Consider the following 127,132-nt stretch of genomic DNA (forward strand, 5'->3'; position numbering starts at 1 on the left):
AAAGTTATCTTTTAATTAAATGTTTTTATTTGAAAAATCACCTTTCACATACATAATTTCAGAATAAGAGTAAGATTAAACAATTGAATTAGCTAGAATTATAATAACATTTCCTTTTTAAACTATGCAGTTTCACTGTTATAGCAGGTTGTTGCATAATAACTACTAAAAAATAAAAATTTATATAGCTTTCAGCTACACAGTTAGTCAATTGTTCTACCGGAAAAGTGACAGTTAATGGAGTACCACTGTGAATATTCCAAAACGAGCTACACTAAGTAATAATATAGACTTTCTTAGTACAGAAAATGGTGCCACCTTGTTCCCCTGATAACAGGAGATTAGCTGCATTGAAAAGCTGAATTACAATTTCACTGCACTCCCATTCCACTTATTATTATGAGAGTTGAGGTAGCAACACAATGACCTGGACACTCTAGGCCACCCTATCTTCAACAACTTTCAAATTCCCTTGGATTAACTTTATCCATTTATTTTATCAACTTGAGAGCTATTTTAAAGCAGCAAAAGACTCAACCTAGGTTAGGAAAACAGTTCTTTAGACATGCCTTAAATTATATATTGCAGTACTGCTTTTTACTACTTTTTATTACATTTTTCAAATGTCAAACCAAAGTCATTTTTAATATTTCTTTTCTATTTTGAATATTTTTAACGTTGTCATTAGTTTACTGAGTTAGAGCTTACATTTGTTTTTTGTTATTTATTCTTGGCTGTTTTCACCACCATTTTGTTTATATGTGTTCTCAAAAGTTGTGACCTCTGGTTAACAATGTCTGTCAGTCAGTCATTTTCTAACCATGTAGTCCTGAACAGGGTTGCAGGGGGTCTTCCTGGAGCCTATCCCAGCTATCATAAAGCACAAGGCAGGAACAAACCCTGGACAGGGGGCCAATCCATTGCAGGGTGAACACACACACCAGCCCCACACTAGGGCCAATTTAGGATTGACAATGCACTTAACCTGCCTGTCTTTGGACTGTGGGAGGAAATTGGAGGTGATGGGTTAAAAGGTTGTCTTTAGAAATATTTTCCTATCTTAGTTTGGGGATTTAAAACAGCCTTTGTTAGCCTTTAAAACGTATTACTTTTGCGTCTTTGATTTCTGACTTAGCCTTGGTGACTATGCAGCTGACGTTTCAGTTTTTGACTATTTTTTTTAGTTTTGCTTCACCCTTCTCTCCTTACTACTCTGATATTCTTACTAGCTTTCCTTGTATTGCTTTTCTTTGTTGTTTTTGAAAGTCTGATAAAAAAAATTCGGTTCTGTTTTTGGCTATGACTTGAAACTAATGTTTTGGCTCTGGCTACATGTTATTTCTCTGGTTCTTGAATTTCTGTCTCATATGATCATTGTCACACATATTGGGCCTTGATCTTTAGTTTCCTGACTTTCTAGTTACTGCTTTTGGCTTACCATTTTGACGATAATACTGTATATCTTTCCTGATTGCAATTTCCATTTTTCTGCTGCCTCCCCTGTGCAGTTAGTACACATGTAATCAGGCTTTTTTTTAACACAGTTTGATTGTTTTTTTACCTGTCATTTTCCATTAAAGTTTATGTCTTCAGCCACTTATGTCAGGTATTTTCTCTCTTCAATTTCTTAGACCCAGTCATAAATATGAGCTATGCCCAAGCTATACCCTTTTCTGGATTCTTGAATGGATTTTCTTTCATGTAACTTTTGTTATCAGTTTCATAGAAAGCCTTTGAAATTAATACAAGACCACCAATAATAATAACCTTTACTTAGGAAGTTCTGTTCTTGTAGGATACTTTAATGCAATGCATCGTGTGTAATAATTGTAATACTGTATAAGAAAATGTCCCATTTTTACAGGCAGGTCAATTCAGGTACAGCACATTAACTTCAGAGGTGGATCTCCCCCATTACTCTTCAACTCATATTTGATCGCTTGAGTAATAATTTCTGTCCTGTTTGGGGACTATGAAAATCTGCTCAGTCTGCCTTTACTTTATTAACTACCTAAACAAAATAAATTAAGGAAAGGATATCAACCTACTGCATAATCATTTAAAAAATGGTATGAACATTATGTCACTGACATAATGAACTGAGTTGAACTGAACTGAACTTTTTTATTACAGCAAGCATGAAGATTATTAATATATAATGAAAATAATATCCTGTTGTTATGTACAGTATCTGCCTAAGTGTATGTGTATTTTAAATTTCAGTGTCGTTTTTGTTAATTTTGAGTTAGTATTTTTCATTTCTTTATGTTATTTCTGTTGGTTTCATTTGTGATTTTGTTCTTTGTGGGTGAAGCCCAGGAGGCAGGGCCACCCTAATGTCACTGCTCCTGAGACATCACTCTGGCTATATAAATGAGCTGAGAAGGTTCAGGATTAAGGATTCAGCTTAGCTCTTTTCTTTGTTTTTGTAATGGTTATTTTTCTTAAATAAATCCTTGATTTATAAAGAGTCTCTGTTTGTCTAGTCTAAACAAGCCAAGGGTTTGCAGTCATCCGTCCCCTTGTGGGGTTTTGTTTTATTTTTGTATATTTCTAGTTGTTTTGCCAGGTCCCCATTTTTGGGTCTGCCCCAGCTAAAGCCAGCAGGTAGCATTAGGGGCCTGGCTGAGTTCAGGTGAGCCTGGGCGGACCAGTAAGAATTCTTGCTTGCTTCTTTACGTGTTTATGGTGGCCTTGCATTCTTTTGCCTTGGTGAAGACTCTGCATCATAACACTAATGTTATCATTGTCCAGTTTTTTTATTTTTTGAACATCCCTAAGTCTTTCTGTGCTATTTTGGAACTTTTTACACATTTACTTTTTATCACTTATTTTTATCTAGTTAAAGAAATAGCACAATGTCAGTTTTTTTAATCTTTTTAGATGCCTTTTTAAAGCAGTCTTTGTGTGGCTGCAGACATATTGCTTACAGTTGCAATGTTCATTGCTGTTCATCTATTGTACTGTGTCATTATGTCCCATCATAAAATAAGGCATCACACAGTTTCCAATTTGCAAGTATTTATTCCATTCTACAAACAAGCTTGGGGTAGAGATAGTTAGGAGAAACCCAAGATAGAACTAGAAAATTTGGATTGAAACCTCCTTATTTTTCACTTGTTTTTACCTTTTCTTGTAGTATATTGATATCCTTTGTCGCCTTTGGTTTCAAACTTCTTGTGTGTTCCAACCACAAAACTACCTGTTCCTTGAAGTTGCTTTCCATCTCCCAGTTTTCTGTATGTACAAAATATATTTCTACATACCTGTACTTTTCCAGGTGTTCACAAAAATCTGTCCAGCTGATGATTTCTACTTGCAGTGAATCGGTTGTATAGCAATTCATGCAGCAGCATCTAATGACATACAAACTGATTTTGCTCAAAAAACGTAATTCCTCCTAAAGAGTAAAATCTGTGTAAGTAATAAAAAAATGTGAAAATACAATAGACAGCCAAATGCTTTGGTCTTTCTGGCAAGCTTAAGCAGTAAATGGCTGCTTTGATAAAGTTACATTTTAAAAAGAGCAAGAGAAAAATAACAAGATCAGCAAAAAAGAAAAGCAAAAGAGAAACAGAGCACTTTGCATTCATTAAAATATTAGACTTTACAACTTAAAAAATAAATTTCAAGAACTATTTAAATTATTAAAAATATACAAACATACTAAACAATAATATAATAAACTAATAAGTACTGGGTTCCACAATAAACATGTTTGTTCAATAAACTTAAAATAAATTCTTAAACCTATATGAAATATTAATATCCAAATATAATTACCAAAATATGTTTTAAAAAAATTAGTTTAATCAGTGGCTTTTTGTTCAATAAGATAAATAACTTGTATGTTGTTAGTATAAATAAACAAATCAAGTTTAAGCAAGCCAAAAGTTCGATTTCAACCTTATTGTCATGAAGTTAAGTCCATGCTGTTGGAAACTTCCTAGTTTTTTATTGGTATTTAAAGCAGCACTTTAATAATGTAAAATAACACAATAACTTTTTCTTTTGGAGGATATTTGTACAATACTTTCCATCTTTACAAATGCAGCATATACTGTGGTCATAGTCTGCTAACGTCCACGGCTAAAATAATGATAATAACATAGCAGCTTTACAGCAAAATGTGCTTCATTATTTAAAAACGAAAACAAATATAAGAAAAAAACAATGAACAAAAATGACAAAATATAAAAAAAGTTAAGAAAAAAATAAAATAACAGTGCACCTCTTTAAGTGCCAAAACAGTTTATTTTTCCATGCATCCATTCTTGCAAATGCTTAACACTTAAAAATGTATTATTGGGGTACCTGTATACTTCTTATTACACATCTAATTTAAATTGACTTTACTCAAAATGAGCATATTTTAAGGCTTTACATGTCCTTTTCTAATAGAACTGAATTATACTGCTCGAGTGTGACATTTACAAGTATAATTTATGTGTAAACAACTTAAATGGATTTCATTGTTTAAAACACTAGCACCAATTACACACATCATTTTTAGAGTGTATTCCCATTACTCAATTGCTGTATGTTGATTTTCCTCAAAATGAAAATTGTTTTTAACTTTTAAAAATGGTTTTTGGAAAAAAATTGACCATTACCCAAAGATTTCATGTTGACTCAAATAAAAATGAGCGAGTTTGTAGGGTCTTCATATCTGTTTCTAATATATGTTATATGTTATGTTCAAACAAAGAAAACACATTTCATAGTCATATAATCATCATTTGCATTACAACATTATGCAGTATTGTCGCCAAGTGGACAGGTTCCACCAATCAGGTGCTTTTTTTTACATTTTCTAAGGAAACACCTTTTTTGTAAAGATATTGTAAAATGTTTTGGGGATCTCCTCTCATTTGTGCTGTGTTAATTAAAAATCAATGTTTTGTACAGTAGGCCCTTTGTACAGTTATGAAAGTGGGGTTAGGCTCTTGTGTGTTCAAAAATCTAGCAAACTATTTACACCCCATACATCATAAGAGCAAGTGTGTATTCTCTGTGTGAAGATGGGAGGCTGTGTAACATACTAATTATACTCTTGGGTGTAATTGGTTAATTAGATGACTGCCTTCTTTGAGTTTGCTTTTGTGAATTGGACAGTATTGGTATTGGATGGAGGCTGGCACACAAAAACAAAAAAAATTACCAAATAATGATGTGATTGGATATGCAATTTAATTTATGATTGGTTAATGCACAAACAATTGTATATTTGATCTGAAGAATTTGGGCTGAATTAGGGCAAATTAATTGGATTAACTGGAAATAGACAATATAATTTCATTAAGCAGATTCAACAACTTATTTTTTCTGTAATCTCTTGTTGTAACAACAAAAGATGAAAATGTTAGATGTCCACATTTGTTATATATTACAGCTACCAATTTCAATTAAATGAAAAGCTGTTAATTTTATAAGCAGAAACAATGAGTTATTTTTTTCTCCTAGCCCAACAACTACAAAAGCATATCAGAAAGAAGCACATTAAAGGGAAAAGACACATGCGCACATACACAATACCAGTAATAATTCTGATTTTAATATAATGCTGTATTCAGTATGCAAAAAATTATGCTGTATTTTTTTGTAAAACATATTCACGTTTTAATTACATTCTTTAGAAACCCCCACACATAAGAAACATAACATACCGTGGTTATATTTTTAATAACTTTATTGTAGTTTAACAGTTCGCTTCCCGGGTCCTCCCTGTGTGGAATTTGCATGTTCTCCCCGTGTCTGCGTGGGTTTCCTCCGGGTGCTCCAGTTTCCTCTCACAGTCCAAAGACATGCAGGTTAGGTGCTTTGGCAGTCCTAAAAATTGTCCCTAGTGTGTGCTTGGTCTGTGTGTGTGTGTGTGTGTGTGTGTGTGCCCTGCGGTGGGCTGGTGCCCTGCCCAGGGTTTGTTCCTACCTTGCACCCTGTGTTGGCTGGGATTGGCTCCAGCAGATCCCTGTGACCCTGTGTTAGGATTCAGTGGGTTGGATAATTGATGGATGGATGGATAGTTTAACAAACAAAAGTAAAGTTTGAAAATACAAAGCATTAACTGCCAATTTCTAAAAAATTGAGTGAAAACTCAGGACTGAAACGCTATAAAAGGACGAGGAAACTATCGAGCGGCATCTAGCCCTAAGGAAAATGATAGATATCTAGAAAAATAGGACACCATAACAGACTATGACAGGAACAAGGCACCAGTCAAAATGCTGCAAATGTAGAAATTTCCAGTGCCAGCAGTAGCCTCAAGCTTTTCTACATCAGCTGCAGTATTAGTTTTTGCCTCCTGCAATATGCTATTTCCGAAACTACAAAGTCATGTTTTACCTGATTGTAGCTTATTCGATGTCCTGTATATTACTTCCAATTAAAACTGGTGCACTAATTCTGATTTTACACAATACACTCTGATAATTAATAGTTAATTATTACAGAACCAAATAAACGTTTGCCACTAATCTATATTACTGTAATATTGAAAGAATTTATTGAAAAGAACAAACACAGAAATATTCAGATTTTGAAAGTCAGTGTAAATTTAAGTTTCTTTGTTTTCCTAAACCAGTTACTGTCATCAACTGCTTCCAAAGCAAGGGAGCCATTGGCTGCAGTCAGCATTAATTTCCCTAACATTTCAGTGAACTTGAATTCATCCTTAGTTGTGTGCAGTGAAAGATGAAGAATAAATCCATGTGATCATTGTGCAATTTTCATTTTTTATTATTCTGCATGAATAAGAAATATTTAAAATCCATTTAGATTTTATTTCTCACCTTACCATATTCCAGTGTGCAAAGTCTGATAATTATTTACATTATTTTTACTAAATGTTTATATTTTTATGTGCCACCCTGATTACATTTCCTCAGTCAGCATGTCATATGGAAAGCAGGCCAAGTGAAACTGTGAATTATTTATGCTTTCTCTTTCTCAGGCAATTGCCCTGAATCTTTGCTGGTCTCGGATGGAATCAAGTGGCTGAACTGACATTTATAAATGTGACATAACTCTTGTTCAAACATGGGGGGTTTGATAGAAAAGATTCCAAGCCACCTGGACACTCTGCCACTAGAAGTTATTATTATTAATGTTATTACTTTTCTTGAAAAGAATTCTTTTGTTAATCATTGTAGTAAGGACATATTTGATATATGCTGTATGAAAGTGGAATAAACATTTTTTAACGTTGAAAGCCTTAAAAATTAAATAATTATCTAGATGGTATAAATGCTAGAAAAATATCAATGAGAAACTGAATTTCTAGTTTGTTCACGGCCTGATGCCGTGTCTGAGCACTTGTCTGTTGTGCTACATGTATATTATACTTTATTTTGAATAATGTCCAGTATTTCAAAACTGAATACTGTATATTTCTGTATAAGTTAGTTAAGATTCACACAAGTCATTCATCCAAGGTTAGTGGCTACCTCTTTAGGGTGGTAAAGTGGTTGGCTCTTATTCCTAACGTGTAAGACTACAAAGAAAGAGCCTCATCTCCCTGAACTAGATGAAGCTGCTTCAGAAATGGAGGGATAAATAATTCTTTTTTTTCCCTCAAACTGAACACTTGACTACTTGGACCTTTTCTCCCCTTGCTCTCTAGTTTTGTATTTTAATGGTTGGTTGAGTATTAGCTCACTGAGAAACATTTAGCATGAGCATCAGACTCCAGATATTTGAGACTCCATGGAACGTGACTACACTTGAATGCATTAATTAGAGAGTAGAAGGTGCTGCTGAAATTAATGGCTACATTCCTCATTACTCATGTAACCATGACTTAGATCTTCACATAAATTTTTGAAAGTGCTTATGAACACAGCCATGGAAACAAGTGGAGTGAACCTGACTAACATTCATTAAATCTATGGAGGGGTAATGCATCTGAGCCACCCCAACATGAACTAACCAATCTAAAGAAGATGAATATGTAACTCATCAGTCAATGATACTGACTTTCAGATATCTGTGGTAACCATGACTAGAAACATTTATGCAACTACATTAGTAGCATATTAAAATGAAACATTTCCAGGATAATGTATAGTTCCTTTCATACTAGAGCAGGGTTCTTTGTTATTCTTTGCTGGTTGTCAACTGTTCATTCCTACAATAGGGCATGACCTTGAAGCTCAGGGTTATTACAGCCTTACGATCAGTAGATCTACCAAACCAAGTGATTATCCCTTTTGTCCCTAAAGATCATTCATTTAAACCTGACAATTTTTGTTAATTTGGCTTTGAATATGTGGTGTACTGCTTATCCTGGTTTGTTTAACCAACAGATAGCATGGACATACCTTGATCCTGATGAAGGAATTCTGCACTAGAGGGGATTTTACAAATGACTAAAACAATGTTATTGAGGTAAAAATGCATGACGACTTCGAAAACAGTGAGTTTATTGTCTGGGCAAAGTATCAAATTTGACAACCTGACACCTAATTTCCAGAGACCCCTTTAACCAAAATTACTGTAGTAGAGCTGGAGCAGTGGTGTATCTGGAAGTGAAAACAATCCATCATTCAGAAACTGAAACCAAACATCTGGCATTTAAGGGTTGTTGCACTTAGTGCATTATATCAGCATTATATCAGTGCAGGTATTGATGAAATAGCTGACATTGCCTACATACTGTATGAACTGGTAGACATTTTTCAGCATTCTTGGAAAGAATTTATATAGCAAGAGTTGCATCCAGGCTATGGACTCTGATATCACCTCTGTGTAACACTGTTGGTTTTGGGATGTTCTTAAAATATCTTCTTATTCATCCTTCATTTATTCTGCTTAATCCATTTCAGGATCATGAAAGCCAGAACCTTTCCTGCCTGCACTTAGCACAAAATGAACCAACCCTTCATATGGCACCAGTCCATCACAGGACACACCCTTGCACATATACTGTACATATTCACTCATACATGGCCACTTTAGAGTTACCAATTAACATAACCGGCATGCCTTTTGAATGTCAACTGTCTGAATTACTGCAGACCAGTGAAATTTACTCCAATCCTGTTGAAGTTCATAGAGAGACAGTGGTTGGAAAATATTAAAAACAATACTCCAGCTGCCCATGAACACCCTTAATTGGCATATTGTCACAACTGGTCCACAGAGGGTGCCATATTCCTGGCACTTCATATCATTCTGGCACAGTAAGATAATAAAAAAACATCATGCTGGAGCCCACTTTACTTATTATAGCTTATCATTCAATCTGTTTTACTATCAAAGCTGACCAACAGACTCCTCAATTTAGGAATTAGCACCAACCTCTGTTACTGGATCTTGGACTTCCTAACCAACAGATCACAGCATGCCTTGATTGGCAGCATCACATTGCCTCAACTGAACCTTACACAGACACTCCATAGAGTGGTGTGCTGAGCTCCCGTCTGTACTCCTTGCTAACATCTATGTGGCCAGACACAGTCCAACTGCATCATTAAAATTGCTAATGACACCATCATCATGAGCTTGATCACCAACAATGACAAGACAACTTACACAGAAGAGGTTTACCTGCTGACTCATTGGTGCCAGGAGAATAATCTCACCCTTAATGTCAGCAAAACCAAGGAGCTGGTCATAGACATCTGTAAACAGAAGGCAGGCCACACTTCCTTCTACGTCAGAATGCCTGCTATTGAAAGAATGAGCTGCTTTACATTCTACTAATAAACTGAAGTGGAAAATGCACATTTCAGCTCTTGTCAAAAACACTGACCAGCAGTCCAATAAAGCTCGCATTTCTCCATCGGTTCTCACAAACTTCTGTAAGTGTACATTAGAGTCTATCCTTACTTGGGGATCACATTCTAGTATGGCACCTGCTTTTCTTATGAAAGTAAAGCACTACCAAGGGTAGTGAAAGCAGCACAGAGTATTATTGGCACCCAGCTGCCTTCTATTCAGGACACACACAACACTCACTGCATTAGAAAGGCAAACAATATGATTAAAAGCCACGGCCATTCTGCAGATCTGATTTTCTTACTCCTCCCTTCTGACAACTGGTATAGTGTGATTGGCACTCACATCATTATTATTATTATTATTTATTAAGCAAATGCTCTTATCCAAGGTAACCTCCAAGTTATAATGGAGGTGCAAGAATGGAGGTGCAAGCAACCAAGATAAAAAATGCACGCACAAGGGAGTAGAACTAATACATAATTATACCTACAACTAGACTAAGACAAAAAAATAAAAACTTTGTCACTACAATGGAAGGTAGGAGAGAAGATAAGTACATTCAAAATATGTAATGAAAAGGTGTGTTTTTAAAGTACACTAAAACACAAGTAAATTGGGTGTAGTACAAATAGATAAAGAGAGATCATTACACAGCCACAGCTTTAGAGCAAGAATGGAGAAACATGTACAATTCTTGCCTGGCACTACTAATTTTGATATTCAGTTTATCTTGTTATTTCTTGGTTTTGACCTGTCACTGTTCCTCTGACTATTCTATTGCTATGCTACTTCAATTTTTGCTTTCATTTTGTTGTCCACACGCTGCTTCTAGTATTTTGGATATTCTTCCATTGGGGGACTGAAAGAGAGGATGCAAGAATTTCTAAGTGTCTTGGTTCATAAAGGAGACTCAGACACACGTGGGCAGAGTTTGAAATTTAGGCATGGGGGTGCCAATGCATTTTTCAGAGTCACAACTGTACTGCTACATATTTGCATCACTTCCCATGTCAAATGTAATATTACGAAAAACTACAGAAATATCATTATCATATATTTAAATGGCAGACAATATTGATTTTAAGTTTGCTTGTCTAAATATTTGTGAAAAAATAAGCACTTTCTTATTTTACCAAGTTAGGAAATGTACACGTAGCATGATATTCAGGGGCCTTCCAGAAGTTAGTTAACTGATTTGAAAGTTGGAGAATTTTCTTTTATTTGCTTCATCAAAGAACCAGATATCACATTTGTGTTTTTTAAATATTTTGTAACAGGGGTGAGTGTGACTTCGGATTGAGGTTTGTTTCATTGGGTTACAGGACTGTATGTATCGAAGGCACATGTAGGCAGAAGCTCTGCTGCCATTTCAATCGTTAGTGCTGTCTACTAAGGATCTGTTTTTCCGACAGGAGCAGCTATCAGACATGTGAAAAAGGAATATACCATATACAAAATATACAAGTTGAAATAACCTCCCATAAACTAAGTCCTAAACAGTAAAATAATCTGCAATTGAAATTGTATAGAATATTTGTCTGTTTGTTTTAATGATAAGCAATGTGCAAGAGAGATTTTGCTTTAGGCGGGACAAATTATAATATTCATTGATCCATCCATTCTCTAAACCCATTTATCTGTTGTAGGGGGCAGCTGAAGCCTATCCCAGCAAGCAATGGGCACAGGACGTAACATTTCCCAGAAAGATACCAGCCCATCACAGGGTGATCACACACACATGTCAGGGGAAGAGTTAGGACCATCAATTCACCTAACCTGTTTGACTTTGTACTATGGAAGGAAACCAGAGCAAACCAACCTGGACCCAAATGCAAACTGCACGCAAGGAGCACCCGGGTGTGACCCCTGGACTCCATATTATGAGATAGCAAAGCTACCACTGTAGAAGAGTATTAGATGATTTTTAACATATTGCTATTAACTGTGGCCTTAAAAAAATTGAGGAAAAAATACTCTTTATTTAAGACTGATTTTAGTAACATTGCCTAACCATAGGGTGGATCAGGCCCTCCTGGCCAATCCTTAAACTTCTCCCATGCTCAGGCACCCAGATTGATTAGCAAGAGATGGCATGCATCTTTCATCAATGACAGGTTTAGAACTAGTAGGACCAGAGATCACACCCTGAATAATTGTGGGGGAAGATCACAAGTGTGTGCAGGAGAAATGTACTGTATGTAGGCATTGAAGCTGAGGTAGGCCAACGATATTGAGAAGTCTTTGATTATGTATACTTTTCTTTGATATACTGCAATCAATTTTCTCTTTCTTATTGGCTAAAATTGATATCATTTACTTGTAAAAAAATATGACTACTTTCCGCACTGAGGAATAATATAGCTTAACATGACTTTTCATTTGCTGCTCTTGTAGCATACATCAGTGATATTTGGCCACAATAATTGCTTTCCATTTACACAGGTGCAATAAAGCACATGTGAAAGGATCAGCAAAGCTTCTATAATCCAAATAGCACAAATACCTATAATCTCAGTTTATGAAGACATTAGAAGATGAAGGACAACTGGGAAAACTGGGGAGTTGAGCAATTTGTAAGGTCTCAAAAACTGAATCTTGAAAAACACACAATCACCTTCAACATAAACCCAGTGAAGAAGCAGGTCATGGAAGTCGGCGTGACACTTCAGACCAAGAAGTAAGTCAAAAAACTGTGTTTCCATTTATTCCATAGGACAAGAGGATTACCAAGGGAAATAAGAAAATGTGCAGGAAGAATTTGGCCATACTAGTTGCCAAAATGTACTGTTGCACAAGAGATCAACAACATGGACACACACACACACACACACACATATATATATATATATATATATATATATATATATATATATATATATATAATATACATGCGGTGGGTTGGCACCCTGCCCAGGATTGTTTCCTGCTTTGTGCCCTGTGTTGGCTGGGATTGGCTCCAGCAGACCCCCGTGACCCTGTGTTCGGATTCAGCGGGTTGGAAAATGGATGGATGGATGGATGGATATAATATACAGTACTGTGCAAAAGTTTTAGGCAGGTGTGAAAAAATGCTGTAAACAAAGAATGCTTTCAGAAATATAAATAATGATTGTTTATTGTTATCAATTAACAAAATGCAGAGTGAGCGAACAAAAGAAAAATCTAAATCAAATCAATATTTGGTGTTACTACCTTTTACCTTCAAACCAGCATCAATTCTTATAGGTACACTTGCACAAAGTCTGAGATTTTGTAGGATTATAGTCAGGTGTATGATCAACCAATTATACCAAACAGGTGCTAATGATCATCAATGTCACACATAGGTTGAAACACAGTCATTAACTGAAACAGAAACAGCTGTGTAGGAGGCTTAAAACTGGGTGAGGAACAGCCAGACTCTGCTACGAAGGTGAGGTTGTGGAAGACAGTTTCATGTCATGGCAAGATTGAGCACAGCAACAAGACACAAGGTAGTTATACTGCATCAGCAAGATCTCTCCCAGACAAAGATTTCAAAGCAGATTGGGGTTTCAAGATGTGCTGTTCAAGCTTTTTTGAAGAAGCACAAAGAAATGGGCAACTTTGAAATCGTAGATGCAGTGGTCGGCCAAGGAAACAGTGCAGCAGATGAAAGACACATCAAGCTTATTACCCTTCATAATCGGAAGATGTCCAGCAGTGCCATCAGCTCAGAACTGGCAGAAACCAGTGGGACCTAGGTACACCCATCTACTGTCCGGAGAAGTCTGGCCAGAAGTGGTCTTCATGGAAGAGTTGCAGCCAAAAAGCCATACCTCCGACATGGAAACAAGGTCAAGCGACTCAAGTATGCACGAAAACAAAGGAACTGGGGTGCAGAAAAATGGCAGCAGGTGCTCTGGACTGATGAGTCAAAATTTGAAATATTTGGCTGTAGCAGAAGGCAGTTTGTTCGTCGAAGGGCTGGAGAGCGGTACAATAATGAGTGTCTGCAGGCAACAGTGAAGCATGGTGGACGTTCCTTGAACGTTTGGGGCTGCATTTCTGCAAATGGAGTTGGAGATTTGGTCAGGATTAATGGTGTTCTCAATGCTGAGAATTACAGGCAGATACTTAGCCATCATGCAATACCATCAGGGAGGCGTATGATTGGCCCCAAATTTATTCTGCAGCAGGACAACAACCCCAAACATACAGCCAAAGTCATTAAGAGCTATCTTCAGCATAAAGAAGAGCAAGAAGTCCTGGAAGTGATGGTATGGCCCCCACAGAGCCCTGATCTCAACATCATCGAGTATGTCTGGGATTACATGAAGAGACAGAAGGAGGTGAGGAAGCCTACATCCACAGAAGATCTGTGGTTAGTTCTCCAAGATGTTTGGAACAACCTACCAGCCGAGTTCCTTCAAAAACTGTGTGTAAGTGTACATAGAAGAATTGATGCTGTTTTGAAGGCAAAGGGTGGTTACACCAAATATTGATTTGATTTAGAATTCTCTTTTGTTCATTCACTGCATTTTGTTGATTGATGAAAATAAATGATTAACACTTCCATTTTTGAAAGCAATCTTTGTTTACAGCATTTTTTTACACCTGCCTAAAACTTTTGCACAGTACTGTGTGTATATATATATATATATATATATATATATATATATATATATATATATATATATATATATATATATCTTTATACAACCAGCAAACTTTTCCTTTGATTACAAGATGATACAGCTAATCCTTCACTGTGAAACTGCTCAGCTTCAAGTAACTGATGATTTCTTATGCCAGCAGACTCTGTGCAAATCCTTGCATTAATTCTGTTAGACTTTAGTGTAGCAATTGATACTGTCAAGCATGATATTCTACTTTCCAGTATAGAGAACATTAAGTCCTATCTGACTGCTTGGAAAACGTTTGTAAGTCTTGGCAACAGCAGTTCCAGCTCAGCACCAATCACACAAGAAGTTCCTCAAGGCTCTGTCCTTGGCCCTCTGCTGTTCTGTTTCTAAATATTTCCACTTAGCCATATTTTTCGTAACTTTTGACTGGGTTACCATTTACATTGGTGATTTTCAGATCTATTTCAGTGTTACAAGCAAATGTTCATTTCAGCCTACAACTTGCCTCAGTGAAATTAAAACCTGGATGAAAAATAACTCTTTAAAATAAAATTGTAACAAATCAAAGTCATGCTAATTGACACTAAATATCAGCTTAACAAAGTTAGCTCCTTTTCAATTACTCTTGACATTGGCATTATCAGACCTTCTTCTTCTGCAAGAAATCTTGATTTGTCATTTTTGATTCCTCCTCTTCTTATTCTACCCATATAAATCACATTAAGAAACTTTGTTACTTACACCTCCATAACATATCCTGTGTTCACTCATTCCACTCCTTTTCTGATACTGAGGAACTTGTACACACTTTTATTTCATCCCGTATTGACTACTGTAACTCCCTATTGGCAGGTGCCCCTTCTAATCTTATATGGCATCTCCAGTTAATTCAAAACTCTGCTGCAAGAGTCCTTACACAAACCAGCAACTGTGAGTACATCACCCATTCTGTTTCGCCTTCACTGTCTCCTTGTGTCTTATTGGACTAAGTATAAAATTCTATTAAAAACCTATAAAGCATTAAATGACCATGCACCAGACACCTTCAGTAACCCTCTCTATTCCTACACTCCTGTCTACCCAGAGGGTCCAATGTTGTGTTCCAAACTAAACTGTGTCCAATGGGTGATGGAGCCTTCAGCTCTATTTTACCCATACTTTGGAATGGCCTGCTGAAATTAATGAGTGTAGCTGACTAAATTCATTCTTTTAAAATACATTTGGTCAGGAAGGCATTTAAGTTACCCTGACATTCTGAGCTTTTTTTCAGTTTATCCACTCTTTCCAGGTGCTCAAGATGATATGTGTTTGTATCAATATTCCAAATTATGCAGTTTGTTCAGGGTTTACTTGTAGTATTTTGTACTTTTGTATTTTTATTCTGGTGTATAGTCTCTTGTCTTAATTCAAATCTGTGTGTTTACTGTATTGATCCTTTCTATAGTATTTAATGATGATGTTATTTATTATCCAATGTTTTGTTTTTGATCTTTTTTTTCTCCTGTTCCCTGTTTTGTTTTAAATTTTTATAAAGTGTTTTGATCATGGGAATGGTGCTATATAAGTAAAATGTACTGTTATTATCTAATTATTAGTATTTTTACCAACCTATGAACAAGTTATATTAAGCAATCCCTACAACAACAACAAAACACACCTCTCAACTGACTCAACTAAACTATTTTCCAGTCTAATACTGAACATTTTCATTATATATTTGGCTGAAGACTTTATCAACAAAATATCAGATCAGCACACATTACAACAATGTATGTATACAGGGTTATTCAAAAATAATGTTATTATTTTAAAAGAAATTAACTGTGGTACTTTTCAACTTACACAAAGTTAATTAACACCAAGTAATTGTAAAATTAGTTTAGTCTATAATGCAGTGTTTCCTTTTTCCAGTGAAAGAAAATGGTGACACTTCAGAAATATTTTTTAAATAACCCCATATTTTTAGTTTTGAGTGCAGTGAGTTGTTTAGGGTCTCACAAAGAATAACAGAAAGTAACTGAGATCTTAAGTCCAATATCTTATATTAACACCATCTTCCAAGCTCAGCTGCCTACTTACCAACCTATAAATTCCAACAAACTACAATATCTGTCATTACTACTTGCTCCTTACTATTCCCAAAGTACATTATGTAACTCTTGGCAAAGTCTCCTTTACCTTTGCGGCTTCAGCTCTGGAGAACTCCTTTACAGATCAGTACACAATGCTCAATCAGTATTTAATTTCAAATTTCACATTTTAAAATTGTTAAATCTTGTGTTTACATCATTTTCTGATTTTCCCATCTTAACTGAAATACTTAAATTACATCTACTGTCAACGATCTGCTTCTATTTATTTTCTGTGTTTTAAAAATTGACTCGATAGACATCTGATAATATTCCGTTTATAATTATATTCAGAAATTCATGTACAATTTCAAAAGGCCAAAATATTTTTTCACACAATTATAGCCTCATCTTCCAGAGTGCGGAAAGCAAAGACAACCCAAATTATGGTCTCATTGGAGGCTGTCAAAATATCAATTGTTAGGTTAGAAAACTACCCCTGTACAAGATACTTGATCTGTCTGTAATTCATTTATGTAAATATATTTATGTGTGAAAAGAGGACAAACAAATTATACTGTACACATTTTCTCTGTGAATACCCAATATAAAAGAAAATTCTATGTGGAGGTTAAACTAAAAGCTGTAAAACAGGTAATGTGCAACTTACGTTTTGGTTAACTGAGAACTGGTTACAGGCTGTTTGAAGAAGCACAGTCTTCTAAAAAAAAAAAAAAAAAAGGAAAAAATGAATGCTATTGGTGCCTGTCTAATTGTATGCTAAACAAATAAACAGCCAATGTGGGAGGAGACTTCATCTGACAGGGAGCGCTCGAGAGAGAGAGAGAGAGAGAGAGAGGCTCCACCCTCTATCCCTATTCAGTTTTGGGTCTGACTTCGTGAGCTAACAAAAATATCGTGGGTATTGGAGTGGTGAATCCACCCTACCTTCCTGTACGATTATTGGATTGTTGCTACACGTTAATACTTAAGCAACTAACTGTAATGGAATGAAATCGCTTCAGAAAGCTTACCGAGATTGGGGCTACTCACGCTTCAACATGTACAGTGCAAGTAAGGTGAGCAAAAAATCAAACTGTGTCTGTGTTATCTATTGCTAATTTAAAAAAATAGACGTGACAAGTTTAATACAATTTACTTTTAATATACAATGTACACGCCAACACAGTCAAAAATAAGGTGTCCTGGAGGCTAAACTTGCTTAAAGCAAATCTTAATGTGCGGTTACCTTTTCTTTTAAAGCCGGCAGGAGGACGGAAATGAGCGAGATCGTGAGCCTTCAGAAGATGTAGATTTATTTTTGTTATAGGAAGGTTTAGAAGAAAATAAGGATAGTATACATGAGCATGAAATTATTTGTGTGTTACAGGAAATGTACGTGGTTGTTGGTGCTGCATAATCTAATCTGAAAGAAAGTTAATGCAAGGCTCCCTCGGCCATAATATGCGAAAACAGGTTGAAGTGTGGATGGATGGATGTTTTGATATTTGTTTTGTAGAGTGGTCTACGATTGTTCGTACAATTAAAGGTGTCACCGAGATTAACTTTTTACGCAGTAAGAAAATGTCAGGAGAGAAAAAGTCTATTAAGTAAAGGTCGGTCATTCATTCCCGTAGCTCAAGTGTATTAAAACAGGAGAGTGTGGCAACTTAATGTGAACAGGCGTCCTGTCAAAATTTTCAACCCATCAAATTATCTTACTCTTCCGTTTTCCCTTTCTCTGACTAAATATAGGAAAGTTAATGAATGAACAATGGGATGATCATTTCATAAACAACAAATTTGGCAACGAAACTCACTGACGAGTATTTTTGATTTATGATGTTAATCGTTTCTTTGACGGTGCTTACTTTGACTTGTTAACAAACCGGTCTGTGGAGCATTACTTATCTGTTCCTGTTATACTGGCTTTTTATAACGCTTACTTTTCATATTTTTCTATCTTTTTTATTTCGTCCAGAATTTTAAAAGAAGTATGTCAATGCCAATTCTTCATCATAATAATAAAAAAAAACAATTAGATGACAACCAACAGTCTAATGACCACCAGAACGAGCAGGCGGTTACGGGCAAATACTTGAAATTCTAAGCCTCCTATATGAAACAATGATAATTTGACAGGCAATACCTGTGAAACGTCATTAAAAAACAAAATCGGCAGGAATACATTTCTTCTCACAGCGTTTTATAGGGAAAGTGTGAACCCATACATAATCTTAAACAGTCACTTTAACACCGGGATTTTGTTCTGTAGTATAATCACACCCAAGACTTGTGACGCTTACAGACACAGATTGGCGTTCAAAAAGACAATGAGTGCAGTTTTTTCTGCACTTTAAAGGTTGACAAGGACAAAAAAAAACACTTTTTTTTAAGGAAGGTCACCGAAACTGCATAGCCGATGTAAAGACTATTTTCTCGCAAAAAGACAGTTATCAGATACCACGGGATAACAACACAGAAAACAGTTCACCACTTAATTGTCAAGTACTGTATATTAAATTCTCCGGGTATTTTAAGAGAGCTCAGGGTCCTCGGATTCTGGAAACTGCCTGTTGTCCCGAGATTCTGCTGTAATATCCCGGCAGTCCTATGACTTTTCCTAAATTCTGAAAGCGTAATCTGATATTTGGTTGTCTCTATAAAGGAACCGAACATTAATTTAAATGTCAGTTTTATCAGCCAATCAGAGGCAGCATGTGCTTTTTTAAAGGACTGAAAAGTGTTTTAAAACACTATGATTTATTTCTTTAATTTAATGGATGTGATAATTATTTTAAATTAACGTTTGAACATAGCTGACCAACAATCATCTTTTTCCTTCACCCTGTTAAGGGTCGCTGGTGTGCGAAATTCGGCCGCATCTGACGCACCAAGCAGATGTCATATATTTATCATCATCGTCGTCGTCATCATCACTTCGTTACCTTTTTTGTCCTGGTTTGGGTGCGTTTTCTCTTATTTATAGGAGATGCAAATGACAATGTAGTTCTCTGCCACAATGCATTTTCGCATGCATCTAAGACTATTCTTTGTTCTCATCTTAAAAAAAAATTCTCAACAAGGAAGTCAGTTCAGATAAATGAGAACATAACAGGTCGGGTGCAACAGGCAGGATAGCTCACAGGGTGTGGACTGCAATTCCATTCCAGGCTGAGGTGCAATCTACTGTTTGTATTGTTTGTATGGGTAGCACTAATTTCTTACGCAATCCATTTCTTGCTGTAAAACTGAAACTGGGCCAGTGTGAGTGACTGTCAATTAGGAGGGACAGCTTTTCCATCTTTGGCACAGAGAGCTAGGGAATTACCAGTCTTGATCAGGCGTAATAAATGAGGTAACAAATATATAAAATGAACATACGTCTGCACACTAACAAGTGTATCAACAAAGTGACACAACTCTTCATAGACCAGGATGTGATTCTCACCCTGTCTGCCTCAAGTTTGGATATTCTAACTAACTTGGGTTGCAGCTCAGGGCTCCATGGGCTACAGGGGCTCCAGAATTAACCAAGATGTATGAATACATATTTGTTTTGTTTTTCAAAGAAATATTCTTGACACTAAATTGGCTGAATCAATCCTCTTTATACTCTTATCCCCAAGATAATGTGTCCACCACTAGTCCCACACCGACCATACTTGTCTTCCATGAACTCCAGGTGGTGACAGTGGGTGGCTGCTGAAACGGTGTTTCCGGCACCACAGAGTACTGAGTACGGGCTATAGGAATGTAAAGCGTGTAAATAATAAACTAATGTTCCATATGACAGTAGTGGCAGTTCTTTAGGAACTAATAGTGGTAGAATTATGAAGTTCTAGTGATAGTGACACATACAAAGGTGATAATTTTGCAACAATGCCAAACTCTGAAGACAATATTGAATGTGCATGGTGTAACAACGGCATTGGGTAACTTTAAAAGCTACCAATTTCTGGGGTGCAAAGCAGAAATATCATGTACAGATGATAACTTACAGAATTTCAGTCTCTTCATAAGTGACGGCATGTTAAATGTAATTGGGGCAAAGCCCACACTGAAACCAAATTCAAGGGTGCTCATGAGGTCTGATATTGTTTATGATAAGCTACTGTCTTTCTATACACTTATTGTATATGATAATTCAAAAGCCTGATGTTGAAATGTACTGAGCAAAAAAAAACCTTTATGTGAAATGTATGCATTGATGGACAATTCTGCTTTGCAACAAGAGTAAAACATCTACTTTTTAGGTGTTTTGTGGACAGGTTACGTGTCACTTCACACAGTAGTGAGAAATTCTTTTTCAAAATAGAATTGTAAACACTTTACATACTTGAGCAAAATGTTGTTGCTGACAAGTCACTTATGCCTTGGAAAGGTCGCTTTGTAATGAAACAATACAATTTGGATCTCAGACTATTACTGAACTGGCCGTATCTCTGCTGAACAACAGCTAAAGTTTATCCTTAAAATTAAACCTTCTAATATGTTTTTTTACATTTATTTTTATTTTTGCTCTCATTTTTTCCTAGTTTTACACTGATAACTGAAAATAACTTGGTGCCAGAAAAATGTAAATATTTTCCCTCCCTCTCTCCTTTGCCCTCATTCAAAATAGGTAGTTGAAGGTTCCCACTGTCTTTATTTTTAATACCTGATATGGCCCACTGTGCTCTGCTGGTTATCATGTATAATTTTGCCATTGCATGCTGTGTTCTTCTCTGTCACTCATTATATTAGATGTAGTTTCTACATTTCTTTGCTGCTATCAATGCACCTCTTTCATACTCTCCCACTCCTTGTGTTTCTTCTGTAGTCCCTATTCAAGTTTAGGTGACTCCAAAGCTTTGACATTACATACTAGTTTTTCCGTAGTTCCCTCAGACGACCAGGGGGCACATACCATTTAAGCCCACCCTTGCCTGGGAGTTCTACTAGTGCTTCAGTTTCCTTACACATCTCAGTCATATGTGCCAGTAAATTATCCCAGTACGAATGTGTGTATAATTGATGGAATGGCTTCTCTCCTCTTGGATGAAATGGTCTTAGAAAAAGGATGGATACATGAAGATTCAGTGATAAAAAAGTACTTAAACTATGTGTTTGTGTGGCCTGTAATTGCGTGGGACAAAGACAGTTTGTTTTCCCATTATTTCTGTGGTTTTCAAGGCACAGAACTGTAACATAATAATATATGGTTTATGTTCACATAACAAGTTACCTGAATGAATGCTGACTGATTTTCCAAATGTAGTTCACCAATGGTTTCATAAATAATAATAATTCTTTGCATTTATATAGCGCTTTTCTCACTACTCAAAGCGCTCAGTAATTGTGGGTTAAGGGCCTTGCTGAAGGGCCCAACAGAGCAGAGTCCCTATTGACATTTACGGGATTCGAACCGGCAACCTTCCGATTGCCAGTGCAGATCTCTCACCCCAGAGCCACCACTCCACCTTTAACTGCTAACTTCAATTAATGAAGCAAGCTTGTTTCTGAAGAGATTATACAGAAATACATCGTGATGTAGGATATTTTTTCATAAGAAATTATTATTAAATGAAAAAATTGATTCAAATTTATTCCACGGTAACAGTTAAAAAAACATTTAAAAAGAAAATGTTTCAGCAGTTGGGCATTTATCAGGTGTGTGTGTTTACCTTCCAAAGCTTACCAAATTATATAATCACTATTCACTCCGAGGATGTCTTTATGAAAACTAATGATCCTTCCCCACAATAATACACTAATAATAGTTATACAATTGGTTGTAGTTGAGACATGGGACAGAAATCCCCAGTGAACACCTTCTGCGATGATGCCTTGGTTAATACCTACAGGAATATTTTAAGTAGGGGCCTGGTGAGTTAAATAATGCTGCCTGTGACACATTTTGCTGACCTCATCTTCAAATATTCTTACTAGGCAAGAATCGATAAACTTAATACACATAAAATACATTTTGCAACAAAGGCATCATGATACAGTACTCCCACCACATAAAACTACAGACAAAATCATTAAAAAATGGGGATAAACCCAGCAAAATTACTAGAATAGATCAAGAACATGCCAGGTGTCCAAGTGAGGTTGTTCATAGGAAAAGGCAGGCTCTGCATTCAGAGCTCAACCTCTTAGCAACCAAAGAAACTGAACAACTCATTTTTAAATCAAGACATCATTACTATGAACACGGAGAGAAAGCTAATAAGCTCTTAGCTCAACAAATCCACAACCAAGAAGTTCGCAATGCAATCCCAGCAATCACCAACAAAAAATTGGGATAATTTTTTGAAATAAACTGAAAAAAATGTAAATGATTAACTTAAAAAGAATTAAAGACCTAAAATTGGCACTAGCAACAATAAAATTGTGTTTAGCAGTTTTTAAATTGAGTGTGAAACGAACTCCGGCAGTTTCACACATTCATTTCTCTAAACATCTTGACAATTTCAAAAATGTGCCCTGTAAGCTAAAGGACACCTGCTAACTAAACTTGCGCAGTGCAAATTTAAGAGGCATGTAACAGATGTTTTACCTGTACATCTTAATAAATTTCTAGAAATTAACAAAATTTTACAAAATGACGATCAATATATGGACAACACAATATATAAAAATCAGGTACTGACATAGTTTAGAAAAACACATTCAGCATTTATATTCTCTTTAGCATGCAGTGTAGTGAAGCAGCGCAAATTGTAATTATGGAAATCTGAAAGTTTTAAAATAAATAGGCATTTGTAAACCTTATGATTCATGCGTAACTTTCATTTTTTGTATTATTATTTTGTAATATTAAAAAAAAAAGTTGTATGAAAATGTCTTCTGGACTGCAATGCCTCCTGATGTGATCACTTCATTGCCTCATCTGAGGCACCAGTCCTGGCTTTAAGGAAGGCTTAAATTTAAAATCACTTAGTATAACATAAAAAGGATGGATATTTCAATTTCCCTTTGAATAATGTTAGTCACATTACTGGATAATCGGCCTGATTTTTCTTGCAGATTGTGCTCACGTGCACATAATTCATCTGATGATCATCCTGTCATTGCACATTTTTGGCACTATAAAATGCAAAAAATGTTTGCTTTTAATAGAATGTGACACTTTCATTTCTCAAAACTACAAAACATAGTCCAAAAAATCTAAGTTAAAAATTCTCAGTCCCTATATCCTTTCCCTGTCTCTTAATGCAAAAAATAAATGTTTTAAAAAAGTAGTGTGTTTGATCCAATACAGATACCTGAACTGGACACCTCCATATTTTATAGGCTAGCCATGATGACACAATTTGCCACATGACTAGTACAGCAATTGTACACAGTATGAGAGAAATACGTAGAATACAAAATGGTCTATTCAGAATAAAGTTAAAATAGTGTAAGTAATTACAACAAGGCAAAATGTGCACAGATTCCAAAAAAGAAGTTCTAATACCCATTATTACGGGTACAACTCAAAAAGGATCCTAGTTTTTTTTAAATGTTTTATTACAGCTATTCTGATTATTTTAAAGACTATTGGCACTGAACGCATATGGGGTTGGTTGTTTTGCACTGTGTGGAAGCCGGCCCGGACATAGACAGGCGGACACATTGACGTCACCCACAACACGTTTATTTACAGTCATATTTACACAAGTGCACCTCAAAACCCCCAAAAGTCCCCAAAGTCCAGGCCAACCTTGAATGCCTTTCTCTTCAGGCCGCCTCTTCTCCTCTCCACCTGAGCTCTGTCCTTCTCCTCACCCGACTCTCGCTCTCGAATGGAGGGAGGTGGCCCCTTTTATCATCACCCGGATATGGTCCAGGTGCTTCCCAGCAATCTTCCACCGGCACTCCCCAGTGTGGTGGAAGTGCCGGCTGCGCACCCAGAAGCACTACGGGTGTCCCCGCTTCTCTTCCCTCCAGCACTTCCGGGTGTGGCGGAAGTGCTGAGGTCCAGGGCTCCAAAGGCATTGGGGCAGTGACCACGGGCCCCAGCAGGGTTGAGCTTCACAGCTCTGTACCCGTGGTCCCCATAGGTACCAGGACAGTCGCCCCCACATGGTGCGGGGAAGGCGCAAGCCCTCTTCCGATCCTCCGGGGCGTCCCGGCAGGGTTGCCCCCCCAGCCACCTGCAACATCTGCTAGTGTTTCAGCTTTATGAAGTGTCTTGCGATTGGGCTACATGAGATAACAACTGATGATCTGATCATAATTTTTAGCTTATAATAGCATGTTCCTGCACAAAAGTATCATATACAAGCACGAAACAGTTAACAATTCAGAACTGATATGACAATAGCCCCCCATTGTACTACACTGCTAAAAATGTGATTCTTCTCCCAAGTCAGGCTTTCCAACACTAGGTCTTTTTTGCTCACATTATCTTTATTTTTTTGCTACAAATATGCACAAAAAAGTCACCAAGTTCACAGTCTAAGTAGAGTCTTGGCATACTTCTCATGTCTGTGTCGTATTTTCCCATTTTCTCTGACTTTCTGGTTTGGCTACTAGGAATTCTTAAGATGATATGGTATGAGTGAGTGAATGCAAAGGTGTGAAAACATAACTGGGCACTTCACGTCTGTGTCAGGTGAGAAAACATGATATCTATTCAGATCACACTTTTAAATTTTAAACTGCATTAGCTTTCATACTTGTCAGTCTTGTCACATCCCAGCAAATATAGATGGACTTTTTAAGAGGGAAAACAGGGGAACTGCTTTAAAGGAATACTTTAAAGATTCACCAGTCTTCCTCATTCGTTGGTCAACAGTCCTGTTTTCAATTCAAAAAAAGACTGCCATGAAGCTTTAGTTTCCAGTATATGATGTGCACTGACCATTCCGGAACTAAATGTTTAAAAATATATTTTAGCAAAAAAACATGTTTTCTGTATTTTGTGCATACATCTGAATAACTGACATGTGGATTATGTCATACAAGTAAAGTGAGATTTGCTTTTTCTTTGTCCAAGGACATTATTCACATCATTTGCTGTTGTACAGTATTGGTTACTATTGGTTTCTATTGTATCACAAGCTTTTTTTCTTACCATTCTGCATGGAAACATGAGATAACATTTTTTTTCGGCCAAAACTACAAAGTACATGGAGTAAATAACATTTAAAAAATATCATTTGATGGAGTATTGCTTTAAAATAAGAAAAGAGTTTCATTGCTGGTTGAGACCTTTAAAAATATAATTCTGCTTTTAGAGACTATTTCTCTTTCTTGTTTGACTGTGTTTTTTTTTTAATTCTTTTTTAATTTCTCTGTGGGAGAGTCACAACTTGTATGGATCTTCTTAAAAAGAAGTTGTAGCAGAATGGTAAATGGATACCTACATGTGTTAGCTGTATTTGTTAAGAGGATATATTTTTTGTTTTTTTGTGGCTGAATGTTTTAACTACTTTTTTACATGGAAATCCATTTCTGCTTGAAATGAAAGAATTCTTGTAATATTCATGATATCAGTATAAATGCAGTATATGGAAAATGCTTCTTACAAAAAAGTCTTTTCATGCTAAGAATTTGGGCAGCCCTGCTCCCTTATGTCTCCTGCGACCTGGCATTGCTGGCATGGAGTTTGTGTGTTTAATTGTGTATATGAAAATCATCTAAAGTGGAGTTGTGCTCCCCATGGAGTTGGTTTCTGGAGTGGACTCTGCATCTTTCTGCTTGAATGAAATAGGGCACAATTTCCATTATTTCCATATGGCCATACAAATTTTAGGCAGAGGCAGAGACAGAGCTTTATCTACAACACTGTCCTCATGGAGAAGGTCGGTAGAATCATACTCCGGTACAGTGTGAACATGCCTAATGTAAAAATATGAAAAAGAGACTATAAAAAACATTGTGTCTCATAGTATTTTACCCATGCATGCATCCATTATCAAAACTTCTTAATTTCCATTCAATGCTATGGAGAACCAAGGCAAGAAACGAGGCAGGAATGCTGGGTGAGGTGTCAATTCATCAAAGACACACTCATATACACACATGCTTAATTCGTAGGAGAGTATTTGTATTGGTTAATTATCTAATGTGAACATCTTTAGGATGTGGGACTGAAATCAGAGTAACTACACGGGAAGGTTCGTTTAGGTGCAGGGAGAACTTACAAACTTCTTGCAGACAGTGTCTTGTCTGGAATTTAAGCACTGGAATCTCAAGGAGCTGTGAGACAGCAGTACCAACTACAGTGCTGCTCTACCACCCTGTATTATACAGTTGGACTTGGAAAACCACTAATCAATTGCTGATACATTTAACTATGAACTCAAGAGTACAGGATGTCCATAAACATTATAAATTTGCTTTGGTCATTACAGGATGGCGAGGGAATGAAAATTTAGTACTAGAATGCTCTTTTCTCTGTTGACACTTACTTGTTATATTTTTCACTGCCAGTACCAACTGTTTAGCTAAACTGGACAATAGCAAGAGTGGTGAACATATGAATATGAAACTGAATTTACAGTATGATTGCAAAATTGGTAGTAATAAAATTAGAAGGGCAATTTGACTTCGGGCTTGGGAGTGTTTTCTCTTCAATCACGGAAAACAGTTTTTTTTTAAATTACCAAACTTTGTATTTTTAACAAGCCATCTCAGACTTGTTCTCTGTCCAGTTGAGTTATTTGCCTCCATGATATCAAAATGTGGGTCCTGCATCATCTCTTCAAGCTTAATAGCACAAAGTCTAAAAATCCCCTTATGGACTCAAAAGCTACCTTTTCAAAATTTGGAAATGTTAACATTGATTACACTGCAATTTGCTTATGCCATCAAGTCAAGAGTGTTGGTTTTGACAGCACTCTGCCTTTTCAATCTCACATTAACACTACATCTCATGCTGCACTTTATCACCTTTGTAACATTTCAAGACTTCATCCCTCACTGTTCTACTCTGTAACTTAAACGCTAATTCACACAATTGTCACATCAACTCTAGACTATTGTAATGCTCGTATTGTCTTGTATCCTGGTTAAATTTGTAAACAAGCTGCAGTTGCTTCAATGTTCTGCTGACCGCATACTGAGTCAAACTAAGTCCCATAATCACATTACACCTGTTGTATACAAACTTTACTGGCACCCAGCTAAGTACAGATTTTAAGATCCTTGTCCTCATTTACAAAGCACTCCATGATCTAACTTATTTAAAACATCTTAAAGATTATATAGCAGCCGGCTCACTGTGCTCTTCTACTTTTGGCCTTTTTGTCGTCTCTTTAGTCCTTGTCTTCCATGCAAGGTCAGGCATTTAGTTATGTTGCTCCTTGGCTCTGGAACTCCCTCCCTCGTTATATCTTGACTTTTGATTTTGTTTCTTCATTAAAAAAAACTATAAAACTCACTTTTTCAGAATTGCTTAATCAGTTCCATAGATTTTATCTTTCTAAGTTGTTCTGATTACTCTGTTTTATTATATTATTTAATAGATGTGTTTTATTTTATTTGCTTAATTGTACGATTTTATGGTTTTATCTTGTACAGTATTGTGTACTGGAGTGTCTAGAAAGGTGCAATTAAAGAAAATGTATTATCCTTCTTCTCTTTCATAATAATATTATTATCAGATATTCTTGTGTCAGGTGCATGAAAATAATCAATCCGAAGCAAACCTATATAGTTATCATCAAGCCCATTTTGCAGTTTGATGCTCTTTTTGAAACCTCTTAAATAAAGGAGTTAACTTTGCAGCAGGTAAAGGGTGACCTCAAACTTCATTCACTTCATCAAAACAAGACACCTACAATGATATGAAATATGTATGGTGACAAGGGGCATTTTTCTCTGCAGGTTTGTGATTAAGCACCAGAATTACACAGATGGGAAGTAGCACAAATGAAACACTAACTTGCTAAGTGCAAAACATGTGGAAATTTACATTTTTTCTTGTATTTCCATATTTAAAAGAAGGATTTGAGCTTTTCATGTCTTGGTGTTTAGGTAAAAATAAAGTGATAGCATGAATTAGCTCTTTGGCTGAAATTAATTTGGTAGGGAAAGTGCCACTCTCCTTACAGAGCAGGAAGGACTTGATCGTTGTTACCGGCACGGAAACTGTAAACAAGAGCTCTTTTGAGCCTTGGGAATTCATATCAAGTTAACCAGGAAGTATCGTGCAGCTGAACCTGCTTTCTTTGTCACCTGTGCAGGTATTGAGTGTAGTGTTGCAGATCAGTATTTGGGAAGAAAGAGAACAACAAAGCATGACGTCAGATTAACATATCACATAAGCCATTATTTGTACTTTAATTACAGTCACACAAGAAATTATTTTTTTAATACACTTAATTAGAAAACAAATGTAAAGTTACTTTGTCTTGTGCTTTTCTTTATTCCTACAGACACACTTATGGTAGGCCAGTATCACAACTGGCTAAATGAAAATAACTAGTGTTTATACAGTACGCAATATGTCTAATTTTCTATAAGAAACACGAGTAACATAGTGTTGCAAGCGGCTGTGCAGACAGGCTCAGCTCAGTTCAGTTCTCATGTTAGGTGTTAGTTGTATAGATGGGTATTCACATCTGATCCAGAGAGCGAAGCTAGTCTTTGAGGGCTTTACAATCCACCATGTCGTGTTTGTCTTGTACATTTCCTTTTTGCTATAAAAACAAGATCAGGGTCATATTTGGTGCTTTTTTATAGAATGTATTTTATTTTATATTTTCTTATTCAGGCTAAGTAAGTCATGAAAATTACAATGGTATGAAAGGTATCAACCTTCCATTAGATTTTCATCTTCACATAAACCAGGGGTGTCAAACTGAGATCCTGGAGGGCAGCATTGGCTGCAGGTTTTTGTTCCAGCCACTTTCTTCATTAGTAACCAGCAGTATTAAGAGTAATGTGCATTACATAGTCAGATTACTTTTTCAAGTAACAAATAATATTACGCCATAGTTATTTTATTGAAGTAAAAGTAAAAAAGACATGCATTACTGTGTTAACAAAGAAGCTTATTACTGATACTCCAAAAAAAAAAATACTGCATTATTTTGAGCAAGTATTGCTTTTTTTTTACAAAGATGTTACCTGATGGTGTCAGTGTATTGTTTGGCTACTTGCTACGGAGAAATGAAACAATTAAAATGAACGTCAGCGAAAATGAAGGCAACATAGTATGTTCCATTATCATTAGTAACTGGTTAATAGTGGAGGAAGTGTCTGGAATAAAAAAAGGAATTGATTGTGACCCTTCAGGAACTGAGTTTGATATCCCTGCCATAAAGTGATTAGTAATGGTCATTATATGTTGACGTTTTCTTGCTAAAGTCTGATAGTTATTGTGGACTATCAGAACCATGTTTAGTTATACACTGTGTAGCCCAGGAGTGTCAAAGTTAATTTCTGATGGTCCAAAGTGACAGCAGATTTTCCATCTGGACATTTTTCTTAATTAGAAACCAATTTCAGCTGCTAAGGGGACAAACTTCTTTTGCCTTAATTTTAATTCGCTTGCTTCAAAGATTTATAACTCTTTTTCTTTTTATTTATTCAGCAGCCAAATAATAATGAGATACAAAGCTAAACAATAAATGACCAGCTAACTAGATCTCATTTATACCTATATATTTATTGTGCAATATATGTTTCAATACAAATAAATCTGAAAAGAAAAGAATGAATTTCTGAGAAATATTGATCTGCTCTTGTCCACAAAAAATGTTGATAGTGCTCTCAAAAAAAAAAAAATTAACAACTTCTTAAATGTCTGCTATGGCAGAATGAGACCACTAACAAGCCATATAATTGAATGACATGTTTTATTAACAGTAAGAACTGGATTTTCATTAAGAAGTTGGTTAGAGTCAAAATGGTGGCCTGCCAGGAACTGAGTTTCAGCCCACTAAGTTACTTGGTCACCTGCTGGCTTGTTTTGCATCTTTCTATTTGCTCTACCTGCTCTTATACCACGCCCTTCAAAACATCCATTGCTTTGCTTTTTTTGTCATGCCTATCATGTGCAGATTCTGTCTGGTTTTATTTTCATGCTTTGAGTTGTTAGCAGATGCCTGCAGCTGTTTTGCTTATCTCCCAGTTTATATAAGCAGAATTATGACCTCCACTTCTCTTTCATGCTCTAGTTTTTGTGTTGTTTCATTGGTTGAATGTATTTTCAACCCCCATTTTTTGACATTTTTACATTTTGACTGTTTAACTTCAGATTGTTAGTGTCATCAGCATAAATTACCCACTAAATAATGTTGCCAGTTTCAGTTCACCTCTTAAAAAATACGAGTCCTCCTTGCACATCAAAGGCCATGCATTGTGCACTTTGGATGGACACATAACACTGTGAAGTTTACAATACAAGTCAACAAATCATTTGATTTAACTACATAAAGGAAATGTGAGGTTATATATGGAATATCATCTGCAGTTTTTTCTACATATTACAAGAAGGACATAGCAGCAGCACTTGGAATATTTCAGAAAAGAGTTAGTAGCCTGTTTGCAGGTGGACTGCACAGTATGAGCAATAAGGAAACACTTAAAAGTGTGTGGACTCTTTTCATTGTAACCAAACAGAGAATAACAGAGGATGTGACAGCATTTGCAATAATGAAGGGAACATTTAAAAAATCATACCACTGTTACTTTAAGATTAATTGTTCAGCAAGGGGACACACACATTTTCAATAAATATTCGAAATTCACAAAAAGAATTGCAGATATTGGGACAAGTTACCCAGCAGTGTACTTGGAGACCATCATTATCTCAAACTTCATATTATTACTTAATACAGCTCTTTATAATTTTCTCCTTACAGTCAATGACAACAGACCATCATATTATAAGCCTGCTTCTCCAGTAAACCTCAAAGTGGCAAACATTGTACCCTGGTGCATCACACCCCCAAAGACTTGGGATCAAATACTGTCCCAGTCACTGTTTCTGTGAAGTCTGCAGGTGCTCCCTGTGTTCATGTGGATTTATTGCATTTCTACTTTTAACATTTGTAGGCCTGACTATTTAGGAACTTTAAAAATTGGTCCCATGTGATGCTTCCCGGATAGGCCCTGATCTTCTTCACCCTATAATGGATTATGTCAGTTCAAATAATGAATGAATGAATGAATGAATGAATGAATGAATTTATAGCTCTCCTTATGTTTTAAATAATACTGACAATTTTCAAAAGACCAGCAGGTGACAATAGATGTCAAGCTCCCTTCCAACTTGTCAATGGTCTTTGTTTTGCATTTTTGTTGTAGTTGTCACTAGGCATGTCACAATACCAGAATAGTTGTATTTGATACCAATGTCAGTGAAATTTTATGCTGCTTGATACCTATTTAATACCATGGAAAAAACAGAAATCCCATTTAATGGCTTCTAATTAAAATTACCTCTATTATTCAAGTGAACAATATTGAGCCTTTTCTGTAATAGAATATACATTATATAAGTACTAATAAGAAAAGTAACTTGATAATATTGGTATGCCCGTTAAGTTGTTGCCTAATTCTCATTATTAAGTACACTAGTATGGGCATTCATAAGTAGCAAAATATAATGCAGGGCTTGAATTTTACAATTTACCCTTATAAATCACAATCACAAAACAGCTGCTTCAAAGCTGACACATCCAGCCACCACCAATTGCATTTAAGGAGTTCCATGGTCCGCACAGCATTGAAACGCAAGTCGTCCATCCTCTGTGGGGCTGGGAATGGTGTAAGGTGGCAGCATCTAAGCTGATAACCACTGTTACCTGGCACATATAATGACAAGGTTGCTATTACAATTAATAGTGTACAGTATGCCATATGAAATTCTGAGAGTTCAGTCACCTACCTTACCACCAAGCTAGCTATCACAATACAGTACCTTTAGCACGTCATCTGATCAAAATAAATTAATCATGGGTTGACTCAGCCAACCGAGTCAGGACTTTTGTCAGCCTCATCTTGGCATCACAGATGACTTGTGTGTTAATAAAATGGAACTATTTAAAAATCTAAATCAGTTCTATCAGTGTTTACTTGCCATTAAAATAGTCTAAATGTTTCCTCATTCAATTTAAGTAAGTATTTTCATGGAAGCTGCAGCATCTCTGGCCAGACAAAGCAGATTCTTAACAGTCACAGACATACAGTACATGGTATACAAAACAGAAAAGTCAATGGATTATCATAGATATAGCTGAGGAAACCAGAAAGAGGTAATTTATCCAGGGAGCTAGAATCATATGGTAGCCTATCACATCTGTGCATGCCCAGCCCTGTTTAAAGAAAACCTTCACCTCAGAACCTCCCCTTCTGATTTATTTGAGTAGGCAACCATTCACAGACAGTTAGATGTTGGTCAAATGTGGGCATACTAAAGTGTCCTGGAAACAATATAAGAAATTCTCCCACTGCAGGAACTTAGTTTTCAGGAATCAGTGAGTTACTGTATGATGTAGGCCCTGGGACACTTGTGGTCCTTGGCCACTTTCATGTGTTATGTTTTCACTGCACAACAGGAACTTTAATCTTAATGCAAAATATGAGATGTGCAAAATAGAGTGATACACATTCGGGAGATTAGGGGGACCACGCAGGGGACCATGAAAACTTCTGTCTTGGAAGTGATTGCGACTTATTGCTTTGATGTGGTGCATGGTGGTGTGTACCAGGGTGATGGCTTTGAAAAGTGATGCAGTGCGAAGTATGATGCTCCATCTTTACCAATAACTCTCCAAAGTCCAAACATTAACAGATTTATAACATGGAACTGTTGCTTGTAGTCAACCTATCAGCACAACACATCAATCAAGCTCCACCCACAATAGTGCCTGGTTGAACAAAAAGTACATACTCTGGAATAGAAGCTAAAAAAAGTACCAGAAACTGCCTACCAGGAACTACAAATTGGCCAAGTTCATGCATTGGGAATGCTAAAAAATTCTTGAGTTTCTAAGGTTCCTGGAAAAAGTTCCTGTGATGGGAAAGCACTAATGAAATGAGAAAGTCATATTAGATTCATAGTAATGACAAATTTAGTAGCCACAGATTAAGGATACATTGTCCATTGAGAAAACACCTTTTGCTTATTAATAAAGAACCTAATTCAAACAAGCAGTCAAAAATACTAACAAAGAGTTCAAAACATGCAAAGACAGGTAAAACTGTAGTTGAAAGTCAATATTAAAAATGAAAAACACAAAGGTTTTAAAAATGACAAGGTTCAAAGGCAACATTATTAAGGATTTTGAGCACCACTGTTAGACCAAGAGTCTGTTTGTACTGTATATATCATAAATGGGTCAAAACTATCTCAGAAGACTGCAAAATAATTGCTGTTGACAGGAAAGTGTTAAGTGCGGATAAAAATGAACTTCATAGGTGTGATAAAGGGTATGGTAGTTGGAGTGAGACTTGACAGTAACCCTACTTGTGATCCTGTTAGCTAAGTAAGCCATCATCAAGCTTATTTATTTTTTACTAAGTTACACAAAAAGGGATCTCACTGCCGTAACAATGATGATTTAACAAATATTAGAGTCCTGGGTTCAGATCTTTTTGCAAGTGCTATCTGTTTTTCCTGTGTCTTCATGGGTTTTCTCTGTGTTCTTCAGTACTCTTCCCAGTACTCTTCCCAAATTGAAAAGACATTCAGATTAGCGTTCCTAGATACTTTAGTTTAATTTCTCTTTTTTTCTTATTTTAAAAATGTTAAACTTAAAATTATTATTTTAAATGTGTCTCAGTGCCTTTTTGTTTTTTATGGGTGTCACAATTTTGTTTTTCTTCTGCCATATTGTTAGCTGTTATCTGTTGGAAGCTGAGCCTTTTCAGTTTAAGCAAAAAAAGACTAAGAGGTGACATGATTGAAGTGTTTAACATCATGAAGGAAATTAGTACAGTGGATCAAGACTGTTGTTTTAAAATGAGTTCCTCAAGAACACAGGGACACATGTGGAAACTGGTTAAGGGTACATTTTGTACAAACATTTTTCTTCATACAGAGAACCACAGACACTTGGAATAGCCTACCAAATAGTATGGTAGACAACAAGACTTTAGGGACTTTCAAAACTCGACTTGATGATTTTTTAAAAGAATTAAGTGGATAGGACTGGCAAGCTTTGTTGGGCTGAATGGTCTGTTCTTATCTAAATTGTTCTAATGTTCTAATGTCCAGGGATTATTGTAAAATTTTAAAAAATAGACGATGGTTAATGTGACACAGAGATATACTTAAGAAAAGCAAGGGTCAAAGCCAGGAATCAGAATCTAAACAGGGGTAAACACATTAGTTGTAAGTCAGAAGTAAAATGAAGTCAAAAGCAGAAACAGAAACATAGGACTAGGGCCTACTTGAAATAAAAACTAAACATGCTATAGAGAGACATTCATCGTATATTCACTAAGGGATAATGCAGGCCATGAACATCACATTTAAACTGTGGTTATGTGACACCTCCAAATGGTGTCACCTAAAAAAGAAAACAAGACATGACCAAAAATAAACTTTGTCAAAATATATAAAAAAAAATAAACCCTTCATGAAACATAAAATAAAATGCACAAAAATATGCCTATAGCAAACTGAATTTAACATTATCATGCCAGTTGCTGGTCACGTGACTCATCTCATGCTACCAATGAAGTTAAAACAACAGCATCTAAACAAAACATGGTGGTGCATTTAATTTGGCATCCAAGTTTTTGGATTAACTTAACGACTATTTGTGATTCTTTTGCTTTTTTCTTCTTAATTTTGATTCTTAACTCATTTTATTTTGGTTTTATTGAAGTTCCTTATTCTATAATCTGACCACTCTTTGCCTTGCCCATTCATCTCTTGGTCCATTCTGACATGTACTTTTTAGGACAAGCCTTATTTTTCTTTCTCAGGTATGATACACATAAGTCTCAATGTTGGAATAAGCTTATTTTGAAAATAAACAGATAACTATAAAAGCAGATTTAAAATTTCACACAATATTTTATCTAAGCAACAGGATGTGTGGAATATTAATCTATAGTACCTAACATCTATTTCACCATCATGGTGGTCTATGCCAGCAGCACTGCACATAAGAAGAAAACCAACCTTGTAGGTCACACTCAATCAGGGTCATACTGGGAATATTGACCTTTTGGAGGAAACCAAGTGTACCCAGAAAAAAACATATAGACAGTCAGAGCCTGAGGCCAGAATTCAAAACTGAGTCACACTCTCTCTCTATCTCTCTGATCTATAGCTGGTGGCTGGAAAAGGTGGTTGGCCAGTACCAACCAGTATGCTGCTGGGGGTGCCGCAGGATTTTAAACTAAGGCAGCATTGCTAACCCGATTGGAAACAGGTTTGCTGTTTCAACATGTTTGATGCTTTGCATAGTTTAGTTTGAATTCATGTAGAAAGTCAGACTGATGGTAATAATTGATCCCTTTGTGTGATTAGTTGAAATAACTGTCAGTTGTGACACTGTTTTAAGGTAGTATCATTGCTTTCTGAAAAAGGCTCACCCATGTCTCAAGTGATGAGTCACTGGGAGTGAACAATTATAATGTTTATACTTTTAAAACAGAAATTGTGTAGGAGTTAATTACTGGGAGCTGGGATTTGTGCTTTACACAACAAGATTGTGCTATCCGATCTCAGTGCTGTTTTGTTGTGTGAAAAAGAGCAGACCACTTAACCTGCTTGACTCGTTACATTGGTCTGCAAAAAAAAATTTTTGCTCCCATCAAACATTTTGTGGTGTTCTTTAAAGAGAGGTTACTGAATACAGATTTGGCAATAAAATTTCTCCATAACATCCAGTTTTTGAGAGATGGTTTAAAATGAAAAAAACACTATTTTAAAAAAATATATATATTTTTAAAATTAATTATTTACACTCTTAACCATATAAATATTCAAAATATAATTATTACTTACAAAATGTAGTCATTTTTTTACTCCTATAATCTTCTGAAGGTCTTTAATGGTGGAATGACCAACAGGTATCTACTAACATAGATTCACTCTACTTTCCACTATAACATCTCTCCATTTGAATGATATCCTAATGGAACCTCTCTATATGTTCATCACAACAAACTGTTCCCGTGTTCTTAGTGAAAAAATCCAAATGATAGTGTAGGAAATAGTTTTTTTAAAGATAAGTTACTCGCAAGTGCTGGGTAGGAAGAAAGGGACACTTGAAGTAAATCCCCATAGTTTTCTGCCTTTATATTCCCAAGAAAGTTGTAGCACATGTTTTTTCAGTTAATGAAAGGGTGTGTATTCTTTTACCACTTGTATAACTGTAACCTGGTCAAGACAATGAATGGATAAACCATGGATATGTTTGTAAAACCCATTTAAACAACGATTTTCTTGCTTCTGGACAATAATGCAGGAACTTTCTAACCTTCCAAATATAAATTCCTTACTATTTTGAAGAAATAAGAAGAGAAAAAAAAATACTGATTAAAAGCAAAAAAATGTGCAGCAAATGCTTGATTTTGGAATGTTTCCACCTCAGCTAAAATTAAGAACGAGGATGGCTGCTATTTTTACCTCACAAAATACTTCTGAACATGAAAAATGTTAAAAGCCACGAAACAAATTCTGTGTTCCGTTGCTGTAATTGTATGTATTGCTTTGTCCTTCTGCACTCTGCAACTGATGTTGCTATAACAGGGAAAAGTAATGCAAAATTTCAACTGATTACTACACTCCTAATCTACAACTACACAAAATTATGAGAAAAACTATAATTAAACTGGGTAGTTCCTCCTATTGCTCTCAAAACAACCTCTATTCTTTATGGCAAGAATTCCAGAAAATGTTGGAAACATTCCTTCCTGATTCTGGTCCATGTTGACATGATTATATCATGCAATTTCTGTGGATTTCTCAGCTACATACACCAAAGGTGTCCTATAGGGATTCAGATCCGGTGACAGGGAAGAACACTGCCATGTTCATGAAACCAGTTTGAGACAACCTTTGCTTTGAGATATGGTGCATTATCATACTGGAAGTAGCGATTAGAAAATAAGTAAATTGTGGCTATGAAGGGGATGCACATGGTCAGCAATAATACTCAAATGGGCCATGAATTTCAAGCCATGATTAATTGGCCCAAAGTGTGCCAAGAAAACATTCCCCACACCATTACACCACCACCACCAGCCTGGACTGTTGACACATGGTAGTCTTCTGCTGTCGTAGTCCATCCATCTCAAGGTTTGATGTGTTGTACATTATGAGTTGCTTTTCTGCTTACATAGTTGTACAGAGTGGTTTTCTGAGTTACTGTAGCCTTCCCTGTCAGGTCAAACCAGTCTGGCCACTCTCGTCAGACCCCTCTCAGCAACAAGACATTTCTGTCTACAGAACTGCCGCTCACTGGATGTTTTTCACACCATTTGGAGTAAACTCAAGAGATTGTTGTGCATAAAAATCCAGGTGATCAGCAGTTACAGAAATACTCAACCCATCCTGCTAAGCACCAACAATCATCCCATGGTCAGAATCACTCAGTTTACATTTTTCCCCATTCTGAAGCTCCTGACCTGTATCTGCATCGTTCTTATGCATTTTGCTACTGTCATGTGATTACCTGATCACATAATTTCATGGATAAGCAGGTGTACAGGAATTTGTAATAATTAGTTCAGAGTGCATGTTCAGATTTATTTGCTTCATTGGTCATTAGATGTTAGGCACACCACTACCATGCATAACAGTGTACTGCTGCTAGTTTGAAGACAAGCTTATATTTAAATGGCTGCCCTGGAACAAGTGAATGATTTAAGGATATCTCACGGTACTCTGTACACATGACAATAATGACCCCATAAACCTTAAAGACTTTTGAAGCGTTTGGAACCATTTTAAATAGACTAAAGGGAATGACTAGTCAGAGCTGGTACTACAGGCTCTCCAATGCAACTGTGTGGCCTGCAGCTAACTAGGACATCATCCATAATTGATTCTTTGTTTGTATACAATGATAGTGGAATAGATTACATCCTCAAAAATCCTGAATTGTATAAGTTGGGTTCAGATAATGGATGGATAATAAATTACAAAGTTAAAGTAGCTGTTAGTGATAAGTGAAGCAAGCAATTTTTGATTTGTATGTAGTTTCAAGAAAATTATGTTAAAATTTGTTTTGCGTGCAGTTTCACAATTGCAAAAATTAAAGCTCATTAAAAAGAGATTTATAAGGTTTTTGGGGTTGAAAACAATGAATATGGTTCCCTAAATCAATATTCATACTTTATCTGTTTTCTGAAGCCACATAATGCATGTGACCTGTTGCACACCAGCAAAATCAATACTGTTTATTCTGCTTGTTGACATCACTATGTAGGAGTGCAGTACATTTCTTAAAAATGTGACACGCTGCAGATTTTCCACATGATGATACAAAAAATACTCCATTGTGCAAATTGCTATATTTTTGCCACAGAAAAATCTTACTACATGGGAAGCAGCTCCTCCAACCTACCAACCCCACCACGTCATTACCCAGCAACCACCTTTTCCCGTTTCTTGATTACTGAAGAAGAGGTCAAGGATGTACATTCCCCTATCATCATGTAGGTTCATGTTTCTTTTCTGCCTGCTATGCAGCTTTAGGATTTCGGTTGCCACAATTGTCATCATAAGATGGGTTCATACCACCAGATCATCTCAACGTAACATTTACGGGTGAAAGCAAATGGTCCAGTTATTTTTTTTCTTATTAGAGATGCTTATTTCAATACTAAAAGATGGGAAGAAGTATACTGAATCAATGCATTTAAATGCCTCCAGGCAGAAACTAAATGCCTTTCTTCTTGTGCAAATGGCCCAGATTTCACTAGAAGCGAAAGAAACACAGTTTGTTCCAGGAATTACACTGCAAATTCAATTTCATGCAAATCACTTTGCTCATCACTGCTAGCTGTTACTAGAAAGTGGAACACCTTCATTTAAAACAAATACACACTAAACTGGGTAGCACTGAGACGGACTCATGCAGAGAAGAGTTTTTCTCTTTTGTAATATTCAGTACCTTGCTGGGTTGCATGCCTTCACATTAATCCAATTCACAGTTGCTTCATGAACTGGTTATGGTAATTGAGATTAAAGACAAACATGTCTTACATCCAGGTCATCTGCTGATTTACTGAAAGATGTGCACTTTCCACATATCAAATGGAGTGGCGTAGGTGTGTGTGTGTATGTGTGTGCATTTGTCTTGCAGTGCTCATTCCTGCCTCTCCCACCCATATTTCTAAGGCAAAAAAAAACAGAAAAGTTAGCTGAAAGCACATATCAATAAAGAAATGTATTAATACCTTTTGTCATTGCTTTCATCCTGGTGGCACAATACTGAGTTCATTTTACAAGGGCACGCCACATAGTTCCTTCAGCAATACTTAGAATAACAAAAGACTACTTTAGTTGTGCACTGATTATTTTTTTTCTTTACCTTTTCTATGGGTAAGATGAATGAACATGTGAGCAAAACTACAACTAAAAATAGGATAATGTCACCATTTAACAGATGGAATGGCCCTGACTGAAGTGATCAATTATAGGGAAGACATTCTCACTACCATCTGCTACTGCTGATTTTCAGCCTTTTGGATTTGTCCTGTCTCTCCCTGCTTGAATCTCTGCGGGCAGCACTGCCTGCCACGTGAGCTGCTATTCCACGGTCATTGAACTGCGTTAAATCCTCTTTGCTTCTAACCACGTAATATCCCCCCTCCACCACCACCACCACACACATACACACATATACTCACTGCTCTACTGGAGATCATTACTGCCAGCCAAATTGTAGAGGCTGGCAGAGTGGCCCAGGACTTTTACCTGATGAGACAGAATGCTCCCTGTTGGAAGAAGCTGTCAGCTTCAATGATGTCACAATATTTTCTCAGGTAGTGGCAAAACAAATGCTTTTAAGTCTAGTAATTATATAAGCAAATATAACTACTGCGCAAACAAATCTTTACATGTCGTGGTGCAATGATTATGTAACATGTACTTGGCATTCAGGTTTTTCTGATCACGCTGTGGTTTAGAAGGTGTAGCTCAATGGTGCAAACCTCAGGCAGCAGTCACTTGATTTATCCTTAAGTAAATCCAGGCTTCAGTTGTAGAATTCAGACATCTTCATTTTTTGTATCAGTAAGGTGCTGCTGGAGTATGTGAATTTCCCCTTGGGATTAATAAAGTATCTATCTATCTATCTATCTATCTATCTATCTATCTATCTATCTATCTATCTATCTATCTATCTATCTATCTATCTATCTATCTATCTATCTATCTATCTATCTATCTATCTTCATGATTTAGCACTGGATGCCTCACAGCTCTTGGTATTCAGAACACCTTTAGGGTGGAGCATGTATATCCTCCCTACTTCTGTATCACCTTTTTCAGTGGAACTCTGATTTCTGTCCCCAACTACATTTTTGAGACATTTAGTGCACATACCGAGTTAAGATATGAAAAATCTGTGCTGTGGAGAGGTCACACAGATTTTAAAATGTATTACAATAACAAGTAACCACACCATTTTATGAAACACAAATCCCCTACCATTGTTTTTGTTGCAATATGATTTCTTGACTGGTGGTCCTTATAAATCAATAGTGTGAGGATTTCTACATATACAATTGTGACCTGTACATTTCACATTATCATAATCTTAGTTGTAAATGCTCATGGAATCCATACTAAAACACACTGCAGATGTTCAAGGAGTTTATAATATTGTAGTCCATATGCTCACTGAGCAAATTACAAGAACATTTTACTATTACTGGGTGGGCCTCCTTTCACTCTCAAAACAGCCTCAATTCTTCATTGCATAGATTCCACAAGAGATTCTGGTTTATGCTAATATAACTGCATCACAAAATTTCTATAGATTTGTCAGCTGCACATTCATGCTGTGAATCTCTCATTCTACCACATCCCAAAACTGTTCTACTGGATTCAGATCCTAGGAAGGCCACTCAAAGACACTGAATTCATTTTCATGTTCATTAAATGAGTTTGAGCTGACTTTTACTTTTTGACATGACAAATTATCATGTTGGAAGTAGCCTTTAGAAGATGGAAAAACTGAAGAAGTGAAGAAATGCACATGGTCAGCAACAATACTCATTCAAGGGATGACTGACTAGTATTAACAGGCCTAAGGTTTGCCCACAATACCTTCTTCACACCATTACACCACAACCACCAGCCTGGACTGTTGACACAAGGGAGGCTGGGTACCTGGATTCATACTGCTTGCACCAAATTCTGTCCCTATCATCTGTGTGCCTCATCAGAAATCAAGATTCAACAGACTAGGCTACATTTTTCCAGTCTTCATCTGTCCAGTTTTGCTGAGCTTGTGCCCACTGCAGCCTCAGCGTTCAGCTCTTTGCTGACAGGAGTGGAACTCAACAGTGTCTTCTGCTATTTTAGCCCGTACACCTCAAGGTTCACTATAATTGTACAAAGTGGTTATCTGGGTTACTGTAGCTTTTCTGTCAGCTTGAGCCAGTCTGGTCATTCCCCTCTGACCTCTTTCATCAACAAGATGTTTCTGTCCACAGAAATGCCACTTACTAGATTTTTTGTTGTTGTTTTTTGCCCCATTCACAGTAAACTCTAGAGACTGCATGAGAATCCCAGTTATAAAGATACTCAAATCAGCTTGTCTGGCACCAACAATAATACCACAGGCGTAATCACTGAGATCACATTTTTTCCCATTCTGGTGTTCGAGGTGAACATCAACTGAAACCCCTGACCTGCATCTGCATGGTTTTATGCTGGCTGCCATGTGATTGGCTGATTACATAATATCAAGGTCAAGCAGGTGTGGAGGTGCTCCGTATAAGAACATGAGCGTGATCATTGCCTAGTCAGCAATGACAACATGTTAAAATAGAGAAGGGCATTCTTGACCATAATAAAAACATTTAAACTCATAATAGTCTAATATTTAGCCTATGTGCAATTAATATGTTTATTATGACTAATAGATACAGTGACCTGACAAAGCCACATTTGGTTTAACAAAATCACTTTACCACTAACTCTTTGCTACATATGTGTTATAATTTGCTAAGTTTTTTAGGTATAAGGAGTATGTTAAAAAATAAAACCCTTGTGTCACATTCCATAACATCAATGCAATCTTGCTTTCTATCAAACATGTTTACAATAACATATATATATCAATCGGTGCACAGCTAAATTCACAGATTTGTGCACAAAAGTTTACATCTACATTACTTCTTGAAAAAAAATAAAACAACAGTAGGTACAGCTTCTGCTTCACTGTATCAGGATGTTGGGTTAATATCCTGGCCTGGTCCCTGTGTGGAGTATGCTGGGTGGTTTTAGGTTTATTGCCGCCTGTCTGTTTGTCCTGTTTTAGGTAATGTAAATATGTGCATCAGTCTCTCCTGCTTTGGCTGGGCACCTCCCCACCTCCACCCTCCTCAAACATTGGAATATGCAGATTTCAAAATGGATGTATGAAGAAGGAAAAGTGAACAGTTTGGGTGTTGTAGAAACTGTACCTTTTTATGGGTAGAGAAATAAGGTATTCCTGAATTACACTGCTGTGTCATATCAACTAGAAAAATCTATTTATGAATTTACTTTAAAGAGAATGCTATACAAGCATGATATCAATACAGAGCATGCTTTTCAAAATTCATAAAGCACACTGCTGGATTTAAATTGTATTGAATTAGCAGAAACAGTGTGGCATCAACTTGCTTTTGGGTGGTTGGAGGGCAGTTGGGGCTTATTAAGGTCTTCATGTGCTCAGCATTTGAGCTGCCCTTATATAAGGAGTACATATGAGGTCAAGAGAGTGGAGGAGATAGAAATAACATAACAAGCCTGGAAGGAGCTGCATAGGTCACTGTAGGTAAGTCTGCCAATGACCAGTGACAGCAAGGGCCAGGGGTTCTCCACCTGAGATAATTAATGCCCATTTAGAGGGTAAGGTAACCCTTACAAACAAAGGAGAAAACAAAGGCAAGCATTGCTTTCTTTTTTTAACAAAGGACTTGAAGCAGCTTAATCAAACAGAATTTATAAATACTAGAGAAATGTTGTACAAATAATTTTTAATATTCTTAATCCCTTATATGAGGTGAGGTTTCAAACCTTATTTCTGTATTCTGTTTACACACTCATATCTATAATGGTTGAAAATCCTTCAACTGTCTGTTTTAGTATATAAACATAATAAGTAAAGAAACTGTGTTATGCTTATACTGTAGTGTTATGTATTTTTATTTAGTTTTATTAAACATTGTAGAAAGGTGCTATATAAGCACCTGACCTGGCACAGAAGGACACAGAGGCACGTATAAAATCAATGGACTTTTTATTTTCTTCTCCCGTGGGCACACGTCTTCCCCGTGACCCACAGGTAATACACAGTCCCACAAAACACAAGTCCACAACAACAACAGCACTCTTTCCTCTTCTCCCACCACTCCTCCACAAGCTTAGTCCTCCTTCCTCCCAACTCTGGCTCTTCGAGTGGTGGTGGCTGGCCCTTTTTATACCCCACCCGGAAGCGTTCCAGGTACTTGATCACCTGGTCCTAATTGCATTTCCGGGTGGGGCTGAAGATTCGACCAGCCGGGCTGCAAACTCCATACAGCTCCCCCTAGCGGCCATCCGAGCCCCCAACCAGGCTGTGGAGGACTCCATCTCCCATGGAGCCATGCGCCAGGTTGGGGAATCATCGTCCGCCAGGGAGGCTGCCACCAAGCATCCCGGGGGAGGTATTGAAGTGTCCATGGCTGCTCCCCCGGAACAGATGCAGCAGGGGCGTCCCTGCCGGGCATGGAACCCGGCTGTCCTTTACAACATACATTAAAAAACGGGTTAGCAGAAACTGTTAGAATACTGGAATAAGAAAGTTAGCAAGCTTACATTGACCTCCATGAAAATGTTATAGACTTTGTCCAGTTTTAATGCTTTTGTTGTGTAGTGTAATACTTCTCAAACTGAAAACATCAGTTACTGGAAGTGAAAGTAGAGAAATGGAATAAATACAATCCATTGCTGGCTGACTAGCAGCAGGAAGATTTACCTGTCGTTGTGTCACTTTTGAATTTTTTGAAATGAGCAAACAGACAAATCAATCTTCCTCATCACGTTCAATGACATTTAGCTCATTTTTCAGTGTTTAATTTCTTCAATTCAGACACACAGGCAAGTTTTCAAGCATGAACTGGTCATGCCACAAAATCACTATTGGGCACTGTAGATACTGTATGTACACATTCTTCATTTATTATGATGGAGTAGTTAGCTTTGTGATAATATAGTACGTAGGAACAGTAATTATATGCATTCTTGATCTCATATGGCAATTTCAATTTTCATGAAGAATCATGGCAGGGTATATTGAGAGCATCAGGTAAAATAGTAATCAAGATATCATTCTGCATTTTTCTGTACCCAGCTGTCAAGCTTTTAATTCTGACAAAATAAGTAGTTAGAGGATTGGAATGTAACTAATGTAGTGATATATATTTAGTACCAAAAGTTGCCATCTTTTATCAGTCCATTCATCATCTATACTTGCTTCTTGCATTTAAGAGTAATGGGAGCGGAAGTTAATCTCAGTAACACTTTATGCAATGCATGAATCAACCCTGGACAGGGCATGCATCATATGCACATACCCTTTACTCTCTCAAACACATACTAGAGCGATTTATAATCGCCAGTTAACCTAATATACATTTTCTTTTATAAACTATATAATCTTTATTTTATTTTAACACACAGTGTCAATAGCACAATGTGAATAACTAAGTGTACAGGCGCATGCTTACTACTGGCCAGCTATACACATGATTTCCAGGAGGAAAAAAGACAAAACATTATGAAAGTCTAGATCACAGGTGTCGAACTCCAGGCCTGGAGTGCCGCAGTGGCTGCAGGTTTTCATTCTAACCCTTTTCCTAATCAGTGACCAGCTTTCACTGCTAATTAACTCATTTTCCCTTCATTTTAATAGCCCTGTTTTTAAAGATTGAGTCCTCTCAATTGATTCTTTTCTTCATTAAATGGTAGCCAAACAGAAATGTGACGTGAAACAAGCAAACAGATGACCAGCTAAACTGGGGTTTCAAACTCCAACCAATTTCACTCCAACCAGTTTCTTAATGAGAAGGCAATTCTTGCTGTTAATTAAACCCGTTACTTAAATCCTCGGCTTGCTGCTGCTCTTTTTCTGCTACAGCAGACATTTCCCAAACTGCTGATTTTCTGTTTCTGATTATTGACCTGAGAGATCAAACTTAATGAGACCCTCATCTTTCTTTATGTTCAGATGTGGTTAGCTGATCACCTGTTTGCTCATTTTGTGCCTCATTATTGTTTGGCTGTTAATTAAGGAAATAGAAGGAACTAAGGGGTCTGAGTCAAGTTAATTAAAACTAAAGCAAAAGAAGCTAATTAGCAGCAAAAACAGGTCACTAATTAAGAAGGTGGTTAGAATGAAAACCTGCAGCCATTGCGGCCCTCCAGAACCCTTTATGATAACATGGCAATTAGTACACTAGAATGCCAACTACGTGTGTCATGGTTGGGCTATACAAAAAAATGGCATGACATTATCAAACCTGCTTAATCCAGATGAGGGTCATGGGGCCACAGTCTGGCTTGACAGCATAAGGCTCACAGCAGGAACCAGTCCTGGACAGGGTGCTAGTCTATGACAAAGAAACATCACTCTCACACTTACAGTTCATCCAGCCTTATTTTAGAATCGCAAATTAACCAAAAACACACAGGTGCTCCATTAGTCTGTCCTGCAATGACTTAACTTTGTAAAGGGGGTTTAGGCTAAGTTATTACTGTTGAGCAGGACATTGAGCAATAATTTTCTGAATGTACCATTACAATAAGAAAGGTTGCCAGGTTAGTGTAATTTATAGTACCATGCCATGTAATCATGAGCAGGGTTGCTACGGGCTGGAGCCGATCCCAGCAAACACAGGGTGCAAGGCAGGGAGAATCCCTAGACAGGATCAGTCCTTTGGAGGGTGAACACACTACCACACACAATGGCTAATTTAGCGTTGCCTATTCACCTAACCCTGCGGTGGGTTGGCACCCTGCCCGGGATTGGTTCCTGCCTTGTGCCCTGTGTTGGCTGGGATTGGCTGCAGCAGACCCCCGTGACCCTGTGTTTGGATTCAGCAGGTTGGAAAATGGATGGATGGATGGATTCACCTAACCAGCATGTCTTTAGACTATGGGAGGAAACTGAAACACCAGGAGGAAACCCACACACACAGGAAGAACATGCAAACTCCACGCAGGGGGGACCCATGACACGAACCCTGATCTTCTTACTGCGAGGCAGTAGTGCTACCACTGCACCACTATGCTGCTCTTTAATTTATAATGCACATAGGGAAACATCAGTTAGGTTAGGTTTAATATGTTAATTATATTTGTTATTTTGTTTAAGTCCAGCTTTAAGTGGCATTTAATAGGAAGCTCAGTGCTGCATTACATTTCACTTAAAATGTAATATTCACAGTTTAGTGCTTTCCATGTAAAAAGAGGGCTGTTTGAAACAAAACCCTGGAGCCACATGAGACACCCAGACTGAACATGAGAATCTCGGTTCTAGAGAACTTGTGGGTAGCATTATCCCCTCACAAGACTTTGATTCCAGTGCAGTTCTCAGTTGTAGTGTTCTCTGTGTAATTTCTTCATATTCCCTCTATTTTAACAATTATTTGTTTCTGGGAAATGTTTTGTGCAAATAATCCAAGGCCATGCTAGTTGTTCATGCACCAAACTGACCCCACAGTGATGAGTGCTGAGTTAGTATTTATTTGAAAAATTGTGATGCGACACACAGTTTTGCAGTTACTTCTGTCAGGATAGGTGCCATCTCTCTAGCAAAAACAAAAAAACCTATGGATGGATTGTTAATCAAAATTCATGTTTTATGAAATTAAAATAAAAATATACCATAGAAGCACTGCATATGGTAAAAAGCTTACTTATTAGTCCCGTAAAACAAAGTTCCATGGTAAACAACAATATATCACTTTTTGACAGCCCTCTGTACAAGGAATAACACCCAAGTAGAATAAAAGTATACAAAACTTGCTTTAAAATATCCACATGGTGTCTGAGGGGGATTAATATGGAAACACTCAAACAACAGGTTTCAAGTCTAACCATATTAGGTCGAGTTGCTCACCTGCCAAACCACCAAAAGTCCTAGTTTCCAGACCTCATCTAACCCCCTAAACATCTGACCATGGCAACTTGCTGTTAAAGCAATTAGGCTATCAATTCTAGATTCAGTGATACCTCAGATGTGAGGCAGTTTTAAACCTCCTGTTGTTTTCATTGCAGAACATCTGTGAATTTGTCAGCTCATGATGGCAAAGCATAGAAACAGAAAACAAATCATATCTGTTACGTTGAGTGTAGTATCACCACCATATTTATTTACTTGTAGATACAAGAGAGGATTCAGGACTAGTGAGGGCATAGTGCAGATAGGTTTTGATCCAAGTCAGAGTTTTGTCATGTTCAGAATGATGAAGGAGATGTTTGATGACTTATAGTAATACCAGTCTGCAAGACTGTCTCAGAAAAATGCCAGATTTAGATGTGCCGCCATTTTCATCACAGGATGCAAACCATTTAAGTTATACAGGCTGGCGATAGGTGCAGTGTTGTAATACTGAGCTTCATCAGGCTGACCCAAGGAGATGACCTTCGGGAGGTCCAGATGGAGAGTGTAACTAGTCAGATAATTCCAATTCAAGCATGCAAATGCAGGTCACAGTCAAGTCGTATATGTCTGTCTCAGATTTAGTACCACATGCAAAGCCACCCTAAATCTGATCTGACAGATTTTGACTCCACATAATTTTTACTGTTCATACTTCTCCAAAAAGATCAGATGTGTGTCACATATGAGGAAAAACTGGGAAATGAGCTGCAGTGTAAATAAAGTTTTCAAAAGGCAGATTTTATGCCATCAGCCTAACAGGTAACCTGTAGTGAGTGTGAATAACAAGAGTTTTACCAATGCAGCCCCATAAACCATCAACAAATACATTTAATTTAGGTCCCTAACAAACTAACCCCATATAATCACAAAATAATAATAATCATCTTTAAACAAGTACCCATTATTTACTGTGTACAAACCAGCGTAAGCAGAGAATGCAGTATCACTATGTACTCAATACATGATGTCAGAAAGTTTTACAAATGAGAAACAGACTATAGAGGACTCTTTTGAGAGCCAGGATCAAACGCACAGAGTGTCATCAATCAGTTCAGAGATAGTACTAAACAAAAAGGAATTATATTTGCCAAGATTTAACATAAGCCAAGCCCTTAGCATCACATTCAAAGTCTTGACTTACAGTTATGTTGATCATTTAATTTTATTTTGCCATGTCTTTGTCTCCTATGTTCATCCAGTTGAATTTTTACTATTATTGTTGTGTTAGCTGTTTTATGAAAAAATGAAACACTACAAATACAAGTTTCAAACAAAGAATTTATCAATCTTTTACTATTCCATAAAGCACAAATGCACTCTATAAATCGAAATTAAAAGGACAATAAATAGCCTAATATGCCGTTCAAAGCCTCCATTCTGATGCATATCAAAGACCACGCTCTTTTATAATACATTGGAATTTTTAAATCTTTCATTAAATAAAAGAATTCCTATTGTTCTTTGCTGCAGAATGTTTCAATACCAATGATCAATTTCATGCAATACATGTTGTCAATGGTTGGCTGTGGAATGTGACAAAACAGAAGTATATGGTGTAGCCTATGATATTTGGTTGCCCAATGTTTATGAGATGTTGGCACCCATTGGGGAGGGCCTACATTTGGTACAGAGACACTGGGCTAGAACTGTCAATAGCAGCAGCACATGGAACCTTTATCCCTGAGCCTTCAGATATCCTTCAAATGCCAAGATTCCAAGGTAGCCATTCATCTGTTTCATATTCCTTTAAGCTATTATTATTTTGAGTTTTGCTCAGTGTAGATTCCATTTCTACCAATATTTTGTACCTTTATTTTTGTTCTGATTATGTAATTATTTTATATTGTCATTTTGGTGACATTTTGGCAGCATTTTGATTTTTATTGTGGGATGTGTCATTTTGTGTATTTTTGAATAGCAATGGCTAATGGAAGTGCAATGCATGACATCATCATGTCAACATTGCGTACGATAGCATCATGTTAGTTCCGCCATCCATACTCTTGGATTCACATGTGGAAAACCTTCTTATGTTCAGGTTAACTCAAAAATCATAGTGAAATAGTATTTCACGTGTTTCTTTGATTGCTGTTTCTGGTTGGCTCATGACATTTTTGCATTTTATCCTTGCTCATTTTTTTCCTCCACGTCCTTGCATTTGTACTTTTTAGCATAACAAAATTTCATCTTGGTTGAACACAAAGGAGCGACATGGTTCCTCTCTTCCAAGTCACAGGCTGTGCATTATCTCTAAGTGGTTAAGCGGGTCCTGCCAGTTCTCCCTAAAGCATAAACAGTTCCTACAGTGGCATGTCTATTTGCCATAACTTTACTGGTTTTTGCACAATAATTATTGTAATAAGTAGGTTCAGAAACTGGATGGATGGCATGAATAAAAGCAATACTATTATAATTAGTAATCAGCAATAATAAGAGGTGTTAACAACATAGTATACGTTGGGAAATTATACTGATTTATATACAGGGTGAGTCAAAATTATGCTAACACTATTGGATTATTGTTATCTCAACCACACCTTTCCAGGTTGATAGATAAGTCGTGGTGGACCATTGCCATGTCCTCCACACTCCCCTGATTTGACACCCTGTAATTTCTGGTTAAGAGGTATGGTGAAGGACCGCATAAATAGCAGGAAAGATTGTGATATTAATGCCCCGAAGGACAGAATACGGACTGTGGTATCATCTATTCCCCACAAAATGTGTGCCCAGGCTTTAAACGGTACTGTTGCTCGTTGGTTTTTGTGTGTTGAACATGATGGTGAACAGGTTGAGACATTCCTGTAAATCATCTTGCACATATGAAGTATGTTTTGTGAAGAACTTGTTTCTGCCATTCAAATGTTAACATAATTTTGACTCACCCTGTATTATCAGAGTCATACAAATACAATACAGTACTAACTTATGACTCTCATAGGAGTACTGTACATACTGTAGTGAACTTATTGCTACTTTGTGAATTACCACTTGTTAATTTACGTCCCATGCACCTTTAACTATGTAAGCCAATGATATTTGTAGCGTACCTCTGCCCTGTTATTTTAAAAGTTTTATTTTTCATTACTAACAGGGAGACATCTCTGGTCAGTAATTCTCTAGAAAACTCATCTGGTAGTAACTTAAAAGTAAATCAATAGAACTGTCCCACATTTAATTAACAATGTAAAATAATGTTGAATTAGCAGAAAGTTTTGGTAATTAATTATTTGTAAAGTTTTCGTATGTTTTTAATCCTGCTTATATTTCAAGAACCCTCACAAACTGTCTTCATTTGGTACCATGTGCTGCAGGTTGTCTGCCAGGTGGTGTTTTTGCCTCTGTGCCACTTTCTGCCATGGCAACTCTTTGCAAAGCATGCAACTGGTCACAGTATGCATAAAAAAACATTGTGCCTGTCTGCACTGAGTAATAATGAGTTTTATTTTTAAAACAATGGGAGGATTATGCAAATTAAAATTATTGCACTATAGGAATTAACACATATTCATCTTTTTTCATTTGCCTTTTTTAAACCAGGGTCTTAGTGAGATCAAAAACCCTGCAATGCACAAAAGGTGCTCACACGCCATGAGAAGCAGACAATACATATAGTGCAAGGGCTAAGCTTGACATTAACTTAGAAATCTAAACAAATACTGAAACCCTCTTACATATTCCACCATCCTCAAATCCTAGACAACTGAACGGAACTTGGGAGCAAAGCAGTGTAACCTGGCAGTGCCTCCACATGAACCTACACTGAACTGGGCCAGTTTGGGTAATCACTCCTGTAAATATGGTCAGCAAAAGTGGCAGATGTTAGCCAACATTGCCCATTTGTTTTCTCCTTAGAACGGAAGTGTGGCTTAAGGGCTGTGGAACTGAGCTTAAAATCAATATCCACTTTTGGATGATCCTTAGTCAGTCATTTACCTTTTCTACAAAAGTTCTGTCATAATCACAGTTTTTAACTTGCCATGTTAGCATATGGCGGTGTAAGAATAGGAACGGAAAATGGTGAGAAAGGAATTCAGAAACCAAGAAGAAATAAATACTTCTTGAAAGACGCAGTGTGCATGTAGAATTTCCGGCCAAGCCGGATTACATGTGAAAGTGATAAATAAATCAGGCTTTCCGAATTTACGTACTATGGCCATGGCATCCTGATAGTTTTGTTGCATGTATCTTGGACTTCCTGGAAATGTGGACAGTAATATGACCATTTTGCCTACACGTACGTTGTTATTTTCAGCGTTTGCTTGCAGTGCGTCTGATAGTACCACGTGCAGATCTTGTTGGCGCTTCTTTTATCGGGAACATGTTGTAAATCTTTGTGCCAGCCAATGTCTCTGTAAGGGAATAAAAGTGGGTAAACCATAGGATCGCAATTCATTTTGAGCATGGAAATCTGTTTACAGGAGTTGCCTATGGGATAGATGCATATTTCTTTCGGCAGGTGTTTTGCCATCTTCTCCAACGAAAATCGCTGCAATGTCGGGGCATTGTATCGTCGTAAATCCTGCCCAGGGTTTTCCTTGAAAACCATTCGTACAGATGCTGTTGGATTGGACTGCGAGATTTCATGCATGTGTTTGTATGATTTAGCGAAGGGGTTGATGGTTCTAAGAATGGAATCAGCTGGAGAAGTACATTTTCACTGCATGCAGAGTTTGCTTTATTTTGTAAGACTACTTCAGTAGCTTGCGCTGTGTCAAAAACATGCAACTGTCCATATTCTGGAGAGGTAGAAATGTTAGCGTATAGTGGAGAGATTTGGTGATAAATTTGCCCGCGTATTTTGAAACAGTATGATCCATGGCCAGGAGGTTGAGTTATCTATGCACCCATGGAAGCAAACGCTAAAGAAGAGTTGTATTCTCAAATGTGCTCACGATAATTTTTAGCTTCTGATGTTTGCTGTGTAAGAAGCTGTTGTAAGGACACAGGTCGCTCCCGCAAAGGTGGTAAAGCTACTTTATTGTTGTGGCAGCACCTCGAGTACTTGTTGGATGTATTACGCTCAGCAGGCCAGTATAGTGCATGACATGGAAGAGGACGAATAGGAATCAAGAAATGCCAGCTGCGTGTGGGCGGGACCGGTTTTGAAGTGGAAGCAGGACGAACCAGAAGAGAAATATATATAAGAGATGAGAAGCAATATACATTTTTAATTATTATTACAATATACTGTTTACTAAAGAGTGTTTTAAATTGCGATGGTCACAAAGGTGCATTTTTGCCTACTTTTAAATGTTTTAAATCTCATATTTCAGTGAGTTTATATTTTTTTTATTGTTCTGATGGAGATTTTGTGTGGTCATTTGCTTTGGACGATGCCATTTTGTATCTGTCTTTGCCTAGCCGCAGCCTTGCTGTTTTGACCCTGTAGCATTCAAGTATTGGTTTGCATTCAAGCAAACTATGACTAATAGTGTGAGATAGGGGCAAACAAATCAAGTTACAGTTAGGAATTTGTGCAACATTTTTCTCGACAATAACTTTGGTTTAGTGTCTTGGATTTGACATTCAATACTGACAGCTCCTTCAATGTGTAGGCTCCAGCTTGTTCTCTGACCTCAATTTAGTCTTTACCCTTTTACCTATGCCACTTTTAGTTCTTTCTTAAGCTGTCATTATTAGTGAGTACCTGTTCCATCCTGTGTGTTTATAAAATGCACTAGGCATGGTGTTGACTATGCAAAGGTGTTATAAACTAAATCTTGTTTGCTTAACATGTACAAAACAGGTTTATGTGTGCAAGTGTGTCCTTTAAGAGCATATAGTATGTATGGCATACAGTGCGGGGCTAGGCCTTCTACCAGATCATTTAGGCTTCCATTAGCAAAAGTCTTTACATGAAATATCTAGTGCACTATCCAAATGTAAAGACATGTGGCTATCTAGTTTCTACTATAAAATTAAAAAAAATCATTTTGAAATCAGCAAGTCACATAATTCATAAGCAGAAATAGCAATGCCTTGCTGACATGCAGATTATAATGGTGTCTGTCGGACACATCCAACACTGCTGGAGAACTTGAGCAGACCAGTCCTAATCTGACATAGCAGGTCTCTACCTGTTCTCTCATGTAAAACAAGAATTTTTATTTTCAGGAGTTACTTTTAATTAAAATGCCAAGCATTTTCCATCAATAGACTGATTAAAGGTCAAATGCAGTATGTAACATTTCCTTATTTATGTAAAAAGCTAGTTGTGACTATAGAAAGTTTTCTCACAGTCAAATTTTATGGAGAGTGGCAGAGATCTTTGTTTATGTCAAAAGGATTGTCAATCATAGAAGAAATTAAGATACAATGAGGCAAGATTGAATAATCAAGGTGCACAAGGTAGCACTAAACTCAATAAAAAGTCAAGTCAATGGTCGATTCAGAAGTAAATTAATTTTGCCCAAGCACAAAGTGTCTCACAAAATTTTACCTTTAAAAGGGTATTACAAAACTGTAAGTGCATTACCACCATTATGCCATGAGTCAAATGGCACGTGTATCATGTGCCTAGATACCACATTGCTAGGCACACACAATGGTGACACTCATGAAAACTAAAAACACAAAATGGTGACACCCATACAAATACACAAAATGGTGCTGATGAAGACTTCACTGTCATAATGGTAACATTATATATAAAAGAAAATTAATGACATTATATTCGCATAGTCAAGCTTCAGAGACACAACTAGATTTGTGAATGTACAGGAGGCAAATGAATTTCCCTAATAAATGATAAGATGATTTATTGTAGAGCTTATCATGTAAGTATCTGTAGCATACAGTCATCTGCCATTAGACATAACACTGTACTCATTCATTTGAGACCTTTACTGTCACGTGGTATCTTCAGATTAAGATTATTTGGATGGGATTTGGGGAATGGAATGGTGGTTTTAAGGGCTACAATCACTGAACTTCGAGTCAAATCAGGTCGGCAGAACAAAAGCAATGGTTTGGTACACTAAGATTAGGGAAAAGATGAGCATTCAGAGCTCAAATAAACCACATTAAGAAACTTTCCTACTTTCACCTCCATAACATATCCAGTGTTTGCTCGTTACTCTCCTTTTCTAATGCTGAGAAAGCTGTCCATGCTTTTATCACATCCTGCATAGATTATTATAACTCCCAACTGGGAGGTGCCGCTTCTAATCTGATATCACAGCTCTAATTGATCCAAAAGTCTGCTGCAAGAATCTTCACATGGACCAGCAACAGCGAGCACATAACACCCATCCTGCTTCACCTCCACTGGCTCCCTGTGTCTTACAGAACTGAATATAAAATTCTATTATTAACCTACAAAACTGTACATGGCCTCGCACTGGACTACATCAGTGACCTTCTCCATCACTACACTCCTGTTTGCCCACTAAGGTCCTCAGATTTTGGCAATCTTGTTGTGCCTCAAACTAACCTGCACTCTATCGGTTACAGGGCCTTTAGCTGTATACTGCCCAGACTTTGGAATGACCTTCCTAAATTAATTAGATCAGCTAACTCCATTCATTCTTTTCAAAAACAACTTAAAACTCATCTGATCAGCAAGTCTTTTAACTTAACCTGATATTCTACTCCCTCTTTCAGTCTTACTCTCTGTCCAGATGCTCAGTACAATTTGAGTGTTTGTTATATCACAAATGGTGTTATTTACTAGGCTTTCTTTTAGTACTGAATTTAGTATTTTACTTTGGATATTGTCTTTTATTCTATTTAATGCCATTGTATATCCTCTATCTATCTGTTTTAATGTTCCATTCAGGAAACATCTGTATTCAATGTTACTTATACATGCTGTTTCTTTATGAGACTCTGTGAAGAGCCTTGAGCATGGAAAAGGCATTAAATAACTAAAATGTATTATTATTATCATTATTATTATTATTATTATTAAAGTCTGCAGTGAGATATACCACTGCAGTCAACTATGAGATCAAGGGTATTGTTAAAATGAATGATTAAAATATCTTAGCTACAGTATATGAAATACATGAGATTCATAAATAAGAATGCTACTTGTACTGTTTTCACACAGCAACAGCAGTTTTCAGAGTGAGAAAGGAATCAGGAAATGGTGCGGACACATCAGAATTCAAACAGGGGTCGTAACCAAGAACACTAAATTTAAATAAACAAAGATAAGGACACAGAGTCAGAATTGTGGTCAAATAATGGAGTGGTAAATTGTAACCCAAAAATGTAACACATAACCATAGCCACAAAAGTGCCATTATGAAAAACAAAACAGCACTGTAGGAGAAAATTAATTATATTTAATACAGGTAAAAACACATGGGGCCAAAAAATAAACATTACTAATAGATTCCTTGACATTCAAAACCCCACAAATTCTAGGTTAACAATTTTTAAAAGGGCAAGGAAAATCATAAGCTAAATCATGACACCAGGTGACCAAGAACTGACTTCTTAAGAGTCCTACCAGACAATCCAAACTTGTTTTTGGTATAGAATTGGGCTTTCTAGAAATGTTGGGAATCCCAATGTAAGTACTTCCCCCTTTCTTCTTCTGTTTAGCAACAATGTTTTTGTGAATTGTTTTGGAAATTTCTTTGTTTAATGTTTATTATTACCTATAAAATTACAGTATTAGCTTTTAATTTTGTTTTGATATTTATTATATCTTCCACCATTTTGTGTATTTTTTCTTACGGGCACCACCATGTTGTTTATGGTTGCTCTGTCAGTTGGTAGGCATGTGGCACACAGATCATATGACCTATGATATCATGGCTGACATGCTGCATAACAGGGGGAAGGCAAAGTCTGTCCTGGAAGGCTGCAGGATTTTGTTCCAAACCAATTATTGCTAATGAGCACTTATTGCTCAAGTGACATTTTTCTACTTCATTTTAGTGGTCTCGCTTGTTGAGGTTCCCCACCCTTAATTGCTTATTTCAATCTTAAACAGCTGCATTCACTGTTTTAATGGCTCCTTATTAGCAATAACATGCAAAAGACAAAGGAGCCAGGAGTTATTCATCTAACTTGTTTCCATTTAAACCTGTGTGGATTCATCATGCACTATTTGGTTTAATAACACACTTAAGAGAAAAATGTGACTGAAAATGATTCGTTTTAGGTCTCAAATCATTTGGATGATTTCCTTGGAAAGGAACAAAATCTACTATACAAGAACATTACACCGCAGATTAACAAGACATAAAATTAAATAAGGTCTGAGATTGGCAAGGCTTAGTTTCTAATTAAGTAATTGCGTTGGAACGAAAACCTGCAGCCACTGCAGCCCTCCAGTACTGATGTTGTCTATCCCTACTGTATAAGATTACAGTGTTTGTGTTTTGAATAAAAATACAACCTCTTTTGTTAACAACTTGTGTATCCTTCCAGTTATATGAATGTAATCTTCAATTACAGTTAGGTGTTCTCGCTCCTGTTACTTGACTATTATTTTAGTTTTATCTCTGGTTTATTTGACCTTTTGATATGACCATCACTAGTACTTTTGACTTGCCTCTCATTTAAGTCCTCACTTGTCCTGCTTCTAACTTTAACCAAACGGCATTTTGGTTGCAATACAAAATACTAGTGTCTTTACTTGAAGAAAGTTGTTCTGTATTTATATAGTGATTCATTCTCATATTTGTGTGGGGTTTTTCTCTTGAAACTGGTGTTACTCTCATATTCCAAGAACATGTGATCTAAATTACACATAACCATAAACATGTGTGCACTCTATGATCAACTACTGTTCCATACATAGGTTGGTTCTTGTCTTTTTATAGTATTATAATAGTTCCCTTTTCCTTGTGATCCTGTATTGGATTAGGCAGGTTTACAAATTAGATGGATGAATGAAGAAGTTTTTAAGAACATGCAATTATTACAGCCTTTATTTCATTTGAGTTTAAAAGCATTACATTACAAAGCATTAAAACAAAACTAGCCAAATGATACTAAGCAAATAATTAGAAATTTAACACATTAAAAAATGTCAATTATGTAATGCCATTGTTGTTAAAGCTGCTGCCTTGCACCCTTAGGGGCCTGAGCTTGACTTCTACCACATTACTATTTGTTAGTATGTCCATATAAAACATATTAGTTATTCATTTCCTTTCACAGCACAAAGATGTACATGCTGGTCAACTATCCATTTATTTTGAAACCCACTTCATCCAGTTTTAGGCCATATGGAACCAGGGTGTATCACACCAGCATGAGGAAAGATCCCACCATGATCTTGAGGTGCAGGGAGAGGGGCTAGCAGTTTACCCGGGACACATTCCTAAACATTGCCACATGTCTAACTGATCCTCAAATACATGAGTGTGTCTGTGTAATTGAGCATGCACTACAACTGACCAAGCTTATTATGTGAAGTTGCTTCCAGGTTGGCATGCTGATGGATAAGCACTGGTGTTTCAAGATCCTGTAATGGAAAGGATAGATTAGAAAATGGACATGTTTTAATTTTTTCATTCACCTAATCCTTTTACAGTCATCCAGAGTTAAATACGGTGCAACAGACATACAACACAGATACCCCCTGAAAAGGAGAGCTGTCCACTATAAGTCAAGCACACACTCATATACTGGATAGTATCACCAACAACCAGTCTACCTTTGGAATCTAGAAATGTGCCTTCTAGAAGTCTCATTTTGGATACAAGTACCCTGCATATCTGCACTGAAATAAGAATCAGGTGTTGGGAGGTGGAGATACCACCTGGCAAAACATACTTTTAGCTAATATAGGTGTTGCATGTTTACAGTATATATTTCATAATAACACTATTATAAATTAACATTTGTTTTTAATCATATTAAGTGACTGCTTAGCTAAAATAGCAAATATATAAGTGAGTTAAACAAATATAAGTTTTCAAAGCTTGTTTACTTAAATACTGGTTGCACTGGGGTAGAATTGAATCCAGTAGCACTGAACACAAGACAGAAACCAATCATAGGTCAGGTTCCAGTCCATCACAGAGCACAGTCCTGGTCACAAACAAAATCATAATGTAATGTTATGGCCTGCCTAATCCAGTTCAGGGTTGTGGGAAACCATCCCAGCAATATTGGGTACAAGGCCAGTTGGACAGGTCACCAGTTCATCCCAGAGTGCACACACACACACCAGTGATATTTTCATAATGGAAACGAGAACTAGAACTAAAAATATTGTTTTTCGTTTTACAAGAACGAGAACTGAAATTAAAGCAAACAGAGAAACTAAAACTAAATAAAAATAAAAATTACTGATATGTGAACGAACTAAAACGAGAACGAAAATTGAGTGAAAATGAAAAAAACAGCAATAGCATTTTCGTTCAATTTGGTTCAGTCGCCCTGAGCATTCAGTTAAGTTGAGCTGTTCACTATGCGGTGATCTTGTACCTTAGACTTACTATAGTCACATGGCGCAACTTCCGCAAAGGACCGTTGTATGTTTGTTGAGCATATTTGGTTTGTCGGGTTGAAGCAGTAAGCACGTGTGGTTGCCAATGGCGAGCTTTGCACAGATGTTTGCGGGTAGAAAGCAAGAAAGTAGCGTGTGGAAATACTTTAATTACAGCGCAGATGATAATAAAAGCAAATGTAGCGTGTCAGAAGAAGAAAAGAGTCACGGAGTTTCAGTGCAGGACCAACTGGATCAGTACTTAGTGGAAGTCCAGCACTTCCCTGGCACCATGACAGCACTTCAGTACAGGGACATGCGATCGGGGGAGGCATGAAAAGCAAAAAAAAAACTAATAATGATAACATAAAATAAATTTCTCCACTGGTCTGTGCTGTAAATTTGTTTTCTGTATGATTCCAATAATTTTTATCTTTTTTACCGTCAAAATTGCTGAATTTGCGTATTTCCTGATAAAATACAAGAGAGAAACGAGAGGTGCGGTAGCGACGAGTGGGGCCACAGCTCAGACTGCACTATCCCTAACACACTGGGTTGATGTATGCAATTGGCGCATGCCTGTTGCTGCCTCTCTGTGTGTCTCCAATATAATGTTTGCAGACACATTTATTATATACCATGACTTTCCACAGTCTGGCTAATATCTTTAATGAATGTGTGTGACATATCTAGTCTTGCTGATCGAGCAGAAAACCGCAGTGAAAAGGCACAAGGTAAGGCAGACAGTACCGTGCCGCACTGGAGAGGTCACATGTGAGCCCAACAGGTTCTTGTTGCTGCCGTTCTTCTACGCAGATACGCCAATAAGTTAGTGATATCAGAAAGTCAAGTGCACTGCAGCGGTCCATTTATTTTTATTTTTTCTTCCAACTTCAAAATGGAAGATTAAGACTTTTAAAACTAAAGGAAAACAAGGAGGACTTTTACAAGAAAGCGACAGATATTTTAGTGGAGAAGGATAGGCGCATGGACTTCATTTACAAATAAAGGTAAGACCAAAAAAAATCCAATATTTAAAAACTAAATTTTGACCTTAAATAAAATATTCGTTAGCTTTTCTTGTTATCCTTTGTTGAAAAGTCTGTATTAAAATTGATTAAAGCATAAGAATTAAAATCTTTTAAACACAATTAAATATTTCAATTAAGGTCAAAACTGAAATCTGTTTTTTGTACACCACTCTATACTTTCATTTGTATTGAATGAGTACAAACTGTGAAATTGCAACGGCAAATTTAGAACACATGGAGGGTGCAGAGCAAATGCGCTCTCTCCGCTCTCTCTCCGCTATAAATGTAATGTTCTTTCTTAGCTAAATATGTGTGTATAGAATGCTGATGAGATATTGAACATAACCAGTAGTCAATGTGTATGCTGCCAGTAGGATAGTGAGTAAGATATGTGTTCATATATTTGTAAATCTGATTCTGAAGGAGTCAGTGCCTCACGAACCTCACCTCACGTCACTGTTTCAGTACTGGCAGCAGAAATCGTTAACATGCAGTCTTGCTGGTGCCCCTCATAGTGCCGAGGAACTTGTCTGTGCACCTGCATTACAGGCACTCATCAAGCGAATATTTTCACTGTGTGGCTATCTGTGCAATGGATGTTGTTGCAGCATGAACACATCTTTCGAAATGTGTGCTTGTTTAAAGCTTAACAGCAACGTGCTTGCACAGACTGGTTTCTTGGGTTGAAACATTTGATCTTGCTGTCGCTGACTATACTCATTAGGCCACTTAATCTGTTTGCTCATTGATAGTCAAGCTGAGTTTAACAGCATTATGAACTGTGAGTGTATTTTGTTAACTGAAATATAACTTGCATTGAAATATATGTAGGCCAGCATTTGTGGTTTTGCAACAGAAAAAAAAACTAAAATTGTACTAATATTATATAAAAAGGCAAGAATTAAATAAAATAAAAACTAAAGTTTTAAATACAGAACTAAATAAAAATAAAAATTGTTGACTCCACTGAAAACTAGAATGAAATAAAAATAAAAATTAATTTTATAAAATAAAATAAAAACTAAAACTAAAATTATTATCAGAACTGAAATATCACTGACACACACACACAAACAGGCAAACTCACATTCACATAGATCCAGTTTAGAGTCACCAGTTAACCTAATGTATATTTTTTTGTAATGTTAGAGGAAACCAGAGTGTCTAAGCAACCTCATTTGGACATAAAAATAAATAAACTTCAAACTGACAGTGACCTGGGAAGAGGATCAAACTCAGTGCTCCTGTACATCTGTATGCTGCTCTAAAATGTATTATCATTTATATTATTACTTATAAAGGTTATAAATCCCAGGCCAGACATAGTGTGTGCAGAGTTTAAATGTCTGCCTGTGCCTTTATGGATTTTACCTGGCTACTCTGCTTTTCCTTTCATATCCAAAAGAACTGCATGGTAGATCAGCTAGCAACTCTGAATTGACCCTGTGGTAATGTGCTTGAGTGTGCCCTGCAATAGACTGGTGTCCCATTCAGGGTTGGTTCACACCACACAGGGTTGCTTACAAAGGTCCTGGGATCCTCATGAACCAGAATTTGATAAGTGGATGGATGGATAACACATAAGTCTATAATCTCCCCAAATATGGAGGATAAACAGAGGAAAGGTAACAAAGAAAATGGCTTAGTAAACACACAGAACTGAGACTGATCAAAAGGTCAAGTACGTGTATGTCACACTAATATCTCAGGTTTACCACTATCACTAATGGTAACTTGTCACTAAAGCTGGTCACTTAGTTTGTCCTAATGCTCTACAACAGTATCATCGCCCAAGCATTGCCACCTGTATTATTTTTTTTACACAGGATTCACATATTTTAAGAAACAACAAGGGACTGGATTTACGCTTGACAATACCTTCAAGCTCCAGCGTAATGCAACATTAATGAGCTTCACCTACAGCCTGCCTATTCTACGATGACAAGAGCACATCTCAGGTTATGAAGTGCAGTCAACCTTACACTGCAGAAAAGGTAAAGTATGAACGTGTGCACACTTCCAAATAAGCTACCTTCAGAATGTATACATATTTCTTGCTTTACACAGTGTTATATAGGCACAAACACATCCTTTTTTTCCTTCTTGGGAAAGTTTTTGTCTTTTCATGTTGAGTATATCTGTGATTAACTCCTGCATCATTCAGAGTTTAATCTTGATTTAAACACTTGGGCATAATAATTTCCAGTATCCCAACTCCATATAAATAGTTCTGGAATTTGGATAGATTTTGCATATACTGTACATATAAACTATGATATACACTGTGTGGAATTTTGAACATTACCTTCCTATGCCACATTTCATTATACCATTTTAAACAATTGGGTATACACACAAAAATAAAACAGGTGTCTTGAGTCATGAACAGGAGATATGAGGAACAAACGCTACGAGTTCTTTTAGGTGTAAGTAGGGTATCTGGAAATGTGTAAATGGTAGGTGCAGGACACTTAGTGTGAGAGAGCATACTTCTGTTACCGGACAAGAGTCAGTCACACCTACTTCAGTGTGGACCAGCTATTCACATCCTTCTCCATGGGATATAGCAGGGATTCACAGGAATGGGCCAGGCAGAACAGCAGTAGTTTTCTTGGGTGTTTAAACTGACAGACTGTCAGATGACTGCTCGGCTGTTTTAGTGACAGCTAACATAAGAAGTAACCCTGGTGTTTTATTGTGGAACTCTCCACGATCCATCCCAATTCAGTAATTTGCACTATGGTAACTGCCAAGTATAACTTCTGTTTCTCTCAAGGTAAAGGAACTGCTTCTGAGGACCTTTGTAATCCAGATATCACTGGTTTGCAACCGGTCACAGTGCAAATAATGTATTTGGTACTGTAGTGTGATTCCATAAAAAAAAAACACTTGGTGTAGTTGGCGTGATTTGCACTGTGGATGGGTGGAGTGTTGTGGAAGTGCTGCACAAAAGGTGAGGGCTGAGTGAGTGAGAGATAGAGATAGTGATAGAGATAGTGAGCTCAGCTCAGATCGCTAGGGACGACTCTGTTTGAGTTCTTCTTTTGCTCCAGATGTAAAAGAACTGCTTCTGAGGGTCTTTGTAATCCAGACATTGCGGGTTTGTGGCTGGTCACTGACACTTACCAAAGTGCAAATGACTGAACTGGGACAGATCATAGTGAGAAAACTCCCAGGATGGGGTACAAATAAACTCCCCCTGCCAGAGTTACCTGAAGTCATCTGACAGGCAAGGATATAGGGTGTATTATAGGTGGTGATTGATTTTACATTTTGTGATTCAGGTCTTGTGGGTGCAGTTGTTATTGCTGCCATCAGCACATTTGGCAGTATATTGTGTAAAAGCAAGATTAATAACACACTAAACTAATCACATTTTTGTAATTAATTCTGTTGCGTAATTAGCATTGGTGCACACTTGTGAAATATTGCTTCATGATGGAAATTATCTCAGACTAGTGTCCCATCCAGGTCTGGCTCCTACCTTGCACACAGTGCTGCCAGGATAGACTCCAGCTCCTCTCACCATAAATTGTATTAAGAGGGTCTGAGAACATTATGTTTGTCCATCTTCTGAATGTTTAACAGCTTTCTTCATAGACTCTCTCCTTGCCATTAACACTGAGCATTGAATAATATCAAGCTCCAGGCAAATCAGGATAAGTTGATGTTTTACACTCATAAATTTTAATACTTACTTATTTTATTGTTCTGTAAAATCATGAAACATTTTTATACTGCTTTATCTATTACGACGAATAACATTACAAAGGATAATCTAGTATACAGCATGAATTTTTTCCTTAAAATTTATTGATAAAGCATTCAAACCAACCAGATATTGTATTTATGCAAAACAAATGAGTGTTTGCCAGCTTTCTGTGTTTATACTCCTAACATTGCAGCCTATTCTATAAGAACACAGGAAACCAATCAACTTTTATTAACTTAGTCCAAGTTGTGGCTCAAGACTATAATGTCATTTGTTTTGTTTTTCTTGTAGTAAGCCTTTGTGTTTGAAGACCTCTGTTAGACGTGGAAGAATGAAAGAGGTGTTTTCAATTAAACTGTTCCTTTGTAAGCTGTTGATCCTACTACATATTCTCATGAGCAGTGGTGAGTACTAAAAGGAATGCAGTTGCTCTTTAGACCACTCAGAATGAAGTTGTTACAATTATCTTTCATTTCATGTAAAAATCACAGGAGATCTGTGAGATAGTTACAGAAATACTCAAACCATCCTGTCTAGTACCAACAATCAAAATCACCAAGATCAATTTTTCTCCATTCTGATGTTTGATGTGAACATTAACTGAAGCTCCTGACCTTTATCTACTTGAGTTTATGCATTGTGCTGCTGCCACGTGCTTGGCTGATTAGATAATTACATGAATAAGCAGGTATACAGGTGTTCCTAATAATTTTCTCTGTGACTGTATATACTGAATGTCCGATTCCAGTCTGTCAAACAATGTTAAGAAATTTTATCCTGCAGCAACTGTTCTGTTTAGGTGGACCATGATACTTTTGTAACAGAAATGGCCACATTACAGTTTAAATTTATCATACACAGTATGTAACAATTGGTCTGTTGTTAATGATATTGTTAATAACTTTTCTGTAATAATTCCGCAGATGCCAAATGATCAGCACAAGCCATGACATGATGTTTAGGGGACCTACTTACAGCAATGTGCCTGGACTGCATCACAACAAGCCACAGTGACAGAATACAAATTACATGCTCTACATTCCATTAGAGAGCTGCGCATCTTCTTATACTTCACGTCCTTCCTATTCTTTGTATAAGCCTAGAGTGATAAAGAGACATTGCACAGACTACTTTCACTTCACACAAAACAATATAAAATGGCACATACTGTAATTATGGTAGCCGCGTAGTTTGTTCTCACCACCTCTGATATTCCACTTTAAGTCTGAAACTTGTTTACTGTTGGTTAAACATATCCTGTAGGATTTGTGTTTTTTACTTGTATAAATGAAATCAATGAAGCCCATAAAATACTCCCCATCAATACTCCATCATCACTATGATCACCATCAGCTTGTATTGCTGACATCTGGCACCAAAATGGACCCACAGGGTTCTCATCATATCCTAGGATTCCCATCAGTATGAGTTAGTAATAAACATAACTTATAATACCAGGTAATGTTATTCCATTAGTCTAGTGTGCTAGGCTTTTGCCTACAACAATCACACACACTTGTGTGAAATTTGGTGAGGTCATTAACTGTTGTAACCCATCCTAGACAAGGAAAGATCGAATATGCATCTTTCAGTTTCATTATTGCATTCAAATAATAGCTGACTGGCTGTACTCTGCATAAACCATGCTGGTTTCTGTCAGTGGTGCAAATTGTCCTGGATGGTGGCCTATTCTTGACATACCTGCATAACCACTCATCCACAGTTTTTCTTGAAACATTTGTGCAGGCACATCTGAGGCCCACTATAATCCTCTGCTAAAATACACCAAAATCTTTAGTTTTTGTTTCATTTCTCTCTTGCTTTTAAACATACATGACCATTAGTGTTTGCCTGTCATGTTAGTGTAGCATTCTGTCCACATCTAATGCTTTTACTAACTGAACAGTCAATTACATGGAAGGGAAGGGGTGTTCCTGAAATGTATGTAAATCAGAATGGATGCTTTATCAAATCATTAGATAATTATACTTGACTATTAGAGATACCAGACTTACTATTGACAAAATAGGCTCTGTACCATCCCAATCAGAACTCAAACAGTAAAAATGTGGAAAATCAGCAGATGATATTAGTTATTTATGCAACAGAAAATCAGTAACTAATAAAAACATTTGTCTTATTGCAATAGGCCAGACACCCCCAGGAAGACCAGTAATCACTGAATGCCGGTCACCAGAAAAGGAGACCTTTACCTGTTGGTGGGTGCCTGGCTCCAGTGGAGGCCTAACAACTAAGTACTCATTGCATTACAAAATAGATGGGTAAGACGCATTTTTTTCTCATTAAACCTATTCTTATAGTATACTAAACGTGTATGTTTTATCCGGATCTTCCATGTTCTGAAATACCTAAATTATCATGTCGCATTCCTCCTTGTATAACAGAGATAGTGAACTTTTTTCTCCTTTCTTGTATACTGTGTGATAGGAGTGTACCCTTCTAGCATCTCTCCTCAAGCCAAATAAATCCTGGACACAGGATACTGCATATCACTAAGAGTGTATGGCGGAGAGGTGGATTAGGTAGCAAAGAAAGTTCCACTGAAGAGAAAAGGCTTGTAGCAAAGCAATACACAGTGAAGTGAAAAGGAAAGTACAGCTGATTTCAGTTTTATAGTTTTACATTCAGGTACCTGGCAAAGAAGCTTACAAACAAGCAGCCTACTTAAGCCTTTTGGAATGTGGATTGTTTGACAATGAATTTAACTAATGTATTTGCATTGGCCTGAGCAAATCTTACTTGTAATTTAAGCAGCGCTCTTGTTTCAAAATGAAAATAAAAGTGACCAAATGTGACTTACTTATACATCCCTGCCATTAAAATGTGGAATATTTCTCTTCCAAATTATTGAGAAGGTTTTATGATATAAATCATTGTGTATCTCACACTCTCACAGGACTTAAATTGGAAGATGAATATAAATTTCATTATAAAGAATGCACAACAATGGATGCACTTCCTTCAACAGCTGAGAGAGATCAGTCTATTACAGGAGTTGCAGATTTAGTTCTTCACAGCAATTATTGAGTCTGTTCTCAGCTCATGTTATCACAGTGTGGTTTGAATCTGTAATTAAATGTGACAAGAAAATAAGAAAATGCTATAGTGAGTAGTCAGGTCTACAAAAATGGTCGTTGGCATTACTCTTCCACCCTTACACGACCTGTACTATTCCAGAGTCATGAAGCAGACTCAAATATAAGCCCAAAATGTGCTGAAAAACGTCACCCTCGGCTTATATTCGGGTCAGGTCCTGCTGCCACTGCCAACTGGCACGTGTTCAGTCTCTCCCTGTGCATTCCCTGTGCAGCGAGCGAGAGAGAGATAGCGCGTGAGAGACACACACACACGCGGGCGAGAGAGAGAGACACTCACAGATGCGCACGAGAGAGACACACACACACACACGAGAGAGAGAGAGCGAGAGAGATACCATATTGTTTTTGTTGACCCTCTTCTCCACTTACAGAGCTAGTTTACTGTTTTTCTTTAAAATAAATACTCAAAAACATTTAACCTACTGATGCCTCAATTAATGTATGGTAATTTTATTGGTATTTATTTTGATTATTGAAACTTACCAGTAGCTGCTGCATTTCCCACCATAGGCTTATACTCGAGTCAATAAGTTTTTCCAGTTTTTGTAGGTAAAATTAGGTACCTCGGCTTATATTCGGGTTGGCTTATACTCGAGTATATACGGTAGATTAAACTATGCTAGAACAAGCTGATGTAAAAATAATTTACTTCCACAGTGCCATAAAGATCATAAATGGTTAATTCAGCTGTCTCTATCCAGGCTGCCCCCCAAAAATATCTTCCAATATTGTTAAATATAGCTAGGGCTTAACTCAATATTCATTCAATATTTCTTAAATGACCTTGCATTATGCAAACATATGTTTACACTCCCTGTTTTGTATTTTCTTCATGTGGGTACTTATTAATTGTGAATATGTTTGTCATGTAAACTAACTATATATGGAGAATCAAAAAAACAGAAAACTGAGTTAAATTCCATGTATGTGTGCATACTTTGCCAATGAATGTGATTCTAATTCTTGTTTGAACATAATGACTAAATTAGTACAAAGGTGAATGTTAACAAAGGCAATTAACAGGACTATTATAATTGAAAAAGCCCTTAAACCAAGTAACCTCCTAACCATTATGCCCAGAATGCCCAAAAAATTTTTATTTTTTTCAACAACAAATAATGTTCTTATGTGTAACAGAATCAAGTAAATACTAAAATGTCAATGCAACCACAGTAGGAAAGGTATGTTAAGTGTCCACTGCTGTAATGATGAAGATATAGTATACAGTATGTACTTCTTGTGATATGTTTTGAAACAGTCACCAATGCACATAAGGACTGTTCAAGCTGATTACAAAAGATTTTTTTGAATGACAGTTCCTGACCTGCACAATTGATATTGCCCATTGTGTTATTGTAGCCTACCACCGCACCAGGCATAGTGATTTCCACATTTCTCCTGACAGGAAAACTTACAGTTGCTGCATTGTGAAAAGTGCTTAGGAGGCAAACATCTTTCTTGTCCTTCCACTTGATCGCAATCATTTTGCCTTTCTGCCACATAGCTACTACACCACACTTGACATGTCCACATAACCAGACTCACCGTACATAACACAGCAGTGTTGTACACTGCCGTATGTATCAGTTTTCATTTGAAATAAAATCTCAACCAGTTCAGGTGAGGTATAGAAATAGTCTAACTTTATATAGTCATCTTTGTCAAGCAACGGGTCCACCAGTAACACCATAGATAATGTAGCAATGTGGTATTGACTGAACTTGCCATCCCATTTGGTCCCTTCACTGGTTTACAGAGTTCCAGATGTACTCTGAGCTTCCTTTGCACAGCACATAGAATTTGATACCAAATCATGCCTGTTTAGATGCAATGTACTATATCCAAGACAGCTTTCTTTTGCAACACATGAGACCTTCATCAATACCAATATTATGATCGAGAACATACACCTTTTGCATAATTTTATTATCGCCCGATTCACCCCACATTTTGTACAGTTTCGGTGCTGGGTGTCTAACTTCATCATACTCATTGTTATTAGTGAAATGCAGGTATTTCATATTGACAGAAAAACAACACTACTCATAACTTTGCTGAAAATGGGTGCCTGCAACAACTGGTTCATAGACATGTACTATAATAATAATAATACATTTTATTTATTTGTAGGCGCCTTCCTAAACACTCAAGGACACCGAACAATAGATAAAACACAGATTATAAACAAAACTAAAATACAAAAATTAAAATCAGACAGAGTAATTGTAATCAAAGAGAAAAAAGCAGTCTTAAACAAATGAGTTTTAAGTTTAGATTTGAAAAGTGAAAATGATTCAATATTTCTAAGCTCAGATGGTAGTGAGTTCCAGAGCTGGGGAGCAGAGCAACTGAATGCTCTGCTCCCCATAGTGGTAAGACAGACGAAGGGGACAGTAAAGTGGACAGAGGAAGAGGATCTAAGGGTACAGGAGGGAGTGGCAACATGGAGGAGGTCAGACAGATATGGAGGGGCAAGGTTGTGGATAGCCTTAAAAGTTAACAGAAGAATTTTGAATTGAATGCGGAACTTAACTGGAAGCCAATGAAGCTGCTGCAAAACGGGAGTGACATGATGTATAGATGGGGTTCTAGTAATGATGCGGGCTGCTGAATTCTGGACCAGTTGAAAATTATAAAGAGATCTGCAAGAAAGACCAAGGAACAGGGAATTGCAATAATCCAGATGAGAAGTGACAAGGCTATGAACAAGGATAGCAGTGGTGTGGGGAGTGAGGGAGGAGCGAATACCATTAATGTTACGCAAGTGGAAATATGCAGACTGGGAGATGTTATTAATGTGGGACTGAAAGGATAAAGTACTGTCAAGGGTGAAACCCAGACTCTTAACCTGTGGGGAAGGGGAGACAGAGGAATTATCAATAACAAATGAAAAATGATCAGTTTTGGATAATGTTGATTTTGTACCAATGAGGAGAACCTCAGTTTTGTCACTATTTAATTTACGAAAATTTGAAGAAAACCAGGATTTGATTTCTGCTATGCAATCAATAAGTGAGGAGGGTGGAAAGGAAGCAGTAGGTTTGCTAGTAACCTTGCTAGTTCTGGGTGTCATCAGCATAACAGTGGAAGCTAATGTTATATTTACGAAAGATGTTTCCAAGGGGAAAGAGGTACATAATGAAAAGGAGGGGCCCCAGGACAGAGCCCACCTGAAGTAACAGCAGTGGGTTGGGATGTGAAAGTTTTAAGCTGAACAAACTGAATGCTGCCTGAGAGGTAGGATCTGAACCAATCTAGTGGAGTGTGGGTAATGCCAATCGAAGATAATCTATTGAGAAGAGTAGTGTGACAAATAGTGTCAAAGGCTGCACTCACATCAAGGAGGATGAGAATATTAATTAAACCAGAATCAGCTGCCATAAGGAGGTCATTAGTAATTTTTATAAGTGCCGTTTCTATACTGTGGAGGGGACGAAAACCAGACTGGAACTGTTCATACAGATTATTTTGAGATAAATGAGAATAAAGTTGAATAGCCACTATTTTTTCAAGAATTTTGGAAATGAAGGGTAGATTAGAAATAGGACAAAAATTACTGAAATTATCTCTGGACTGATTTACCCACAATGCCATGCAGTATCAGGAGACTGTAAAACATTCACATGTTGTCTGTAGTGACAGGCTGCCAGTGATTGTGCCAAGCAAATGATTTACTGTGACTTTGCTGACACTCCTGAGCATTGCAGTTATTTTCTCCACCAAGCTATCATTGATAAATTGAAAATATTTCAGATAATCATGAGCAACAAGAAGGTGCAGGTTTATTAGCAGTAGTATGAAGCCAACACCAAACACAAACATCACTGAAATTTGGCAGGTAAGAATCTACCAAACAGTTGACAATTTCACTATCCATGTCAAGATCTGAAGACCATTTCACGTCATCATCACTTTCACTCAATTCAAGCAATGGTTAACTTTTAGTTTGTTCTAAAACTGTCTTAATGGCTTCTTTTTTGCCTTTGTGTTTTTGGTTAAAGGCTCATAGAGTTACCATGAAGTGGCAGAATACATATAAATATTTGGGGTTTTTTTACAGAATGACATTATTTCATCCTGTAGATGGCAACAGAATACTGTCTCAATATTTTTTTTTGTGATTAAATTTTTATTAACAACATATAAATTGTAAACAATTACAACAGCTCACAGAAAAGTATATTATAATATAATGATAAAACACCAACCCCACAGTTCCCACCCTACCCCCAAGACCCCACCCACACCTGGCCTTGTAAGAACAAAGATAGCCCTGGAGTGGAAGGCACAATGCAAACATGGGAAACTGTCCTGAGATTTATTGGGGCTTAACACGGTAAAGCAGATCATTGCACATCACCTGAGTCTGACTCGAGCTTAACAGTATTAGAATTCCAGTCCTGAGTCATGCTTGGGGTTAACACAGGAGGAGGTTAAAATGGCAAAAACAAAATAAGATATTGATAATTAAAGAAACCTGTTGCTGCTTGTTGATCTTTTCAAAAGTTTTATCATAAAATAGCAATTAGGTCAGGTATCTCAGATTGGAATTGTCATTAATCATGCACCACTGGAAAAATACAAGTTGTTCTAACATTCAGTACAAACATATAAGTGACAATCAAACTGTTAAATATAAGTTGACCTTATGTGTCAGGAAATTCAACCATATGACACTGTTTCTAGCAAAGGCATTATTGAATTTATGTAGTATATGGCCAATGTTTTGTAATATGTACTGTTACGTCCATGGGAGTACTGTGTTGTGTCCTGTGTTTGCTGCTGTTAAGCAGGATGACGTTCTGAGCAGAAGTGGGATGAAATATTTTGAATGTAGGAGAAAGTGTGATTAAACAAGTCATTCTGTTAAAGACTTCTGCATTCTTGGTTTCACAGCTTAGGTTTCAATAAATGTGTCAAGATGCTTCAAGTCTATACAAGTCTGTGGTTTGACTAAATTTATTTTGAGCAAATTTTTATTAATTTTCCATCAATAAAAATAAACAATCAAAAGTTTCAAATAACAGATGTGATAGCAATGTAGTAAACAAGAAACAACCAAAAAAAAATCTCAACCAGTACATATTTGTTAACCCAACCAGTACATACGTGGAGTACAGACTGAGAGTGCAAGCAATTCCTGAAATGAGCACAGTCCAGAATCACTAAAAATGTCCCATAGTGTCACAATACCCAAACCAAGGACAGAATGTGGAAAGTGATCCTCCAATTAAAATACCTGAATTATTAAATATAGGTGTTTGCCTGTGCCACCTGGGTATAAAACTAAGTCTTTTCTCGACCAAGCACCAGCACTGAATGGCATGAGTCATAACAGGCCCAAAACAGAGTTTACAAGACCTTATGGGAAGTTTGCAGAATAAAATATTACTTATGATTTTAAGGGCTAGCTATAGAGGACTGAAGTGGTAACCAAGAGGGAGAAGACTTAAGGGGGCCAAGATAACAAGGGATGAACCATAAAAGCCAGATGATATAATTCAAAGTCTGATAAAGACAGGCCAGCAGCATCTTTGGAATGAGTTAGAGTTGTATATTTCAACCGTGGTTTCCTACCATTCCAAATACATTTAGAAAGAAGAAGCTTAATATTGCACTAGCAATGTAAGGGATGTGAGAGTGGAATCATGGCACTGACAAAATTCAGATGAAGAGCAATGTTCCTTTTGATTGCAGCAATTTGAGCAGGAAGGGTCAGAAAAAGTAAGGAGCAGGAGGAAAGAGATTTTTTGATTTCATTCAAAACACAAAGAAGTAATTATTTTGTTCAGTGATGGATATACAGTAAATCTATACCCAAATATCTGAACTGACTGGATACGGGAATGTTAGCGGGAGTATTATTGATAAGGTATTTAAAATTGAGTGGGCACAATGCCAATTTATTCCAATTAATCCAATTTTCCCAAAAGTATTGAACAAATTTAAGACATTAGTAATATTCGCTGGAGCGTCATTCAAAAATAAAAAGATATCATCTGCATATAAAGAGATGGCATAAGGGGAGCATCTGATGCAAATAGGAGACATTTCACCATAATTACAGACTGCTATAGCCAGGGGCTTAAGAAATAATGCAAATAAGAGTGGAGAGAGTGGACAACCCTACAGCTGAAGGAGAGGAATAGAATGTTTTAATCATATTAATAAAGCCATTTCCATAACCCATCTGATGAAGGATTGACCATACATATTCACAGTTTAGCCCATCAAAAGCTTTCTCAGCATCTAAAGACAAAAGCACAAAAGGAGATTTTAAATTAGGAGCAGATTCAACGAGATGGTGCAATCTGCATAAGTAATCTGAAGATATGCGAGACTTAATAAAGCCAGTTTGATCTAGGTAAACTAAATTATGAATAACATTTTCAAGATGAATGGCTAAAATTTTACCTAATAATTTAATATCTGTATTGATAAGGGAGAGGGGTCTGTAATTCTGAAACAACTTGGGGTCCTTGCTCTGTTAAAGTAGTAAAGTTCAAGCAAGGACGGACTTGAGAACAATTAATGGAATATTGAATAATTTGAAGTAAAGGTTCAGATCACTGATCCCAAAAAGCTAAAATTGGTTCCTTGTTCTTGTTCATGGAAGATAGTGCTAGATGTAACTCATTACCAGAAATTGGGTCATCCAGTAAGGAGGCCTCTTATTCTGATATGGTAGTGATATCATGGTTAGATAAACACAGTTTCATTTTTTCATGGGTTGAGATATATCTGAGTAAAATAATTTAGAGTAATAGGACCGGAACTCTTAGTTAATCACAATGTGTAATATTTCCTCTACTACTCTTAATTGAAGGATTTGTAGTATATGACTCAAATTTGCATAAACGTAAGGCCAGATAACATCCAGGATGTGGTGATGTTGAATGCATTTTTGTTCTAGTTGTGTACAACTGAAACTCAGCTCGGTTCTTCAGTAAAGAATTCAAATCACTTTTAATGACTGAGATTTTTGATTCAAATTTAAAGTCGTACACTAGAGGGCATGATTGTTCCAAAGTTGCCAGTGCACTTTCAAGCACAGAAATATTGTTTAATTTGGTTTGGTTAACGTGAGAAGCAAAAGAAATTGCACAATTTTTAATGAATCTCTTAATTGCCTCCCACACAACTGAGGGATCTGAGATAGAAATTTCTGCTTATTAAAATTAAATCTTCTAGATTTGTTTTAAACTGGGTACAAAACCGGTCAATTTTCAACAATGTTGTGTTGAATCCCCATTTTGGGCCCTGTAAAGGAATTTGGGAAAAATGTAAATTAGTTTCATTATTTTTGTGATTTGACAGTGACATTGGGACTATTTTAGAGTTATGTATTACAGTAAAAGGCAATTGAGAGACACATAGTCAGTTTTAGATTGTGATTTACGTATGTTGGTATGAGAAGATAGATAATTTTTTTGTGGAGGGGCTAATAGCAGAATGTCGATCAGGTTTAAGTCTAAGCACTTTAATAGATGAATGAAAATGTCTCAAATTAGGAGCGGATGAATGGCTGAGGGCAGGGATTTTTGACAGCATTTGCATCCACGCCCAAGCACAACATATAATTCAAGAATTGTAGCAAATCTGCTTCAGTTTTTGCAAGGATGGAGGTGTCCTTGGTCTAGGAGTGGATGGTATCCAATTCAGTGACCTCAGGATTGCATATCTAATTTTTGTGAATGATGTGGTCCTGCTAGCTTCATCAGGCTATGACCTTAGAAATGTATTGGGGTGGTTTTCAACCGAGTGAGACACAAGGATGAGGATCGGCACCTACAAGACTGAAATCATAGCTCCCAACCAAAAGGGTTGGAGGCTAATCAGAGCAGCATCCACAGTCATGTAGACATTGTACTCATGAGTTGTGGTGAAGAGGAAACTGAGTTGAAAGGTGAACCTCTCGATTTACTGCTGGATATACTCACATATGGTCAGAAACAAGCAGCAGAAATTATTTTCCTTCACACTGTGTCTGGATTCAGCTCTAGAGATAGGGTAAGAAATGCAGACATTTGGGAGAAACTCAAAGTAGAGCCGCTGCTACGCCGCATCAAAAGGAGCCTGTTGAGGAGGCTTGGTCATCTGATTAGGACACCTCCTTAGGGCAGTGTGTCGAGCATGTCCAACCAGGAGAAGACCTCCAGGCAGACCCAGGACACACTGAAGAGATTATATCTCTTGGCTGTCCTGGAAACGCCTCGATATCCCCCCTGAGGAATTGGAGAAGGTGGCAGGGAAAAGGGATATCTGGGCATCTTTGCTTAGACTGATGCTCCCGTGACATGGACCCAAATAAGCAGCAGAAAATGTAAGGGTGAAAAAATATTACTACTATCCATTACTCTATTTCCTTCAAAAAAAAAATTTTTCTGAAAAGAAAATTTTATACGTCAATAGTGAAAAGTAACTGTATATGTGAGAAGAAATTAACAAGAAATTGTTGATGTCCTGTTCACATGCATGTGACCCTATTTAAGCATTTCAAAGATATGCTCTCTATTTAAATACTAATATTGCTGTAATACAGTTAAAAATCTTTTAAGACTGTCAATGACTGAAATCTCTGACACATTAAATATAGAGTAACCTTAAGTTACAAATTCTGTGTTGTTTAAAAAAGTAATAGTTTTTGTAAACAAATTTTTTTTATTTTTTCTTTCTATTTTTGCAGTTCCCAGGAAAATTACGAATGTCCTGATTACAAGACAGGTGGTCAAAACTCTTGTTACTTCAACAAGTCTTACACATCCGTTTGGAATACATATACAATCACTGTTATTGCAACTAATAATTTAGGAAGCAACATATCTGAACCTTTGTACGTGGATGTGGCTTACATAGGTACGTGTACCATTTGTAAAGTCAATAAGAATGTAGAGTTTAACCTGTGTGTCACAATAACACAAATATGCCAAACCCCATGTGAACAATCCAGTCACAAAGAGCATAACATATCTATCAATATTTCAAAAATAAATACAAAGGCATAATGGATTTATTTATGTGACCAAATATTGGTAAGAGTGGCCATTTAAATTCACCAAGCACTTAAATAATTCTTGGATGCTCAGTCATTGATTTGCAATGGATGAAAAAAATCTGAATTTCCAATATAGTATTGAGTTTTGGAACTTTTGAAATTACTACAGTACATTCTGGGGACAACATAACAAATGATTTAAATTACTTGCAAATCTCCAAAACTATAGTATGTCAATATAATATTCTCAGAACACATTGTTTTCTTTATGAAACAGCTAATAGTCCCAATTGAGCAGATACCAACTCATTTAATGTATGGGAAAAAATTAGGAATACAAAGATAAATGTACCACATTACAAAATAAATAAGAAGCTTCATGATTCCAAAGTCTGGGTTTCAAATCCCATTGTTTATTGTAGTCTTTATGGAGTTTGCACATTGTCCCCCTCGACTGCATGGCTTTTCCACCAAGTATTCCACTTTTCTTTCCACATCCAGATAAGGCTGCAGGTTAAATTAACTTGCAATTTCAAATTGGCTTCAGTGTGTGCCCTGTTCTGGATTGGTACTCTATTCAGGACTGCTTTTTGCCTTACACCCACTGCTGTTGGTATAGGCTTTGTAATTCTTGCAAATGAATTAGCCATGTTTGAGAATATACATATAAATAAGGTTACATCAAAGAATGCATGGAACCATAATTTATCAAGAAATGTTGTGATATTTGCTATTACATTTTAATCCTTTAGCACAACATATACATTTTCTACTTGCACAGTAGTGTGAGAAATAAAACCAATGAAGACCCAGTAGTAACACTTAATTCAGACAATATGAAAATGATTTATAATATTAAGCAAATTTATTGTGACCATGTACAATGTGCAAATCATCATGTTTAGTATCTGTAGAAAGTTATATTATGTACTGTTTAATTTGTTATCAACACACAACACATACGGTAGTCATTTCACTTAAGAAGAACTTTATGAGAAAACATATCAAACTTCTCTAAAGACATTTTAAGTTTTAGAAAACAGATTTACTTTAAGATTTCAAAAATACTCTTAACTTAAATGGAACATGCCATTGGCAGTTGACTTTTTAAATAAAGTAATTAATGGAGCATTGACTTCGGACACCTTTAGGTAGTATTTCCTTTTTACAAGGCCATTCTTTCTCCAAATATGTACCTGAGCCAGGGGAATAAATTAATGCAACCCTCACAATGATATTACACTTTAAGAGGAATGCAAGCACAAGATTTCCTAGGCAGAAGATAACAAAATCACTAAGTGTCTGTGGGATGCTTTTTGAAGTAGGAAAGCAACATCAACTACATATTTTCCTCAACGTTGTGTACAGCAAGGCACAAGTTGTACATATAGAGACGTGTTTTGTGTGTTGTTTGCTGCTTGTAACAACTCATGTCTCAAATGTTCATATATTAAAGAACTCATTTTTGGATAAAGTGTAGCCTGATCACCATGATGTTTAGAACTGTGGTCCTCTGCAAATGGTGATTTGTGACAATTATAAACCTAGTACAAGTTTCTTTTATTTACTGTGGGATTTGATTCAAATATCCAAATTTGATCTTTTAATCTTAAATCTTTACAATGGCCATTTGTGCAAGTTCTTGACCACTTTCTAGATTTAATGATCTCATTGCTGCTAACTACTAATTCTTTCTGCAAGGTCAAAAACTGTTGCCTTCTATAGCAACCCATCCATCCATCCATTATCCAACCCGCTATATCCTAACTACAGGGTCACGGGGGTCAGCTGGAGCCAATCCCAGCCAACACAGGGTGCAAGGCAGGAAACAAACCCCGGGCAGGGCGCCAGCCCACCGCATCTATAACAACCTGATGCAACTTTAAGTACTGTTACCTCACTAAATTGATTTCTTTTGATATTCGTTCATTATTTAACTAAAAAACATTCACACTTTTGTTATTGGCACTATACTAACAAGAACATTCTTCTCTTATTTTTACCAGTACAACCACATCAGCCAGAAAATATTACAGCAGAGTTTACAACACTGGACCAAAAACCATACCTAATGGTGAAGTGGGATCCTCCCAAAAAAGCAGACACAAAATCAGGATGGATGACTCTGCAGTATGAGCTCCGGATAAAGCCTGAGAAGGGACTCATCTGGGAGGTGGGTGTCTGGGACTCTACAGCTTGTAGTTCCTGTCAAAACTTGCAAGGTCACAAATAATACAGTGCCTATGAAGAGTATTCAACCCTTGGATGTTTTCACATTTCATTGTCAAAGTGAAAATAAATCTGTGGAAAGTGGTCAAAATTAATTCAGACTATAAAACACAAAATAGTTGATTTCACAAGTACAGAACTTAATATGACACACCTAAAACATCACATCTGCAGCCAATTGATTTTAAAAGTAACATAATTAGCTAAATGAAGATCACCCGTCTGTAGTCAATGAGGTTAAATTGACCGTAGCTTAAATGGACCTTAATATGTAAGATCTAACTTGTGTGAGTCAGTATCGTGGCTAACCTGCACATTGATGACATGAGAAGATGATTGAAGAGTACAAGTCAGAGGATTAATACAAGAAAATATCCAAGTCATTGAATATCTCTTGCAGTTGAGTTAAATTAATCATTAAGAAATTAAAAGAGTATGGCACAGCTATTGATCTGCCTAGAGCAGGTCATCCACAAAAACTGTGACTGTGGCAAGACTATTGAGAAAGGTCACCAAGAGAAGTATAATAACTCTGAAGGAGCTATGAGCTACAGTAACTGAGTTAGAAGAGACTGTGAGTTAGACAAGAACTATTGCCCACATGCTTTACCAGTAGCAGGTTTGTGGAAGACTAGAACTGAGAAAGCCACTGCTAAAAAGCACACATGACATTACAGCTAATGTTTACCAGAAGGCATTATGGAGGATCTGGTCAGCTGGATGACTGTTATATGAGATTAAAATTGAGCTTTTTGGCCATACAGCATACACATTATTGGCACGGCACTGCACATTATCAAAACACACCATCCCCTCCATCAAGCATGGTGGTGGCAGCATCATGCTGTGAGGATGTTTCTCTGCAGCAGGCCCTGGAAGGCTTGTGAGGGTAGAAAACAAAACAAATGCAGCAAAATATGGGGAAATGCTGGAGAAAGAACTGATGTAATCTGCCAGAAACCTGAGCTCTGGGATACAATTTGTTTTCTATCAAGATAACAACCCCAAGCATAAAGCCAAAGTTGCATAGGAATGGTGTAACAGAATTATATTAATGTATAATGTGTATGTACAGTAGCTGAGTCAGACTTTAGATCTCAAACCATTTGAGAATTTGTGGCTGGACTTAAAAAAGTTTTCTGAGTAGTTTCATGAAGAAGAATGGAGAAAAAGTGCAGTATCCACATGTGCAAAGAGACCTGAACACAGACTGAAGGGTTTCATGACTGCCAAAGTGCATCTACTAAATACTGACTTCAATACTTATGCAATCAATTATTTGTAACTGATTTAGATCACTTTGCACAGGTCTGTTTTCACTTTGACTTTGTGCCTGTAAGTGCCACATGGGTTGGACGGGCATCCCAACCAGGAGAGGGGATGGTTCCTTACCCAGACGGGAGGCACCTAGCAGACAGACAAACATTCCGGCCAGGAGAGAGAAAGATGCCAGACCCAGAAGAGATGGCCAGAGTGGATGGGCTTTGCAGATCCATCAGAAGTAGATGTATCTGGGTACACTTTATTCCCCCAGGATGCCAGATGGCAGCGGGCCTGGATTTTGCTACCCAGTGCAAATCAGTAGAGCATGCTGGGAGATGTAGTCTGTCAAAGCGGCCTTGCTGGAGTCTGTGGGTGCCACAAGAGAACACTGCATGGAGATGTTCTCCCAGCTGTATTGGACTTCCATATGACCTAGATGTACTTCCAATGGGCAGCAGCCCTGGCACCAGAAGTACTCCCGGCTCCGCAATAAAAGGGAATGCACTCTCTTGTACAGGCAAGTTGGAGGTGGGAGGATGGAGAGCAACACTTGACTGGAGGAGGGCAGTGCGGTGGTGAGAGGACAGGTATTGTAAGGTATTGTGAAGAAAGAGAACTTGTGCTTTGTCTTTAACTAAGGATTGTAGATAATAAAATATCCTTTATCTGAATCCAGGACTGCATTCGTGTCTTCATGTTTGGGGCTTGCTGGCACCCCAGTTCCATCACAGATCTGTTGATCTGTTTAAAAAAAAAACAACTTAAATTCAAATATGATTTAACGTTCTATACCAATAAAATCTGAACATTTCCAAGGAAGCAAATACTTTTGTAGGCTCTGTATTAATGTTATAAATTATTTATTTTAAATAGACTACAAGTGTGACCTCATTGTGAAAAAATTATTAAATTGGGCTGTAAATCTTAATTTCTAATCTGGGTGTATTTTGGTATTTTGTTTTATTTTCTTATTACAGCTGTGCAGGTGTGTTTGTATTAATAAAAGAGAAAGGCTTACAAAACTACGACGTTGTGAAATATAACAGATAACAAACAAATTATTAGGGATGAAAATGTGTGTTCTGCTCTGTAAAAGTATCCCCTACTTATAGTGTGAAAATGTAAATATTTAATCAATTTATAGAAAATATCATGGATGTTCTTTTGTATATGATGCATTGACGGTGTAAATGATAGTTACTGGATAATATTATTTTCCGTACCGTGAGAAAGTAAGTTAATACACATTTAGAGATTATTTTTTATTGTCACAAGTATTATCCATCCATCTTCCAACCCGCTGAATCCGAACAAGGGTCACGGCCAACACAGGGCACAAGGTAGGAACCAATCCCGGGCAGGGTGCCAACCCACCGCAGGACACACACAAACACCAAGCACACACTAGGGCCAATTTAGAATCGCTAATCCACCTAACCTGCATGTCTTTGGACTGTGGGAGGAAACCGGAGTGCCTGGAGGAAACCCATGCAGACACGGGGAGAACATGTAAACTCCACGCAGGGAGGACCCGGGAAGCGAACCCGGGTCCCCAGGTCTCCCAACTGCGAGGCAGCAGCGCTACCCACTGCGCCACCATCACAAGTATTATACTTCTTTCATATATTCTCTATCTAACATTGCCATAAAAATTGTGGCAAAATTATTAAATTAAAATTAATGTAGGTATGTAAATATTTAACAAACTAATTGTTAAAATTATTATATTTGATTACAAAAAGTTACATAAAATATTTTCAGGTAAATCTATTACGTAACTGTATAAAAAGCAAAAAGATTTGATATTAAAATATTAGTCTTGCAACAGTCAGAAGTATAATCCTTGGACGGTTACTGGATCTGCTGTAGTAGACAACAAGTGTAGATGGTGTTCTCACATCATACCAACTTCTTTGTCATAACAATCCAAACTAAAACAAAATCAGAGAGTGCTTTGCCAATTTTCCCATTTGTAATTATAGCATAATTCCAGCTGGTTATAATCTGGAAAAGGATGTGGTGCCCAAATGCCTGCAACTAACAGTAATGTGTTCAATATGCATATGTAAAGAAAGTATTCAGAGGGTGCCATAGGTCACAATATTAATTTCATTTGGAACATTAAGATCTACTGCCCATAATACCTTGAACTTTTAGGGAATGATGGGTATTATGCTGGACACTAACGACTCTCATTAAATGTAAGCAACCGAATTAAATGTGCTTGGAAAATGAATACTGTCATAAATAGTTTATGGTTTCTCTCCTAAACATAAAAACATTTGAACCATAGTGACCTGAAAAAATTCAAACACAAAATATGCACCATCAGTGAATGTAAATCACTGAGAATGTGGATGGAATTAAAGTTGATATACAATAAACCAATACCAAAAAAAATGTTTTTAAGTAGAATTTATTACAAGAAAAAGCTGACAATGAGGCAAGTTTTGCATCATTAAAGATTCCCCGCTATTTGCTGATGAGCTTAAAATTAATAAAGACCACTTCATGTAATAAATTCTCATAATTTCACTATTTCTTATCAGATAAAATTGCTGCCAATTTTCACCTCTAATTAGCTGTCATTGCATTCAGTTTTATATATTAGTTCCAACATGGTAATGTATGTGTCTACAGTGTAAACATTCAATCTACTATCAATAAGCCTGCTTATGTCAAGATAATAAAGAGATCATTTGTTGAACTGAAGACTGTTTCACCTTAAAACACCTATTGTTGACAAAACAAGGCCAAAAGTGCCTTCTGCAGGATAAAAAAAGCAGTTGAAAAATATACAAACAGGCAGTTAGTCCTACACCCCTCATAAACTAAAGAATTTCCCTCTTCTCTGTTATAGAATCACTTTGCTGGCAACCAGAAACAATTCAATATTTACAGTTTGATCCCTGGTGAAGTTTATCTTGTGGAGGTTCACTGCAAACCAGATCATGGTTATTGGAGTGAATGGAGTCATACCACCTATGTACAAATCCCACACTGTAAGTCCATGAACAGTTCTATTTATATATGAAAATGGTACTCATGTAGCTTAATTTGTAGTAAGCATTTTTGAATGCAATATATTTATGCATGAATTATGTTTTGAAATGTAAAACTTTCCTTCATTGCCATTTTTCACCAAATCACCATTTCAACATACAGCTGTAAATAAAAATAAGCTGTATTGTATTTGATTTCAAACCAGTTTGCAAGAAAAAAACAACTAAGTTAAATGGAAAAACATAATAGATGTGTTAAAACACAGACAATTTAAATTGTCCAGCTTAGATCCTAGAGGGCCGCAGTGACTGCAGATTTTCATCCCAACCATTTTCTTAATTAGTGGACACTTTTTGCAGCTAATAAACTTTGTTTGCCTTAATTTTAATTGGAAGACTCAGACGTCTCAATTGTTTCTTTTTCCTTAATTAACAATCAAACAATAATGAAATGCAACGTGAGCCAACAGATGGCCAGCTAACCTGTGCCCATTATACAATATTGTAAAATAAAAAAAGGCGAAAGTCTAAGAAATATCAGTATACTCTGATTCACAAAAGATTTTGATGGTCCCATAAGAAAAAAGAAAATCAATAGCTTTGAAAATGTCTACTGTGGCAGAAAGAAAGAACCAACAAGCCATGGAATTAAATAACGGATTTAATTAACAACAAGAATCAGCTTCTGATTCAGAAATGGATTTGAGTGAAATTGGTTGAAGTTTGATGCCTCAATTTTGATGATAATCTGTTGAATCACTTCACATCTCTTTTGTTTGGCTGCTACCAAAAAAAAGGTCACTGAGACTCAAAATGCAATTCAATTAAAATTAAGGGAAAAGAAGGCAACTAGCACCATAAATTGGCCCCTTATTAGGAAAGTGGCAGGAAGGAAAACCTGCAGCCACTGTGGCTCTCTAGGATAAGAGTTGGACAACCCTGATTTAGATTGAATTAGCAAAGTACATTAGAACACTAAAGAAGTGATAACAAAAAAACTGCCTATGGTCCTAGTGCATGTGATCTCTGGCCCTTACTTGCTGTTTTAGCTGCCTGAATGTCCTATGCCGTTTCCATTTACAATTTATCATAAATCATGTCAAGCCCCTGGTATGAATTGAGTATCTACTGGGCCCAATTTTAACTAGTATCTAAGACCTGGTACTTGAGGATGATATATTTATTGGCTTGCCATATGAGGGATTAGATACAAATGTGATCTATGGAAACCGAGCCATATCCTAGACCAGATACTGGGAATGTACACAGTAGGATGAGATAAATAACCAATGTGGCCTCAGTGTTACCCCCAATACAAGTTTCATAATTTTCTTTTCAAACTTGATAATACCACTTTGGCTAGGCAACACTATGGAGATTTCTTATTATATGATGCTTTGTCCAGTCCAAGATACAAAAATCAAGTATTATTATAATCCAGCATACTTTTATTATTATTAAAAGTTCTATAAGCATAAAAAACAGATGACAATGGGCTGTGAGGGGTAAGACTCAGGCGTACATACTGTATAGTGCAAGAATCATTTACAGTATGTCACAATTGACACACATATCCATTCACATCTCAGTATCACTGATATTGACAGCAGTAAGAAGACAGGTGTAACCACGGCTAATTATTATTTATTTATTTACTAGCTGCATGTGGTCTTTGGGACAAAAAATAACCCTAAGACTCCCTAGCAGTTTTTATGAACTTCAAGAGGCATCAGCTAACTCTGAATTACCCAGTGCAGAGAACATGGACCCACCTGTGCTTGCTGCCCCACTGGCTTTCGTAAGAAGACACTGGCGATAACATGTCTTAGCCGTATCACTGGCATATGAGTCCTATTAATCTTTGTTTTGAGAAAATACCTCTAGATAGACAATGTTTTTAGTGAAAACTTCAAGCCTTGCCCTCCGTTGCTGAAGTGTTTCACTTGCACATGGTTGAGCCACGGCATTGGCTTTGTTTAAGACAATGTTTTTAGTGAAAACTTCAAGCCTTGCCCTCCGTTGCTGAAGTGTTTCACTTGCACATGGTTGAGCCACGGCATTGGCTTTGTTTAGATTTTGTGTCTCTTCATCTATGTCATTAGCACCAAAAAAAGTCAAAGTACATGCATGTGCCATCTAGTGGCCGTGGTTGAGCATAAGCAGAGCAGACTGCTCCATACACACACAGTGTTCCATCACAGGTGACACTCACTGACAGACATACTTTCACTTACAATGGGCCAGTTTAGAGTAGCCAGTCAGCCTAAACTATATGTCTTTGCAATATAGGAGGAAGACTAAGGAACTGAGAAAAATCTTACACATCATGAGCTGAATCAAATGTGGGGCCCATTAGTAATGAGATAACCTGATCAATATACTGCTAAAGAAATGAGGGATAAATTATGGGCTAATAGATGAAATATCACTGACAAATATATATATATATATATATATATATATATATATATATATATATATATATATAAAATGTACATACATGAACTGCTAATGCCTGTCCATCAGTGCCATGGTTACTCATGAACACATGGGACTATAACCTTGACTTTGGTTTTAATCAAAAGCATATGACCTGTATGTTTCTGAAATTCAAAGACGTTTAAGTAGAAGAAACCTGGTGGGCACTTTACTGGTGGACAAAAAATGCATAGTAATTAAACCACAGTCCCTGCAAGCCCATCCATTGATAATCCCCCAGAACATGTTTACATACAAGTTTAGACTAGTTCATTAAAAAATGAGTAAAAAATGTATAGAGGCAGGAGCTACGATAACCCTATACTGATAAACAGGCATATACAAATATTTTGTATGTCTTAGCTCATGTTTGCAAATATAATTCTCAATTTAGGTTAATTTAACTAAACCATATTCTACCTGGAAATTTAAGAAAACCTGGATTTTGTAGTCACAATCTACTTTGTTGTATATGCATTAATGCCTCAACAGGGTATAATGGACAACAGAATCATTCATATATTTGTAAATTAAAAGGAGAATTTTGAAACTGTTGGTAAACTTAAAAGGAAGTCAATGAAGAGATGTGAGGAGTGAAATAATGAGATAACTTTGTTTTGGTTCTTGCCATTGCATTTTACAATAATTGTAGTGAATAAAAAGAATGATGTGTGCTAGCTTATAGTAAAGTATTAGAGTCATTACAGTCTCATGATTTAAAAACAATATTTATGGGGTTTTTTTTGCGTAGTTAGAATTTGTCAACAAGGTCTTTATAATAAAATGAATTTGAAGGAAGAAAATATTTTTTTCATAGAGTTAAACAAGACAACCAAAATGTTTACCAGGTTTAATAAAACTGAATTCTGAGCCTTCTCAACATTGAGCAGACAAAGCTGCATTACACTATTTTACTATTTTTTTTAATTCCTTGTCCTTGATTACTACCTTCTCTGGCATCAATTAATCAAACCAATACTGGATGCTCTAAATTAAGTTATGGCATCTATAAATATTGGGTATAAATGTCACTTGATCACCACAAGCTTGTTCTTTTGTTCTGTGCATTCCTTTTTTTGCAGATATGAGAGTGAGGGACACGTCCATATGGATGATGATTGGAATTCTATCAGGATTTATATGTCTGCTTTTGATATGGACCATAGCAGTGAAATGTAACAGGTACTATGATGTTAATATTCTTGTTAATTCTTCCACTTAGGTAGCATACTATCCATTAAGACTGTTTTTTCATGTTCAATCTTTTCCTATGATTTTATAATCTTATATTTTTGTCTGTCTTTCATTCTATATCCAAATTACATTTTAAGTGACCTCTAATTTGCATCTAATTAGTTCACAAGCCTGCTATCCATTTCAGATGTGTTGAGCAACTGCTTAAAATAAATGAAATGCCCATTAGAAACAAATTAGAAAATGTACACATGATGTAACATCCAGGTGCATTTGCAGACTTGGTTAGCTGGTTTAAATTTGGAACATTTTAAAATTTGCTACTCACAATAAGAGTTGACAGTTATAAATCTGTACCCTCTGCACACAGTCACCTCTGATGATCATGGGGTCCATGAGGGGCCTGGTCCTCTTAAAATCCACCACCAGCTCCTTGATTTTGCTGGTGTTCAGTTGTAGGTGGTTTGAGTCGCACCATTTAACAAAGTTCTCCTGCCCACACCTGATGCAGCCCACGATAGCAGTGTCGTCAGCGAACTTTTGCACGTGACAGGACTCTGAGTTGTATTGGAAGTCCGATGTATATAGGCTGAACAGGAAAAATTAAACATTAAACTTTGGAAGATATTTTCTTGTTTTCTGCAAGAAAATAAAAAGTTCAAACAAAGAGATATTTTCTTAATTAATTACTATATATACGAGGTCTGCATATTAAATAACGAGACTGACACAATAACTCACTTTTATTTATATAACAATTTTAATGCGTGTCCTCTCTAATATATTCTCATTTGCAATTACACATCGATGCAGTCTTGGTTTCCACTGGTCAAAGGCATGAAGCAGATCAGTTTCAAGGCATCTGATGTTTTCTTCTTTATTTCTTTACTACATCCACTGACTCAAAATGTGTTCCTTTAAGCACTGATTTCAATTTAGGAAAAACACATGCCCACAAGATATGCAGTCTTCCCCGTAAGCCTCAGTAAGCATCTGAAATGATTCCGTTGGTGTTTTTTTCAATATTACTAAAATTTCAAATTGACACATTGCTCAACTTTTAAATTTTGCATGATTCTGGCACACAAGGGGAAACACAACTTCATTAAACTGTGACTGACAATCAACTAAACAGCAGAGAGTGTTGTCGTTTGTCGTGCAGGTTTGGACAGGTTTAAACCTGCATGGCAAGTACTTATAATCAGTTCTCACTGCTTTGTTTAAGAGATAGAAACACAGTTTTGTTATTTAACAGACAGACCTTATATTATATATATCTGTGTGTGTGTGTTACACTTTATATCACATCTGTTACTTTTTCTTTAAAATGCTTATATGTTTAAATCCCCAACCACAAAATCACCACAACTATAGAAATGATAAATATGTTAATGATTTGAAGGGTACGGTGATGATGACATGGACCTCCTGAGTTACAAACAGAAATTCTGGAGCCTTTTGTTTGAAACAACATGTTAATCAGACAGATTGACAAAGTAATATTGCTCCAGCGTTGATAGGCTTGAGTGCCTTCTGTGAAGGATTATTTCCAGGGAATTATATTGTTACTGGGTTAAATTCTGAGGTTTCTAGACATGGAAGTTTTCAAGATGTATATAATGGAGGGGTCAACATAATAAAAGGATACAACAAATTTTGGTACTATGTTACATTAACAGAAAGAACAGCATTAAGAGTTAAACATTGACTGTTTAATGTTGAACGGTTAATTATCACAGGCATACAAACCCCCATACCACATAAAAACAATAAAGTCATATCTCACTTTCATTGGAACTATGTCTTTTTAACCTTGATTATATTTTGTTAATTTCCATCCTAAGAATACATACTTTAATCTTCAATTTTTCAAATTTATACTCTGGGATCATCCTGCCAGCATGGTGGTACAATTGCCTGATTCGCTGCTCAAGAGACTTGGTTCCAACCCTGTCTGAATTTTGCACATTTATCTTATGTCTATGTGCGTTTTTCTCCACAGACTATCCTTACACACTCTAAAGTCAAGCTGGTCAGGCTGAATGACAAGTGTGGGCACATGTGCTGCCAGCATGGATTTCAGTTTAGTTAACGATCATATCTATATGCATGCCAGTAGTTATGTTGCAACTCTGCCCTTGCTATAATTTTGCTTTGAGGCAGATGTTTCACATCTTGTGAATTTAAAATAAATCCTTACACTTCACAATTTGCTGCCAAATTTTATAAATATTCTTCAGGATAAGTACTGCTAATGAATTGATATTAAAAGATATAAATATTATGTGGCAGCAGGGTGGCGCAGTGGTAGTGCTGCTGCCTCGCAGTTAGGAGACCCGGGTTCGCTTCCCGGGTTCTCCCTGTGTGGAGTTTGCATGTTCTGCCTGTGTCTGTGTGGGTTTCCTCCCACAGTCCAAAGACATGGTGGATTGGCAATTCTAGATTGGCCCTAGTGTGTGCTTGGTGTGTGGGTGTGTTTGTGGGTGTCCTGCGGTGGTTTGGCACCCTGCCCTTGTGCCCTGGGATTGGCTCAAGCAGACCCCTGTATTTAGATTCAGCGGGTTGGAAAATGGGTGGATAAATATTATGTTAGATTCTGTTTCTAAAATGTTTTGAAAAATATAGTTAAGACTGAAAATACAGTACACCGTAAAGTTTTTCAAGAACAGAGAAAAAAAACCAGGTAAATATTACTAAATGAAATAAACTATTTTTGGAAACTATAATTTTACATATCAGTTATAATAAATTTGTTTTGTTTGCAGAATGAAGAAATATCTATTACCACCAGTCCCAGTACCAAAAATTAAAGGATTTGATATTCAGCAACTGAAGGTAATTAATTTTTTTTCTACAAGAATATACTGCATTACAAAATTATTATTGTTCAGGAAACACAGTGGTAATGGTTTGCACTGCCACCTCACAGATTCAGTATCCTGGGTTCTAATACCACTCATAGAAATCTTCTGTGCAGGCATGTTCTCTCAGTGTCTACATGAGTTTGCCCCTGGATACTCCAGTTTTCCTTCCACACCCTCAAAAACGTGCTGGTTAGGTTTACTTGCCAATTCCAAGTTGGTATTGGAGTGTGAATATTGGTGAGGGAGTGGGCCATGTGATACACTAGTATGCTGTCTAAAGTTGTTACATGACTTGAACCCAGTGTCACCGCTCCCCCTTGTATTGGATTAAATGTGTTTGAGGATAACATAACTGCTTACTGAAATAATTCACGGTGTTTGAAAAAAAAGGCCAGGATTTCCAAATGTAATATCTTATGTATCAAACAAAATTCAGTTATCTATTTTCAGAAAAATGCCTAAGAAAACGGAACCATCAAATGTTATAATCTAATATCTACTATCTAATGTAATACATTAATATTTTTTATTAGTAATATTTTAATATAAAAACAGCTGTCTAACATTTCAACAAATACAGACTTAAACACTTTATAAAGGAAATTTAATCCTAATATACATACATCAGTTTATTTTTAAAGAAAGTTTTTTTTTGTTTGTTTTTATAATCAATGACTCATTTTTCCAAACAATTTTCATCCAATTCAGTCTTGCAGTATCAAGAGCTAAAGTCGAATCAAGCCTTGATATACACATTCACACCAGACATTTCAAGTATGAAAAGTTGATTTAAGTGAGGTTTCTCCAATAAGAAAACTCAGAGCTATTGCATATACAGCAATTGTATATCTTTTGGTGTACTTGCACTTGCAGGAGTCGGGGGGGAGATAGTAATTTCCAGAAGTTCAGGGATGCCTGCCATGCACACAAATACACTCAGATTTTGAGTTTCTAACTAACCTAATGAGGAAATGAAGAAGAAACTGGAGTATCCAAAGAAAACCCATACTGACTTTGGGAGAGGCTGCAAATTCCACATAGACAGTGTACAGACAGAAATGTGAATTCAGGTTTCTGGGGTGTTGAGACAGCAGGGCTAACCATCTTGTCACTCTTACTACAGTTAATTCCAAAACAATTCATTCTTTCTAGTGATAAGTGAATCTCACGGAGTTCGCTATGCCGTGGAATAGGTAAAATCACGGAAATGTTCAGGAACTTTGCTGAACTTTGTGGAATGCATTAATGTCATTTGGAAAGGAAGAACTGAACTAGATTTGAGTGGACTATTATGGTGCAATGGTTTTTAAAGTGTCCCTGACACTATGCAGGACCTATTACTGTGGCCAAAATTGTGATCTGTGCTACGAGGCAGCTAACCACTAAGCCACCGTGCCTCAAACAACAAAGACGCAGATGGAACAAATACCACAAACATTATATACAATAAATGGCCACAAAATAGCAACAAGTAAAAAAAAAAAAGAAATTAGAGTCTCAGTCTTGGGGCACACATTGGCCATTCCACAAAGCGATGGCATAGCATTGACTCATTCCAATGTTGTGATTCTGGGCACAGCTGGAATGTCTTTTTTGTTTTCCATGCATCTGTGCAGATGCTTCACAATGTTTCTTCCATCAAAAAGAAAGAAATGTCTTGCAGATAGTAATAAACCTTTATTTTCTGACAAGAGATTAGGGGGAGGGCTCCTTTAAGCCTTGTTTTGAATCATATTTGTTGCACATGGCTAATTATGCTTGCATAATTAGCAGCCATGCAGAACTATAACGCTAGAATACAGGGATCAGTATTTAATATCTAATTTTTCATAATACTCATAATATTATGTTCAGCTAATGTACCTCTTAAATGGAAATGCTAAAAGTTTTTTTTTTTTGTGAATGCATGTGTGGTGGGTCCCACAAGCAGCCTGGCAAAGTCCTGTGCAGGACTTACATGGCACTGTGATGTCACACTGGCTTCTCAACGTATGAAGAGGCACTGGGAAACAGGAAAATATTTGGAGAACAAAGTCACCAGTTAACACAGCATTTTTGCTGCAATAAATGATTTGGTGTAATTTGTTGAACAACATTATTTCAAAGCAAACCAAACAATAGAAACAGAAAATTAAGCTGTCTATAGCATGTTATGTTTTCTTTATAGTTCATGTAAGATTGTTTAGATTTCTTCAGCTGTATGTTAATTTTACAGGCTGACTCATTTTCAAAATAACATTCACTCTGAAATGGTGGTTTTGCTTTTATTTTCAGAATAAAAATTCAGAAGACTTGATTCTTGCACTAGGTGGCCACGGATTCTTCCCCACAAACTCCACAGAGCTTCTGATTGAATTTCTTGAAGTAGACGACAGCAATGAGTGGAAAATTATGCCATGTATGGGAGATTACAATTGCCAGGAAGAACAGAGGAATGCTTTCAAAAGTCAGAATGATAAAGATTCAGGCAGAGGGAGCTGTGACAGTAACACTCTTCTGCTTGGGAAATGCAGTGAAAACAAATTCCATCACAATGGGTGTGAGAATACTGTAAAGGATCATGGAAAGCAAGAAATTAATCCCAGAGCAGAAGGAACACAAACATTATCTTTCAATAATACAGAAGATGTAACATTACTTGATACTGATACCATTAAAGGAAAAACAAACACATGGCCATTAGTTTACTCAGCAGTTAACAAGGCTCAGACGTCACAGTTATTATCATCAGATAATAAATTATTAGAAACACCAGTGAAAAACCTGAACAGTGAGTCTTATCTCATCACTCACATGGTAGACCAGACTGAAAAACAGAAAGGGAGTGGAGATCCAGCTTCTTCAGGAACAGCTGACCAATGCTATTGGGTCTCTACTGATGAGGCCACTCATTTGACTTCATCCAAACCAATGGAATATGTAGAGGTTGAAAAAGTTAACCAGCAGAACATACTGATTGTGAAGCCAAAATCTGAGCATAGTTCATCCATTGACTCTTCCAGGCAGGAGTACACGAAAGTGAGTGCCGTGGTAAATGACAATGTATTAGTGTTGATGAAGGATAAAGGAGCTCAGTGCAACCATGATCATCGAGAATTACCAAATCTATCTGACAGTCACAGCCTGCAATGGCAGGATGGGAAATTAGTGACTGGCTCTTCTGTACTTGCTGTGCAGGTGAGCACCAATTTGGCACCTAGTGGATATGTGGATACATCTGCTTTCTTACAGCCTATGCATTAAGTTGCCTCAAAAATGGAAGAACATTGCTTACATTGTTTAAAAATGGGTGTGATAAAAATTTTTACTATACATTTTACAAACCTATAAATTTGGTCCTATTGTGAAGAAATTAATTTTGTATTTTTTACCTCTATTCCATACCACAGTTTTCTCAATAGGCTTGAAAATGTTTTGAGCTTTAAAATACTTGTGAAAAGGAGGTTTTCTGGTATATTTCACCATCAGTGATATTTTCTTTGAAGGTATTGAATTTGTATAATTTATCCAGTTCTCCCCCTGAATATCTGATGTTAGAGTGTCTTTTCCATTTATATGTTTTGCCAAAATATTTTCATTTTCCCTCTTACTCTTCTTCCAATTAGTCTGCCATAAACCACTTTTATGGCTTTCTGCTTCTACAATGTGGCCTTTCCATTTCTCTTATTTCTTCCATAATTATGTTCAAATGCCAGAGATGTTCATTCTTCTTATGGTCTTGCAACTTATTTCCATCCATGGCCATTTTTCAATAGCCTCCAATCTGCTTCTTTCTTTCCTCCTCAATGTCCATATCTCTCAATTGCTTAAATCAAGTGTGGGCAGTCATGGGGCTAGAGGGCTTCATTGACTTCAAACATTTGCATCCAGCCAATTGCAGTATTTAATGTCAATATTTTTGGTTCAACCAAATTCTCAATTTAAAGTTTATTTTGTTGTGAATTGATCTTGTCATTAATTAATCAGATGGTTTACTCTAAATCCTCATCTGCTAATTTGAGCAAAATTAAAAACATTATGACTTAAACTTCTCTTTGAATTTCAAAAAGACACTGCTTCCACAATTTTAAGTGTCAAGCAGTCTTAGCTCTTTTTTGCTTTATATTTCTCTTGCTAGTTAATAATTTTTGCTTAGTTTTTTTTTATTATTGTGTCTTCTTATTAGACGGATGATAATTTAACAAGACAGTGAAAATTTAATTGGCTAATCTGGTGCCATGTTCACCTAGATGTGCATCAATAATGTGCATCAATCAATGTTTTTGAGAAACAATTTTGATAAAAAAAAGTTTTCACAATTGAGAGGTTCAAATTTTCCTTAGTCAATTTGGCAGCATAGTAAAACATAAGCTTGAAAGGCAAAATCTAACTATGTAGCATAATCCTTAAACCTAAAAATCAGCATTCTAATTTAAAAAATGGTTGTAACAAAAGCCTTCATCCACTGAACCCCACTAAATTGTGCACCAGTTGCTTAAGGTTATACTCCATAATTAATGAGATTCCTGTGTTCCTTGTTCTTATAAAGTAGCTGTCTTTTCCTTATTAATACATATTTAACTGCTGTACATTCAGCCTTAACATAGCCTTTGCACTTTTAATTGTCTAAAGTGAGCAAACAAAAGTAATAAAGTTGCTTCACCTGCCTCTAGCTTCACTCTGACAGTTTAAAAAATACAATTTATGTAATTTCAAAATTTTGGAACAAATAGAGCCAGACAGATGGAACTAGTAGTCTCGGTACATCCTAGAAGTTATGTTTATGTTAACCATTCTCCTTTACTGACATGTTTAATGAAAGGTGGAAGGAGGTGCCTTAGCTTTACTACAAAAATGTATCCACATTGCATTTAGCTGCTAGACAGATAGTAGTTTTGGTTGTGTTCCACAAAAGGGTCACTAAGTGAAATCTAAGAAATTGCAGGTATAGTGTCACTACAGAACTGCTTGTTTAAATGGTTGGGATCTTGTATTATGTGTTAGATATTAACAATTCAGGTACTCATTCTGATTTTGACTGCAGCACATTTTCTGAAGACTCAGCATTGTAAGTAGATGCAGACTGGTCTGAACTGGTCCTGTGCAAAACAGTTCAGGCCTACCATGAATTGGTATCCCTTCTAGGGCTGTTTCTTGCTGGGATTTATCAGATCCCCTTGACAGCCTGTGTTGAAAAATAAAGGTTTATAAAATGAATGATTTAGGTAACTGTCTGCTCTACACAAAATGGTTCAATGCCCAGTATTCAATACTGAGCACATATATAATGCTTACTTGAAATAGTTCAGCAATTAATTAATGGACAGATATTGTTAGGTTTCATTTATGTTAATCAGTTTGGAACTGCTATGTTTTCTGTCTATTTAAACAAAACTGTATCTTTATGTGTACACATTATTTAATTAGTAATTTTAAAAAAAAATTGAATTTACCTATTAACTTGTTACAATGCTCCAAACCTACATGCTGTGAAGAGTGTTTTTAAAAAATACACTGAACTGAATCGAAATGAAAACAACATAACATACAGTAACATCCTCAAACTGACTTAATCTGGTTCAGGGTTGGTAACTTGGCAGGAACCAAGCCAGGGAGAAGCAGCACTCTACCACAAAGCCCATTCATGTACACAACCACATTGGGCTAATTTAGAATCACCAGTTAACCTAACCATAAAAATTCATCTCAAACATGGACAGAAAGTGCCAAGTCCACATGGCCAGCACCCAGGTGCATGATTCAGACACAGGATGCTGGTGAACCTTGGAAGCAAAAGTACTTGTCACTGTGTCACTTTTTACTTGAAACTGAATCATACTGTAAAACCGTCATAATGTTTTCAACAGGATCAAACAATCAAATATTTGATGTTGTAGTGAGTTACCTCTCCTAAGACTATTGTATACCGTCAGGGAGACACTACACAGAGAGGAGACAAGGTTACATGTGCTATACTTTTTGTACATACTTCATGTGTATTCTATCATTCTTCACCCAACAATTCCTTTAAATGTAATAATAATGAAGCAAGTAAATAAAGAAAATAAAAGTGGAACACAAAAAAGTATAAACAAACATAAACAAAGACAAAGAAGGACTCAGTTACTGTATAGGATTAAAATTCATCCATCCATTTTTGTAACATGAATAATCCTATTTATGGTTGCATAGCCTAACACACACTAAAAATTACAGTTTACATTTATAGAGAGAAGTCAAATAAAATGACACCTTTTATTGGCTAACTGAAAAAGATTACAATATGCAAGCTTTCGAGGCAACTCGGGCTCCTCTTTCAGGAAAGATGTAATCAAGGCCAGACTTCTCACTACATTCATAATGGCTAACACTGTACAACACCCTAGTACTAAAGTTTACATTTAAAAACAATAAAGGGCTCACCTTAGAGAAACAAAGGAAGAGGGGTAATTGCACAAAAAAGTTGGAAATACTGTTAAATTTCACAATCACCTACTACACACCTTATAAGCCTATAAACATATGTCCCAAGGGATGTGTAATAAATGACTCAGATCAGATGAGCGTAAGGAAAGCAATGTAGCCATGATTCAAAAGATTATAGGTGAAGGTTTCTAAAAGTGGGGTTGATTTGAAGAGATGATTTTATGTGTGCAGTGATCCTGGCTGCAGAATTCTGAATATAATGAATTTTATAATTTGAGGAGGCCCACAGATCAGAGTCATTTGTCAAAGTCAAACCAGAGACAAACCAAATTATCTGACAAAAAAAAATCAGGGATTTATGGGATAAATTGGATGCAGAAAAAAAATTAAAAACAAAATTATGAGTAAATTTCATTAGATGACCAAAGAATAAAATGAAGATAAAATGGAAGTTTATCTTAGTAGCAGCTGCCTAACATTCTTTTTGGATTGTGATTATTGCCTCAAGATCAGCATGTGCCAGATTAGGCTCCAGATCACTTTGAGCTCATTGATAGAAATGGGAATAAAGCTGTTTCTGATAACAAACCTATGCTGCAGATTAACAAAGACACTAGGAACATTTGATTTGTTCAATTAGGTTGATGAGAGATTGAACTGAAATGACACACACAGTAGCACCGCAGCCCAGACCTCCAGGAGCATCAAAGAACATTACCCTTTTATAAACAATGTTGAAGTAGTGTGGTTGTTCTTGCTTTGTGCCCAGTGCTGTTTGGGTAGGCTCTGTTTCCTCACGACTTTGAACTGGATTAACTGAGTCTGAAGAGTAGTGTTAGGGATAGTTTGATATCGTGAAACCATTGTTATTCAGTTGGTAATATTAATGCTTAAAAACACACTTATTGCACTACAGTTTTGTTTTGAAGGTTTAGAATAACAGTAATTGTTTTCCTTTTCCTTGGCAAACAGTTTTTTTTAATTAAAGAAATATTTATTCTGATTCACTTTTCCAAAAATGTCCATCTTTTCATACTAAAACAATGCATCAGTGCAGACTTCCACATGTTATTACTGTACAGAACAACAGTACATCTATACTTCTAGGTTGCAGGATCTGCAATTTTTTTACTACTTTCCTTACTTTTTGTTGACTGGTTAGCAGAAGCAGTTCCATCGGCTTCTTCTTATATTTGAATGATGTTTCTGTTGAAAATATAAGTGAATACAGTGTGTTTCATTCATAACCCTAAACTACAAGACTTTGAACAAGCTGGTCACAATGATGATGCAAGGAGAGCTCAAATAAAAATTGCAAAAGGTAGGAAAACAGTTGTAGCAACATTCTCAATATATGCAGGGACTTTAAATACAAATTCTACCTTTCTCTAATATCTAGGTACTGTATATCACACATACACTGTCCTTTTCAAAGGACAGAGAGAAAAGCACCAAGATGACAGAGATTTCGAAGAGAGCAGCACAGACACTTCACCTTCGCAATCATTTACTTGATGTTTTGTCTAAAATATACCAGCCTTAGCTATGCACTCTCTGTAATATGGACAAAAGAGGAGATTATTAACCCTCTTGATTTTTTGCTGTTTCATTTTTCTTCAGAAAAAAATATAATTGTATTCAAATTATATATTTTGATAGTACACAAAACTCTTGCACCTTGCTTATGTTGCCTTAATACAAATATGAATTCCCAGAGGTGTGTAATGAACCCCTAGAGTTTTCCTCACCACAGAGCCTGTGAAAGTCTATTTTATTATTGTGCTTTTGTATGAAAATGGCATGCTTTATACCTTTACTGTTCTAGTGGGAATCTTTCTTTCACATTGTTTTGATCCCAACAGTTTTTCATGTATATTTTTATGTAACTAGATTTGTATCATTGTACAAAAACAATTTTTGTAAAGAAAAAGAAAAGGACAATCAATGTTACACAGTTTCCTTGTAACACATTCTTTTAAATAAGTATGATATTGTATTTCAGGTATTTAATTCAGGTTGTGTAATACAAAGTGCACAGACAAGGGGATTACTGCACCCCACTATTTTGTATAAAAATGTATTTTTGAGAATCATATCTCTTTAAAGAAAAGGGAAACACTTTCTTTGCACATAGTTTTCTATCTACACAGAATTTACTTATAAGATTTTAGCTAACAAACATTTTTAAATCAATTGTCAGAGAGTAGTGTAATTATTTATGGTAATATAAATTTATATGGTAAAACGTCTGGGTAATCAACAAATTATCATCTTGTTTCATAGACAGCTATTCAAGCTAATTTTGTAATGTCATTGTGTCAAACTGTTTCTTTAGTTGAAAGCTTGCCATATAAAAGGCTTAAAATTGCACAGATTACAGAAATTTATTCAGTTGTTGAAAGTTTTGAATAAATATGCTCCATAAAAATCTACCTCCTGCATTAATTCTGGACAGTTGATGTTCACACATAGATTTACTGTATGAAAACACATTATATATATATATATATATATATATATATATATATATATATATATATATATATATATATATATATATATATTATATATATATGTATATATAAGTATATATATATATATATACACACACACACATAGTACATGTATGGTATATAAACAGTATATATGTGTGTTTCTGTATGTGTGCATAGGATGGATAGGCTTGTTAGACTAACAGGCCTATTAGGGTGTCCAACTTCGATCCTGTGGGTCCCACAATGGCTGCAGGTTTTCCTTCCTGTTACTTTCTTAATCAGTGACCAATTTCTGCTGTTAATTGTGCTCTTTTCTGTTCATCTTAATTGCCTGTTTTCTCTGTCGTCTGTGTTGCTTCCTTTTTCCTTAAATGGCAGCCAAACAAAAATGAGATGTAAAATGGCCCAACACAGCCAGAGCCTGAAACTTCAACCAATTACAGTCCAACTAGTTTCTTAATTAGTAGCAAATTCCTGTTATTAATTAAACCTGTTATTTTATTCCATGGCTTTTTTATGGTCTCCTTCTGCCACAACAGACATTTCAAAAACTGTTGGTTTTCTTTTTTTCTAAGAGCACCTTCAAAATAATTTGTGACAGACAGATGTTACTGAAACCTTCACCTTTCTTTATTTGCAACTGTTACATGATGGACACAGGCTAGCTGACAATGTGTTGTCTTATTTTGTATCACATTATTGTTTGGCTGTTAATTACAGAAAAACAATTAAATGGTCTGAGTGTTAAATACCAGCTCAATAAAAATGAAGGCAAAAGAACTTATTTAGCAGCAAAAACATATTCCTAAGTTCCTAATTTAAAAAAAATGGTTACAGTACATGCAGTCCTCCAGAATCGGAGTTAGACACAACTGTATATGCACACAAAAAACAAAACATAGAGTATACAAATATATATATTCTCAGATTTTCTAAAAGCAGCTCAGATTACCTATCTGTTATTCAGTGGCTAGTAAATTTCAGATACTGCTATGCTGGATCATCTTGAAATATAATCTCATACTAAATTTTTGTGGACTATAAATTACTCTGAAAAGGAACAAATTTGTTCTGTGTTACTAATGCATTAAATGTGCTAAAAACATGACATATAAACAGAATGTGCACAAAAGAAAACTCCCTGCTACAAAATCACATCATGTGTTTGAAGTTTTCATAGTAAATTGAATTCATCTTGCATATTTACTCATCTCATATAGTTAAAATCTTATTTATGTATTTTTTTGGTGAAGGGGGTAGTTTTCCTTTTTTTGTTTTTGTCTGGTTCTAAATCAAAGCACAAAAATGTGCACAAAGGTAAATGGTATGTGTAGAAAGTGAATGTATATAAAGCACATGTCACTTGGATTGATTTGTTGTAAATTATTTTAGTGTAAAGATTACACAATAAAATATTAATGTTAATTATTGTGTGATTTTACCCAGTAGTATATCATTTGCGACGTTACTTAACATGAAAGTCCAATTGGGCAACATGGGGCAGTGGTTAGTGCTGCTGTCTTACAGCTAGTGAGTTCAAATTCTGACCTGAACACACTCTGTTGAGTCTGCAAGTTCTTCTTTTATCTGCATAGGTTTTATTCCAGATACTTAGACGAATGAGTACGTAAGTAGAAGATCCTACAAACCAATCTTCTGAAATTTTCTGAATAGATAACTGAAGTAGTAAAACACAGCATACTGTATGATTTACTGTACTTAAACTGTACTTAAACTTTCAAAAAGCTATTGATATGGTTTGCATACATTATTTTTCAAAGTAGCCTTTCAAATGTAACTGGATTTAATAGGTTCAATACAACAGCACAGGTAAGAGAAGAATGCCTCACATGGAATGAGGTCATCAGTGGAGTCCCATAAGGATCTGTGCTTGGACTGTTACTCTTTCTACTTTACATTAATAAAATAAATTATAATATATTTTGTAAACCTTCTCAGATGACAACAAAACTGGAAGGATGGCAAATACTGAGAAGGCAGATGACAATTCAATAAGACCTGGATAATTATCAGAAGTGGGTAAACACTTGCAGAATGCAGTTTAGTTTAAAGAGTTACAACATGCAGGCAAAAGGAACATTTATTATAAATACAACATGGCCAGTGCTGATCAGCAGGAAGCAATCACTGAAAAGAATGTGGTGGCTTGAATTGACTTGCTCTCATTAATCTGTAAATGTAACGATCCTAAAGATGAAAATAAATAAATAAATCACTCCACATTTGTTCATCCCCACCATCGTCTTTATCACGTAAAATATATAAAGCGTTTAGCATAAATACAGTAATTAAGCAGTATCTAGTTATGGAAACCTCAAAACATTTTTTTTCCGTTAACATATTCTATTAACTGTATTTTACAAAATTATGCATAATTGTCACATATAAACAATAACATTCTCTAGTAAAAGTGCAGGGGCGTTACAAAAGTGCATTTTTGCCACCTATTTCCCCCTAAGCGACCATTATAATCTTTATATTTCGATTTAATTCAGTTTTGTAATTATATTAGGATAGTCGGATTAGTCCATAGACCTAAATATAATTTATATGGTTACAGTTTATTGGGCTGCATAAGAAAACTTATAATATTGCCATTACCGTAAACTACCTGGCTGAATGGCGGTTTAAATGGAGATCTACCACTCATCAAACTTATTTATAGTGTACATTTTTCAATTATGTTAAATAAATTTGTTATTTTTATAGAAATGTGAAATGCGACAGGAAAAAAATGAAAGCCTGCCAATGCACCTCAATTGCCACTTTTTTTCCGAAATGTCACGCTGCAGACGCAGATCTTTTGAGTGTCTTTAGCAGGGATGATCCCATTCAAAACCCTGAATGCAACATTCTCACTTGCCATTGTGCGCTGACCAATTCGCAGACGTCCCGCACGGTAAACAATTTAAACATATCAAGTAGCTGCTATTCATGTTTGTTTATTGGATCATATCTGTCTGATTTAATAATAATAATTATAATAATAAAGTGTTATTTATGTAACGCCTTTCATACACTCAAGGACACTTTACAATTCAACAAAACACATTAATAAGACAATTGAAGTTCCATACAGAAAACGAATAATACTCACTTATTAATTTTTATTAATATTATTGTTCACTGTAATTTTTATTATTTTTGTAGATTCGGAATAGATATCAGTACCCAGTCATTTCGGATTTGAATCACTTGCAGAGCTGAATCGAGACACTTCAATGCAGTGTGAATGGAGCTGTACATGCTGTAAAATGAAAAGCTGGATTTTTCAAGTCATTTTTACCATCGCCATTTTCTTTCTAGTGTGCAATAAGATGCGTAATTCTTAATGTTCACACTTAGCTTTTTTGTACTGTTATTTAGTAATGTCCAAAAAAATACAAAGAAACTTATATGACAATGCCGCCCTTAACGAAGTGCCGCCCGAGGCGTTTGTCGTGCAGGGTTGTCTCTGTGTATGGGAACAATGGGCACTGGCTGGTGGTACCAGGAGCATAGGGGGCCACGATGTTTCTGATGCCTATGTATGTTTCTGTTCTGCTATCAAAGCAGGGGTCCCAGTGTACTACTTTGACCGGGGGTCTATGATGCACATATACGTTCCTGCGTCACCCCAAGTGCCAGCCCTACTAAACGTATAACACAAACCCTCTATTTCAAAATACAAACACCGTAAAAGAATAACATTAAAATTGCCTCTCAATTGCACTTCTGCCTTCTTTATAAACATGCTACACACTCGACTTCGACCAAACCTCCACATTTTTAAAGCTGTACTCTCCTCGCCCGCCACTTTGACAACGTGGCTCTATGCATCTTTCGCGCTAAATAACGCTAACAAAGAAGAAACGTTAGCCTTGTCTAAGTACATTTTCACTAAGTGACAAACCAATATGATATCCTTAAAAATATTGTAATATTGTTTTCAGCCACTTACCTAAAGGCTTAAAATAAATCGATTAAAAATAGTTCACTCCATGTCGTCCCCATCACCTTCTTTACCTTAAATTAGGGAAAATAGCGGGAAATGTTTCTAATTGCGCCCTCGAAGGCATAAGTAATCAACCTCTCATCAAACTGCAAAGGCAAGACCTTAGTTGTCAAATATGCAAAATTAAAGCGTTTCTTTTCTATCCAGTACATATGTGCATATGTAATTAAAAAGGCAAATAAAGTGCTTGGGTATATTGTAAAAATCTTGAATATAAATTAATTACTATTATGGGACCCCCCAAGAGAGTCCAGCTGCAGGCGAGACAGTCTGAAGCCTCAGACCGATTCAGCTACCTGAGACATGCTGAGGCCCGTAAGATGACGCTCCTGTCAGCGGCATGTTTGACTCCGCCCACTTTCCACGAGCCACTCCCTACTCTACTACTGATGCCTATTGCATGCCCGTCATATCAATTTCAATTCATTTTAATTCCTCTCAAACCTGTGGAATCAGTTCTGCATTCTGCATTCACAACCACAGGATGGATGTGTCTTTTGTAATTGGTTTTTATATAAATATATATATTTTTTTTTTTTCATAAGTCAATGTAACTTTTTTGTGTGAAAAAATTAAATTAATCAATTTTCTAGGTAAAGCAACACATCACATTAAAATGTCTATTGAATCCAGTTAGTAAATTATTTAATTGTACAGTTATAGAGAGATAAAAATAAATGTCGTGTTTTTCACATGAACACAAGGCGGTTCTGGGCCTCATAGTGTCTGAAGTGCTCAGATCTGTCAGAGGCCTAAAACTGTCGTAACTACAGCTGGATACTTCTCTACAGTTCTGGGGCCACATGTATAACGCTGTGCGTAGAATTCACACTAAAACAAACAAACATGTTTGGACAAAAACAGAAATGTGCATATGCACAAAAAAAATTCAGATGCATAAAAGTGCTGTCAAAAATGTCCGTAAATTTAACGGTAAAAATACTGAGTATAGTGAAAGTAAAATACCTTTACTACTGAGAATTAACTGTTTATCTTAAACAATACATTTTATTATTTTTTACAGCCATGTTCTGTAAAATATATTTTTCTACCTTCAAAATACACTACATACTGTTTACTGATACTTTACGGTTATGCCTAAGAAAAGTTCATGCACTTCTCCTTTATAAATCGAAGCGAAGCAAGCAGGGGTTGGAATAATAATAAGAAGAAAGAGATAAAAAAAACTATGAAAAATATACAATATGAAAACATAAGTACAAAATGCATGTTCATATAGAGCATATAGTGCAAATGGTTCATAGAGTTTCTCAGTTTGTGCAATATTACAGTTGTACTGCAAGTTTACAATAAGGAAACTGTAATTATAAGTACAAACAGTTCTACCGGGAGCACTTGATGGACTGATTGAGCTCTTGGGATGATACTGTTTCTGAGCCTCGAGTTCCGTGCAGGAAAGGCTCTGAAGTGTTTGTAGGATGGGAGAAGTTCAATTAGACTGTGGCATGGGTGAGTGGAATCCAAGCAAATGCTGGTGGCTTTCCTGAGGCAGCATGTGCCACAAATGTCCTCCAGGGCTGCATGGAAGCTGTATCCTCTGCTGTAAGCTGTAATCATCTGTGCTCTCGACATAACCTGTGCAGCTGTGATACTACACATAATTACAATAAACAGGTTAAAATACTCTCTTTGGTGCACTAGAAGTAACAACACTAAAGCAACCATGGTATTTAGAATAGTTTGGCCATTCCATGAACTATTATATTGTTACAGAATGATTACAATCAAATGTATTCAATTTGTAAACGATATGCAATTAATTTCGGTGTATTTGACAAAGCCTGCTTCATTGAATCTAAAAAAGAAAGGGAAATGACACCGAAACTTTAGCACTAGTTAGGCACATAGAGTGGTCTGTTTACAAAGCCTAGCAGAAAAGTGCGTACGTATGGAGTGAGGCTGCTGTGAAATTGTGCGTGGCTTTATGCTAAGTTTAATTTTTATACTTCTTGAAGTGAGTGTGGAACTGGGCATACAAAACATTTTTGTGCATTTTAGTGTATTGTTTATACACAAGGCCTTTGGTCACCATTTTACCAAAACAATACAGCATCTCTACAGGCTGTGCAGAAAAGAGTAACTAGGTGGGTTCCTAGACTAAATGTCATGTCAGATCAGTCAAGCTAAGGAAATTGAACCGTTAGCCCTCTGTTGATAAGCTTTATCACAAGTTCTTTCACTTAAGTACTGAATCATACTCAAGGACATCAGCGGGTTAAGGAAAAGTGAATAAACTGTGGTGTTCTATGTTGTAGTCTCCCGGGTGAGCAACCTGAGCACAGAAGAAGCACAATGCCTGAATAAACTTATCAGGAAAGCCTGCTCCAACACAGGACGAACCCTCGACACACTGGTAGCTGTTGTGGAAAAGAGGATGATGGCAAAACAAGATGCCATCATGAAAAATCCCCTCCATCCCCTCCAAGAGGTGCTCCCTTGGAGCACATTTAGCCACAGGCTCATTCTACCACTGTGTGCTAAAAAGTGCCTCTGGGGGTCTTTTCTGCCCACAGCTATCGGGCAATATAGTGCTTCCACAGGATTTACTTGTTAAGTATATTTATTTGTTTATCAATTTATTGATTGGCTGTATTATCTGTACTGTGAGTATGCATCTTTGTTTTTTTCTTTCTGCTGCTATATGCATTTGAATTTCCCCATGTGGTTAATAAAGTTTATCTAATCTAATCTAATATGTAATGAAAGCCAAAACGAGTCATGTAGTAGAAGTGGAAACTTTGAGCACTTTTAAATACTGATTTCACATATTTTTCTACTTTATTTCTCACTATAATTTATTTTATTTATAACAGACTGAGCCAAGATTTACTGGATTAATGTAACAAGAATCCTTTCATTTCACTTCTTCTGGACAAGATTGACAAATACTAAATTCCATTAACTGGGTACATTTGCCATGCTAAGTAGTCACATAAATGAAGAGATAATGGTATAGAATTAATACCTTCTATTTCTTTTAACACAGCTGGCAAAATATTAGTAAGGAGTTTTGTATGCAGTTAATTTAATTATTGCACCAAATATTCCTAATTCTTATAATTTTAATTCTTTTAATAAAAAGTTTCAGTGGCATGGTAGCATAGGAGGTAATAGTATTACATTGAAGTTCTTGGGCTCAATTTTGGTTCCTGGATGGTGAGTCTTTTTTTAGGCATTTCATGTTCTTCGTTTTCTTCCTACACTTAGAATGATGAGTATAAGAGTATCTTTGCGTGTGTATACCTGTGCACAAAATGAAGTTGTGGTATCCTGCAGTCCACACAGTGAGTATAAAATGGGTTAATAGTAGCTTCTTTAAATTTAATACTTACAGAAGTATTATGCTGGTTCTTCTTTTAGTCATTTCTAAATTATTATTATTATTATCTTTCTAGACTCCAATTGGTTCAAAATGCGGCTGCAAGACTTTTAACTGGAAGCAGCAGAAGCCAACACATTACACCGATTTTAAAAACCCTACACTGGCTGCCGGTTAACTTCAGAATTTATTTTAAGATACTCCTCTTAACCTATAAGGAACTAAATGGTCTAGCCCCTGCCTACTTGAGTGTCTTGCTCCATCGTCACAATCCCCCTCGTGTTCTTAGATCCGCAGATCAGCTGCTCCTAACCGTTCCCAAGGCACATTTTAAAGCTCGTGGTGAAAGGGCTTTTTCTGTCTGTGCACCCAAGCTCTGGAACTCCTTACCTTTAGTGGTTAGGCAAGCCACTTCAGTCACCACATTCAAATCACACCTAAAAACGCACTTCTTCACATTGGCTTTTAATTCTTAACCTGTCTTATTCCCACTTGCTTTTTGCTATTTCTCTGTTTTATTGGGTCCCCTGACCTGTTTTTTAGTGTCTCTGTTTTAAATTCTCTCTTAATGTTTGTTTTTTAATATTTTGCTTTTAGTCTTGCTTGTTTTAACTGTACAGCGCTTCGGTCAGTTGTAATGCTGTGTTTTTAAGCGCTTAACAAATAAAAATGGTATGGTATGGTATGGTATTAATTGCATTTATTTACAACAGGTAAGTTGGGCACTGGCAATATCTGAAACATTCCAGTAGTGTTTTTGAGCATACCATCACTAACACCGATCTTCAATGCCATGTTACCTTATTGTGTCACTCAAAACTTCAGGGGACCCTTTCCAGGATGCACAATCATGGTGCTTAATTCTTTATTTTCAAGGTGGAGACCTTCCCACCAGCCTACTGATGTTTGATCAAATTGAATCGGCACTTACTTATATCCACTTGAGACACTAATTAACAGTAATGGAACCACTTGTTTTTATAAAAAAGTATAACACAAATTTACTACTAAAAAGTATTAAAGAAATCCTAGTTTCCAGGAGCTGTAAGGAGAAGAAAGGATCCAAGTCCAAGGACTTTTAGGACACAGCAAATGTAAACTTTCTGGCCCCAAAGCTAATAATGAAATACATACATATAGTTTTCTGGGAAGGTGTAGCTTGTGCTGAGTGGATGAGAGTCCATTTCCAGTTACAGCATGAGCACCTCTAATACAATGGGCCAGAGCATGTGGTTACAATCTTAAAATTTACACTATTCTTGGCATTTCTTGATTTAGCAAACATCTGTCCAGACATCAGTACATCCATCCATCCATTTTCCAACCCGCTGAATCCGAACACAGGGTCACGGGGGTCTGCTGGAGCCAATCCCAGCCAACACAGGGCACAAGGCAGGGAACCAATCCTGGGCAGGGTGCCAACCCACCACAGGACATCAGTACATCTTTGGTTAAAACCAAAGATTTTTTCACAAAGTAACCAGATGAAAAGTTGCCTAACAAGAGCTACAAAACAGTTCAGTCTCATAAATAAGTGTCCTCCTGTAATGCAGGGGGGAAGGAACATCTGGCTTTCTGCATCTGTAAAATCTGTTCTTTTAGCCTAGATGACCTTGCATGTCAATGAAATCCTAGCAAAATAGGCAATATCCACTTTCTCCCACCCAAGATTGGGATGATTATGCACCTGGTTTGCTTTACTAGTATCATTCAGTTGTTTTCTGATTTTTTTTGTTCTTCAGTTTCCATATTTGTCTATGCCCTAGTCTAGGTTGTGTAACAGCTCCGCCTGTCTATTGTACTTCTCAAAATTGCTCTTTAAAAAGTTAATGACACTCAAATATAATAGTTCGACTCTACACAGTCACACAACAGACATGACATACATACATGACAACTAGACTGCAATGTAGAAATATCTAAAATAGAAGAATAAGTAGCATTTGTGATTCTTTTTTTGGTACTTATGCATTTTATATATTATACATGTATATAATGAAGCTTTTCAATGATTGTAACTATATTATAATCTAAGATTTATTCCTCTGTGTACTTCTGAACTAGTTTATGTGGAGTAACCAGCCAAGAAATCAAGTCTATCCTGACAACAGCAGATGAAGGGCAGGAATTAAGCCTAGAGTGGGTATTAGTCCATTATAAGGGATTCCAGACACACAGATATACCTGTACTGTCAGAAAGTGACGAGGAAGAGTGAAGAAAGCATGTGGTCAGCAATACAGGCACAAATCAGTAACCAGAAAGAAAGACCAGAAAGAGATGCCAAAACAAGAACCAAGGGTCATAAGTCAAAGGAGAGTTAGGTCATAAACAGAAATTCAAGTACAAAGCAAATTATAGAAAGATGTTTGCTTTCAGAACTCTGGACTATCTTCTGGACAGAATGCTTTTAAGAGGTATTTTTACAGGACAACCATTCCAAGAAGTCTGACAAATGTAGCAGCATTCTCAAATACAGCTCACTGGAGTCCCAGAGCTTTAGAAATGGCTTTGTAAAAGCTGTATGACTATGGTATGATGTTCCTCCAGAACTTATGCACTGACAGCTTCACTTTGAATATCAGGGTCAGGTATAGTTAATTGATAAATGAATCAAGGATGGTGTAAAATTGATCTGAATTCTAATCAAAGTTTTAAGACTAGTGACTCTAGTCATGTCTGGGTTTTTTGGGGGATAATTACTTTTTCAAACCTAGTGCACTTTGCACACCAAACCTATTAAAGAGACATCAAGCATTGGTGTTATTTTCAATCAGATTCATTTCTATACACTGCTATGCAAAACTAAAATTCACAAAACATCACAACCAAAGTTACTGTTAAAACATGCAATAAAACAGAAAAATCAATAAATTCTTTTCTATGCACCGGCAGCTTCTCATTTCATATGAACAGCAGTTTCAGCTAAAGATGCATTTCTAACTAGTAAATGAGCAAAGAGAAGAGGGAAGTGAACATACCACATTTGTATATATACTTAAACAGAATGTTATTTTTATACATTATATTGTATCTTTTAGTAAACTAGTACATTTTCTCTCTTCTGTTTTTAAATTGAGCTTCAAAGAAAGTAAGCCAATGCTGACCTGACACAGTATTTGAATGTTTTTTCATTTGCCTTAAAAACAACATGTTGTATGGATATACGTCAAAGTATGACTTCCAGGAAAAATATATTTTTATGGTACATTTAAATACCTGGGTTCACTTCCCAGGTCCTCCCTGCGTGGAGTTTGCATGTTCTCCCCGTGTCTGCGTGGGTTTCCTCCCACAGTCCAAAGACATGCCCTGTGGTGGGCTGGCGCCCTGCCCGGGATTTGTTCCTGCCTTGCGCCCTATGTTTTCTGGGATTGGCTCCAGCAGACCTCCGTGAGCCTGTGTTAGGATATTGCGGGTTGGAAAATGACTGACTGACTGACATTTAAAGAACATTCTTTGAATCAGTTGAGCATTTGATTGAATACCTCAATGTTGGAATAAAGTTATACTGACATCTTATGGAGAACATTTATATAACATCTATACCTCTGTTTTAAGTTGTAATAAATGTAAATGTAAAAATATAGCATATTGAAGCCAGTTAAAACCATTTTTAAACATAAGCACTTGATTAAGTCTGGGCTTGATTTAAATTAATATCATTTTATGAGTGTACTCAAATCAAAGTTGAAGCTTGAAATATTCTTTAAAGGCCAAAGTCCTCCTCAGCTCCAAAACCTAATATTTTAATGGCAATTAATAGTTTGCTTGATAAATAATTGAGCCTATTTAAAACTGTTTTCACTAATCAGCAGAAGGCAGGAGGAAAACGAAAAATATGAAAAAAGGGGGTAGCTGGTATTTTAAGAGTGGTGCTTGAAAGAAGACTTTCAGCTTTTCTGCATGATGTCTTCTTTATCTCTCAACTCCAAGTCTGCTTCCTCCCAGGTTGTTAAGACTTCTGGCTGATGCTGCAGAATATGTTTTAATTATGGGCAAAGTGGAAATGAGAGTTAGAGATGTGTAAATGGTGGTTGTTTTTTTTTTGTTTGTTTGTTTTTCCACTCAAAACGGGCCATCAGAGTTGTGTGGCAAGATACCTTTTAGGTAAGCAACATAAATTGGTACAGCTGAAGGGCCACAAACCCCTTAGTTACACTATCTTTGTATTTTTCAGTGTTTGGTCATTCACTGCAGCAAGGTATAATCAGTGACAACAGTAAATTGCTGATTTATCATTAAGTACCTCAAATGAGCAACAGCCCACTTCACTTGAAGAGCTTCACATTCTGCAGGTGAATGCAGTTTCCTACTGAGGCACATCATGGAGTACTGTTATCCACCGATACTCTGCAACAACACTGTTTCCAATCCCTTTTCACAGGTATTAGCGTCTACAGAAAGTCAGCTGTGACAAAAAATAGGGCCTCGCCCTCTGTGCAGTTGTTCTGTGTGATCTGTATGAAGGCACAACCTCTTGAAGAAATGGGGAGTGTAATAACCCAAGGAATCAAGGAAAGCCTGTACATGCCACCTTACATTACTTACAGTACATACAACAAATTTTGGCTAGTAAGTTGTGGCTTGACTTGACCATTCTCCCAACATAGCCAACAAATTTATTTCCTGCACTACACTTTGATTTGAAAGAATCTTTTAGGGTGAATAATACAACTGTTGGTGGCACATAACTTCAAGTTCACAAACAGAAAACTATATTATGTAGGTGCACTGACTTTAAGTCTGCCTACCAGAAGCTGAAAAGTCGCCGGTGCCCATATACAGAAAAGAGAAGGAGGCAGTACTAATAAATTACAAAAGGCAAAGTAAAGGAACTATTTGTGATTAGTTTTTGCCAGTAGAGTTGATCAACACTACTATATAAATAATTATTTAAGATTTGTCATCTGGGGGGTATTTTTCGTACGTGGATTACTCGTTTAGCCGGATGTAATTGTTGACGATTTGGCCTGATCCTAGATCTGTCAGTTTTTTGAAACTCTTGCTGGAAGTGTTGTCATAGCAACACATCCTAATCCGCAAACCTGCTCGGAGCAGGTTTGTTCTGCGTAAACAAGGATTAGTTTACACACGTGATCAGTGACGGTGCGTGGAAGTCATCCAGTCAGGGCTTCGCCGTTCATGAATGAGCGACCAATTGATATCGGTGCGCAAATTATACGAAGAGAATTTCATATAAAGAGGGTTTTGCGCGATCGGCAAGATCCTTTATTGCCCCCGGAGGAAATTCTGTACGAAAGATACCGCTTTAGCTGAGGGGGAATATTGAACCTCAAAGATTTATTAGCTCCGTATATTCGAAGTCAAACTCGGCGAAGTCGGGCTCTCACAACCACACAGACAGTAGGCATTGCTTTGAGGTTTCTTGCAAGCGGCACTTTTTTATATACTGTAGGTGATGCGGAACATCTATCGAAAAGTGCAGTTTGCCAGGCAATTCGTAAAGTCTGTTTGGCTCTGAAACATTTCCTTCGGGTTTTCATTGTGTTTCCTGGACACCTGCGTGTGCAGACAATAAAAGAGGCGTTTCATGCCATTGCAGGTAGGTAATACACAGGCTAAAACACCCGCAGTTCCATAAAGAATCCCACAATCAGCCTAACATTCTCATTACCAGGATTTCCAAATGTGATTGGGGCACATGGAACTGATCAGAGTGGAGTTTGATCAAACATTATTTGGAAAATGTACCTCTCCTCCTGATGAATAATCAGACACAGTGTCTTCATCAAATATTTGACCTTCGTTAATATCTCGTTGGTCAGACACAGGTTCAAGGGATATGACATTCCCTGCAACTGACCCAACAAAAAAGAGGGCTATATGGAACATACCTATGGCACACACATGGAGGACAAATATGCAATGACCATCCTTTACCTGAAATGAAATGACCACTGCATCCTGCCACTGGTTCTGAGGAGGAGCTTCCCCCTGGAATGCCCTCAAAAACAGGGCGATGGGCATTTTGCTGGAGAGCCAACTCTTCTGCAGGGGTTAGGTCTGGACCACGTGGACCTCCACCTGTTTTTTGCTTGTCTGCCTCCTTATTAGCTTTAAAATTAATGCTTTTTATATTATATATGATTCTTTATGTCAACAATTCTTTAAATAGTTATTTACCAATATTTACCAGTTTGAAGTATATTCTTGTACTTCACTTTAACCTGTTCCCATGTTCTCCTTGTGCTCACATTTGATCTGGAATTATGACATATTAAATAATAATTAATCTGACACATAGGAAATGAAACGCTGCATTCAGTAAGTACAATGTACACTACTTAGCGTTTAATTTTTTCGGCCACTTTTTGCCAGCCGTCTTTTCTGGTCTGGGCTGCTTTTGCGGTGTTACCCCTTGTGTATATTAAATCTTGAAATTCTTCGTGTCCTTCGAATAAAAGGTCTTGCGCCGCGTGTGTGAAAAAAAAATGCACCCGTTCTTTCGTCATTTTGTTGCAGCCTATCAAAGACTTGCTGATCATGTTTTCTAGACTCGATATATATGGGCTTTTCACTCAGCGCGGGCGCGCGATTCATCTCGTATGATTAGATCCAGCTACACTAATCTAATACACAGCTGCGTTTGAAAAACCGACTTATCTGGATGAGTTTCACTGCCATTAACTCATTCAAGATGAGGCACCTGATCTCGGATGGTTTAAGCGACGTACGAAAAATACCTCCCCGGTCTGTGATTTTCAACGAAGTGTTTTGGAGATCTTCAATCTAGGGGCATGCAGACCTACAAAGCCCAAATTCATATTGGTAGAGTATGATGTAATTTTAGAGTTGCAGGCAGTAATACCAGACAAGGAGTAAGATCCAGAACTAAAATAATTAGAGTCTTTAAAGAAAATATTTTAATTTTCAATATGCATTGCATTTTAATTAAAATTCAATAAAATTGGTTTCGAGTGATATGGTAACACAGTGGGTAACACCTCAACCTCACATATCCAGCACCTTCCATTGGCACTTCTTCCAGATACTCTGATTTCCCTCCCACATATCAAAAGACGTGCAGTTTAAGTAAAACTAAGGTAACTGGTAATTCCAAATTTTCTTTATGAATGTAACGTGTAATGGCTTGGCACCCTGGAATATCAACCTTGACAACTGCAACTGATCAACTCATTGCCAGAGCATGTCAATTTACATGGCTAGAAATAACTGGGCATGTCAAATTATGCCATTGCTGACCACTTTCCAGCACATTTTCACACTACTAAAGTATTGTGACCCCACCCATTCTTCTGGCAGCCAATAATGTACTGTCTGATGAAGTCAGTTCCTGTGTGAAGGGTTTTAAAGTATGGCAAGTCCAGCCATGATTTCTGCCCTCTTTTTTTCTTTCTGTTTTGGTACATGAAACATGAGGTATCAGACGGATGAGCCTCTCTTCTTTTTTCAAGGTCCAAAACACCGGTTTTTATTATTCCTTGTCACACCATTATATGTATTGTACTACTGGGTGAGCCTTCATTGGTTGTTAGTTCTCATGTACAAACAGCCTTCCCCCAGGACTTAAGACATTTACACACAGGTGACTGGTAGACTAGCTGGAATGAGTTACAGGATATGTCACAGTGTACGACTGATTTCACAAGCATGTGCTGTGACTGCCCCTGACTGGTTAAGATTACGTAAATGAAGCTTGCAAATGAAAATCACTAGAAAAGTAATTTAATATAACATGACCTTTAGTCAAATCAATTATTGTTCTCAAGTAGACATCCACAAGTCATTTAATAAAATCATTGGTCCTTGGCATGGCTTGTACATCAAAGTGATAGACTTTACCGGGTATACAGAAATTACAAAAAATACCACATCCTAGAATTTTTTTTTTTTTTTGTTCATCATAGAAGGTCTTTTGAACCACACTTTGTCTCATCCCTCACCTAGGACCAGTTTGCCTTGGGTGACCCTACCAGGGGCATAAACCCCTGGACAACAGAGCTCCTAGGATCATTGGGACACTCAAACCCCTCCACCACGATAAGGTGGCGGTTCGAGGAGGGGGTGAATTTGAGATGTTGGTTGAAATGTTGGTGGCAGGGCTTGCACCCATGGGGCTCGGCCGGGCACAGCCCGAAGAGGCAAGGTGGGTCCCCCTTCCCATGGGCTCACCACCTATGGGAGGGGCCAAGGAGGTCGGGTGCAGTGTGAGTTGGGTGGTGGCCAAAGGCGGGGACCTTGGCGGTCCGATCCTCGGCTACAGAAGCTGGCTCTTGGGACGTGGAATGTCACCTCTCTGAAGGGGAAGGAGCCTGAGCTAGTGCACGAGGTTGAGAGGTTCCGGCTAGATATAGTCGGGCTCACCTCGACGCACAGCTTAGACTCTGGAACCAATCTCCTTGAGAGGGGCTGGAGTCTCTACCAGTCTGGAGTTGCCCCCGGTGAGAGGCTCCGAGCAGGTGTGGGCATACTTATTGCCCCCCGACTTGGAGCCTGTACATTGGGGTTTACCCCGGTGGACGAGAGGGTAGCCTCCCTCCGCCTTCGGGTGGGGGGACGGGTCCTAACTGTTGTTTGTGCGTATGCACCGAACAGCAGTTCGGAGTACCCACCCTTTTTGGAGTCCCTGGAAGGGGTGCTAGAGGGCATACCTTCTTGGGGACTCCCTCGTACTGCTGGGAGACTTCAATTCTCACGTGGGCAATGACAGTGAGACCTGGAAGGGTGTGATTGGGAGGAATGGCCCCCCCCCGATCTGAACCCGAGTGGTGTTTTGTTATTGGACTTCTGTGCTCGTCACAGATTGTTCATAACGAACACCATGTTCAAGCATAAGGGTGTTCATATGTGCACTTGGCACCAGGACACCCTAGGCCTCAGTTCCATGATCGACTTTGTGGTCGTGTCGTCGGACTTGCGGCCACATGTCTTGGACACTCGGGTGAAGAGAGGGGCGGAGCTGTCAATTGATCACCACCTGGTGGTGAGTTGGCTTCGATGGCGGGGGAGGATGCCGGTCAGGCCTGGTAGGCCCAAACGTGTTGTGAGGGTCTGCTGGGAACGTCTGGCAGAGCCCCCTGTCAGAAGCAGCTTCAACTCCCACCTCCGGCAGAACTTCGACCATGTCCAGAGGGAGGTGAGGGACATTGAGTCCGAATGGGCCATGTTCTGTGCCTCTATTGTTGAGGCGGCTGACCGGAGCTGTGGCCGTAAGGTGGTCAGTGCCTGTCGTGGCGGCAATCCCCGAACCCGTTGGTGGACACCGGCGGTGAGGGATGCTGTCAAGCTGAAGAAGGAGTCCTACCGGTCCCTTTAGTACTGTAGGACTCTGGAGGCAGCTAATAGGTACCGGCAGGCCAAGCGGAATGCGACTTCGGTGGTTGCTGAGGCAAAAACTCGGGCATGGGAGGAGTTTGGGGAGGCCATGGAGAATGACTTTCGGACGGCTTCGAGGAGATTCTGGTCCACCGTCCGGCGTCTCAGGAGGGGGAAGCAGTGCAGTGTCAACACTGTATATGGTGGTGATGGTGCGCTGCTGACCTCAACTCGGGATGTTGTGGGTCGGTGGGGGGAGTACTTTGAAGACCTCCTCAATCCCACTAACATGCCTTCCAATGAGGAAGCAGAGCCTGGGGACTCGGAGGTGGGCTCCCCCATCTCTGGGACTGAGGTCACCGAGGTGGTCAAAAAACTCCTTGGTGGCAGGGCCCCGGGGGTGGATGAGATACGCCCGGAGTTCCTCAAGGCTCTGGATGTTGTAGGGCTGTCTTGGTTGACACGTCTCTGCAACATCGCATGGACATCAGGGACAGTGCCTCTGGATTGGCAGACTGGGGTGGTGGTCCCCCTCTTTAAGAAGGAGGACCGGAGGGTGTGTTCCAACTACAGAGGGATCACACTCCTCAGCCTCCCTGGAAAAGTCTATTCCTGGAGGTCCTGGAGAGGAGGATCCGTCGGATAGTCGAACCTCGGATTCAGGAGGAACAGTGTGGTTTTCGTCGTGGTCGCGGAACAGTGGACCAGCTCTACACCCTTAGCAGAGTCCTGGAGGGTGCATGGGAGTTCGCCCAACCAGTCTACATGTGTTTTGTGGACTTGGAAAAGGCATTCGACCATGTCCCTCTGGGAATCCTGTGGGGGGTGCTCCGGGAGTATGGGGTACCAGACCCCCTGATAAGGGCTGTTCGGTCCCTGTACAACCGGTGTCAGAGCTTGGTCCGCATTGCCGGCAGTAAGTCGAACCCGTTTTCAGTGAGAGTTGGACTCCACCAGGGCTGCCCTTTGTCACCGATTCTGTTTATAACTTTTATGGACAGAATTTCTAGGCGCAGCCAGGGTGTTGAGGGGGTCTGGATTGGTGGACTCAGGATTGGGTCACTGCTTTTTTGCAGATGATGTTGTCCTGTTTGCTTCATCAGGCTGTGATCTTCAGCTCTCTCTGGATCGGTTCGCAGCTTAGTGTGAAGCGGCTGGGATGGGAATCAGCACCTCCAAATCCGAGACCATGGTCCTCAGCCGGAAAAGGGTGGAGTGCCCTCTCAGGGTTGGGAGCGAGATCCTGCCTCAAGTGGAGGAGTTCAAGTATCTCGGGGTCTTGTTCACGAGTGAGGGAAGAATGAAGCGTGAGATCGACAGGCGGATCGGTGCGGCGTCCGCAGTGATGCGGGCTCTGCATCGGTCTGTCGTGGTGAAAAAGGAGCTGAGCCGCAAGGCGAAGCTCTCAATTTACCAGTCGATCTATGTTCCTACCCTCACCTATGGTCATGAGCTATGGGTAGTGACCGAAAGAACAAGATCGCGAATACAAGCAGCTGAAATGAGTTTTCTCCGCAGGGTGTCTGGGCTTTCCCTTAAAGATAGGGTGAGAAGCTTAGTCATCCGGGAGGGGCTCAGAGTAGAGCCGCTGCTCCTCCGCATCGAGAGGAGTCAGATGAGGTGGCTCGGGCATCTGATCAGGATGCCTCCTGGACGCCTCCCTGGTGAGGTGTTCCGGGCACGTCCAACTGGGAGGAGGCCCCGGGGAAGACCCAGGACACGCTGGAGGGACTATAATAATAATAATTCATTACATTTATATAGCGCTTTTCTCAGTACTCAAAGCGCTATCCACACAGGGAGGAACTGGGAAGCGAACCCACAATCTTCCACAGTCTCCTTACTGCAAAGCAGCAGCACTACCACTGCGCCACCTGTGAGGGTGTCTCCCGACTGGCCTGGGAACGCCTTGGGATTCTCCCGGAAGAGCTAGAAGAAGTGGCCAGGGAGAGGGAAGTCTGGGCCTCTCTGCTCAAGCTGCTGCCCCCGCGACCTGACCTCGGATAAGCGGAAGAGGATGGATGGATGGATGGATACCACATCCTGTCTGGCTTTAACATTCAAACTGGTCTAGAATCTGTGAATTTTCTGAACCCCTAAGTGTAACATTTCGTTGATCCTATGCTTAAAATCATTTCTTTTAATTTTGGTAGTGTTATTTTCTGTTCCCAACCCCTAGATCCGGGGTACTCAATAGGCGGACTCCGGTCCGCATCCGGACCCAAATACGGTTAAATCTGGACCGACGCCAAAACAAACATGCAAATTTAATCATAATCCAAATGAGTTCTCAATAAAGTGCGCAATTGTGATTCCGCGCGATATATCTTTGAGGTTTCTGCTCGGTTTGGTTGCTTCATCTATGTCCAATCACAGCAGCTGTAACAGTATCGTCATAGCAACGTTCCCACTACTCCCCGCCTCCCCCCCAATACTCGCTCGCTCGCTCATTCACGGCAGCCAGATTTATGTACCGGTCACGTGCTCTGGGTCAGGCCGGTGAACAGGCAGTCTCATCACTCGCAGGCAGTGCAAATTTCGATAACTGAATTTTTTTTTTGCTGACTGAAAGTGAAGATGGCTGGCTCAAGACAGTACATTGATAAGAAAAGAAAAGTTGATTTTGAAAACCACGAATTTAAGAGTGAGTGGACAGAAAAATATGCGTTCGTGCTCCCCGTGGGAAGCAGAAAACCAATGTGTTTAATCTGCAACGAGACGGTAGCAATAATCAAAAGTGGTAATGTGAAACGCCATTATGAAACCAAGCATGCACATTTCGAACAAAATTACCCTCAGAACTCAGAGGTAAGGACCATAAAAATAAAACAGCCGAAATCATCATATGAAGCTACAAGCAGTGTAATAGTTAGATCAGCCACACAACAGGAGCGGGCAACAGAAGCCTCACTAAGAGTAGCATGGGTCCTGGGAAAAAAGAAGAAACCCTTCTCTGATGCTGAAGTAGTCAAAGAGTGTATGAGTGAAGTGGTGACTGCTCTGTTTGAAGGGACTCAAAAGGATGAAATAATCCAGAAAATAAACCAAATACCCTGTTCTGATTCCACTGCTGCAAGACGAGCTGAAATACTCGCTGATGATTTGCTTGAACAACTTAGTTCTGCTATAAAAAAAGCCAAATTCATTTCATTGGCTGAGGATGAATCCACAGATATCACAGACAATGCACAACTCATGGTCTTTGTCAGATTTTTTGATGAAGAAAAGGGAGAATTTCATGAAGATGTTTTGGGTCTCACAAACCTCCATGGACACACAAGGGGGGATGATATCTATGAAGCAGTGACACAGATGCTTAGAGACAGAGCGATAGACCTGAAGCATGTTGTTTCCATTGCTACTGATGGCGCACCATGTATGATTGGGAAAGAGAGGGGATTAGTGTCACGCTTGAGAACTCACCACCCTGACCTCATGGCATACCACTGCATAATTCACCAGATGGTTTTGTGTGCCAGCCTTGGAGAAAGGTACTCAGAAGTCATGACAACAGTCATGAAATTAGTCAATTATCTGAGAGCATCCTCTGCTTTGCAACATCGTTTATTGCGCTCATTTCTAATAGAGGTGAATGCAACATTTGATGATTTGCTCCTTCACAACAATGTCTGGTGGCTTAGTAAAGGCAAGGTACTGGAGCGTTTTTGGGCACTGCGGAAAGAGCTGGAGACATTTCTGTTGGATCAGAAGAGTGCAAAAGCTAAACCGTTTGTGGATTTCATGAAGAATGACGAGAAAATGGAAATTGTTGCTTTTCTAACGGACATTACTTCCCATCTTAATGACCTTAATATGAAGCTCCAAGGCAAAAACAGCACAGTGTGTGACCTCATGTTAGCTGTCCGTGCTTTCCAGAGGAAGCTGGAGGTGTTCAAATGTGACTTACAGCAGGACCTGCTTCACTTCCCAAGACTGCAGGAAAACGTCACCATCACAATTATGCTGAATTCCTGGACAAGCTGATTAAAAATTTCCAAACTCGCTTTGAAGATTTCCCTTTGGGAAAACAAGTCTTGCTGTGCATCGAAAATCCATTTCTTGTCAAAAATATTGCAGAATTCTCAAATGAAGCCACAAAAGTCTTCCAATGGGCCAGTGCTGCTTCTCTGCAAACAGAGTTAATTGAGCTACAAGAAAACCTAGCACTGCAGGAATCTCACTGTGACCTTGTCACCTTCTGGACAAAGATGGTTACTGCGGCAGGTGTTCCTCTCCTGCAGAAGATGGCCCTTCAAATTCTTACAATGTTTCCCTCAACGTACTGCTGTGAATCTGCCTTTTCCACTATGAACATGGTGAAAAACACATACCGCAACACCCTCACCAATGAACATTTACATCAGTGCCTCCGCCTTGCCCTCACACCTTTTATGCCCAAGTTCAAACAACTGGTGGCACAAAGAAGGTGTCACCTTTCACACTAAAAGGCCTACCATGTCATTTTTTTGTGTATAGTTCTAAAGTTTGGGGATTGCCTTTTTTTGGAGTTCTCTATTTGGAATTTGACCGTCACTTTTCCGGACCTCAGACTGAATGGAAATTTAGTAAGTGGACCTTTCAAATTTATATTTGAGTAGCCCTACAAGTCCTTTTTATGATCTAGGGCCTAGATCATAAGAGATATTGAGCAAGGTAAAGGTTATACTATGATATCTACTACATTTTCTAACAATTTTGTTAACTAGCTAATGTGAAGCCAATGTTTAGACTGGAACCAAGCAACACTGAGGCCACAAACAACTCACTATCACAGACAATATCAACTCACGTAAAAGATTTTGTCTTTGGTTCTATGATTTGGCTGTAAAACAACATATCTACAAGTCCTTTTTTGATTGCAGCACTGCATTATAAATTTACAATATAAGGAGAAGATTAAATCCATTCCATGAGGTCTATGAGGTCTTCTGGCTGAACTTTCTGTACAGATGTTGTGTGATCAAAATCTGTGAATGCTGGACTGCAAACAAGACGACTCCATTTTCCATGGTGCATTTCTTTGCTGTATTTCTGTTCTCAGAATCTGCTCCCCTACCTCTCAGGTTGCAGTACAGCTTCTATTTACAAGGAATGAGTAGACTTAGTCTTTTTGTGTTTTCTAAAAAATAAAATAGAAATACAATTAATAGTTTAATTTGTGAGAACGCAAACAAACAATTTGCAGGTGGTTACATAAAGTGGTTACATAAAGCCTTAAATGATTTTAAAACAATGTGATAATAATTAAAACTTTACGTACATATAAATGCTTTCAAAATGATCTCTATGTAAATGTAATTCCACTAATTTACTATATTATTTTGAAAACAACTTTAAGTGATTAATAAATTAATAAAGAAAGAAAGAAAGAATAAAGATTAATAAAGAAATCTGATTAATATAATGTCTTTTCTATACTTGTACAATAAATATTTAAATAGTACAGAGGTCTCCATTTCATAGCAAATAACACGTTAAGCAATATCTTGATTGTGTTTAAGTTGAACAGGTGAAAAAACATGGGTGGTCTTCTTCTGTTACATTTTTAAATATAATTAATGTTTCTTTAATGGCACTTTACTGGGTTAGGTGGTTCTTCATAGAACCCTTGCTTGACAAAGCATCATTTCATTGTGAGAAAGGATCTATGCACCTATGCATCTATACTCTGGCACCTTTTTTTTAAAAAAAAAAAGTGTACAATGTCTACCCCATGTATTAATGGGTCCTGCACAGGGGATGTAAGTCAATTTTGGTGCATCCTCTTAATTACAGGGGAGAGGTCAAATATAATGTACAGCATAAGAAACAGTAGTATCCCACATATTTAAGTAAACCTCCTTGTTTTTCAAAATTGTCATGGTAGAGCAGGATATGTTAAATTCGCTTGTCAAGGGACACTGTTGTCACTACACCAGACGCACTGTTTATCACACCACTTTTTAAGTTTGCGGCATTTAAGGGCCATGATGCACTTGATTTTATGAAAATGCAAGAGCTACAAAATATAAAATGCACACAGAAGATGTGAGCAAACAAGACTGTGAACACTATGAGAAAGATAACAAAATGTTATACAGTACAGTCTTCTTTTTTCTGTGTTAATAGCAAAAGCTCACCTTAAAATACTGTACAACATTAAAAAGTACAAACATATACAGTATCTGTAACATACAGTATGTGTTTGTAGCTGTTAAGGCAATATATGTATCACAAGTTAGATATGTACTATATCTTTATACGGCTGGCAGTGCAATTGGTTTACTTTCGGCTTCATACATTACATATTTGTGATAGGAAAATGGATGATGTTTAAAAACAACATTTCTTGTGGAAATCCAGAATAATGAATAAGTAAATTAACACTGTGCCTTAATCATAATTAGGTTTACGAACCCTGCAATATTTTGGGGGCAAATATTTGGCTTGAATTTTAAGCATTCATTCGTAATATTCGTTACAGCCATAACAACAACATCCTCAATCAATGGAGAGCATGAAGAGACTGCTATTTCCAAACATACACCACATAAAGAAGTAATTTAAGTGCACAATTTTGTAGCACACAACCTGGCAAAAATATTTATATTTGCATCTAAAATACTACAGGAGATAACATTTAATTCCAACTGCCCATGGCACTAACAATTCTCAGTTTTCTAGTAATACACAACACACTTATGACACTGAAGTACCTGCTCTCCTTTATCAAGCAGTGTCGTTCATTGTCATTTGCACCTGTATGTCACTGCTCATCACTAACTGCCAGTATCTGGATACAATAAAGTGAGAAAATGCAGAAGAAAAAAGAATTTAAAAGAATGTAGTGAAAGAAATTCAAGTGTTTAAAGCTTTGGCAAAAAACAGAAATTTCTGAATTCTATATGCAAATATTACACAAATATTACACACTATTAAAAAAGGCCAGAAAATTAAACACTTAGTTCAGTTGGACATGATTGTGAGTAACTGATTTATGAAACTCATTCAAATAAAAACATTCAGCCACAGTAGTATCTCAGGGCTGAACTTGAGAATCACTATTATAAACAATAAAAAAGCCCAAAATGATAGCAGCCACGAAAAAATCTGTTCCAAAATGGCACAGTGTGACAATGTCACTGTTGTAGCAATAAGCAACAGCATATTTTTATCACTGAGGTGGGTTGGCACCCTGCCTGGGATTGGTTCCTGCCTTGTGCCCTGTGTTGGCTGGGATTGGCTCCAGCAGACCTCCGTGACCCTGTGTTCGGATTCAGCGGGTTGGATAATGGATGGATGGATAATGTGCAAATTATCTGTGATATGAAAATGTGTGAGATGGCCTGACTCAATTTATGATTCATTCATTCTGTGGAATAGTAGTATTGGGAACAAACTTGAAAATGGTGTTGTGTGTTTTATTTTGGTCACTGTGCAACCTGAACTTGAACTTTTGAGTGCTTGCACCACTCTGTGCTACTCCATCAATTTCCTTTTGTTGCTTATACCACTGCTTAAGACACCAAGTAGTATGTTTTTTCTTGCCTCCACTTCACAGTGCAGGACCTCCATTTCTCATTTGCCGAAATTCTTTTTTCTTTTTTTTTCTTTTTTTTTTACACGTGCTTTGCCATTGTCTTATAATAAAACACTGAACAGCAGAGGCTATTTATAGTGAGGAATTGGGGTTCGGCTATAGGGATGTGCATGTGTATTAAAATTCACGTTGATTGGGATTTATAAAGAGAACAAATTCTCAACTCATGAGACCAGAGACATTGATAGAGAGGCAGTGTGGATGACAAATGGGACAGCAAACCCTAATGATAGGGTCGCCATTTAAAAAAAACACACATGAACCTTTGTTCATTCCTTAATCCATTCTACAAATAAACTTGGGTTATGCCATCTATACTTCAGCTAGTTGTTTATATTTACAATCACTTTAATCTGCCTTTCTTCTCTTTAAAAAAAAATAGCACTCTTGATTTCTAGAAACAATGACCATAAGGTGTGGTCCTTGCTTTTTATACTGTTTTTATTTATTTATAAATTTTCCCCATCTCCATTCATCATATATTTGTAATCAGTCACCCATTACTAAATAAATACATAACCATTTTCCAAATGTATAGATGCAACTATAAGAAATATTTTGTGACAGTAGATTAAGAAATTGTTGTACAAATACGAATAAATCCTTATTTTTTAACTGACTTTTTATGATTAATTAAAAAGAAATTATAGAGTTTGACTAGGCAATCTTTTTTCATGTTCATATCCCCCTTTTCAAATCAAAAAATTCTCTTCAATAAAATATAAATAATGAGGTTTTAATTCTGCTTACACTGGATTTTTTCAGAATTGTTAACATTTTTAATTGCTTGACTATAATTTAGTGAATCAGTCCATCTTTATAATACATAGTCTCTTTAACAGCAAGCAAGATCACAAAGTGTTCAAATCTTAACGTGTGACTAAATAGTGTCTAAAATAATTATGACAAATTTACAGCAATTCTAAATGAGACATGTAAGAGTGATGGGGAACCACTGTGCTTTCATGAATCACCACAGTCAGTTTTAACTCCATTAGATCATGAAAGTGAAAAAGTAGCTTTAATATTTGGGATAGAGGGAGTCAGTAGCGGGAGCTGAAAATACCAAAATTGTTAATTAGCTTGCAAATACTGCAACTGTAGAAATATTAAAAAGATTGTAATTTCCTGCTTTGTAAACTGCTTTGATTAAACAAATAATCTAAATTTTTAAAAATTAAGAAATTCGGCTACTATCAAGTAATAAATAGAAATTGATTAGGAGACTGGTTGAAAATAAATAAATAAAGAAATAAATAAATAAATAACTACTGGGGCCCGATGATACTAAATTTGCCAAGACCTGACCTACATGACATGACACACAATCTCTCCTCACATCTGAACTCTTCCATTTATGTTTAACTTATAGCTATTTATAGCATGGGGTCAGCAACGCAAAGGTTTTTGATTGGTTTGTTTACTTCACAACTGCATATTCATGAAACTATAGAAGTACCGCCTCCTAGAAATCCAATCTGAAAGATACATAAAAATGTGACACAGAGATACCTGTCACTGTCCAGGACCACCAGAATGCTACTGACCTCCTGGTGTTTGGCCTGATAGGAAGCTATTGACAGCCTCTTTATTAACTTGCTTTTTTCATTTAATCAAATGCTTTTCAGTTAACAAGTTAATTAATAACTTTCCTTATTTATACAGGTAAGCAGTACCATGACTGCAACCAATATGAAAAATGAGAAATGTTTGCATTGTTTTCCTGCTGCTTCCCAGGACATGCAAATAGATTGATAGAAAAATCTAAATTGACCCATTATGAATGAATGGGTGTGTGCATGTACACCCTATGCTGGACTGATGGTCACTGATATGTTACCTCTGAATCTATGTACTAAATAAGAGAGCTCATGAAATGGATAGTGGAATAAATTATTGGATACATTATAAACCGCAGGCCAACATAAATATCTAATTTGTTGTTAGTACAGTACAGTTGTTAAGATTATCAGTTCCCACAAACCTTAGACTGGATTAAGCACATGGATGGAAATGTTTAATGTTGCTTCACAATTCAAGGGACTTAGTTTTGAGTTCCATTCTAGTCATTGTTTGTGCGGAGTCTGCACATTCTCTTCATGTCTGGGTTACCTTTTTTACGGAGTATACCAGCTACTGCTCACATCTCATAAATTTGAAAATTATGCTGACAGGAGCCTCGAAACCAGCTTGGCCAGTTGAGAGTGCCTTTTAATGAACTGGTATGCCAGCTGGGTTTGATAACTGCCTTGAACTCACTGTTGCTGTGACAGAATTAATTTCTTCTGGATTGTATAAACATGCAAAGTTTTTATTACGTAAATTAGAAATACAGCATTAAAAATTTATGGAAGCTGAACCTTTTAATACAGATCTTAATTACATATACATAATTATCCTGGATGAATTGAAAAAGTTTGTACTACAACAACCAAAACCTTTCTGCATTTACACAAGTATTCAAAAGTTTGGAATCAGCCAGAAATGTTCATGTTTTTAGATAAAAATGGCTACCTTTTTAAATCAGGATACCATTAACTAATACAGCCAAGACAATATTAAAGATGCTAATGACTATTACTACATTAAATGAATGCTTTCTAAATTATTATTTATGTATGACTTCAAAGCCCCATTTTCAGCAGCCATTCCTTCAGCATCCTTGTGGTCAACTCCCTTAGCTCAACTTTAATTAGCTATATAAATGCTATTACAGAAACCATAGTAATTGCATTAGTAGCACTGAAATTTGTAATTCAATTAAATGAAGCAAGTAAATGACCTTTCCCTGGGCTGCAGGGTACTGGTGTTCCTTAAGTTCAGTACTGGGTTCAGAATTGGCCAAAATAAAATAACTTTCTGAGGATTTTTTGTTTTTTTTGCAAAATGATAGCCATTCCCTGTGGTGGGTTGGCGCCCTACCCAGGGTTTGTTTCCTGCCTTCCGCCCTGTGTTGGCTGGGATTGGCTCCAGCAGACCCCCATGACCCTGTAGTTAGGATATAGCAGGTTGGATAATGGAAGGATAGATGGATGGATAGCCATTCCGTGGGTCAGATTGCCAAGGAACTGAAAATTTCACACAAAGGTGTCTATTACTGTTGAGAAAGAAGAGGGCAAACTGGATGTAACCAGGATAGAAAAAGAAGGGGAAGACCCAGATGCACAACTCTGTAAGTGGCTAAGTACATCCCAGCCTCTAGTTTAAGAAATAAACACCTTACAGGTCCTCAGTTGGCTTCTTCCTTAAATATACGACATGTATATTTAAGGATCAGTGAAAAGATGAATCCATGATGCTGGCCATTACACGCTTTTTCTATCACCTTCCATCCCATGTCTGTATTTTTTTCCCATTTTAATCTTTTCTTTTAATTTGCCAGATTAAGATATGGCTTTTCCTTTGAATCACTGCCTCCACATACATACATACATCCATCCATTTTCCAACCCGCTGAATCCGAACACAGGGTCACGGGGGTCTGCTGGAGCCAAGGCAGGAACCAATCCTGGGCAGGGTGCCAACCCACCGCAGGACACACACAAACACATCCAAACATCAAGCACACACTAGGGCCAATTTAGAATCGCCAATCCACCAAACCTGCATATATTTTTACTGTGGGAGGAAACCGGAGCGCCCGGAGGAAACCCACGCAGACACGGGGAGAACATGCAAACTCCACACAGGGAGGACCCATCTTGGAATTGTCTTTTCGCTGTTGCGGATGAAACTGGTATTTGATGTGTACTATTTAACGAAGCAGCAAAATGAGGGCCTGTAAGGCATCTGTTACTCAAACTACAGACTCTGATGTATTTAATATCTTGTGTAGTTGTACCAGTGAGCCTCCTGCTTCCTCTTCTACCCTGGTTAGATCCAGTTTGCCATCTTTCTCAAGACATTAGCGGACAAATTTGTATGAAATCTTGAGTTACTTGATTGGATGTCTTCATTTTGCAAAACAACAATGGACTGACATGTTTTGTCAGGAACTTGTTTCATCTAGGCAATTTTTGAATTGAGTTTTGAACTTTAGAAATGCCATTAAATTGGATGGTAAGTTGAGATATGTTATATGTATTGATTTATTGAACAGAATAACAAGTTTCATCTGTGCTAAAGCAATTACAAAAGTCCATTTAGCGTTTAAATATGATTAATTAAGGATGCGCTTTATTTACCATTAAGACATTGGGGTAATAGCTGCCGAAAATTAGCCTTTGCAGTCATATCTGAATTCATTATAAATCAGTAATTTCAAGCAATAATAGCCATTTGCTGAATTAGCAAGGTCTTGGCTTTATTTTTATTAAAACAAAGTATACATTTCTTTCAAAAGAAAACATTTCTGGATGACTCCCAATATTTAAATGCTATTTGGGGTTAGAGGTAAAAGAGTTACAAACTATAAACTATAAATAAGGCCAGGATTTCAACCTACCAATCCATAATACACAAATCAATTAACTTACCTGTGCTCAGATTTCCCTCAAGATTTACTCTTTCATGTTTTTCTGTTCCCAGTTGCTTGGTGTGACTTACAGTAGCTCTGAATATATTCAGTTAAAATATGGGAAACACACGTCATAAATACAAACACACCTATTCCAGTTTTATCTCATCAAAAATTTAACTTGCACAACTTGTAAAACTCGGAGCATAACTATCGTAGACATGGACAGAATGTACCAGCTCCACCCTGCCAGCTGTGCCTGAGCTGGACATCAAATCCTGGCAACAGTGCCACTTTGATACAAAGTTTTCCAAATTCACTTTTTATTGAAAATGCGTTTTGGCGTACTGCATTACTGCCTGATAATCGTTCTTTTACTTAAACGGGACATAATTCAAAACGATGCGTAGATGTCTCTCGTATCCCCATATTGATCCACTTGCTTTTCCACTACTGGGTTGCCAACAAGATCCCGAGCTGTTTCGTCGTGTGGTGGGTGCTACAACACTCTGTACTAATGCATGCTCCCCAACCTGACCTGACCAGTGCATCGCTGATGAAGCTTTAAATTGTACCTTGAATATGCGTTACGTCTCCCTTTCAGTTCCTG

At 37.2% G+C, this 127,132-nt stretch overlaps 1 protein-coding gene across 2 annotated transcripts; it reads left to right on the forward strand.

The window, feature by feature from the left end:
• The first annotated feature begins 17,257 nt into the window (after nucleotides 1-17,257).
• Nucleotides 17,258-97,770, forward strand: prlra (prolactin receptor a). Of its 2 annotated transcripts, XM_051928273.1 has the most exons (11): nucleotides 17,258-17,469; nucleotides 38,812-38,941; nucleotides 61,908-62,075; nucleotides 64,085-64,197; nucleotides 65,943-66,075; nucleotides 75,599-75,768; nucleotides 77,914-78,080; nucleotides 82,260-82,401; nucleotides 85,962-86,061; nucleotides 88,839-88,908; nucleotides 91,212-97,770. In XM_051928273.1, the coding sequence occupies exons 4-11, from the start codon at nucleotides 64,125-64,127 to the stop codon at nucleotides 92,178-92,180; spliced, it is 1,824 nt and encodes a 607-aa protein (XP_051784233.1). In that variant the 5' UTR covers nucleotides 17,258-17,469; nucleotides 38,812-38,941; nucleotides 61,908-62,075; nucleotides 64,085-64,124; the 3' UTR covers nucleotides 92,181-97,770. The 2 variants fall into 2 exon arrangements, with proteins under 2 accessions (XP_051784233.1, XP_028658304.1); XM_028802471.2 differs by lacking the exon at nucleotides 38,812-38,941.
• Nucleotides 97,771-127,132: the final 29,362 nt, after the last annotated feature.

This window comes from Erpetoichthys calabaricus, chromosome 5, assembly GCF_900747795.2.
Source record: "Erpetoichthys calabaricus chromosome 5, fErpCal1.3, whole genome shotgun sequence".
In the NCBI taxonomy this organism is placed as follows: Eukaryota; Metazoa; Chordata; class Cladistia; order Polypteriformes; family Polypteridae; genus Erpetoichthys; species Erpetoichthys calabaricus.

Bases quoted from the DNA above. Each gene is read 5' to 3' on its own strand.
- prlra (XM_051928273.1), top strand. From the start codon at position 64,125: ATGAAAGAGGTGTTTTCAATTAAACTGTTCCTTTGTAAGCTGTTGATC. The intron at 86,062-88,838 runs GTACTATGATGT...TTTTGTTTGCAG, and splicing joins ATAGCAGTGAAATGTAACAG to AATGAAGAAATATCTATTAC. The intron at 88,909-91,211 runs GTAATTAATTTT...TTTTATTTTCAG, and splicing joins TTGATATTCAGCAACTGAAG to AATAAAAATTCAGAAGACTT.